Source organism: Mastacembelus armatus, chromosome 16 (assembly GCF_900324485.2).
Source record: "Mastacembelus armatus chromosome 16, fMasArm1.2, whole genome shotgun sequence".
NCBI classification, from domain to species: Eukaryota; Metazoa; Chordata; class Actinopteri; order Synbranchiformes; family Mastacembelidae; genus Mastacembelus; species Mastacembelus armatus.
This window is the reverse complement of record NC_046648.1, coordinates 10015318-10159496: the sequence shown is the minus strand read 5'-3', so window position 1 is coordinate 10159496 and position 144179 is coordinate 10015318. Positions and strand designations below refer to the sequence as shown.

The 144179-nt window shown below is 39.5% G+C and overlaps 6 protein-coding genes across 8 annotated transcripts; 3 read left to right on the top strand and 3 right to left on the bottom strand.

Moving 5' to 3' along the window:
* Positions 1-18654: 18654 nt before the first annotated feature.
* LOC113122427 (tripartite motif-containing protein 16-like) lies at positions 18655-20669 on the top strand. Its single transcript, XM_026293773.1, has one exon. The coding sequence runs from the start codon at positions 18712-18714 to the stop codon at positions 20515-20517; it is 1806 nt and encodes a 601-aa protein (XP_026149558.1). The 5' UTR covers positions 18655-18711; the 3' UTR covers positions 20518-20669.
* A 6044-nt stretch (positions 20670-26713) lies between these two features.
* znrf2b (zinc and ring finger 2b) lies at positions 26714-51956 on the top strand. The gene is made up of 5 exons (XM_026293783.1): positions 26714-27650; positions 42734-42829; positions 47877-47982; positions 48620-48692; positions 48808-51956. Exons 1-4 carry the CDS (start codon positions 27221-27223, stop codon positions 48675-48677), a joined length of 690 nt encoding a protein of 229 aa, XP_026149568.1. The 5' UTR covers positions 26714-27220; the 3' UTR covers positions 48678-48692; positions 48808-51956.
* Positions 51957-55477: 3521 nt separating this feature from the next.
* On the bottom strand, positions 55478-64000 carry nod1 (nucleotide-binding oligomerization domain containing 1). Of its 2 annotated transcripts, XM_026293757.1 has the most exons (12): positions 63838-64000; positions 63370-63543; positions 63096-63270; positions 59614-61426; positions 59426-59509; positions 58672-58755; positions 58494-58577; positions 58196-58279; positions 58040-58123; positions 57866-57949; positions 57680-57763; positions 55478-56932 (listed from the first exon to the last, which is right to left on the bottom strand). In XM_026293757.1, exons 1-12 carry the CDS (start codon positions 63838-63840, stop codon positions 56860-56862), a joined length of 2826 nt encoding a protein of 941 aa, XP_026149542.1. In that variant the 5' UTR covers positions 63841-64000; the 3' UTR covers positions 55478-56859. The 2 variants fall into 2 exon arrangements, 1 of the variants encoding a protein (XP_026149542.1); XR_003294859.1 differs by lacking the exon at positions 55478-56932 and having other exon boundaries at positions 57700-57763; positions 57866-57973.
* Positions 64001-64892: 892 nt separating this feature from the next.
* Positions 64893-90835, bottom strand: enpp2 (ectonucleotide pyrophosphatase/phosphodiesterase 2). Its single transcript, XM_026293763.1, has 25 exons — positions 89976-90835; positions 89242-89347; positions 85319-85474; positions 83309-83434; positions 83077-83137; positions 82820-82917; positions 82546-82625; positions 81955-82074; positions 81263-81318; positions 77018-77083; positions 76141-76213; positions 75685-75793; positions 75383-75508; positions 74185-74216; positions 73910-74037; positions 72237-72312; positions 72017-72104; positions 71665-71834; positions 70379-70424; positions 69819-69958; positions 69087-69222; positions 68611-68688; positions 68271-68403; positions 66383-66536; positions 64893-66145 (listed from the first exon to the last, which is right to left on the bottom strand). Exons 1-25 carry the CDS (start codon positions 89991-89993, stop codon positions 65975-65977), a joined length of 2547 nt encoding a protein of 848 aa, XP_026149548.1. The 5' UTR covers positions 89994-90835; the 3' UTR covers positions 64893-65974.
* Positions 67394-122157, top strand: cndp1 (carnosine dipeptidase 1). 2 transcript variants are annotated; one of them, XM_026293776.2, is made up of 12 exons: positions 67394-67525; positions 115804-115914; positions 116693-116836; positions 117360-117522; positions 118439-118527; positions 119126-119323; positions 119435-119519; positions 119735-119895; positions 119973-120137; positions 120363-120504; positions 121157-121304; positions 121968-122157. In XM_026293776.2, the coding sequence occupies exons 1-12, from the start codon at positions 67517-67519 to the stop codon at positions 122044-122046; spliced, it is 1494 nt and encodes a 497-aa protein (XP_026149561.1). In that variant the 5' UTR covers positions 67394-67516; the 3' UTR covers positions 122047-122157. The 2 variants fall into 2 exon arrangements, with proteins under 2 accessions (XP_026149561.1, XP_026149562.1); XM_026293777.2 differs by lacking the exon at positions 67394-67525 and adding an exon at positions 114871-114925 and having other exon boundaries at positions 121968-122046.
* taf2 (TAF2 RNA polymerase II, TATA box binding protein (TBP)-associated factor) lies at positions 90972-112700 on the bottom strand. Its single transcript, XM_026293756.2, has 27 exons — positions 112137-112700; positions 111842-111896; positions 111373-111533; positions 110970-111088; positions 110546-110687; positions 110045-110276; positions 109149-109333; positions 108810-108923; positions 106372-106471; positions 105918-106003; positions 105665-105800; positions 105400-105554; positions 104949-105063; positions 104595-104704; positions 103579-103644; positions 103225-103351; positions 102441-102566; positions 100336-100476; positions 99580-99690; positions 99157-99350; positions 98645-98784; positions 97529-97598; positions 96356-96465; positions 93246-93475; positions 92477-92641; positions 92106-92208; positions 90972-92022 (listed from the first exon to the last, which is right to left on the bottom strand). Exons 1-27 carry the CDS (start codon positions 112184-112186, stop codon positions 91724-91726), a joined length of 3642 nt encoding a protein of 1213 aa, XP_026149541.1. The 5' UTR covers positions 112187-112700; the 3' UTR covers positions 90972-91723.
* Positions 122158-144179: the final 22022 nt, after the last annotated feature.

The following is a 144179-nucleotide window of genomic DNA, read 5'->3' as shown; positions in this document are numbered from 1 at the left end:
AGTAAGCATACTGCTGGAATGGTCCTGTGGGTTGTATTGTAACCCATAAGAGCTCATAGTAACACAAGTTTCACAAACCTTTTAAACATCCTGGTGCAGTCATGTGAAAATGTGTGAATTTGTGTACTCGTGACAGTTTTAAAAACTGTCGTTTGTGATGCTTGTGTTTGTTCGGGTTCTTGTGGGTTAAGATAGGGATGTATGTTGTTGTTTAGGTTAGAGGACTCTGGGGTGGTCTGTGGCTGTGATGGTGCCTAGTGACAACACAGTAATAGTCGCCAGGGAAAATAAAGAGCACTGCCAAAGAGGATTACCTCAAATGTCGTTTTCTGCTCTCTACGGAAACAATGATTTTGTCAGTATATTCAAAGGTGAGGTAATGGGAGTTGCAGAAGCCAGACTTATTGTTAGGGGCAGTGTACAGTTCTCCGCTTTTTACATGTTTAGTCTCTTATCTAACACACAGTACAGTCAGTGAGTCATCTGATTCTTTCTAAACTCATTCTGCAACATGATGGGCCCAAACGTAGAGTCTGACTCATACAGCCCTATTATGAGAGACTAGAAGAACAAGGAGTCCTGCAACAGACAGTTTGGCCCCCACAGAGCACTGATCCCAACACCATGGAGTCAATCTGAAATTCCATGTAGACAAGACACTGTGACAGTCTAAATCCACAGAACAACTGTTGCATGTTCTCCAACATGCTGGAACATACCTGCCAAGTAAAAACCTCTGTGCAAGTGTGCCAAGAACTGCAGCTGCTTTAAATGCAAAGGATGAGCACAGTATATACTGCCCTTTTAAAGAATTTAACCTATAAATTAAAAGATTTGCATGGCATTGTTTTTGAAAGCATCAATACTGATGTAGTGCAGTAGTTCTTTGCTTTATTTTGTGAATTGTCAACCTTTAACAGTGACTAAATAAATGTTGCGAATCTTGCATAAGAATTCTGATGCAACAAGAGCAACAGCCATACACAAAGTTCATGTGAAAACACCCGCATGTGCAACAGAGCCCTAGGTTGGTCTGCTGACAGGTACAGCAGAGGGCACAAACTGTAGTAATCATGCAGACAAGAGCAGTGGAAAAGCAGCAAATGAGAGGCAACCAAAATAAATCACTAAACAAGAAGACGTGGTTTCCAAACATGAAGCCAAATCTGCCACGGAGTTACATCTCCAGCACAAATTAAGTGGTCTGTGCACTCTAAGCGGAGACACCACTATAGATGGAATAGTAATGTGCAATGATTACCATGCACAGCAGACCAAGCTGCTGCAGGACTTCTCACACTGATCATTGTTTCGCTTCCCACTATGCCTACATGAGGCCTGCACAGGGAGACGGTGTTATGATGGAGGATATGATGTGTGTGAGAGAGAATGAGAGATCATCCAGCGCAGAAAAAGCTGACCTCACACTTCAAAGGTGTGTCGGGACATGCAGCGCTCACTCAGTCCCTGCATAGAGGCCATCTGTGTGCGGTTATGTAAATTTCATATCTGTCTAGCTATCTAATTATCAACCTAGCTTCTTTCACATGCATGTTTTTACACTTGCACACCATCCTCCAAGAGTTTGATCTAATAGATACTCACCCACAAGGAGTCTTTAAAGCGCATTTTACACTCATACATGTGAATTCACACGTCTCTTTCCCCATCTGGCCTTCCCACTGGTGTATTGTGTTTCTCTTCAGCTTGCCAGCTGTCAAATACAAGCCAAAACATCATTCCTCCCCTTTCCTTTACCCCTCCTCTCAAGCTTTTTCACCCTGTTGGCCCTGTGTGTTCCACACCTCAGTAGCATTCGCCTGTCCCGCTCTCTGAACCCAGATCCCCTCCCTAGGGCTGAGCTGTCAAGGTGAACTGAGCCCTGGCTCTGCTTCTTTCTGCCTTAGAAAACTGGAAGTTCACATAACACAGCAAGCATGGCTGGAGAGTCTAAAAACACCATTACTGAAATAGAAATTCTGCTTTACTTATAATTGACTCCAAGTGAAAGTAATGTACCATTTACTACTAACAAAAAATATCGCACGTGTAGGTCAAAGCCATATATTATATATATATATAAACATTACATCTTCAAAATATAATGACTATTCAAAATGTCAGAGAGACTATACCTGTTTCATAGTATTTACAAAACAAAAAAATCATTTAACACTATTTGAAATTATTTGGATTTGGACTATTAGTGCATCTTTCTGGCCATTAGAACTGAGCTGTAACATGAAAAAACATGTTACTATTTTCTTTACCAACGTGTACGTATGTCCATGTCAGGATGAGAAATAAGAAATTACCCAGAGAGAGAAAAAGCTGAGTAAAAGCTCAGTCAGGCTGAGTAGAAAGCAACAAGTGAAGATAGTTACAGTTAATCCCAAGGGGGAAATGTGTCAGTCACCACCAGCACAGCCTAAAGCCAAACTTTGTCATACAGAACTGTGTGCCTTTTAACACTACTTAAGGTAGTAATACTCCCATTTAAAAGTGAGGGAGTCTGGTAGTGTATAAAAAGCAGGGTAGGCTGTATAAGTGAGAGCGTTTGGCAATACTAGACTGAGGAGTGCAAAGTTATGACCAGTACAGACCCAGAACATATTAATCTTGCACATTTGTGCACAGCTCATAATTCAATCTTACCAAAGTTAAACTTGATGCTGAAGACTTACACAGATGCACAGTTTTTTTTTCTTCTTTGAAAGAAATATGTTTCCAGATCTCAATCAATGTTAATTTTCTCCTGATTTGTGGTTTATTTTAGTGTCAAAATGTTTGGATGATATGTTGCTTGTGAAAAATGTCCAATGTCCAGTAGCTATTCTACATTCCTGTAGAACTTTACAAACTGACTTTTTACAGTACTAGACATTTCAGAACAATACTAAAAGCACATAAAGAACTAGAAATAATGTGTCGAATGACAATGTAAAAACATGAACTGTCTTTTTTACGAAATAATCAAAAGACATCTAATGTATGTGACATGCATTCATGAAGTGGACACAAGCAATGCTCCAAATGAATGACTGTGATTGTTCCATATTTGCTGTTCACCATATCAACTTAAAGAGTGATGATGTGTTATAAGTATTATTTTCAAAGCTTCTCTTGCTTCCCCAAGTGCCCCGTACAGTGCAGCTGTGCATGAAAGCTGAAAAGCATTAGTTAATCTTAGGCACAATTGTAATGACAGGCAATGGTGGCATATAAATCTATAGAGAGAAAAAGAGAGGAGATGCCTCCTGAACCCAGGCTGGGAGCTGGTTCCACAGGAGAGGAGCTTGATAGCTAAAGGCTCTGCCTCCCATTCCACTAAGGAAACTCTGGGAACCACAAGTAGACCTGCACTCTTTGAGCAAAGTGCTCTATTGGGATAATATGGTACTATGAGGTCTTTAAGGTGTGAAGGAGCTTGATAATGAAGGAATTTGTATGTGAGAAGAAGGATTTTATATTATATTCTGGATTTTACATGGAGCCAATGAAGAGAAGCTAATATAGGAGAAATATGATCTCTCTTGCTAGTTCCTGTCAGGACTCTGGCTGCAGCTTTCTGAATTAACTGAAGGCTTTTTATGGAGATACTGGGACATCCTCATAATAATGAGTTACAGTAATCTAGCCTTGAAGTAACAATTGCATGGACTAATTTATTTTAATAATTTTTCATTTATTTATGTATTTTTTGCATCGCTTTGCATTAAGATATTCCTAATTGTTGCAAAATTAGGCAAGTGAATGAAAGCAATTCTGATGCTTTTCTTTTTTTTTGCACTGAAGACTCTGTGAGGTTGAAAGTTGTTGGTGTGCTTCATAATGATAAATAATTAAAGGCTCTTTGTTTAATTATTGCTCTATTGAACCATGTTTCCTGTAGCATACTCTGTGCCACTGTGTGATAATTATAAGACTGCACAGCAATGTTTGCAAATTTACACCCATGATACAGAAATTCCTATGAAACCACAGAAATAACTCCTGTCATGATAACACAATAACTACCGTTGCCTGTCTGTACCGTGCAATCTGTTAATTGCGCTGCATGAAGCTTCATATAGGACCTACAAAACACAGCAGGTTTCCAGCTACCTCTATTGCTTTATGCTTCTGATAGGTAGCCGTCAGAGAGGATAGAGTGTATGGCATGTGCGACACTCCATATATTCTATATTAGCACCATATCCCCGTGTCTGCTCATTAGCAGGCTCTGAGAGCATACTTGGTCAGTTCTCATATAAACAAAGTTGTAGAGTTGTCAGGAGCTATGTGATTACATACAGAGCAAAGGGACTAAGATGTTAGATTATGGTTGAGGCAGTGTACTATGAGAATCTGCCTTACCAGTGAAAAAGACTTTGCTTTTTTGTGTAGCTTTTTGTGTTTCTCAAAAGAAATTTCTGTGTTCCTAATAAACAAAGCTGTGACATGCCAAACACTGCTGTGAGTGGTTGTAAATAAATAGCTTCTTTCAGCCGAGTCTTCAGTGTGATACTGTTTTCACATACTGAAGCGCAGCCTTTCCTGACTGAAACCACAGTGTTTCAAAGAGACTGCTGCTGCATGGATACAGAGCAGGTAATTAAGCTGAAACTGTGCAATTCGAAAGGGGGAAACTAAGAAAGTTTGGGAATTAGCTGTAACACAATATCAGCACAGTCTCACAGTTCATAATTCTGCAGGGTACTGTAACCTTCAGTGGCAATAGTCTATGCAGGAAGTAGTGGGACATGGCATTAATAAGGGTGTGAAGATCAGAATGGTGGTTAGCATGTTTATCTTCCATACTGGCCTAGACTGAATTGAATTGAATTGCAGTGTTTCAAAGTAAAGCTCATTACCTGAGAGCATTTATGATTACATCTGAAGGATCGATTCACTTAAATCTCACTTTTCTGGGCTTTTAATTTTCAGCTATCACATCCTCTCTTCACTTACTGAAGTTCTTCTAGTTTCTCAAGTGTCTTCCCTGACATGAAAAGGTTTAAGTCCTTTAAATGCAAAAATGTGCATCTTTAAGTGAAGAAACAACTGAATCTATCTTTTCTCTCATGAAATTTCAGTTTTCTGTCAATGAGCTGAAACAGATACGAGTTAGTAGCCTCAGAACATCCAGTTGACACAGTGCTCTTTCTAAAAGAAAGGAAGTGGCAATATGATATGCTGACTATCCAGCCCAGTAATCCTAGATGACTGCATCCCTCAGGGTGTTACTCTGTCTTCTGAGCATCACTTTCAGCTTTGGCTTTGTGTAACTTTGGACCTTCAGGGTTGCAACACAAACCATTGGATTAAGCTGTGTGAGAAGGAGGTTGTATTTTTTCCATCTCCTTTGACTCAACCATGCTAACCAGCTTGATGTACATACACAGGGTGCATTTCAGTCATCCTCTTTTGCAAGCTGTAGGAAATTTGATATCATATAAAGACATGTTGCATTTGTAAAACAATAAATGCAAGGCAGTTATTCAGTTTCTTCATGCAGTACAATTCACACAAATCCTGACACAGGGAAATCTAATCAGTATCAGGTTCACTGATATACCTGTTATTATTTTGTGTTTCTCTAACATTTGGGTTCTATTTAAGCCCAAATGGGTCATTTCATAGGTTGAAAATTGAAACATTGCCATCACTAACGTGTGTGGGCCTCACACACCCGGGGCAGCTGAGACAGCAGTAAAACGAGCATGATGGCTCTTTGGCTCTGTCTTCACAAAACAAAATTATTTTGTTCATATGATTTTCAATACTGCCTTACAGCCCAGTGGCTGACTTACGAACATACGGTAACAGAAAATCACATTTAAAACTTTTTTGGACACTACAGTGAATCAGTGGTCAGAATTGCCACCTGAACACCACACAACTGTTACTTCCTACTGAGCACCATCAGTTTATTATATTTTTAAATCTTAATTAATATAATATTTGGCCAACTATTGAAATTGTTGTTTATGAGCACCTAACCTCTGTAAGAATGAAATATAGTCTGTTTGCTTGGGTTTTGGTTTCCACCAATAGGTATCAACCTCATTAGTATATGTATCACTATATTCACCAGCTTAGTGAGTAGTATTAGCCCTTTGGTGCCGAATAATGAGCTAAAATAGTTTTGCCAGTGAAAAAATTGCCTAGTGCTGCTGGAAACAAGGTTAATGAGAGTAGTGACACTAAACCAAAACAGTACAGTTGCAGGCAATAAAACTAATACAGTTAGCTGAATGACAATGACCTAACTAGTTCAATAATTCACTGAGGGTTTGTAACTAAGAGTTTAGTTTTATTTGATTTGACGGATTCAGATATTGAAGTACAGTAGCATTAATGTGCATACCAGGCCTTAAAGTACCCCTGAGAAATGACACCTCAAAAATGTGAGCAGTGAATTTGACACAGGTTCGTAAATATTTGCAGTAGTTTCATGGGCACACATGAGCCTCAAGCACAGAGAGGATTTGGATCAGTGTTTAGTGCACATAAATGAGCAGATATTGTGTGTAATTCATAAACTGCGTATTCAGTTTAACTTGTGGACATATTCTCAGTATAGGTCTGTTTCTGTACACACCTATCAATATTAGATAACAATAGAGTGCAAGTAAAGCTGCAGTTGCAACTTACTAGTTGTTAATTACAGGATGCAAGATAGCCTGGAAGGAAACACTGATGTAGAAACAGATGTGATCATCTCTCGCCTTTACACAAACACACACATACACACAAAGTATCCCAAGATGCAGCTGTAATCCCTTAAAGATCATGAACTCATGATTTCCCTTCCCACAGGCCGACCGCAGCCGGACCTTCGTCTCCTGGCTAATTGTGAACATATGTGACACTCAGAGACCGAAACACAGCTTTAGATAAAATATGATCTGTTCCTAATCATACCAGCAATCTCCATGCAGCAGTGGAAGACCAAATATCCCATTGTTTATGTAATTTATATGCTTGCATGTGGGACTGGCCAAAGGGAAGATTTTGTGGAAAATATGTTGAGCTACTTTAAGGGAATGGCCTTTAACAAATGTATTGTTCATATTTGTGTGAAATAAAAAGTGTCAGCATCATATGTCTTTGTCAATTCCTAGACAAAAAATACTACATGGGCTTATATTTTTTCATTTCTGATATCACAGCACTTTCGCAGCATCTTAGTTTAGATTAGCGTAGTAGGTTAGCATCGTAATTAACACTGATGCAAAATACCACTTACACAACTTGATTGTGAATGTCATCGATTTTGCAGATAATTTATCATAAATGAAGTTTTGGCTGCAAAACATTTTGACCCAATGATAACTAAAGATGGAAAGCCAGATATCATATGGGGAAATACTTCGCTCAGATACATAAATGTAACACAAATGATGGCACTAGGAAAATTATGGATTGCCAAACTGAGTGTTTATCACCAAGTGGCTATGAATGTCCGTACCAAATTTCATAGCAACCCATCTGATAGCTGCAGGGGACTTCAGGGAGGACCAAAGTGGTGGGCCGTTAAAAACATAGCAGTGGTGCAATCACAAAAGCCTCTGGCCACAGAACCTCTAAAAAGTAAAAGCTTGCACTTGCTCCCAGTTTCAGTAGCATAGAGCTGTAAGTCTGAATACCACTCACCACTTTTTTTTTTTTTTTTTTTTTCCCCGACTTTTTCTTTCTGGGTCAGTTTGATGTTGCCTAAGGATGATAGTGTGTAAATAGGAGCAGTTGCCTGTTTTGATATTGACCTGTGGTCCTGTAGGAGCTTCTTTCTCTGTTCTTTTTACTGAGGTCCCAGGTGACTCAATCATTTCTCTCCTTGCTGCAGCTGCAGGGCCCTTCCTGTTTTTCAAAGGTCCCAGGTGACTCGATCATTTCTCTCCTTGCTGCAGCTGCAGGGCCCTTCCTGTTTTTCAAATGGAGGAGATGCTGCATGGGACACAGCACAGAAGAATACATTCCGACTTACCCCACAGCATAACTTTTGAGTATGTTGAAAGAGACCACCCTGCTGTGCTGAATTCTTCTCATGTAGCCACACCTTTGTCTCCAACAAGCAGAGAGATGTACCGCCAAGTTACATGGAGCTGGGGGAAGGCTTTTATTGTTTGAATGGAGACTAATTTAGAACCAGTGTGTTGTCTTTGGCTCATATTTATTTAACATGTGTGAGAGCCAATTTGAATGTTATTACCCCATGAAATGGCTGTTATCAGTTTTTGTCATACCCACGGGTATGCAAACTCAAACCTCCCGATAGGCCAGAAGGTGCATATCATTGCTACATGTTACAGCTTCTAGCAGCCGTAGTGAGTATGACAGCTATTAACCCGACTCACTACATTTCCCTAAACATTACTCAGTTGATTTTGTGCCTAAAACTGGCACATATTGTAACTACAATGACGAAGCCCATGATAACAATTCATTTAGTTGGAAGGAGTGACTGCCTGCAAGCAAGTTGCCCAGGTATACGCAACCGGAATATTAACCACTAATATCCAGTGGAGCAAACACTGACACTAGGCAGTTAAAGCTCTCCAAGCTAGTTGGATTCTAGTTTGCACAGTTGTTAACAAGACCAATGTGATCACTAGCTTTACCTATGACAGTTATTTGCAAAGGCTTCCTAGGTAGTCCATAAGCCCTAAAAGTCACACACACATACACAGTTAGTGTGGTGCCACCATTAAATGCTGGGTTTTTTGTGACATGGAATAACGGCTCTAAGTACCGGACAGTGCTCTCACCAGGCCTGGGCCTTTGATGTGTGAATGCCTCTTTAGTATTATTAGTGTTGGAAAAAAAAAAAAAAAGAAACTGACTTTTTAAGTGTTTAGCCCTGCAAGAACCGTCAAAAATTGCAAGGACCTGATTATATGGGTCAAAAAAATTAACTTCAGCCAGAACTGATTATATACCTGGACTAATCCAACTCATCCAGTCAATCGCTCTCTGTTCTGTCATTTGAGGTCCTGCCACACCCACATGCCCTGCAGTTACCCCAGCCCTTCCCAACGTCCCTCACCCTGCTTACCCCTTTCTTTCCTTCACTCCATAGTTTATTCGGAGATCCGTTTCCACCCACCCTATAAACCCAGCTGTAACTTTATTTATTGTATTTTTATCATATACTTTTTTTGTCATTTGTTTGCTTTTGTGTTCTGCCTAACTTGCCTGGTGTTTTGGCCAACTACTGCTGATCTCTTTATTTTGTTTGCTTATATACCATGAAGTGCCTCGACAAGAAACCAAATACATTTAGATACAAATACATCCTGCACATTTTTAAACACAGGTCTTCTTCGTGGTAAACTGAGAATTTGTATCTGACATGTTATCCACGTCTTGTACACTGTTGCTGTGTAGTACTTCATTTTAGTGGTGAGTTAGGCTTGTGAAACAGTACAACCATTCAGTTGTTTAGGTTCCTTGAAATCACGTCTTCATTTTATTCGAGAACACCTTTCAGATCTCCAGCCTGCCCACTTCGTCACAATACGGAAAGCTTATTTACATTCCTCCATTCCTCCTGCGGGAAGAGCTGCAGAGGCGAGAGGCAGTAGAGAGGATTCTAGCTGTCTCTGTCCCTGTCCTCATTAGTGCAGAACTGGTCTGTTTCTTCTCTCTCTCTCTCTCTCTCGCTCTCTCTCTCTGTCACACACTCACACACACACACACACACACACAGCAATCTTCAGCTCTAAACAGGCTGACAGTTTGAAGATAGGCCCACTGCGCCGAGCTGAGCAGAGCAGAGGGCTGTGAGATGAGAAAGCCCCTGAGTAAAGGAGAATGCAGGCGAACGCTTGTAATTGGGCCCTGAGTATCAGCTGCCAAATATCTCCTGTTAGTTCTCTGCGCTTTTTTTTTCTCTTTTGCTATTACTATGCTAATACTATGCCATCTATGCATGTAGATGAGACAGGGCACACTTGGCAGAGTTCCTGCCCTCAGCTAGTCACAGGGAAAGCAATGTTCACTTTTCTCCTACTGATCACTGACAGGGAAACGCACACACACATACATCCATACATTACCTTTAACAAGTGTTTTCACTGCATATACCAAAATACTTTACACAACTGTCAGGTAGTGATGTGGTACAGCCTAAAACTGTAATATTATTACAGTGTTGGCATCCGCACAATGTTAACCCACCCTGTATATATGTGTTGTTCTGTGTTTAGGGACATTACTGCTGAATATGTATTGACATAAAAACATATTGTTGCCTTGTGTGTGTGTGTGTGTGTGTATATATATGTTTGTGTGTTGTAGAAAACTGAGCAGGAGACTGCTTTACATTTTTGATTGGTTAGAGAACATGTATTTATACTCACCATCATTTCATATCCACTCACGCCCTGTGATGTACATAATTACAAAAGATTGTCTGGCAGCCATGGTGACCAGTTTGTGCAGAAATTGCAAAGGATTTCAAACAGGGTTTAATTCCTACTTTAGAAGATCATTATTAAAAAGTGAGTGAAACACAACCACCACAGTAACTCTGGAGTAAATCTCTCCTGCTGTAATTTGACAGGACAGAGGAGGCCTGTTTTCACCTGCCTTAATCTAGTCCTCAGTATTCATGTGACATATGAGATAGTGTCAGTTTCAATTAAGAAATCCTCCCCGGTTCACACAGCCATGTTGTACATGCAGAAATGTGATCAGTTGTTCAGAATCATCACTGACCCTAGAGCTGTGTACTGTGCAGTTTCTGATCTGTTTCTGGTATTATATTCTGTCTGCATACATCCTGAGGATAAACCTGTACTCTTTGTGACACCCTGATGTATACATACGTGTGCATGTGTGTGGTGTGCCAGGTGATAAAGCGGAGCCTCACCTGGGGAACTTCTCTGCAGAGTCTCGGCCGGCTGCTGTCTGCAACACCCTTGTCTTAGGTAAATTATGGCATGATATGTTGACAGACCAAACAAAGGCAAAGAGATATTCCCATGGTATAGGATGGCTGGCCTGCAGGCTGAACACACCACACAATGGATGTTCTCATACAAACCCAACACAGCTAATTGCAAGTTAGCTAAGTTGAGATTAGCTAAATTAAAGTAAAAGCCTGTTTACTTTGGCAATTTGCCCTCATGAACACATGTTGTTTATGTACATTACTGCAGGTCATTCAATTACTAATTGTTATATGCTTCGTTGTTTTCTATGATCAATCGTATTGTACAGACACACATGAAAAAAGTGCTTTGTGATTTGGCACTATACAAATAAAATTAAATTGAACTGAATACATTCAACTGGAAAAGAAAATATTTTATAGTATTTTTTTTTAAATAAATCTTTGAATTAAAATATGTTGCACTCATTTATGACTAAGTAATTTTTTTTTACAATTTTCTTTTTATTTTTTTACTTTTCAAGGTCCAAACTGTGAATATAACAATATTTTTTTTTAAAAAATCACAGTAATTTGTTTTTATACTATTGCTTACTTTTAACAGTCCATTTTGCGGTTTTGATACAGAGACAGTGCAGCTTGGTGACCTTCAGAAAGGTTATGGTGCAACAGTGATGCAAACGAATGAAGACATGCTCTAAAGGTAAAATAAGGTTTTCAGGTGATTCATTCTCTTCTTCTGATGCACCAAGCTTGAAAACACTGATATCCACGTGTGTCCCATCAGTGACTGTCGCCCATCCCAGGTAAAAAATTTAAATAAATAAATAAATAAAAATCACCAGCCACCCTGTGTTGACATATTTTTAAAGAAACACTATGAGTTATTCTTTTGGGGTGGGGTGAATGCAGTTAACATCATTTCGTTCAGTACACTTTTTGGGTATTATTTGGACATTAATATTAATGGGTTACCTTTGGCAACTCCACAGGTAACACCACACCAGGTGTGGCTTTATTCTGCTAAAATCTAGCAGCTAAAGATATCTAGCTTTAGACAATGCACCCTCAGATTTATCTGGGCCTTGGATATTTGATAAACTAGACATGCAATAAGCAGAAAATGACAAAATTAATTATATAACCAGATAAACCCATTGGTTCTTTTACTGTACATGTTTTATAGACATTATTAACTCACTAACTTCCATTGCAAATTTGCAACAGCTGCACGGGCTGTGTGACTATACGCTACAGAGAACGACCAGAAATGGGGGTGAAATGAGGGAAAATCCTTGCCCATGTGTCCATGTTCTACTCCCAGCCAGACAAAGGATGTTTCTACTGCAGAGAATGTTGCGGGTTTGAGGGGAACAGCTCTGATATCTGTTTCATTTGAAGTGTTGATAGGCGAACAGCCACAAAAAGCTGAGTTAATAAGCAATTTAGAGCTTTAAACCCAGTCGATGATGAAAGTTTAATGATATCAACACAAATTTGCTGTCACATAATCTCCCCTTTTAATCATTTTCCACTGTCAGCACAGGGCTAACAGAAAAACAGGCTTAATCCACCTGATTGACACGTCCCACTAAATTGGCTGGGATATGGAGTGGAAAATATGTCAGGCAATTAATTAAGTGCATTTTTCTTCTTTTTAAGTTTTTGTCTGGAATGCAGTGTGGTACTGGGCTGCAGTCACAACACACGGAGGCAGTGCTGCTGTATTACTAGGGTCACTTAGGGGTCACTTAGGTAATAGGATAAAATGTGCGGCTACACAGGATCAGAATTTACACGAATGGCAGTAGAACAGCTCATAACGAGTTGTGCATTATTATCACAAAGGGAGTGGTCCAAAGCAGTAAGGCTGTAAGCTAGAAATCCACAACAATGAGCTGAAAGATGCTAAAATGCTCTGCAGAGCCAGGTGATGACTCTGTGATTTCATTATTTTCAACATAAAAGTATTGTTTTTATTTTCAGCGCATATTTTTCTTTGTTTCATTTCTTACATTTCTTGAATATAAAAATTACTCTAGAGCCCAGCCTAGTGTTTATTTCTGTTGTGTCTGACAAATGCTCATGTTTTTAAAAAATACAATAAAATAACTACACACAGTAAAACTGTACACACCAAAGATCAACACGACACATACCATCTCTGTTGGGTGTATGAAGCAGGACTGATAACAGGTCTGTCTCGTTAGTGTGTTACACCTGATCACGTATTCTGCTCACATGCAGCTGTATGAAGATTTAAACTAAAGCTCACTGCTGAGAAACGCTTATCACCAGTTAGTCTGTTGCAACAATGTGACATGGACACAGCTCTTAACAGCAGGTACTGTTGACAGTCATAGCTTTTTTTCTAAGTTAATTTTAATAAAGCAGCACTGCCATCCAGTGGTGAAAAAGAGCTAAACATGCATAGTTCATACACCTGAGGAAATATCAGAATCAGAATCAGCTTTATTGGCCATGTTTGTGTGCACAAACAAGGAATTTGACTCTGGTTCACTAAGCTCTCTCTATGTACAAAAATTAACATAAAAGTTCAACTTTAAAAAAAGAACATAGGAGTTTAGACTACAAGTCTACATATTAGAAGTGGTACAGCATATACATGATTCTTACATGAATAATTTTATATATACAATATGTACAATCTGTGAACTAGAGAAAATAAGGTTGCAAGCATTCAAGTATAGCTGTAACAGTGGTGTGACATCTTACATGAGGTAGGTACAAATATACATGTAGTGTATACCATGCCTACCAGAGAAGACGAGTCTACACAGTTTGTGTCAAGGGTGTGAGGGATCTGATCTGTGTCAGTACTGAGGGTCCTTCAGGGGAGGTGTTTGATGTGTCAGCCTCAGTGAAAAGATGGATGGAAGAGGGACAGAGGACTAGGAGACCAAATTTCAAATCCTGGCCCCAGGATGCAGCTGGGGCAATGTTTCAAAGTTAGGAGTGAATTTCCAGCCTTGCAGATTTGACGCCAGTCAGATTGGCAGTTACAATATTTTCAATATAGGAAATATGATATATAAATATATATTTGAGTTATTGTGTGTTATTAGATCGGCTCCGATGTTCCCTTTTTGCAGACCGGATTGCCCATTGCGGTCTAGCCCTATCTAGTAACCAATCCAAATCACACAGTGATTGTAGTGCAGAGAATAGACTGTATGATGGCGGTATAGAATATGACCAGCGGCTCCTGTGGCAGGTTAAACTTCCTGAGTACAGTCTGTGCCGGGTCTTCTTCCAGATGTGGTCTATGTGGGAGGTCCATTTCAGGTCCTGGGAAATTGTGAATCCCAGGAACCTGAAGGTTTCCACAGTAGACACTGTGGTGTTGAGGATGGTGAGAGGGGAAGGAGCTGGGGGGCTTCTCCTAAAATCCACTACCTTTTCCACAGTCTTGAATGGATTCAGCTCCAGATGGTTCTGACTGCAACAGTCAACCAGCTGTTCCACTTCCTTCCAGTACGCAGACTCATCACTGTCCTGGATCAGACCAATGACTGTGGTGACATCTGAATACTTTAGGAGCTTCACAGAAGGGTCCCCTGACCTGAGGTGCAGTCGTTAGTGTAGAGGGAGAAGAGCAGCGGGAAGAGAACATATCCCTGTGCCAGTGCTGATGGTCTGGGTCCTGGATGTGATGCTCCCCAGCCTCACCCGCTGTCTTCTGTCAGTCAGGAAGCTGGTGATCAACTGACAGATGGAGATAGGCACTGTGAGCTGGGTGAGCTTCTGGTGCTTCGGGGGTTTGATGGTGTTGAGATGAAGTCCACAAACAGGATCCACGTGTTTGTCCTTGGCAGAGAAGCTGTTTTTTAGCTTGTCACTGTAGCTCAGCTTGTTTCTGGCCTGCTTGAACAGGGCTCAGTCCCCACTTCTGTAGGCCTCCTCCTTGGCCTGGCACAGTTTCCTGAGGTTGGATATGAACCATGGTTTATTGTTATTGTATGCACATAAGGTCTTGGTCTGCACACATCCTCACAAAAATTGATGCAAGATGTCACAGTGGTCTCTGGCTGCAGCTTCAAAAACACTCCAATCAGTGCAGGCTTGTAACTCTGGCTTTGCCTCCGCTGTCTCCTGGTTGTGTTGAGAAGCAGCAGCTTGTCCATCCTATTTGCCAGCCAGCTGTAAGAACACCTAGATGTTCTCCCTCCTTCAGTTCATTGTTCCCCTCTTTATCTTTCAATCCACTGAAACTGCACTCACTTCTCCATGTTCCATTTGCTCAGTCACACCTTTCCCACAGTTCAGACTCCAAATGTCTTCTAATTCATTTCCACTAATATCTGGACTCCTTTTTCTACACTGGACCTAACAATATTTGCATGTAAATGAACAGTTAACTTTCACTGATTATGTTTTTTAAGTTACACTTCAGCTGATTTCAGGGCTTAAAACAGATGAACTAATTTTCATGTTTTGACCACCTTACACATAACCTCATCGCAGTGCTTCTAGTGCCTTTACATTAATATGTTTCTCATATTCTTCAGTTCTTCTTCAGTTCCTACTGCTCCTTCATGTACAGCTTTTTTATTTTCAGAGCGTCTGTACTTAATTAAAGGCAGCAGTGTTATGGCATATCAGCTCCTACCTTACCGTGTGCACAGATGGCAGAAACCCAGCAGTTTCCAGGTAACTCTTCTCTGGTCCATACACAGCATCAGCAGGATGTGCAGGAAGATCAGGTGGTCTCCATGTGGTGTCCTTTCACAGTTCCAGGACCAGTCTCAGGGAGTGATATATATATATATATCGCTCCTGTATATGTACACTTGGCTGGAGTGATACCTAAGACGTGTCGTTTCCTGCTGCTCTGTGTGTTGCTGCTTCATTCTCCAATCGGGGAGCAGTGGCTGGAGTTTTCCTTCCATTTGCTCCTGCAGAGCTTGCTTGGTTCTGGAGAGGAAGTGGAAGAGCAGAATCTAGGTACGGATACACTTTATGTAACTCAAATAAACAATCAGTGTTAGAACAATCTTTTGGTCTAGGCACTATGTGTTCTGTTTCTGTTAGTTTAGGCTTTCTGTCTCCATCCCTATACTGCCTTCTAATCATCATACCTTGTAACACTTAACATCCTTCCACATGCAACTGGACAAAACCTATGTTACTCTCATTTTCCCTCTTTTCAAGTTTATCCTTTAATTTTGCTAATTGTCAGACTATTCTCTATAGGAAATCTGAGTTTCCTCCATTTGGTTAATTTCTATTCACACTTTCTCTTTTACCCAGTACTGACCCATGCTCTGATAGCCATTCTTCTGGTGCTGTCTTTCCTCATGCAAACCAGATTATGTCACTGCACTGTATCCATCAGTAATCAACAACCAAACGATGACTACTATGACGACATCTTGTCGCCTACTCAACCTGTCATGATTCCCATTTGGGACTTCCTGCCGGGGGACCTTTATTTTGTAAGGACTTCCGTTTCCCTCGCACTGGTCCCCGGCAGCTTCATTGGTTATTTGTGTTCATTAGGTTCACCTGTGTTTAATCACCTTTTGTGTTCTCCCTATTTATACCTCTCTCTTTCCTTTGTTCCCCGCCGAAGCATTTGTTGAAATTAGTTGTGGTTAGTTTCTGTGATAGTTAGTTATTGTGGATGTTTGTAGAGAAAGTGAGTTTTTTGACGACCATCCCTCCCGGTCTTTCCTCAGTTTCGACCGTCTCATCCGGTCTTAGTTTAGTTACCGTCTCACCCGGTTCCTTTGTGTTTTGTATTCGTTTGCCCTGGAAGTCCCAGGAAGAATAAAGCCTTGTTTGTCTGCATTTGGGTCCTACCGCCTCTCCTTCTTCCCCGCACCTTTATATCGACATCAACTCGTGACACAACCAAGCAGTGAGTTATATAGAGCTCTTTCTTACCTGCCCTTGATTCTGCCATTTTACCATCAGTCTGTTCTTTTGTTACCTGGTTTGGATCGGTGGCTGGACTTTTCAGGATGAAAACTTCTTAACCTGTGGGGGAGGAATTAACATGCTAGTCTTCATACTTTAGAGTCCAGACCATGCGTCCATCCCACTCCTGACACCAAATCAGTATTTAGCACTGTTGTCTCACAGCAAAACAGTTCCTAGTTCAAAACCCAGCAGGATCCTTTCAGTGTGGAGTTTGCATGTTCTCCCTGTGCTTGCATGGGTTTACTTCGGGTACTCTAGTTTCCTCCCACAGTCCAAAGACATGTATGTCAGGTTGATTGGTGATTCTAAATTGCCCATAGGAGAGTGTGTGTGTGTGTGTGTGTGTGTGCGTGCGTGTGTGTGTGTGTGTGTGCGCGCGTGCGTGCGTAGCTGTGTAGCTGTTTGTGTCTATGTGGCCCTGTGATGGACTGGTGACCTGTCCAGGGTGTACCCCTGCCTTTCACCCAAAGAGAGCTGGGATAGGCTCCAGCAGGTCCCTGTGGCCCTAAACAGCAATAAACAGGTAAAGATTGACAGGTGAAGTTTACACAGGGAGGCTGTCTGTTGTAACAAAAGGTGGTATGTGATATATATATATATGTATATATATACACACTAGTGAGTGTGTGTAGTGTGATATATATATATATATATATATATATATATATATATATGAAAATTTATTTTCCCTCACATGAGTCAATAGATATTTTACAACCTTTAAATGTTCTAATTTCTCAAAAAAATGTTTGATCAGTTTGTAATCTGACTCGCAAGGTACTGTATTTTCTGGACTATAAATCACACTTTTTTTTACTCCTCTGGCTTGTCCTGTAATGTGTATATTTACAGTAATTTTGTCAAGAAGTCATTAGCATTAGATGGCACTCTTGATTCAATTAAAAATAATATTGTATCACTGGAAAAGTAAAAATATTTATGTTCACGCTAAACTCTTAACTCATAGCGTAACACGAGTGAAAATGTCACCCAAAAGAAAGAACTATTACTGCAGACTTCAAACTACAGGTAATAAAGTTTGCATTGAGATCATCTGTGGCCCTCGCGGTCTCATGGGACCAAACCTAGCCTTGGAAGGAACCAGTGAAGCTCTCCTGTTAATCGGTTTGCGTGAGTTCAGATAAGATTTCTGTGGCTTCTTTGTGACGTCATTCAGATAAAACCTGTAGCTCTGGTTTAGCAGCAGAATAAACTGCCGGTTGCCATTGCAGTTTCTGTTACGTTAATGAATTAACTTCGGGAGTGATTTCTGTTATAGAGGCTCTTTTATGTGAAGTCTGCTTTGGATGTTACTGACATAAATGTCTCACCTGGATATTCTTTGTCTGAAATATAAAAAACTGGAGATATTCAAATATGTATTTAGTCATTTTGTTTGACACTGCTACATGTTTATAAATTAATGTTTGGAACATTATAACAACTTAATTTTTTTTTCATTATAGTTTAGATACCTCACTTTGTTGTCCATCTTTTTTGAACCTATACAACCAAACAAAATTAATTTTTTAAAAAAAGTTTAAAAAAGAGAACTATTGTGGAACTATTACAAACACTGAGACCAGAAATATATAAAATAAATAAGTATTTAAATAGTTAAAGGCACTACTACTAATTGAGATTTCATTGAAAATAAAAGAAGGGTTGGAATGAGGCTCAGCCTGATAACGCTCCCTTTGCAATCACATTCAGTAGCTCCACTCTGTCTACATATTTCCTTGTTTAATTTAGATCTACAGTTTAAAAATGGGTGTAACCAACATGTGGGGAGGTGCAGGAGCTGACAGGCACCATTCACTGTTGTTTAGATCACAGCTCAACCTAGCTGCGCTCATCACAAAGTCGCACAGTCAGTACCGCTGAAAGGTGAAATGGCACAGAAAAGAGTTCAGCTGCACGTGGAAACCTTCACTTGTTTGATCTGTCTGGATCTACTGAAGAATCCGGTGACTGTTCCCTGTGGACATAGCTACTGCATGAACTGTATTAAAAGATTCTGGGACAAGAAGAATATCTACAGCTGCCCTCAGTGTAGGACGACCTTCACACCGAGGCCTGTCCTAGGGAAAAACACCATATTGGCAGATTTAGTGAAGGAGCTGAAGAAAAATGGACCTCCCGCTGATCACCTCTACGCTGGACCTGAAGATGTGGCCTGTGATGTCTGCACTGAGGGAAAACTGAAAGCCCTCAAGTCCTGTCTGGTGTGTATGGTGTCTTACTGTGAGAAACACCTCCAGCCTCATTATCATGTAGCTCAGTTAAAGAAACACAAATTGGTGGAGCCCTGCAAGAACCTACAGGACTACATCTGCCCTCATCATGATGAGGTGATGAAGATGTTCTGCCGCACTGATCAGCAATGTATCTGTTATCTCTGCTCTGTGGATGAACATAAAGGCCACGACACAGTCTCAGCTGAAACAGAAAGGACTGAGAGGCAGAGAGAGGTCAAGGGGCATCAACAGAAAATCCAGAGAAGAATCCAAGACACAGAGAAAGATGTGAAGTTGCTTCAACAGGAGCTTAGTGCTATCATTGGCTCTGCTGATAAAGCAATGAAGAACAGTGAGAAGATCTTCACTGAGCTGATCCATCTCCTGGAGAAAAGACTCTCTGATATGAAACAGCTGCTCAGATCCCAACAGGAAACTGAAGTGAATCGAGTCAAAGAGCTTCAGAAGAAGCTGGAGCAGGAGATCACTGAGCTAAAGAGGAAAGATGCTGATCTGAAGCAGCTCTCACATACGCAGAATTACATCCAGTTTCTCCATAACTACCCCTCACTGTCAGCCCTCACTGAACCTCAATTTCCTTTTGTGTCAACCATACTTGGCAATAAAAGTTATTCTGCTTCTGCTTCAGCTTCTGCTTCGGATTCTTCAGATTCTTCGGATTCTTCGGAACCTTCTGATTGTGATTCTGATTGTGATTCTAAACCTACAAAATCATCCAGCATCAATATCCGTTCTCTGAGATACTTCGAGGACGTGACATCAGCTGTGTCAGAGCTCAGAGATACACTACAGGACAATTTGAAGAAGAACTGGACAAACATCTCACTGGCACTGACTGAAGTTGGTGTTTTACTATCACAACCAGAGCCCAAGACCAGAGCTGGATTCTTACGACATTCACAGAAATTCACACTGGATCCAAACACAGCACACACACAGCTGTTATTATCTGAGGAGAACAGAAAAGCAACTGTAAGTAACAGTAGACAAAATAAGTTTTATTTTAGTCATCCAGACAGATTCACTCATTACTGTCAGGTCCTGAGTAGAGAGAGTCTGCCCGAACGTTGTTACTGGGAGGTGGAGTGGAGTGGGACAGGAGTTTACATAGCAGTCGCATACAAGAATATCAGCAGAGCCGGGAGCATGAATGAATGTGTATTTGGACTCAATGACAAATCTTGGGCATTAAATTGTCGACAAAACTGTTACGAATTTTGGCACAACAACATCAGCACTCCAGTGTCAGGTCGTCAGTCCTCCAGAATAGGGGTGTACCTGGATCACAGAGCAGGCATTCTGTCCTTCTACAGTATCTCTAAAACCATGATTCTCCTCCACAGAGTCCAGACCACATTCACTCAAACTCTCTATGCTGGACTTCGACTTGTTGGGTTGCTTGATGGTGGAGGCAGTGCTGAGTTTTCTAAATTCAACTAGATGCTGTAGAATTAAAACAGCTCATAGAGCTGATTGGTTTAGGTTCACTGTTGTGGTGTCACATTAATCAAACAGTGTGGGTGGATCTATGATCTCTGCTTTCTACTTCATCTCTGCTTGTTTTTCAAATAAATTGACAAAAATTTGCTGCATATATGGTTTTATTATTTATGTATTTATTCATTTATGTATCATATTGTGTATATACTGTATTTACAGATAAAGTTATAGTTTTATACAACTATAAAATTGGGCATTGAATTATAGTACTGTGATTTCAATATATGTTTGTGTATCAGAAGTAATTTTGTTTATAATTCCACACCATAGATTCACTTCTCAAAAACATGTCAAAGAGCTACTGTTCACCAGAAATACCACTAAAACCAGATTATACTTAAACTGTTTCAATGAAATGCTGTTTTAATACCTACCTAGAGTGTTTTTAATAGATAACTTTACAGGTTGTGAACTGTAAATGACTTAAATCATTCTTTGTTGGACAGAAGTGATGAGTTAATGGTAATGTTTTTCCAAAGGCTGTATCATCATCATTTTCAGACTGCAGATATGAAGTACAGTAGTATTCCCTTTCTGATGAAGTAATAGACTAATGGTGTCAGTGGTGGAACAGAACAACACACAACAGTACATTTACTCATTTACTACATGCAGATTTACTTCAGTACAATTCTTTTACTTTGGCTCCATCAAGTAAATTTGGATGCTGATACTTTTGTACTTATACTGCAGTAACATTTTGAATGCAGGACCTTTACTTGAAACAGAGGAGTGATACTCTGTGGTACTTCTACTATTATTCCAGTAAAGGATCTGAGTATTTCTGCCACCTCTGCAAATTATCTATTATCTGTCATTTACACTTGACCTGTCCAGGGTGTACCTCTGCATTTCACCCAAAGAGAGTTGGGATAGGCTTCAGCAGATCCTCAATAGGAATAAGTGGGTATAGATAATGAATGGATGGATGGATGTCATTTACACAGAAAATATATTAGAACATATGTAGTCAGGTAAGATTTATACTGCATTATACAATACACAATTGCTAATAGGAAGACTACCTAAGAATGCACCACAGGAACAGCATAATGTGAGAGTGAAGGGAACTAGGACAAAAAAACAGATTTGTATGAATTGAAGATCAAAATCCAACAAAACTGTCTCCTAGAAGTATTTTTACGTAACATTTCCTGGAGTCCAAACTGTCGGGAGATTCAATGAGATTCATTCAGACCCATCCTGCATTGAGAACACCTTGTGAGCGCTTTAGATTTAGGACTTCTGTTCTCTCACTATGTACCTCAGTTTCTACAGTTTACTTGTGTGTTAATTTCAGTGTATAGTTCGTTGTTATAGTGAATTAGTAAGCATTTTGTATGGGTTTGCTCTGTTAATATCACCCTGAAATGAAGCACAGTGAGCTTGGGTGTTGTTTCTCCACATTCGTTACCCGCTCAGCCAGCTGTTGTGTCGCCTTGGTGACACAGGCCTGAGGTGAAACGGTTTGTCAATAGAGCACAGAGAGCTGTCACAGCTTGAGGGATGTTGTGTCAGCTATTTCCTTTATGTTTAATATTTTAACACTTAGGCAGGATCTGCTACAGGACATAGCTGGTGGGTGTTATATTCCAAATGCTTGACGATTTCCAGCTCAAAAGCCACCAGGAATCTTATTATTTTTTATTTTTTTAATAGTATTTTGACCATGATATACTTACACTCTTCTATTATTAAGAAATCTGAAGTTCAGCTGCACTGGGAGCAGGAAGTATAGAATTTTTCTTTTCCATTTTTTGACTGATCTACCCTATGCCCCCCTGTGCAAACATGCCTAACATATTCGGACTGCTCTTAACTTATGTGAAAAGATGTGAGCAATGCACTGTTTGCTGTTGCAGGTTATTTTAAATGGTGGTTTGTGCTGTGAAAAAGGATAGCATATTTTACTAGTGGTCAATGTTTGACACTGTAAACATGGAGATGGATTAACATTGATGGATGGGAAACACCAAAAAATGTGTTGCCCAAGCCTGTGAAGGCCCAGACCTCTGAAGCTAAGTCTTAAAATGTTGAACCATTCCCATCTCAACTTTCTGATACCTATGCATTAAACCTGATTTATCATATGTGTAGATTTTTTTTTGGAAGCTGTAGTCTCTTTGTTGGCCAGCAGGGGTAAGCAATGTTCTTCTCTGATTATGGGATTCTGTCAGACACTTTATACTTCCTCATTAAAATGGAGACTGTCCTGATTACAAGCTGCTATGTTAAACATGAAATGAAACTGTGACTTGAATATCTTGAACTAAACTAAGCAAATAAAGCACAGACCCTGTCATAGGATTTGTGATGCCAGAAGGATGTAATCTTATGCTAAGGCAGGATGGGCCATCTATGATGCAACATGAAGTCCTCCTCATGTTAAAGGTGTGATCTGCAGCTGAGAGGTGATGGATTTGAAAAGGAGTCTCTATATATGGACTTCGCCTTGAAGTATCAGAGATCAGTCTGGTCAAAGAGGGGATGGGATCAGTGTGGATATCAAGTCTCACAAAGACATGATTCCACATCCTTTATCCAAATCCAAATGATGAAATGCTTGGTTGTTAATGTCTCACTGATACTTTTATTCCACTTTCCTACTTTTCCAAATGCTAGTCATCTCCCTCGATGAAGGGGAATTAGAGTAAATGGAGTGTGTATGTATAATATAGCTGTGTATGCTCAGCATTTAATTGTGGTACAATGTGCTGAATGTGATTCCACCTTTCTTAATGATTAAAATGGATTTGAAATACTTATTAACAGTAGAAGAAATCATATAGTGTATTATAGGTTGACACATAATAAAAACAAATCAATTAAAAAAAATCATAAGAAAAACTTTGCTTTTATCGTTTCTTATCATATAATCTGTGATACAAGATCATATAATTATCATATAATCTGTATTACAAGCTGTGGATTTTGTGAAAGCTGTGTATGGTTTTGCACTGAAAATGTGGCAATAAACTATTTCCAGTCAGACTAATATTCTACATGTCTGGTTAATTATATGATGCTTGGTAGTTATTGTTTATTAGCTAGCATTTAATGACATTGTGGCACAGTGTGCTGTCCAGTCCAGTCTTGGCAGACACGCACTGTTATGGAGCATTTAGCAGCTAAAGGTAATTACACATGAATTCCAGATTGCGTTTGCTATAAATACTAAAATTGATTCTTGATTTCAGTGGACAGTTTTAGTGTGTCCCATTGCCTAATGTTTGAATATAGTTGATAGGCAGCACAGGTCAAAGATGGATTCCTGCCATTTAACAGCCACATTTTCTTAATAAATCTGCCACAACGACAGCTCATAAAGACAATAAGCTGTGTGGCCGCTGTCCCCCTGTTTATTATGCCAGTGGCGATGGTTGTTGTGGCCATTGATCGACAGGTAACCCAGGCTATTTGCAGACACAGGAGATTAGCGGGATCGGTGCTGTGAGCTCTGCTGTTGTTGTCAGAAAGCCATTCTGCATTCAAAGGTAGAAACCCTCAGGGAATTATCACTGAAGTTTTCTGCAGACTTAGTACCATATTTCATCTTCACAAATGTAGTGATTCCTGTATGGCAGTAGCAACCACACACCAAATAAAAAGTTAGGTCCTTGACATCAGATTTAATGCCTGTGATGACATCACCTGTGTCCAGGTAGATTTTTTTGAACGCTGAACAGTATGGTCTGGTAGCACTTTGTCTCAGTGGGAGTGAACAGTGCTTTCTAACGGAGGACTTGCTGTGCTGTTGTGACTTTATTAGATTGTGGATGGAGCATCACAGCATGCCACACCTCTTTGCCGATTGCATCTGGCAACTATTTTCATTGTTTGTGTCTGGGTAATAAACCAAAATTTCTCTCCCAGTCAGATTTCCTCTCCCCTTTGTATGCATGTGCAAGAAAAATGTATCTGAACAATATAAAGGTATTTTAATTCTTGCTATACGAGCACTAGAGATAGAAAAGCAATGTAATCTAATCCAAAGTCAAGATAAAATAGAATCTGGTAGGACAGAGGTCTGGTTGATTTCAGTCAGTCTCAACTGCTTATGGTTGGCAGCTCGACCATGGAGTTTTGAATTTCTCATCTTGAATTTTGGAATTTCACCCTTAGTCAGTTATGGGAGCTTATGAGAACAACATGAAACGCTATTTTTCTGCCTACAACTGCACAAGTTGCAAAAGGAATGAGTGACATATGTTTGGTATCTCAGGAACTCACAAACTGCCCTCTGCATCTGACTGCCCTGGCTAAAACTTGTTTTCAGCAATAAGCTTTGTTTCTTAACAATGAAAATGTCCATAGAAAAGCTCTATGACACGTTTTCAAGCTCAAAGTTGCGCACGCATCCTGCATAGTTAGTAAACAAGAAACCGTGTATGCTGACGTTCCCGCCGTGCATGACTGCGCTGCTTAGACATTTATGGACATATATACAAGTAAGTGTGCTTGATTATTACGGTGATGCGTCAACGAGGTCGCCATATTGATACGGTATTGCCCCGCCTCCTGCGCACGTACGCGTCTGAAAGCAGCAGGTAGCCTATATCCACAGTTAAAATCAGCATAACCGACTGACTTTACACATATTTATGTTACAGGGTAGTTGATTAGTTGAAATTATCTATATAACTTCGTAATTATTAAGTAAGTAGGCTATAAATAATTAGTTTTTACAGAACTGTTAATTGGCTGCAATAACATTTTGTAGATATTTTCATATGCATATTCTCAACAAAACAAAAACTTGAAAGATGAAATACATTTAAACAGGTATGACAATATTCTTTGTTTAAATTTACATTTCTCTGTGTTTTCTACTTGAACTGACCACAAACACACTCACCGTTCCAATATGGAGGCTCCCACTCCTTGACACACATACATGTTTGTATCCATGGCTGCGCTGCTGGTGACGTCAGCTGACACGGCGGTCCAAGACGTGTCAAGTTTCCGTGTAAACACACCATCAGCCCCACCCCCAACTAAGGGTGGATCTCAAAATAAGAGCATGAAAATGTAGCTCAAAGCTTGGAACATACTGAGCAAATAAGTCTTATTCAGCACTTATCCAGCCGTAACCAACAGTAATGTGTACACTGAAAACAAAAACAAAAAAAAAAAAACTTGATCTGGTGCTGGCAACTTAGATCATATACGTCTGAGGTTGTTTACTTACAGAAACCTTTACAATAAACTACAGTACCGTGGTTAAAAGAAAGATAATAGTAGGCTACCATGCTACCAAACTAAACTTAAACATGCTTAACGCTGATATGTTGACTTTTCTCTGTGACGAAGCATATAGTTAGGGCTGGCTTCAGGTAACCCTGAACCATCCCTTAGTTATGCTGCTATAGGCCCAGACTGCCCGAGGACCATAGGTGCACTGAGCTCCCCTACCCTAACCCTAACACTCCCTTCTTTTCCCCTCTCCTCCTCTCCTCCCACCTCATATGTATATTCCGCCATTGAATGTCACTAACCTTGTGCTCTCTCTCTCCCCTAGTTTGTGCTCTCTCCTTCTCTCTCTCTCTGTACCTTCTGCAGGTGTTCCTGGTCCTGGAGCTGTATATCGCTGATGTGCAGTTACTGGCCCTATCAACCTGCAGTGTCTATTTGTTGTTTATTGTTGCTGTTCTTTTCTCTCTCCTCTATCCACTCAGGTTTTTTCTTCCGTTAAAGGAAGTTTTTCCTCTCCACTGTCGCCAAGTGCTTGCTCATAAGGGATTTGTTGGGTTTTTAGTTTTTTTTTAAAGTGCCTTGAGATGATTTATATTGTGATTTGGTGCTATACAAATAAATTGAATTGAATTTAATTGAGTTGAATTGAATGGAATGGAATTGAATTTGTCATTGTTAGCCGGTAGCCTGTAGCTTAAACTAGATGCTCTGCTGTTTACTGATGACATTGTGCCTCTCAGTATTAATACCATATATCACAAACTCACTGTCCATAAAACGGAACAGCCTCAACCTAATAAGCACACTAGGCCAGTTTGAAGTGTACCTAACATGTAGGCCAGTTTGGTGTACCTAACATTTGAAACCGCAGCCTTTAAAACTCCGCAATGCCTTTATTTTGAAACTTCTCCGCGGAAACACTTGTGAGGTCGGCTAGCTTAAATGCTAGCCCGCACATCTAGTCTCCTTTCTGCCGCTGATAAGACCTGGATAAGAGTCTGTGCAGGACTTTCCCCTCAGTCGCTTCCTTCTTTTGAAAAATGTGTTGTCAGACGGGGAGCCGTGCGGAGCCCAGCTCTTCATTCCCGCACGCCGCTCAGGAGCCGCTCAGGCGGAGAGGACAGTGAGGAGGAACCGGCGGGTCCACAGAGGAAAGACCCACGTTACCTGGGGCACGACCACAACTACTGACGGAATACAATGGTGGCGGCGTGTAAAGTTTTGCACACATCTTTAGGTCGTGTCACAGATGGCCGGTTCAACTTTTCTCTAACTAGCGTTTGGCTAATCTCGATGGTATCATAGCGACGCAGTTTGTTCTGCCTGTGTTTTCTTCCAGGACGCCTGTCCTGTAAAGCCCTCTGCCTCAGGCGGAGATCTGGTGCACTGTCCCGCAGCGGCTCCCAGGGCGCCTCGTGAATATTTCAAAACCCAATCAGCCGAGGTTAACATGGGGGCAAAGCAGAGCAGCCCGACTGCTAACCCCGCTGCCAACGGACGGACCAGAGCCTACTCCGGCTCCGATCTGCCTTCTAACACGTCCAGCAGTAACGGCAGTAACGCTAGCAGGACTACCGCAAGGGGTACGAGGTACCATGAGTACAGCGCGACCGGAGCCCCCGGAGCTTCCGGAGCCACGTCCAGCACCAGCCAGCACCTCGGAGCCAGGGCCAGGTCTGTGGTGGGCTCTGGAAGCTCTGGGACCAGACCCCAGTCCGGTATCAACATTCCGAACAGCAGCGGAGCTTACAGCTCCCCGGAGTCCGGCGGCAGCAGCCCAGAGGAGGCGGCGGACAGGGAGCGCTCAGGCAGAGGGCAAGAAGCTCCCCGGCTGCTGATAGGATCGTTACCAGCACACCTCTCGCCTCATCTGTTCGGAGGTAAGAGGGCAGAGCCGCTGTGCAGTGTTGACACAGCTCAGGGATTCACTGAACTGTTGATATACAGCAGATCTTGGCAGGTGGTTCAGGATGAGGGGTCACTGTCACCACAATCTAAATGTGCGGAGTGACAACGCTTTTAGCTCTGAACAGTTCCTGCAATCATTTCTTCTAATTTAGATGATATACCGTTAATTTCAAATGCGTAGAATGATGTTAGACCAAACCCAAGTGTTTCCCACTACTGCATAAAGTGTTACTCAAGAGCAAGTACAGGCTGCATCTCATGAAATGAGCAGAAATCAGGTCATTTTACTGCAGAAACATGCCTGGAAACATATCTGCTCATGACAGGTGCAATGCAAACCTGAGGTCATGACCCCCAAAAACTGCAATGTGCATGTGTAAGAACTTTAGATTTGTCACATCTATTCATTTAGTTAACCACATAATCATATTATCTGTTAACTTTATCTGTTAGTTTCACCCTGTAACAGTTTTCTGTTTCAACACAATGTACTGAATAACTGGAGGTTTTGGTCCATTGGTTGAAGAAAACATACAACCTGAAGGCATCACCCCCGAGAACTTATATAAGGGATTTTCAACTGACAGTTCATCCCAAGGATTTATCATTTAATATGAAAAAATGAACAAATACACCACTAATGAAAATCATCATTAGGTGCAGGGTAGGGCTGGGTATTGGGGTTGAAAATGTTATTTTTTTTATACAAAATGGTGACAATAGGAACTCTTGAGTTTCAGTATTAACACCACAACATTTTTTTTAGAGCTTGAATGAGGAAGGAATTCTAACACTGGTACTGATGTGAGTGTTTAAAAATCTAATGAAATAAAATATCACCTGATAAAAGTAATTGTTTTTAACATAAACAATTGTAATGCGGGCCCCTTACTTGTGTGATATAAGGGCTATGACAAACACACCGAGTACTGTCTGCACGCTCTGGTGCACATACTGTAAAACAGTGTTCCTGAATGTTTTTAGTACTAGTTTGGTATCTCTGTATAGTTTGTTGTTACTTATCAGGTCACGTACGCACAGATACTGAAACGGCGTATGTATCTGAAATAAGCTACCATTGGCTGATTTATCAGCCTACCCCTGCTTTCATTTGGTACTTGAGTTTGGGGATATAATCATGTTTTGACCCTTTTTTTTAACAAAATATTCCGAAGTCCTCCATGTATTTAAGTCAGCAATTTTTTAAATAAAAGTCAAAAAGTTAAGATTTTACTGATTTAAAACTGGGAATATCTGATCAATAAGCGGACCTCCTGGGAAGCAATTGTGTTGATGTGACTGTGTGTGTCCAGTGAGTGAGTAGCACCTCCTGGTTTTAATGGGATTCATGTGCAAGGATGATGCCTTGATGTGTGAGCTAATCCCCACACTGTTAAATAAACAGTGTGATCCTCTAGTTGAATGTGTTCCTCTTCATTTCATTGATGCACTGTGGTAAACTGCACTGACCAGTTGTACTCATCAACAGATATATAAATGGCAGGTTAGCCAGACAGGAATGTCCAATCAGCTCAGATCAGCTAATGTAATGTGAGCTGTGTAGGGAAGTGATAGTTTTGGTTCAAGCAGAGCAACATATTAGTTTTTAAATGCACAGATATGGTGCGGCTGATTGGTTGTTTTCTCCCCCATAGTTCCTTGTGAAACCAACTGAAATTGTCAGAAATGTTTGCTCACAGATGAAAGATAAAAACAGGAAAAAAAGACAATAGGCTCATTTCAGATGATTTTTATCTTTCTAGGAAAGTGTTTGAGAGCAGGTTGTTGCAGCCAAGAGAAGTGTTAAAAAAAAACTGCAGTCAAGCTGGACAGTTTCCAGCGGAATAATAGACTTACCAGTAAAGACATCAGATCCACAGCGAATCTCTCCAGCTATTCAGTCAACTGATTCACCAGTAACTGTTGATTAAATGTATTCTTTGTGGTACGGCTTCACAACTGAGATCATTCTGACAGCATTTATTTTGTAGTCTGTCACTATAGAGACTGCAGATGGTGTTAAAACATATTTTGTTTGTACATAGTGCATTCAGAAAGTATTCAAACCCCCTTCATTTTTTTCAGTTTTCTACAATTGTTTAAATTATTATTTTTTTCTCAATCTGCATTCAGTGCTACATAATGACACAGTGAAAACAGAAATTTGGTAAATTTATTAAAAAGGAAAAATTGAAATATCACATGGTTGGCCAACTCCATAATACTCAAATGGAAGATGTTTGGCACTAACAGGACTCTTCCAACAGCTTGTTTTCCACCCAAACTGAGCAATTGTGGGAGAAGGACCTTAGTAAGAGAGGTGACCAAGAACCTGATGGTCACTCTGACTGAGCTCCAGAGATCCTGTGTGGAGATGGGACAAAGTTCAAGAAGGACAACCATCACTGCAGCCGTCCACCAATCTGGGCTGTATGGCAGAGTGGTTAGACAGAAGCCTCTCCTCGGGTGCAAAATACATGAAAGCCTGCTTGAAGTTTGCAAAAAACACCTGAAGAACTCTCAGACTGTAAGGAACAACATTTTCTGGTCTGATGAAACCAAAACTGAACACACTGACCTCAATTCTAAATGTTATGTCTGAAGGAAAACAGGCACCTCTTATCAGCTGCCCAATACAATCTCAATAGTGAAGCATAGTGGTGTCAGTATCATGCTATGGGGGTGTATTTTAGCAGCAGGGACTGAGAGACTGGTCAGGGTTGAGGGAAAACTGAATAGAGTAAAGCACAGAGATATCCTCAATGAAAACCTGTTTTGCAGCACTCAGGACCTCAGACTGGGCTGAATGTTTAATTCCAACAGGACAACAACCCTAAGCACACAGCCAAGACAACGCAGGAGTGGCTTAGGGACCACTTTGTAAATGTCCTAGAGTGGCCCAGCCAGAGCCCTGACTTGAACCCTGTGGAACATCTCTGGAGAGACCTGAAAATGGCTCTCTACCAACAGTCCCCATCCAACCTGACCGAACTTGAGAGGGATTGCAAAGAAGTGGCTATTTTATGAACTGTGAAAACATTTGTTAGGCTCCACAATCAGTGGAGTGCATCAGCTGGGTTTCAGTGTAGGATTTGGTGAGATTGCTCCTCACACATCCAGGATTTTTAGTAAATGAGAAACCATTAGTGATAATTTTGCACGAGATGTTTATTATCCTGCAGTCCCTTTAGTCTTGCTGTATTTGATCTTACTGTATTAAGCACTTAAACAGCGACGGTTTAATGTCAGTGCATTGCATGTCAGTGAGCGTGCAGACATTGTATTTTCTAGAATAAAACCCTTGCATGCACAGCACACATTGTGTACACAGGTTGCTATTGTGAGTGTGAGTCAGCACACAGTTGCCTAATAATTAACTCATCTCATTAACTTTCCTTACTCTATAATGGGTGCATGGATGAATCAGTTGTACACATGCACAGACACCATTATCTTTTCAGAGGACATTAAACTGACTTATACACATTTCTTAGACTTATCCTTACCATAATCACTACTTACCTAACCCTAACCCAAGCCCTTATCCTAAACCTAACATCACCTCACCTTAACATGACTGTGTAAGCAGATTTATTATCCTACTACAGGAATAATACAAGTACACACACGCTGTGTGTCTGCAAGCTGTGCTAGCAGGTGGGTTGCTGTTTTCTATTTTAATGGTGTTAATTTAAAGATTTAACACTCTGATATACATAGAGCAGAGGAGCTTCATCACATTTAACCAAACGGCTACCTGAAAGCTGGTGCTTGAAACCATATGTGAAATACAGCTGTGTTACCTGCACAAAATTAATTCTACATCTGATCCTGCAAACTCATGACTGGTATAGCAAGGCCTGCATTTTAGCCTCTGAGCGTGTGTGGGTTTGAGACAGATGAGTTAATTTAATGATTCCAACAAGCTCTTTAACGTTATACATTTACCTGAAGCTACAGTAAAATGTGCGAAGGTAATTTGTTTAAGTGTTTGTTCAGCCTCATTACTCAGCCGATTTTCTTACGTGTTTCTTGTAGTATCTAGCCATGATGATGGTTTGTTTTATCTGCCCCAATACTAAGATATCTGTCTCAGAGTTTGAGCTGCACGTCAAGTGAAAGTACCTCTCAAGTGGCAACTACCTGAGCTGAATGTTGAAGTCAGACTAGAACAGGGCTGTTTTTAGCAACTGAAATAATCAAGGACCAAGTCTTGATTGCTTATATTTTCTTTGGTGAGAGCTAGGCAGCAGTTGGCTGGGGAGGTTTCACCTGTTTTTATTACATTATTTATTATATAAACTGTTATCACACAGACACACACACACACACACACACACACACTCAAAGGTTAAATTGCAATCTAAAACAGGTTTGTTTACCTTCTCTTTTGTAAATTTCTTTCAGTTCACCTTAGGCACTGTCCATTCAGTCTCTGTACAGTTGTTAATGTGAATATCAAGATAACATACTGTACTTTGCGATTAGCTTTTCAAGGAGTTTTAACTTTTTCTATGAGAAATGATTGTCTGTCCATCCATCCGTGGCCACACAATAATTTAAACTTAAATAATTTAAACTTAGAGCAGTGTGTGTAACTTAGGGGACAATTTGCAGGAGTCAGAAAATTTGCCCATTGGTATGCGTTGCAACCAGAAGTTATGTCTGTAATACATTCATCTTTTGGCCATCAGCTTCGTTTCCTATACAGTTTAATGTGCTAGTTTTCTTATTTACTTCATTTTTTTTTTTAATTATTATTTTTGATTGAATGATTATGCCTAATAACAGCACTGGTCCAGATGTATTTCAAAGTGGAATGCATCATGGCCCCAGTTGGACTCCATTTAGAAAGGGTCTGCTTCTTTCTAAAAATATTAAGTCAATTATTTTTCTTCCTCAGCTATTAAGGCTGCAAAATGCTTAATTTGGGCCCTTTAATAACTACTGGGCATAATTTTAGATGTTAAAGATCTGTTAGCTAATTAGATTCTAAGTGTTATTGAAGGACTGTCATGTGGAGTCTGAATGACAGTTTGACTTTTGCAGTCTTTGTTTATATAGTAAACAGTATTTTTTTTCCAGACTGGCCTGCTGTGGCTGTGGTTAAGTAGTTACACTAAAAACAGCTTCAAAGAATCTTGTCACACATTGTTTCATGAAGTTTCACTTTACTTGATCATGATATACCTGGCCTGTTAGTATAGTTTAGGTACATTTTGCAGTAAGTGGGAATGCACTAGTTAAACTGCCCATTGTATAAATCGGCACTTGACCATTAGCTAGTGGGTTGCTAGAAAAACAATCTAGGTAGGAGGTGTGTGTATGAATTTTAAAGACTTGGTTGACATTTACAAAACAAAATGTTGAGCTCTACTATATTGATTTAACTGTTATCCTCCTCCTCATGATCTAACAAGCCTGGTGTTTGGCCAACAGTTACAAAAAGTCAAAAGTGACAAACGTGAATGTCTGGCCATTGTATCACTCCAGAGATTATTTTAAGAAGGTGCAATTGTCAGTGAAGTGATGTGCCTTCTAAAGTGGCATATGCCATTGGAAAAGGAGCAACACAGTATCACTGATCTCAGCACTGTTATGTCCCTTTAGTTAATGTTCATCTGAAGGGAACTGGAATGGCTTAAAGTCATGTTGTAGATCACGTTCTCGTGAGATGGAAATCAAAAGCTTCTAAACCCAAACCTGCACATATTACTTTGAGAACAAATTATTTTGCTGCCATTTTGCGAAGAGGATGCTGAGAAATAAATCTTACAAGGCTCTTAAAGGAGTGCTAGAATATTGTTCTATGACTGCCTCCCCAGAGCTACAAAACAGAAGTCAGTAGATCAATACACAGACACCAGACTGCAAACAGCGCATGCAGCATTTGACCCTGTTTGAGCTGAGGTTAAACAGTACCAGCTGTCTGCTCTTGTGGAGTACTGTAACTGACCTTAGACAAGGTCTGATGTTACACACTAGACACAAACTGTGAATATTAAAGTTAAACAATAGAGTAATCATTTTTAAAATGAGCTATAAAATGTTATTTTTGATCTGGGAATTAAGAGGTTCATTATGTAAATTCTGTTTAATGATTCCTAATCAAATGATGTATACAGTTGATCAGTTGTTAAAGATAAGTATCAGAAATAGCAATGCAATTTTGTTGTCATAAAGATTTTCTGGCTAATGTAGATTATTGTCCCTATGACTTCAAATGCTATTGATCTTTCTCACAATGGACCACCCTTTAAAAGGAAATAAGCAGTCACAGTATCCCCTGTGTTTATGGGAAGCTGGGATCAATCAATACAGATTTCACATACAACATGACACCTCTGTGATATTACACAACTCAGGAGCTCCTCCACACACAGTGATAAGTGAGTATTGTAGTGAAATATTCTACTTATAGCATGGTCTTATCATTGGCACATGTTTTCAAATGTGGCATTGATTGTTGTGGCAGTTAACCTTTTTTCTACATATGCTACAAACAAATTTGTGACGGTTCTGCTTTTCATTAAAATAATGTGTCCAAAATGGAGGAAGCCATCAACGCTTATTAGCTGAGCGGCACCTGTCATAGTTATACAATCCACCATGAAGGGTTAACTTTTTTAAATCAAACTGGAAGGAGATGTTTGGGCTGTATAATTAATTAAACCTGACCTGGTGGGAGTTAAACATATTTTCAAACACACACTTGTGAAAACATTTTATAGAAATAAAGTTTCAATTTCCCATGAGATTACACATGATCATTATGTGCCTTATAAAATGTATGGTGTGGTGTGTGGTTTGGTGTTTGTTTCTTTGTGTTTTTTTTTTTTCCTCACCAACAGCCCCTAATTATCCTGCTATTTTTTTTTTTTTTTTTTTTTTGATGAAAATCAGCAGGAGGCTGCTTCTATGCCACAACACTGTTCAAAGAAGCCAGCTGATGTCCATTTGCAAAGTGAGGATGGATTAGTTGCTTGTCTAGTTTCTGTAAAGAGCATACATGCCATCATACATCATACATCATACATGCAATCATACATGCCAGCTTTCCACACTCGTGCTGGCAAAGAACCACAAAGCACTGAGGACACAGAGCACTGTGTGACAGTTGATTACTGTTTCTGTCATTATTCACGTACAAGTGGTCTCAATCTCACTGTCTTAGTAACAACTATAGTACAGTGTCTTATTGGAGGTTTGAGGAGATCATGCATCACAGAATGGAACCGTGATGGTTTTAGAGGCTGAGTCAGTCCATGTTAGCTGAAATCTACCTTGATGAGATAAGCCAGTGGCTACTTAACCTGCTCCTCTAATCTCTGCCGCTGAAGTCCTTCATTTTAATAGTGCAGGAGATGTATCTAAAACCTTACTGCACTGTGTTGTCAGCAAACGTGCTGGCCTAGTGTATGTCTCACATGTTGGCCTTCATATTTTGAAGCTTAGAGTTGGTGCTTTAATGTGTAGAACAATGTGTAGTTGTCGTCACAAGGATCATCGCAAGGACATACTTTTGTTGTAAAATCCTGTCTTTGAGCCTTACAAGACACTGTACTGCTTTAAGGGGCTTTTTTAGTGTGAATGCAGCCTAAGGCTTGGCAGCTGCAGCTTCCCTCTATCTTCTATTTAGTGAGTAATTATTCTCCAGTCCTTGTGAGATACGTATTGCTGGAAGCTTCATGGCATAGTGTCTAATTTAGGGTCAAATGACACAGCTAAGATGATAGTTTTCTCCATTTAGGATCCTGAGGACGGATTAGTTGGTCCACAGATCAGCAAGGTTTTTTTGGATGATTTAAGTTTGGTGAAAGCTTACCCTAATCTTGGTGATCGCAATGAAGTTCAGGTATTTTGGTCCCATCTGTGAAGTCATGGCAACTGGATTCCTAGTTTTTTGGTCGAAACATTTCACTGTTCATCCAAGTGGGTTCATCAGTCTAAGAGAAAGCTGGTATGGAAACTCCAATTTATCTTACAATTTATCTTGGTTTCACTCCACCCCTAGTCCCATAGACTCATTAGGTGAGCTATGTAAATCAGGTGAGAGTCATTAGACCTACATTCCTGAGTTGGTTTCACTTCACTTCCACTACCTGGCGCCAGGTGTGCAGATCATTTATACAGGGCCTTTCTGCTGACTCCATCCTGCTCTCACCCCTTCTCGCCCTCTTTGTGCTGTCAACCAAATAGCTAACATCCAGTTACAGAATCTATAATCGAATAAAAGGTGCAAATTGATGCATAGTGATTTATAACATTATTCTCATTGAATATTGGGTTACTATGGGCAGTGGAGTCAGCTAATTGTCTTTTTGACCTTACGTTCTGCACTGAACCTGGTTGTTATTTTAAAAAAAAAATCACATATCCATAAAAATAGATTAATTCATTCATTCATTATCTATTCCCAGCTTATTCCTATTTAGGGTCACAGGGATCTGCTGGAGTCTATCCCAGCTCTCTTTGGGTGAAAGGCAGGGGTACATCCTGGACAGGTCACCAGTCCATCACAGGGCCGGAAGAATAGATTAATGAGGGATTTCCAGTCCATCAGTTCAGTGTCCACTGTGTCGGCCATGTGGTCGTGTTGACGTATGCAAATTAGCCATGTGGAGCGAAGTTAATATTTAATGTAAAGGTGACACTGAATTTTCTTTCATTTGTTAATGATGAAGCATAATTGCAAGGCCTTATAAAACTACATATTATTACTATTTTATCTCCACAAAAATGATAACGTGCCTCAGCTAGCTCATCAACTGAGGTGCAACTAAGTCAGCCAATATTAATAATAACGGTCAGTGTTTAGAACAAGTTGAACATAGTCATCCAACTGTTTGACACAGCTCCGGAAATTCCACTGAGACATAAGTGGATTTCTTTTTGCTAAACAATTATTTGAAACTATGACACACCACCTACACAACCTACACAATGCTTTATCATGAAGAAAGGCTACATCTAAATGCTTCACCAAGGAGCTTGTTACCTCTCTAGAGGAATAAAAATACCTTAGTACTTATTATGTATAGGTTTCTAACAATACTGTACTACAACATCAGAACACAATCCCTGAGGCGTTGTAGTTTGGATGGAGCATCATGATGTGTGTCTGCTGTGGTTTATCTGGGCCTGTGTAGGCCCAGATAAAGCACAATCTCAATTCATCATGAATTCCCAGGCTTATCGAAATTCTTACAGAATAATCTCAGGGTGGCTCTTTCTGGCTGGAGCTCAGAAGAAGCTGGGTGATGCAGCAGGACTGTAAACAGAACTAAAGGTATTACAGAGTCAATCAGTGAATCAGTCACCTTTATTTTTATAGCACGGCATAAATCAAATTGCCCTAAGTGCTTCACAAGGTCCATATAAAACATCAGTCTCAAAACTATTGATCAAAACATTAAACAAAATTAAAATGTCATAGGATAACACCACCTACTGACCAAAAGCCAAGATAAAAAGAAGACTCTTCAACTTAGACTTGAAGACAAATGTGTCATGGGCTAAACCAACTTGGTGAGACCATTTGAAAAGTTCACTGCAGCCACAGGAAAGGCACAATCTCCCCAGAATATAGAACATGTGACAATGGAACTACCAGAAGTACATGTGTGGAAGACCTAAGACATCTATTACACATTCTTATGGATAGTGGCTTGGATAAGTAGGCACATATAAGACTTTGAAAATGAACAACATTAACATATAAAAAAAACAGCCAATGTAGTGGAAGTGTAAAATTTGAGTCACATGTTCAAATTTTAAAAAGCCAGTTAACAAAAGTACTGCAGCGTTCTGAATGAGTTGGAGAAAGGCTAATGGAGACCGATTTACTCCAACATAGACTTACAGTAGTCAAGCTTTTTAATGATAGCAGCATGAAAAAGGTAAATGGTCTTATACTTGCATAATGGTCAAGTGCACTCAAAGTGCTTTTACACTATGAGCCTATTCAATTACTCATACACTCATAAACCAATGGAACAGCCACCGGGGGCAACTTGAGGTTCAGTGTCTTGCCCAAGGACACTTCTACACGTGAACTTAGAGAAGCCAGGGATTGACCCACAGACCCACAGCTTATATCACATTTTTGATACCAGTATATGATAAAAATTATTTTATTTTAGTGATTAATTTCAGTTGGATTAAAATTTTCATGATCAAATTGATCGATTTATTGGGTTGATTTCAAACCATAAATCCACCTGCTGTTGTGGTCCAGTCAGAGTCCAGACCTGAACCTGACAGAGATGCTGTGGAATGGGCTCAGAGTTTACAGAGCTTCAGTTGCTTTCTCCACCAGCACTGTGAATGTCTACAGGGTGTGTTCAGTAAAGACATGAGAGATTATTCACATCATTTTGTTTTATTAACTTAACCACAATGTGTTTGTCTATCCTCAGGCTTGGATGAAGACCAGATCACATTTTATGACCAATTAACCCTGAAAAACTGGTTATTAAAGGGATCTTTTTTTCCCGCTGTTTAAAAATTTCTTTGAAAATAAAATCTCAGAAATGAGTTCCACTTCCTACACACATTCTGTACTTTCCTTGCTATCTTACTCCAAAAAAAAAACAAAAAAAAAACAGAAGATAGCTGATCAAATGCTGGGCCCACACTGTGCCAACCAGTCAAATACTAAGAGACTAAAATATCCAAATTTGTCACAAATGCACTTTTTTAATGAATTAAATTACATTTATGTATAACAGTCTATTGACTGAAAGAGATCATACGGAAACAAACCTGAAACAGGAAAACGTGACAGGCAGGTGTATTTGGTAATTACATAATATAATTCAATGCCATATTCACTTATTATGTGGAGCAGTACACAGTGAAGTCTTTGACAACCAGATTAATTTGTTTTGTGGTTTAATAAATTAAGCCAACAATGAGCACATAATGGTAATGAGCCCATTATCATAATATAACATCTTATAATCATTATCCCTTCATTAAGTTGATAGGGCTAACAGTTGTGTGTTTACACATCCAGCAGACACAGAACACCATTCATTGTGTTTTTTACAGCTGCCTGCTTAAAAAAAAAAGTTTATATTCTGTGTGACAGATGTATCAGCCACACAGTTGTTTCTATAATGATATGAACTCACTCAAGTTAAAGCTGAGATCTTTTTATATTTTTTTTTTATCCATTGTTTGATTTCAGTAGAAGTGTTGAGTGTTGCCTGAAGAGCAAAAATTAAGGAACTGTTCAAATGCAGTAGTTTGTGTCTTCACAGGGAATAGCTTCCTGAACCTTGGCAACATGGTTACTATTTGTTCTGTTTGTCTCTGCTGTGATTTGTGGACGCAGCTATAGAGTGTAATTGGGGGGGTGGGGGTCAGAATATAATGTTGTGTATGAGTGAGACCACAGTAAAGTGGTGTGAAGCTCTTATGACTTTTTATTGTTTCTGATTATCATATAATCACCTGCTTTTAACTGTTTCACTGTGTTTCAAGTACTCAAATTGTCAATACAGCCACAAATAGGACCAGGCCTAATTCTCACACACACACACACACACACACACACACACACACTACACTACACTACGCTGCACTGTACTGCACTGCACTGCACTGCAGGTAGTGTGTACTTTCCAGTTTAACTAGACAAGGTTTCCTGTGTTTGAGTGTATTCAGTGCCTGTTGTGACAACAATCATAGAGCCCTGCCAAGTCCACATGTACAGGATAAAGAGCCAGTTAGCAGGCACTTAAAGCCTTTGGTCTGTTTGCCAATTTTTTGAACCTCCCCTCTCTTTCTGTTTTTCTGAAGTGCTATCCATCTGCTCAGTCTCAGATGGCAAATAATTAACAGCACACACCACCTGGTGGAACCTTTTCTGTCAGTTACTGACCACAATGTTGGAAATAGAAACAGTGGAAATCCCCCCTAGAGCACACATAATTTTTATATACATTATTATAGCAGAAATGGTTATAACTCATCAAAAGGGGGTTTTGAAATAATCAAGATGCAGTTTTCTCCATTGTAGTCTGTTTCAGAGGAGTAATTTAGCACTTTGTGTGTTAAGGCAGCAACACATCCTGGAGAGGCTCTTTAATTTTTATTGTCTTAGGGGGTTTTGATCATTTCTGAGGTGACAATGTTGGACTGCAATGGAAGGTATTATTTTCTAGCTTACCTGGGGGGGATATTTTGGTCTTTCCACTGCTGCCTCCTGGTGCTTTGCATTTGTGTGTGATGCTAATATTTACTGAGAGAGAGAAGTAGACACAACGATGTAGTCATTGTGTCGAAGGCAGTGTTATATTAGCTTGACAGTATGAAGGCCTCCTGTCATTTACCCTGCTGAAACCCATTTTCCCAGCAGCTGAAAGCAGGTTTATTTATACCCTTCTTGTTGCTGGCCTATCCGGCCCCCCACCTCCTATTTCTTTTTCACTCTATTCTTTTCTAATCCTCTCCAAGTCTGTTGGAGTGCATGACTTATACATGCATCAACAGGCCGACTGTTTTCACAGCTCATCGTACCTCACTTGTCTCCAGCACTAAACCTCGCTTTTCTGCTTCCCAGCTTTTTGTCTAGTTGTTTGACACATAGCCAGGGATGGTGTGCCATAGCATTTTATCAAATCTAGTATGGAATCCATGTCACAAATCTATTAGATAGATAGATAGATAGATGGATAGATAGATGGATAGATGGATACTTTGTTCTATTTATTTACTAACTGGATTAAGATGATTTATTTAAAATATTTAACTGCACAAACAAAATCTGAGTGATGCTGCAAAATGAAACTTCTTTTTATCTCAGGAAGAGCCTTTGACTAACTACTGACACTCAGAGGTCACATTACTTGCAGAAGTTACATTAATATTACCTGATCTAACCTGCCACTGGTGAGGCCAAGGAATGTAACAGCCAGCAAATGAAAGTCCTGTGGCCTGAAGGTTATGCTCATTGCTCTTCACTGCTAATTAAAAAAGCAAGTCAAAGAAATTAAAGGTTTCATGTGAGGATTTCTATCCCCTGTTCTGTGCTGCATATGATCTGCAGGTGCATGGAAGAGTCATGATGAGTTAATTACAGTTATAAATGTAAATAGCGTTTTATGTTCTTTTTGTGCCTTGTCTTGTGACTACATTCTTCCTGTACAAGAAATACAGCTTCTGCTTTTGAAAAACAATACTGCTGTCAACTCTGCTGTCACATGGCAGAGAGGAGCACCTCAGGTAGAGAAAGAGAGCAGGTGATGATTGATGTCTGCCCTCTGAAAGACCTGCAGGTAAATTCTCCAAACCCCAGCTAGTTTTCTGTCTACCTGAAAATCTGCCTGCTTTTGTAAAAAGTCAAGTGAAGATTAAGGTGAGTCTGCATGGCTGTGCTTGTGTGTATGTTTGTAATTAGTGTGCGATGCAGTGAGTGAGGGAGGGTGACGTGCACCCATGCCGATCAATGATCAGTGAACTGATCAATAAAGTGATGATTCATAAATACCGTTTAATAGCATAGAGTCCAGGATTTGCTGATTCAGGGGCTGGGAGAGCTGAGTTAAGGATAGTGGATAATGAACATGGTTTCTGGGATGCTCTCCAAACAATAGATTAAATGGAGAGCAGTGATAAGCTGCATATACAGTAAAACCTGTAAAGACTTCTGGTTAACAGTTTGTAAAGTTTTCAAGCTTTGGCCAAGTAGCTATTGGCTAGCATTGGCATTACAAATGAGGACTCACATGAGTTGTGTGTTTGTCTGCAGCAGGGTTTAAAAGATATACATACTCAATTTATACATTATCAGGAGCCAACACTTTTCATATAGCTGCTCTTGGTCTTGAAGCCCCAGTTCAAGTCTTGTGTTTTCTGGAAACAAAAGGAAATTAACCTTTCTTTTTTTTTTTTTTTTTTGATAGCCAAACAGAAGAGTATGTGTAAATTGTGAAATAATTTCTTAAGATGAAGTGGTCAGACAATTTCCTCAAATAGAAGAGGCAGAAGAATGGTCCAAACTGACATGAGGTTTACTTTTGACAGTGTCATATCGTGGCTCTTCCTCTGTTTTTTCTTCCTTTTCTTACTGAAGTCAAAAACATCACAAAGGATGCTTTCTTCTCTCCATGCAAGAAAAAGTGGGTCTCAAAGCAGTAGATGTTTCAGATCACACTACTTTTTTTTTTTAATGCACATTAGTTAACATCAGTTCTGTGGATATGAATCTCTCCAAAGCAGTTGGACAATAGATGGTAAGTAAAAGATATACATTGCTCAAGGGTCCAAAATTACGTTTGTCATTTGTATTTTACGTATTCCATCCTGTGTGAATGATTCCAGGTGAAATATATGTCTTTAGGGGTCTCTAGTGTTTATGCTAGAGCAGGTATGACTTCAGACAACTGTGTTCAAGGACACACACACAGGAATTTAATGTCCTGGAGAGCACATCCCTTACAGTTTATTGGATGAGTCATCACAGTCAGAATGACTTGTTAAGTTGTGCAGGCCTGTAATTCATCCCTGTGTCTTTCTTTCAAACAAATACACCTAGACTAGACTAATTGTCAGCAGATGGCCAGAAGATCTTGAGCGACAGCATCCTGCATGTGCACATGAGTAGTGTGATTTCCTTAAATAGGTCATCCAAGCAGAGGGGAGTCTGCTTCTGGCTGCACTGATCTATTTGTCCCATCAGTATCACAGCACATGGACATATTTGACCATTGCAGGGAGCTCCACACACACTCCTCTGTCTGATGTCACCTGTCAGTGATGTGTGACTTTATGCTCCCTGCTACAGAAGTGTTATGCGAGCAGATGATGGATGAGGATTGCAATGAAGGTCATTTGTGACAAAGGGCTCAGTGCAAACGGCAGCATTTGGTCTCGTGTATGAGATTATAACAAAAGAATTGTTATGAAAACTGAATTTCAACCTGAGCTATAACTGCACACCTATAATTGTCTGTGATGTTTCATATCTCAACCCACTGTACAGTGCCACTCCGGTCTGCAGGTGATCTTATTCTCTTGTTCATTATAATGCATGTCTGCTTTCTTCCAGGCTTCAAGTGCCCTGTGTGCTCCAAGTTTGTGTCCTCAGACGAGATGGATCTTCACCTGGTCCTGTGTTTAACCAAACCAAGAGTGACATACAATGGTAGGACTCACTATTCTGTTTTAACTCACATTGCGAGCATATTATCAACAAAGCAAGCACATGCAAACCTGAGCAAATAAATCCATTATATACTATGCTGTATGTCGAAAACCATAATTATAAACAGCACATCACTGTGTTATGGAGGCGTGCATAACAAAAATGGTGCTCTCATCCTGAAACACATAAAAGCCTATGGAAATATATGAACATCTCAAATAATATACACTGTCACCTTCCTTCTACTGTCTAATAGTTATCCTAAATGTGATCATCACATTCAAAAAATGACCTTCTCATGAAACTAGACAATCGGTTCTGGTTATGTAACTTAGATCCTCTGCAGTCTGCTTCCCTGTGAAATCTTGTGTAATCATCCTGTAATATTTCCAACACTGGAGACTAACACTGCAGTTGCCTGTGGGGAGCTTCTTCTTTTATTTAGCAATGATCTGGTTTACTTTTATATATTTAATGAGTTAACATGACTTTTGACTTTTTTGTTTGGTTGTTTTTCCCCCCCCCTACTATGGTCTTCTGCCAAAGGTCATGGTTGAAGTTACAGGTGACACCATACCATCAGGTTTTATTGCACATTTACGAACTGCTGAATCAGATCTTCCTGCAACTACAGATTGATTTCTCCAGTCACACATTGAAAATAATAAAATATATGGTCCCTTGGTTTGCCTCTGCCTTTTCCTTTTATTGTACTTTGGTGGCAAGCTGTCCCTGCAGCCTGAAAACATTTAGCAATAATGCTTCAGCTTATTTTATCTTTAACCTAAACAAACACACCGTTTTTCTAATAAAAATCCTTATTGAAGAAATGTGATTCTGTTTTGAGTGGGACTTTTTCAGTTGAAATTTGTCACTGCTCTCTGGTGGACAAAATATGTGACAGCATCACCAGCTTTAATTACCAATATCAGTGTTAATAACACTTAAATGTGTAATAAGCTAAAACATGGCGATTATATTGGTAAGGTAGATGTATTGGCAGAGCTCTGTATGTCACAGACATACTGAGAAAAAGGTATTTTGGAATAAGAATGTCTAAAATTAAAAGATGTAGCCAGTTTTAATGATTTCTTCAATTAAGTCAAATTATATTATTTATGTAATATAATTATTTCATAATTTATTGAATGTTGAACACCTTGGGCTTCCATAGATTGGCAGGCATTTGGTTTTGTAATAACTGTGATTTGGGAACTGTGTATGTAAGCTGCTAAGCATCACATGACCAGCTCTTTCCAATAGGAGGAAATTACCTGAACAACAACAATAGTAACAGCAGTGAGAAGAAGGAAGTCAAAGAGCTGATTTAACTATAGCAACCTGCACAAGCATCGCAGCAGTTCTATTTACGGTGGACGTTTTGAAGTAGACACTCATGGCAGACCTGCTTTTTCTCCATGTCTATATAGAGACAGGACTGCAGTGAAACTGCACAGCATTGTTCTTCAGTGATTTCATCTAAGTAGATGAATATACAATTCAACAGACAGTTATTTTGTTATTCTGGCTCTCTGTAGTAAGACTCAAGACATTTCAGCTTGCAAATTCACACTTTGCTCCATGTTTCCTTTTCATCTGAACATTTCAGAGTCAGGTCCAGTTCCTCTTTGGCTTAGCTTACAGGAAGTCAGCTGGGGCAGATTCTTCTGTCTTCCTGTCCATCCGTCACATGATATACCTGTTGTGTATACCCTTGCCAGTACAGATATTTATGGAGCTCAGAGGATTGTCTCTGGTCATGATATCATGCTAAACTGGGATGCATTTAGCTAAATACACAATTTCTACACCCTTACACAGCTGCTTGTATGGGTATAGACTGTACTGTATCTACCAAACATGCCTTTTGCCATGGCTGCATATTCCCCTGTGAGACTGTCTTTCAAACTGCCTTTAGCCTTTAGTTAGGAGCAGGTGGTGTAAAGACAAGGGCTGAAAGGCAACATAGTTCGTGCCAGCTTGTGGATGGGTGTGTGTGCGTGTGTGTGTGTTTGTTTGTTGAATACATAGGCAGAAGGCCTGAGTGACTGATTATCTAATTGAAATGACCACAAATGCCACAAAACAGCTGTGATTTCTGGGCTCAGTGACCATGATGTGGAGTCTCTCTCTCTTTCTCACACGCACGCACGCACGTGCGCGCACGCACACACACACACGCACACACACGCACACGTAAAAGTGTATTACCTGATCTGTAATCAGCATACCTATGTTGCTCTTATTTGTTTGTTTTAGCCATTCAAGGGCCACTCCACATTCACACACGCACACCAACACACACACATTGGTCTTTTTATAGTTGCAAGGACATTCATTGATGCAACACACAAAGCCCTAACCAACCTTTATCCTAACTCTAACCTGAGTCCTAAAACCAAGACTCAAACAGCTCTCACATAAAGAAACTTAAACAGCCCTCAAACAGATCTTTGAAGGACTGACCAAAAAGATGACATTAAAAATTTGTACACACAGTTACATAATCAGACACCAGCCTTTATTACCAGCAATATTTCAATAGTTAAATCATTTGGAAACAAAATATTGAACAATGTTTAATCTTGATTGACGTAAAATTATGCTAGTCTAGTATTAGCTGTGTCATTGTAATGTCGGGAGAGATACAGCATAAAAACAAGTATCTTTGTCACTTCATAAAAAAGGCCATCTGTCACTGGCATACTCTGACTGTAACTGACACAGTTATTCAGATCACACTGCTGGAACCCATCACAGCTGAAAGAGGAAATGATACGAGATGAAAAATTCCCCAGACCACATGTCAGTGTGACCTGTTGAAATACTGTTTATTTTCTCACTCACTCACACACACACACACAGACACCTCTGGTCCCCTAAGATACCCACCACTGTTTCCTGATAGACACTCACGAAGAGCAGCTGTAGGCGGCAGCATTATAGAGCCTGAGGTTTTTCAAGACCACATTTCTGATTTTTATCCTGCTGCAAAACAAACTGCTGACACTGTCAGAGCCAAGTTGTTCCTGCTAATAAACACCTTAGACAGAGAAAGTACAGCTCAGAGGTCAACCTGCTGCAGTAGAAGCAAAACTTTGAAGCACCACTTCCCCACTGATCACAGTTCTCCCTTCTCAAGTAGTGAAAAGTGCTAAAGAATCAAATGTCAAAATAAAATATACTTTAAAAAAAAATTAATGTCAGTGGAACTGTGACCCATGGATTGTGGCCCTTTACTGATTAGTATATAGCTGAAAAATTAATCAGCAGCTGTTATGATAATCTTTTAAGGCTCAAGTCAGTTTTGCTTGTTACTGCTGCTCTAGTGTAGGGATTTTCTCTTTTGCTGTGTTTTGATGTCATTGCAGACTGAATATTTTTTTAGTTTTGGACTGTTCTCAACCTGACACTTCATGACCAAACAACACATTTATTATTGGCATTATTATTATTATTATTATTATTATTGATTAGAATAATTGAGCTTTGTTTCTTTGCTTGTTCACTCTGTTGTGCACTGGGAGGATTATCACGACTAAACACATCTAACATGATTTGTGAACATGCAAGTGAGCTCACAAGCAGAATGATGGGCCCATCTGTCCTACTGTATCTTCCAGTGTGCATAATGATGGAGAACAGAATCTGTGGCAACTTAAACAAACATTTAGTAACATTTCCAAAAAGGCTCATATCTGCACCATGTATCAGTTTTCTTCTGCTCTGTGTGTGGCTGTGTGAGTGAATGGCTGACTGACACTCTAAATGCGTTAAAGACGCGTCCCCACGGCTGAGCTGGATGCCATGTGATGCAGCCCATAATAACTAGCTTTTCTAGGCCTATGTGGGTTAATCTACTGTTATATAAGGCCAGTCCTAATGTGTTTTGCTGCAGGTGATGGGTTTAATGGTGCACACAATTCCTTTCACTTCCTAGTCCAATGCTACTCATAGCAGGGCATCATGAATGCTGTGTGTAACAACACACACAGACTGTACACAAGGGTGGCATGGCCATTTAATTCATAGAACAATAACATAGTGAACAATACTGACTGTGGTATCGTTTATTTTAAAGAGAGACAACAAATCAATGCTGCCTTCTGGGATATTTCAGAAATGTGAGAATTCATATTAAAAAAAAAAAATGCTTTAAACACATAAACATTATAAATAGGAAGGCCACAGCACAGACAGAGGATTTTCTAGTCTTCCATTATAAGCATATACCTGCCATTTTGCCATTACCATGTAAGTAGTATTGTAAAAACATCCATAGTACCTTATGATACAGTATAATACTCATTACCGTAAAATGTGTGTATAGTACATATAGTGCACAAATAAGAAATATACTCATGAAATTATATATGTACATTACAATTAGTCAGCCTGCCTCCGTACTGCTCAACCAAGTGAATTTCCTAGAGAATAATGAAATCTTATCTTGCTTTACCAAGACATGTATCATATCATGCGCAGGTATTATTAAAAATTAGATTTTCATTTCAGTTATTCAACACAAATAACTAACTAAATAAATAAATAGTGAGCATATGCAGTAATTGACAAATGGAGCTTTTGTTTTCTATGTATGTTAATACTGTTATGTGGTGATGGTTCAGCAGTGTGTGACATGGATATGTGGGTATGCCACAGGTAGTTATAGTTACCAGAAGAAAATGCTCCTTTTATTTTTGAAAATCTGTTGAGCTTTCCTCTAGCACCACCCTCAGGACAAAATGTGAATTTTGCACAAAAGACATAATGGAACGAGATTGCATTGAACTTATGCAGAAAATTGAAATAGAAGCTACCTGTCTGTCTGTCTAGATTGATATGAATTGAATTAAGACAACTGACAGTTAAAAGGAATACAGTAAGAATATAATCTGTATATGTATTTTTTCTGTGGTGCTTAAAAGTGACAGATTAAATATTTTAATTTCCTTTCTAAGTGTTTTGTTACAGTGGCATTATGTTATGAGGATACTATAATTCTTACTTATGCCTTTCATGTGGTGTGGTGTGTGTTGTTTTCTAGAGGATGTCCTCACCAAGGACACAGGAGAATGTGCTATCTGTCTGGAAGAGCTGGTGCAGGGTGACACAATCGCTCGCCTGCCCTGCCTCTGCATCTACCATAAAGGGTAGGGAGCTCTGCTTAGGAACTGCTGCAGCACTTTATTTCTTTCATTCAATGTTAACAAACAGGTACTAATAATTATACTGTTTGACTATCTGCAAGACAAAGGATAACTTTTTTTTTTTTTTTGCAGTGAGAACTTTCCTGAATGGGATAATTCTTAAAAACCATTGTGCAGCATTTTGTCTTAAAAGCCTCGAAATTCATGGGTCTGTTACTCAAACTGGATTTTATGGATTGTACAGATGCATCAGTGCCTGAAGCAACAATTTTTGTTTTTATGTTTAAATCTGTTCTGTTTTACTGCGAACACTGACCAGGCACAACATAGAATACCTTGCCAGCCAACAATATGTAACGGCTTTAATGAGATATTGCATTATTATACACGAATGCATTGATGCATCTTGTACATATAGTCCATCCATAAACAGATTCTCTATTTCTGGAACTGGATGATGCCAAAATGACATCTTCTGTAATTTTCCATCCATGACTCATTCCTACACCCTGTACAGTTAATAGTTTGACTAGTAATTAGAATTAAAAATGAAAAAATCACCAGCATCACAAACAAACATCCTTACCAAGCTAAGTTAAATCAGTAAATACTCTATCACTTCCTTATTGCTTTTTCTTAGATGTATCGACGAGTGGTTTGAAGTGAATAGATCATGTCCGGAGCATCCATCAGATTAAAGCTTCTTTGCACAGGTAAATTGTGTCCAAACCATCAAGGTGATGGATAGTCATTGTAGCTTTTGCAGACATTTCAAAAAACAGTTTATAATTTTTTGCAAATGAATATCTGTTGGTTGTGTGATGGCAGGAACCCCATAATGAGCGGGCTATACTATACAAGGTGTGGATCTGCAATGAGACTGCTGGACACTGTGACCACTGTGATCAGTCAACGCCCTCCTCCCCACTAATGTAGTACCACATTGTGCCAAATCTCATTTAAGCAATCTTCAGGGATACTGACTTTCAGTTTTGTGTTGCACATCCACGTTCAGTATCAGGCTGGATGGACCCATCTCCACCTCACATCTTATAGCCCTGATACTCACAGCCACACACACAGGGCATTATGACAGGCAGGGCTCTTCTTCCTGACTGGCCATTGGACAGCAGATATCAGCTGATTGTACACCAGGACACTGGAGGAGGTGGACATGGTCCCGGAGGCGCCAACTCTATCCCTCCCCTCCTCCACATCAGTGTCTACCAGTGCCTTGTTGTAATGATGCCCAGCCACAGCAGGGTGGCACAGTGGACTGCAGACTGTCTGCAGAGCCAGCTGGATGTGCACAACTGCCACTCTTCATGAGAAACAAGCCAGAGACAAGGCAGCAGCGGAAATATCTGTCTGCATTAGCGGCTTGGACTTTTACAGAACTGAAGCTGCTGCAGAAATGGTGCCAATTAACTGTGAATATTGTCAAACAACACAATCAGCAGTGCTTTTAAATCTTAAACCATAAAGTGGAGGTCTTCAGGTGCAAAAACCTATCCTCAGTCTCATTCACACACAGAATAATGTTTTGTAATGCAGAAGAGTAATAACCACAATTTCAGATGATACTTTTCTCAAGCTGAGTCAGTGATTATTGCTGTCTGTGTAAACAGATATTCAGTGCCGGGCTCAAAGAATAACATCATATCAAACGTCATTGAAATGGAGCATAGAGAGCAACCGTGCAGCTTTAATATTAATATTAATATTAAAGAAGCATTGGAGCAATCCTTTAAAACCTGAACTCTTTTTTTGTTTGTTTGAAATCTGCCCTACATGCACCGTTTCTATGGTTGATTTGTTGGAACTTGTTGCACCTGATGGCAGGTGTACACTGCTCACTATACCTGTTTTAAACAGGTCGGCCTGTGAGACTCACCTAGTCTGCACTTTTGTGCTCATTACTCTTATGCAAAATAATAAACACACTGGAAACCTTAAGTTCAAGACATCATTATGTGTGAGGGGTGCCTTTATCTATAGGGAGAAATAAAACAATGCAACAATAACCAGTGAGGGAACCAGCTCACGTTCAGCCAGAACTGCTGATTCAGCAGATCCTGTTGATCTTTCACTGTAACATTAGCAGGAAAAAAATCATCATTTGGTCTGTTGATTTAAAACTGCTGAATAGTGGGCACACATTGTGGGAGAAATAGGTATGGCTGTGGTCATGGCTCAAGTCACTTGCTTGGTTGTTGATTGTGTTGACTGAACTAGAGCAGACTGTTGTTGGCTCCTGGCAGCTTCAATCCAAACTCTAGTTCAAATTTATTCAGACCCCAAGACACATTGGCTAAGGTAATGGACTGAGTAACATCGGAAAAACTGACCCTGAAACACTGATCCAGTCTCTTTCTGGGGTTCGGTTTGCCCAAAGACCTCCACCACTGAATAACAATAGTGTACAGACTCTTAATGCTATGTTAAACAATCACAGTTGATTTCAGTGGTAAGCTCATCATCAGCCTGTGACGATGAACTTATCAGAGATCACTGAGTGTGGATCCCAAAGCTCCGAAGTTCTTTTTGAATTTAATATCTTCTTCCTCCACAACCTTCCTTTTTCCATGACTTACACCACCCTGGAGATCGCTTTAATAATGGAAAAACAAATATGCTGCTTATTTATTTGCTTTTAGCAACTGTAAAAGTAATCTTACATAACTATAGTTTCATTTGGTGGTTTTAAATGATGATAGGATGATGTATTCATTCAAAATTGTTGGTTAACAAGAGATGAAGTGTCCCATCTGGCCCTCGGTTTCTGTAGTTAGGGTTACATCCAGCTAGGAGAAGCATGGTAGTCGAAGACAGAATCTATCCTGTTTCAGCTGTGAAAATTTCTGATCCATCAACTCTTGAATGTACTGGTTGTTTCCAACCTCCAAATGTGTGTGTTTGTGTATATGTGTGTGTGTGTGTGTGTGTGTGTTTAAGTTTTTCTTCCAAGTGACAGAGCAGCTGATCTTCCAGGTCAATTCCCTTTGAACCCCCCCCACCACATCTATCTATCAGTGGCAGTGTACAGTGGACACAGTCTGTCATATCATATGAATGAATTCATTTACATGCTCTGCGAAATATAATCATTATAGGTCATCACCATATGTGAGTGTATCAACCAGTTGTCCTGACCTCTAGCTTTGCGGAATCTTAACGAAGAGCCTCCACTGTTCAGCATTTTTGTAAGGCCATGTATACACTGCAGTCATTCCTCCAGCTTATGATAGATTCCTTCCTAAAGCCATTTTGGTGTAAGTGGCAGGGAAAGCTAGGCCTCATTTTGTGCAAAAATATTTTTCAAAGGTTATTTGAAGTTAAAATGTCTATCTCAAACTGCTGAAGCCTCTAACTGAAGATTTGTCAACCTTCACATTAGATTCACCATAATTACGCTGTTCTGACTTATACATACCATTCATGTCAGAATGCAAGTTTTAAGTAGCATTCAGATCCCATTTAGAAATCACTGTAAATCAAATGAGAGATGCTATTAAGTTGTATTATGGGAAGTGCAATACTAAAACCTGAGATTTCCCTTTAAAGCACTTCTAGCATGTATGTGACAATATCATACTCTTTTTTTTTTGTTTGTTTGTTTGTTTGTTTTCTTTTGGGGGAGTTATGCCATGCTGTGGTTGCGATAACAGAAAGGATCCATAACAGGGTCCCTGCAGAAAACAAAGTTTATAAACTTTGGAGTTTTGGGATGTACTCTGGCACACTCATGACCACTGCTTCATCATACTGTATATGTAAATCTGACAGCCACACAGAAATTAGCTGGGCCCTGTGATTCCATGTCCCTTCACACAGCGGTGCTGAGTCCTGTAGTTCCTCCGTGCAGAGTCTGGAAGTGGGAGCAGCAGTGTGGACTCTACTCATGTTGTTCTCTGCAGCAATAGTCTGAACTTTTGGCTGAGCCATGAACATTAAACAGGGCTCTTACTGTACCTTCATCTCAGACTTTAATCTTACTGAAGTGACAACTAATCATTATTGTCGTCCTCATTTCATAACTGATTATACAACTGATTTCTGTGAGCAGGTTCAACACTGACTAGTGATGTCCTTTATTTTGGCTGTGAATTTTAGAAGAATAGTACAACATATCTGGCCTTAATAGATATGATGATAACATTCATTTGTCTGTCTTCCTGTTTTTATTGTTTCTCCAATAGCACAATGACTGACCCACCCTTCCAAAGAGAATGACTAAATATGAAATATGCCCTTCAGTTAGGAGGTGAAATTTGAAACAATGAGGCAGACAAACTTAAAACTTAGTCTATTATACATTAAACGGGAGCACTAGCAGTTTGTGTAAAGGCTATCGTGGCTCTGAATATCTTAACTAATTTTACCTCTCAGCTCTACTCTTGAACGTACTTGTCTGCCTAAGCTGGATGAGCCAATTCTATGTCGTAATTCAAATTCACTGTCAGGAATCTCCCTATTTAAATATGCAGAAATGTCCCATATACTGTGCTGCTAGTGTTAGTCACAGCACGGTGTATTGGCTCAAGTTTATTCATAACAGGAATATTGTATGTCCAGTCTGATGGGCAGAATGTATACACATAAATGCGGCCTAAGATAAGCCTTATATTATATTACAAAACCATTCAAGAGCTTTTTAGTGTTTTTATAGTTTTTGCCAGTTTTGAGCAGTACTTAGGAAAGAGAATGTGTGCTGTTCAATATGTATTTAACAAAAAGTGATAATCATAACATACATAAAATGTGTTCAGATATTTCCTTTTTGCAAAACAATGTACAAAAAGCAACTAAGAGCCAGTTATTTGGACACCAATCATTCTTTTACTTTTTGAATTTTAATGCCATAAGCTTACCTGATTTTTTTTTTTTTTTTGTAAAAATACAGCTGTTTAATCAGCCTGAAGAGTGTCATATTCTATTCTATTTCATTTTTCCAAATATGAAACACTCAAACATGGAGCTCAAATCACCACTTTAAAAAGTACAATGGCTTTGTGATTTAGTGGATGGTTTTTTTCACTTGGTAAAAACAATGCACCCTGGCACTGGACATGGTGGTGTGAAAAAGTGTTGGCCCCCTTCCTGATTTCTTATTTTTTTGCATGTTTGTCACAGTTTGTTTCAGATCATCAAACAAATTTAAATATTAGTCAAAGATAACACATCATGCAGTTTTTAAATGAAGGTTTTTATTATTAAGGGAAAACAAAATCCAAAACTACATGGCCCTGTGTGAAAAAGTGTTTGCCCCCGTAACCTAATAACTGCAATCAAGCGTTTGCGATAACTTGCACATTTTATTTTGGCATAGTAAAAACAAATGTTTATATGTTGTAGTTCATCTGCTTGTTTTTCATAGTCTGTATTTTTTGTGCAAATTCTTTTAATGCAATTGAATTGACTAATGCGAAGAGTTCATTTCAACTGAAAAGCAGTTGGGACCAACTATCATGTTTATTTTTCTCTGAAGTTTTTTTAAGTTTTGAACTTCACACAGTGTTTGACTGACGTACTTGTTGGCAAGTCTGCTGTTTTATGCTGCAGTCTGCTAGGGAAGCAGGATAAAGCAGAAAGATGCAAGGCAGCTGGACAAACTGGTGGAAAAAACTGGTTCAGTGACTGGTATGAAGCTGGACTCACTGGAAGCTGTGGTGGAGAGATGCACACAGAAAAAGGTAGATGCTGTACTGAAATTTTTTAATAACACAGACTTCTTAACAGGGGCAGCAAGGAGGCTGAGTGGTTAGCACTGTTGCCACACAGCAAGAAGGTCCTGGATTTGCAACCCGGCCTATCTGTGTGTTTGCATGTTCTCCCCGTGCTTGTGTGGGTTTACTCCCGGTACTCCGGTTTCCTCCCACTCTCCACAGGAGAGGAGCTTGATAGCTAAAGGCTCTGCCTCCCATTCTGCTTTTGAGAACTCTGGGAACCACAAGTAGGCCTGCACTCTGAGAGCGAAGTGGTTTATTGGGATAATATGGTACTATGAGGTCTTTAAGGTATGAAGGAGCTTGATTATGAAGGGATTTGTATGTGAGAAGAAGGATTTTAAATTCTATTCTATATTTTACAGGGAGCCAATGAAGAGAAGCCAATATAGGAGAAATATGATCTCTCTTGCTAGTTCCTGTCAGGACTCTGGCTGCGGCATTCTGGATTAATTGGAGGCTTTTTATTAAGGTATTAGGACATCCAGATAGTAATGAGTTACAGTAATCTAGCCTTGAGGAAACAAATGCATGGACTAGTTTTTCTGCATCATTTTGAGACAGGATGTTCCTAATTTTGGAAATGTTGCGCAGGTGAAAGAATGCAGTTCTAGAGATTTGTTTTATGTGTGAGTTAAAGGACATGTCCTGGTCAAAAATAACTCCAAGGTTTTTTACAGTAGTGCTGGAGGCCAGGGCTATGCCATCTAGAGTAGCTATAATTTTAGAAAAGTTATTTCTGAGATTTTTAGGCCCAAATATAATGACTTCTGTTTTCTCCGAGTTTAAAAGTAAAAAGTTACTGGTCATCCAGGCCTTTATGTCAGTTAGACAGGCTTGAAGTCTGGTTAACTGGTTTGTGTTAACAGGTTTAATAGATAGATATAACTGAGTGTCATCCGCATAGCAGTGGTAATTAATAGAGTGCTTCCTAATGATATATCCTAAAGGAAGCATGTACAGGGTGAACAGAATCGGTCCTAGCACAGAACCTTGTGGAACTCCATAACTAACTTTTGTTCGTGTGGAAGGTTCATCATGGACATGAACAAACTGGAATCTGTCCGATAAATAGGATTGGAACCACTTTAACGCTGTTCCTCTGATACCAATCACATGCTCCAGTCTCTGTAATAAGATGTTGTGGTCAATGGTGTCGAATGCTGCACTAAGGTCTAGGAGGACAAGTATCGAAACAAGTCCATTATCTGAGGCTAAGAGAAGATCGTTGGTAACTTTCAACAGTGCTGTTTCTGTACTATGATGTGCTCTAAATCCTGATTGGAAATCTTCAAATAGTTCATTCCTGTGTAAGTGGTCTGATAGTTGCTTAGCAACAGCTTTTTCTAGGATTTTAGAAATAAATGGCAGGTTGGATATTGGTCTATAATTAGCCAAGACTCCTGGATCAAGACTAGGCTTTTTGAGTAAAGGTTTGATTACTGCAGTCTTAAAGGCCTGTGGTACGTAGCCTGATACTAGAGATAAATTTACCAAGTCCAATAAAGATGAGTTCATTAATGGCAGGGTGCCTTTAAGCAGTCTAGTCGGGATGGGGTCCAAGAGACACGTTGATGATTTCGATGAAGCAACTACTGATGTAAATTCAGAGAGATCTATAGGAGAGAAGCAGTCTAAACATAACTGAGGTCCTACAGATGATTCAAGAGCTACTGTAGTAAAAGATTCATTTATTGCAGGTATAGGAAGCATCTGCTGAATTTTATCTCTAATAGTTGTGATTTTATTTGTAAAGAAACTCATAAATTCATCACTGCTGAGAGCTAAGGGAACACTGGGCTCAACGGAGCTGTGACTTTTTGTCAGCCTGGCTACAGTGCTGAAAAGAAACCTGGGATAACACTACCCATTGTAAAAAATACTCTATTGCGAGTAAAGATCCTGCATTGAAAATCCTACTCAAGTAGAAGGGATTATATATCAGATGCACTTACATTTTAAAATGTACATTATCATATATAAAACTAACACAGTGTTATTAATGCACTACAAGACTACAGTTAGCTAATTTATTCTAGCATCTGAGGGGTTGTTACACGAGTCTGTTAAATCTGTTTAAACTTAAATACTGTTATCTCTAATAGTACATTTAACAGGCACTTCAAACTAACAGCTATTTAAGACAAGACGAGATAAACTTTAGTAAGTCAGTAGTGACAGTAGTCAATTATCATCTGCCACTGGCTAAGGTGTTGTGGATCCTGAGGGCAGTGGGGATGAAGGATTGCAGGGAGCAATGATTTTATTAGTTTTACTCTACCCTCTACCCTTTTTTGAGTGAAAGTGAAAGTGAAATTCCCATGAGCATGCTGGCTTTCAGATTCATTTCTGTGTTAGTAATAGCATTTTTTAAGAAAGCTGTGCACATTGAACTTAAACTGCATCCATAATTACATTACCAGCCATATTGTGATGTACAATAACCTTGAAGCTTTACTTTGACTTTTCCAAAGGAAAGATAGTGCAGCTGGACAGACAAAGGACATCATAGGAAATGTGGATAAGGATTGTGTTTTTCCAACAAATGTCTGTTAATCAAGAACACTTTTTCTTTATTACTTTTACTCACTACTTTGGTTCACTTTAGCCAAATACAAAATACTGAAGACAATTTCATGCAGGAAATGTCATATCTAACCACCAGTTGGCACATTTCTCTTACAAAAAGTATGCTGTCATCTTTCATTTGTGCTCGCCAGACTGAAATATACCTATACATTTCTCCCGTCGATAAATAAATAAAATAATTGTTCTCAGCAAATATTCATACAAAACAAAATGTGCCTGAAATCAACAGTTCATGAAAAAGGAAGTCATTTTCTTTTTGTTTTCTTCACTGCTTCCACTTCCTTTTTACTTATATGTTTTTGTGTATGGAAAACTGTCAAACATTTTGACAAAAGTCTAGGTAAACATCCTCTTTTTCAGATCATAACGTCATTAACAAAAGATGATATACGATATTTCAAAGACAGCAGACTTTGTGGCCACAGCAGGTGCAGGTGAGAGCATACAGTGTAACACTATACAGTACAGTTTGTTATTACTAACGCTGTGCATTCCTACAGTGGAATGCTACAGCTTTACTCCCATGCAGACATTACTCAACACGTTTGTCCAGCGAAGGGTCCAGTCAGTGGAACTGCAGCCTTTTCTCTGCCTCAAACTGTTTCTCTTCCTCTGCAGAGAGCTGGTTGCCCTTCACACTGTAGGAACATGACCAGACACCATCAGACTCTCAGTCAAATTCACATTCACTCCCCTTCAGAGGCAGAACACAAAGGTATCAAGAGGGAAGGGTGATCATGCTGTCAGCTGCATGTCAACTACTACAATGAGTTAGGAGTGTTCAATAAATGGAGTTCACTAAACATGAGGCACTTAACCACCCCTGTGCCATAATAACCATTTTACAAAAAGTCTATTTTTTGTTATTTACTTCTAACTCAAATTGCCTTTCAGGATGAAGGACTAAAAGCATACATTATATGGTACTGTGTTCTAGAAAACCACTGATAAAAGAAGAATGCTTTTGATATATATACAATATATAAACAAATTCTTTGGGCAGTTGGGGGTCACCTTATGAACATACCATTGTCTATGGTGAACAGTATCTTATTTAAACATCCAGCAGTCTGCTTGTTTATGCTTTTTTTAGGCTCTTTGTATGTGCCGTCCTCACTATAACATCAACGCGTAATGTAAGTTTTGAAAGAAGAAACGACGCAGTCTTGCTCTACACATGAAATGTTGAGAATAAAAGCTAGAAAACCACTGTTCTTCTTAACTTACTCTGGTTCCATTATAGTTCCATTATAATGAAGCTGAGAGTTTATTAACATTTTGACAGATGGATAAAAATTCAGTGTTAGAACTGATGGAAGGCTACACACCAGTGACTCTTTGTGGATATTAGGATAAAAGAAAATACACTGAGAACTGTTCCTCACCAGATCTCTTTGAGTAATGTGTTGTGAGCAAGGGCCTCAGCGAGCTGTCGGATCCCACAGGCAGTGAACTGATTGTTGATTAACCTATGGACAAATAGGCAAAGCAGGTACGTTTTAAGCAATTACATGTCTGTGGTGACGTCACATGAATAAATACAGCGTGTTGCGTGTGTTTTTTTTTCTTACCATAGGTGACTCAAGCCTGTGTTGGCCTTAACCAGCTCAGCCAGGGGTGGAGCTGCATCATCAGCCAGCTCATTCTGCACCAACCTACAACAGCATAGATGTCTTCTTCTACACAGAGTCCTTGTGTTAGAAATGTAATAATCACTAAGCTAAAAAGAAAAGTGACTTGCCCACCAGAATATCTTGAGGACGCTGTTCTCTTTCAGTGCTTCTGCCAGGAGCTTCCCACCTTTTGATGTGATACCATTGGCTGATAGACTAGAAAACAGAAATGATTCAATTTAAACAGTGGCTTTTACACAACTTTTCTGCAGTCACCCGTCTTCTCACCTGAGGTTGGTAAGGCTTGGGTGGTGCCTCAAAGCTTCTCCGAACGCTTCTGCTCCTTCATCGCCAATGCTGTTCCCCCACATTCTGAAAGCCAAAGCATCAAAACCTCTATGTGCTGCAGCCCAAAGCACAGAAACACCAACAGACCTGTCTCACTGAAGCCACTGCTCTGTTATCACCAGCTTTTTCAATCTAACCTCAGCACTTTCACGCGAACAGCTGGATACAAACAAGCTGCGTGTACTGATCTTTCATCAGCTGATTATGAAAAACGTATAAACCAGCGAAGAAGTCTCACCCCACGTCGAATATAGAAGTGCTCTTCTGGATTGCACTGGCCAGATACCTCCCACCAACACTAGTGAGCTTGTTTTTACCAATCCTAAGGACAAGATAGTGAGAGTATCAGTTTAACGCACAAAGATGTTCATTTTAGAATTATGATTCATTCTTCTTAGTACAAGTTAGAAACATACTTGACAACTCGCAGCCTTGGACATTCCTCAATGATCTGAGCAACTAGCTTGGCTCCAACATCTGTGATGTGATTGCTGTAAAGCCTGAAGACAAAGAAAAAAAAAAAACTGTAACAAATGAACAGCAGCTCTGAAGAAAACATGTCACATCAGATATATAATAACTTCTTACATACTGGTCCTTTTTAATTCCTCTCAGTTGGACTTTTCCTGCCTTACCCAAAAAAACTAACAGGAATAAAACTTGACATGTCATGTCAACCATTCTACTTCTGATGTCAAAAATGAACCTTCCATCCAACAACATAAGCCAACAAGATGCACTTACAATATAGTGTTCAGAAAAATGAAACTCTCAACAGTTACAATTACTAGACAACCGGGATTTTGTGTAATGTCATCAAAAGCTCCAGAAAAGCTGATGAGAGGACCTTTTACTACACATTTGTGTTACTTGTACTTTACTTGAATATGATCATTTAATACTACTTTATGCTTCTACTCCACTTCGCCCTAGTTCAAACTGCACTTTTTACTTCACTGTTTTCAAAGTTGCTGCCTTTTCAGATTCAATTAATAAGTACAAGGCATTAAATGAATGGTTCCCAACCTGTGACTTCTTACTAAAAACTTCTATCAAGCGGGTGTCAGTGGTACTCTTTCAGATGAATTACTTTTAAAGAAAAAAATATTGCAATAGAATAATTTTTTTTTTTTCTTTTTGTATGCTGGAAGAACTGATTGGTGTACTCACCCCAAAACCTCCACAACTTTGTGCTTGCACAGCTCCTCTGCAAGAATCTCAATGCTGCTGTCTGACAGGTGATTGACACAAAGCCTGAAGACAAGCAATTCCTTTAGTGCACAGCGTTCCATGTATTATATATAGTCAGTCAGCGGAGATCAGAAGGTACTGTAGTTATATTAGTTTGTACTGCTTACCTGACTACTGTCATCTTACAGAATGAAGGCTTCAGCTGCTTCACCCCATAGTCGCTGATGTTGTTGTTATCCATGTCGAGCCCCAGGAGTTTCTGACGGTGCTGCAGCACAAAGTTCAGGGCAGTGCAGTCACCTGAGTAGACATTACAGTAACCCAGCTTGATGAAGCTGGCTGTGATGCCTTTCGCTGTCATCTGAGCAATGTCTTTGCTCCCTGTCTCAAAGATACACCTCAGCATCCACAGGAAGTTGGGCAAAACATGGACTTTTTTGCCTTCGTTACCACTGTAGTGCGGTAAGCCATGGAGGTGGGACTTTACACTAGTCGACAGGTAGGATTTTAGCAACTTACGTTTTTTCTTGAGTAAAACTGGAGACACCAGATACTGCATCAGACCAGCATGAGCCTTGGACAGCAGCCCACACAGGAACAGATTAATGAACTGGAGGTGTTCATTAGTTGCAAATAGCTTGTTTTCACTGGGCTTTGAAGAGCTACTGATACAGAAGTCAAAAGAATGACAGGATGGGTCTCTTTGCCTGCTGCACTCTGTGAAAAACTTAAGAATGGAGTTTGCAGCAGCCTGCTCATCTACTACTAGAGCAAATGCCGCCAAGAAAGACTGGAGGGTCATGTGGAGGAATTCAAAGTTAGCAGAGCTTCCTCTGGCATCATACTCATTGACAGGTCTAAGAAATCCCAAGGGCAGGTCCTCCTCTGTCAGACCACATGCAGTGATCTCCTCTTGGCTGCAGATGAAGCTACCTCGCTCCATTCCCTGAAGTGCCAGCTTGGCAAAAGCAGCAAGAGGCCCAAGTCCTGCTTTGAATGTATCTGAGGCACATCGAGTGGTTTTCTTCAACAGAGATGGAGCGGGTGAAGCCGAGCGGCTAAGGAACACCTCAGAGAGCAGGAGAAAGATGTCAGTGAGCGTGATGCAGGTGTCAGGCAAATGAAAACTATCGTGCATGGTGTGCAAGTGCCTAAAGCTCTTGAATACAATCCAGCAAAACAGTGGGGTGGAGCACAAGCCGCACAGGTGGGGGCTAGCATCTAGCTGAACTGACACCAGCTCTCGGTGCTCCTGCTCCTTAAAGTGCAGGTCGATGTAAGTCTTCAGGTGAGTTGGGGAGAACCCCCGCAGAACCACCTTCTTTCTGATTACCCTACTCTGGATCTCGATCCCTGTTCGGGCTGTCAGCACCTTCTGGGAGCCTTTGAGTAGTTTGCCACAGAGCAAGCTAATGAGCAGCTGGAGGGGGTGTCCACTATCTTCTGGTGACACCACTTCAGGGACATTCAGCTGGTCTAGATCCTCCTGAATCTCATCGTAGCCATCAAATGTAAAAATAACCTTCTCTGGGAAACGCAAGATGTAATCAAACACTTCATTATCTGGATCATGATCTGGGTAACAGTTGTACTTGAACAAAAGGTCTCTGAGGGAGATCTTTTCTGTGTCCTTAAAGATACTGAACATCCTACAACGGAACTTAAAAAAGAAGATGGCATCCGTTTGCAGCTCCTTTTTAGACCAAAGGTTCTGCAGCTTCTGCAAGAGGATAGATTTCCCTACACCAGCATCCCCCATTACATAGATGACTTCACCTTCGGGATTGAATGTTGCATGGTCACCTAGGAACTGGTCCAGATTCTCCACAAAGCCCAGACTTTCATTGGAGTCACTCAACAGTTCCATCAGAGTGTCAGTGTAGAGGTCCTCCAGACGGGTCTCCTCTTGCTGGCCATACGACATGATGAAAGACGTGTCCCGGCTCATTTCATGCCTCAACCTCTTACAATACCTGCTGACTTAAAGGGAATAAACATGAATTAGTGCAACACAGAAGCTATGACTGATAACCAAAGTTACATTTCAGACATAACGCATTTGAACAATTAGACATTTTTTGTTCTTCTTTTGACTCAAACCACTGGTACATTGGCATTTGCTGACAATTTCACTGCTGAAAGATGGATGAATGCAGTTATTGTTTCTTTTGTTTGTTATTTTTTCCTATAAACAAATATTGATTATAACCTCAGACTGGAAAGGGGATGGTGAGCAAATATTTGTCTTGGAATCTTCACATTCCAAGACTTTTACCCTCTGGGAATTGATGGCGCTAAAACTCTTAGTGACCTACTAAGGTAAACAACAGGCTCACCAACAAGTACTGCACTGTCAAAACTCCATTTGATAAGGAGCAGATCACTGGCTCTTAACAAAGAACCCCCCCCCCCCTTTTGCTTTACATCCTGCTGTAAATACTTTGAAACTACTCCCTTTTCAGACAAGACCTGAAACATATACAATGACTTATGAATTGGTCTTGTTATTGTTATTTCTGCTTTGCTAAATATGTGACATGTGTGACCACACTTACACAGAGAATCACTGACAGACTACGGTGTGATGGAGAAGCTGTGCTATTGTTTATCTGTTATTCATGCTTGTAGCTAATTCATATAACTATGGGAAGTTTGGATTTTCATTTATGATGTAGCTGTAACAATTGACTCTGGTTAGTTACTAAGTCGATCATGTGTTGGAAAAAGATATTATTGTTCCCATCTTAGAAAAATGTTCTTAAAACTTTTAAAAAATAGGTTAATCTCTTAATTAACAGAGAAAAACACCTCAGAAAGACAGCACCTATGAAGATGAAGTAGAGACTGCTTTTACTGCCCACGCAGAGTAGGGCAAGCAAGCAGCAACCTGCAGCAAGCAAACATCTCCAGCTGACCCTCTCACATCAACCAACTTCATGAGACAACCCTGCAGCGGCCAGAAGGAGAGTGAGAAAAGGCGACGAATGGACTCCAGGCCTGCAGTCCAGGATTCCGGAGAACACCTACGTATTTCCTAGAAACCCCGCCGGCAGACTGCAGTCGGACCAGCCCACAGCAGAACGGACCGAGCCTCAGTAAACCCGAGGACAGGCAAGTAACCTGTGGCTTTGCTGGTTGTCTCAAACTAATCAGTTGGTCTCCATAGTTACTAGAGCTTCCTCCTAAACTGTGTTTAGACATCAGACTCAAACACAGAACATAAATCTCATTGATACCCATATGAAAAAAAAAAAAACTGTAGCTGCCATGCCAGGATTCCACTGAATCAGCAAAAACATGACAGGTTTGGTGTTTAGTTTAGAAGGAACAGGACAGTTGCACAAAACATACCAGACTGCATGACTATCAAACATATCACTTTCACAAATAAAGGAGCACCATTGATTTGTGGAAACAATACAAAGGTCTGGAGCAAGAAGAATGTGTGGGAGTTAAAGGAAAAAGGAGTGAACAACATGTTGCTCACGTACACCATGATCCCACGTAAGTGCAAACCACCAAAGTAAAACAGTTCTCATTAAAAAAAAATCAAAAAAAAAATCAGATAAAGTAAAAAGCAACCAAGACTACAAGATCTGGCCAGTTTTAGAGACTGTGCAACAGTTACACACTTCATTGTAACACGTACTTGGATCTGTGTTAACCACTTTCATCCCTGACATGTCATTGCTTGGGCTGTAGTTGATCTCTTTCAGCCATGGTTGGAGGTCTATGTAGGCATCACATACTGTATATAAGATGAAAAGGAAGTATTCACAGGCCTCCTCCCCTTTGCATTGGACCAGCTCCAAGATTTTGCGCACCTATAAAAATAATAACAAATCTATCTTATTTGGGATTGAAATTCAAAATCACATATTAGAAAATAAAACTGTTGTTTTTTTGGGTTTTTTTTTTCCTACCTGATCTGTCTTGGTGACAGTTCGCTGTACAATCTCCACATCTTCTTCACAGAGGAAGCCACACACCAACAGGTTGTCCAGGACGCACTGAACGCTCCTCAGCCTGGACACCAGCAGCTCCCGGTGATAGGTGAGGATGTTAACGTACATCTGATGCATGTTTATCTCTGTGGGCTGACACATTTAGCTGCCGATCAGTGAACTACATTAAAGATCAGACCACTGACAGCGATGTGGTACAAGTTCCTAAACTCTTCACATTTAATCGACACGCCTTACTGAGGACTCCTTTTGACATTCGAAGCTAAAATTAAAAAAAATATAAATAAATCCTTTCTCTCTACATCTACACGTGCAGCTGAAATAACAACCTGATGCGTCATCGCCATCAGATACAGCAGTTGTGTTTGTTCGGGACGTTACTAATCCCTGAGAAAGGTTTGCAGTAGAAACAAAATGTAATCCTACCATTGTTGTTGCGCCGACACCAAAGCGCTGCAAACACTACACTTTCAAATTCAAAACAAACACACACACAAAAAAAAATCCCCCGTTCAAAGGAATTAGATCAGTGGGTTGCTTTCTGTAAACTACATGGACTGTTCTCTTCATAGCGAACAATCCCCTGAGGTTTTTCGGAAGTGAAAGTATTTTAAACGTTTCTCCACCACGGTTTCACAACTCCGTGCTGCATTCAAGCGCTCACGGAAATGTGCACATCAAAAATAAAAACTGCTATATTCCTTTTATTGGGCGTTAATAATATACAATATAAATAACTGGAGATGTGTGGATGTGCGGGTGGGGACCTGATAGCGGAATTGTGCAAGTGCGTGACACGTAGGCTGCGTGCGTGTCATGACATAATGATTCACCGCACAGCGGTCAGATGGGCACCGTTTTAGCGTTCTAAAATAGAGACGAAGTAGAGATAACCAGCAACAGCACAGAAGAATTACCAAAACTATTAGAGGAAGTGTTTTTTGGAGGAAAAAAAACACCACTGAATATATGAACTGCAGCAATAAAGATCACTACAAGATGCATATTGTTGCAGGACCAGCCCTGAATCACCACTTTACTATGTATTGTAAGTGGGAATAAGTATTTACATAGTTGGTGATCCCTGGGGTGTATTGGGTCATTGTCAAATTTAGTGAAGTATACCTAAGTTTTCAACAAGATATAGGACAGCTGCTCCAGATGTGTTGCAGCAAACAGCTGACAAGATCATACAAAGGTGGTGAAGTTGCCATGCATGGTATAGTAGCAGCTGCATTTAATGCTAGACTTACATTCATCATCCAAACATACAGATGGGAATGATTTTGTTCAATTTGCTCTGTCGCATGCAGCTGTGAGTTGCTGTAACTAAATACGCATCATAGCTGATTTAGTAAAACACCGGTTTATTGTGATGACATTCACATAAAGCATAAATAGGTCAGTCACACAGGAGATTAATGTTTTAGGGAAAATCATTGTCATTGACATTATTGTTATTGTGCACAGAACAAAAAAAAAAAATTCACATCTAAATGCGTACACACACACACACGCTTAGAAAATACCTCCAGTTCAACATACACTCTGCACACACACAAACACATTGTACTAAAATTCCATGTCAAAAAAATAAAGGCAACTTCTTTGTAATCACTGTTCGATGCAGACATAGTATATTAGGTAAACAATTTCAGAGTGGATCTATATCATATGGAAATCTATGTGCTCATGGCACTAGTTTAACAATCCTGCTTTAATATTGAAGTGATTATTGTAGTGCAAATTATATTATCTTTAACACATGTAATAATTTTTCACATGTATGAAGTACTGTTTTTTTAGAGAATATTTTGATAATTCTTTGAAGAAGGTATTATCAAAGGTCCATCTACAGAATGTGTAAACATCTGTGTAGGAGTTGTGTAGTACTGATGACAGATGTAAAATGAACTAATGAAAAATAAGAAACGTGTCTACACATAGTATGTGCAGACAGGGCAATTGATCTGCAATTGAGCCTCAGGGACCCAAAAGCCAAAGGTTCAATGTGTAATTTTTGGTCACTAATTGCAAATTTCTCTGGTAATGGGCACCACTAAAAGGTATTATTTGGTTATGTACCCTTTTTTAGCTTATATTGCATTAATATGATGTATTTTTATAGATAAAGCTGTGTAATCCAACTGCTTTAAACATAAACTGGTGTAAGATAATATTCCAGTATACAGTCGACTTACAGGATGTGTTTCTGCTGTCTGTGCTGTAGGGCTAAACAAAGGACACCAAGGTTAATAAAAAAAAAAATTAAAAAAAAAGAAGGTGATTGTTCAGTAGGGTCCAGTGGACAGTACCACAGCTAACAGCTCAGTGGTGTTGAAGTTGTATCTTAAGAGATGGATGAGACTAAACCAAATGCTCAGTGAAAGGGCTACAACATGGATGTTGCAGAAAAGCTGCAAATGACAGCCACGGCATCCCGATGAGAGCTACAGCTGGCGTAGGCCAGTGTAGCAGAGATGATCACATCCCCTCTTTGTACCACATACATCCACCACGGTTCAAAAAGATCAGCAAGATTAATGTTAGTAGAGCACAGAGATCAGATCTCGCTCTCATAGGTGTGCATGTAGGTTTTGAGAGAGAGGATTTCAGAATAGCTTCGGGTGGTTTTGCGGTACAGGTCCAGGCCTGTTAGGAGCTCCACATCTCTGACCCGAGCTGTGTGCATCTTCATTAGGTCCTCCACCCAGCGAGACTCCTCCTCTGAGCTCTGCAGGGAACCAGTGAGGAGGAAACATTAGTATTAACATGGCCTTTCCCTACCTCTCCTCTGTGGATGTTACTTCACTTTAATAGCTACATGACAAAAATAAGAAGGGGGAAAAAAAGACAAAATTCTGATTCAAATCTAACACCTTGTGCTCTTTTATTTTAAATGTGTGTAAATGTTCCATCATCATTCACAATTCACTGACAAACACAGCATTTAAACAAGTGTCTGACTTACATTGCAGGTCTCATCGTTGGTGGGTCTGTGTGGCAGAATGAATGCAGCACTGCTGAGCGGACCACTACACGAGTCTGCAGCCTGTGTGAAGTCTAAACAGCTGGTCAGGACCACAAAGTAGTGTGTGGGAATGGGTACTGTCCCAGTGGTATACCTGTAATACACATCAGAAAGAAGACGTTGGTTACATTTCGTAACCCGAGATTCTGTGAATTGGGCGTGGCCCTATTGACTATCACTATGACTATCACTATGGGTCATGTCCACAGAAGAGAAATTAGTTTATGGGTGTGGCCCTGGACCACCCCAGGGCCCAGTCGGGACAGCTGTGAGGGGGTTGCACTGTGAGGTGAATGTATGTGAATCAGCCACGGCTGCTTTATGATTGGCAGTGGTCGTGTGAGCTACGGAGAAAATACCTGCTCTTCAGGTAATTCAGCATTTCATACATAATTCAGCATTTCAATCAGGCTACACTGCTGACGGGCTCGTGAATAAAAACAGATGCCTAAGACTCCATCTGACTATCTCTTGAATTCGGGGTATCTGCTTACTTCTGTGAGCTAAAGAGCCACACAGTTCCAGATAAGACATTCTCTCTCCTTGTGGTTCACATACAATGCGACAGGAATACAAGGACTTGCATTTAACTATAGATGACACAAACCACCAGGACCACAGACCACACAGACCTCAAATCCTTGAGAGAGACCAGACACCTGGCAGGCACGGACCAGACAGGCCACACTGCTGCCACTCAGACCACAGAACAGCGCCCCTAGAGCTGGTCTCTGTCATGGTCCGTGCCACCGACAGGCCACACAGGCCAATGGTGCGGGCCACAGAACAGCGCCCCTAGAGTCGGCTCCTGTAATGGTTCGTGCCACCGACAGGACAGACCACACTTTTGGCTACAGCCCCTGCTGGGGAGCGGAGGGCAGAGTAGAGGAAGGAGCAGTGTCCTCAGTCTGCTAGCAATCTTCCAGGGCAAGAATAAAGAATTCCGCCCTCTGGCGGAGAGCCTCGAGGGGCAGCTACTTGTAGAGTGCGCAGCTTACTCTTGGGGAAAGGGCCCTGTCGGCGTGTTCCGCTCCCATACAGCCCACGCAGCGATTGTACAGGTTGTCCCCAAAGATGAAGCCGGTACGACACTCACCACATATTCTAGAGACACCACAGTCTGGCGAAGTCAATTTTGAAGAACCTTATCTTGTTCTTATTACTTACGCTGGATAAAAGAAAATGAAGAACTCGCTCGAAGCGCCGCTTTATATCTGGGGGCTGCGGACGTGATTGAGACACTTGGTTCGGGTGATGGGGCGCGCTCCAGGTAGGCGTAAATTAATTTCTCTTAAGTGCGCAGGCACGAAGAATGGAGCTGACCCAAAGCGATAGCGCACCCTTGAGGAATATATAACAAATCAACAAACCTTTAGTGCGGGCCTCTTTAGTATCAGGTGGAAATTATGTTTTTAGACTTTGTTTTGCTTTCGCTCGCAATACTTTTGCGTTATCTTGCAAAAAAGATTTGTATTGTGTGCATTACATTAGCTTACCTAACACCTACACTTAGCCACTTGCTAGATGCGTCCCATTACAACCCCTTGCCTGTTGACACATTTAGTCCGGGTAGGCTATTTTTGCTAGCTCCTTCATTTTAACAAGATAAAAATGTAATTTAACACGGAGGTCGCAAATTGACTTTAAACTTGCTTTGTCTTTCTTTAATCACATATTCGTTTTCATAACAGCCGACTTAGCTGGAAGTGGCCCTCAATAGCTACCATTCAAAAGGTGACGGAAGTGTCCTGCGTGCTGCGTTCAAGGGCTCAGTATAGCTAATGTAATGCACGTTGAACTAAAAGTGAAGCACAACGAATGTTCTTACTCTTTTATCTTCTCAAACGAGTCCCTGACGCCATTATAGTCGTAGTCAAATATAGGTCCAGTAAGTACATTCACTCCATTTCTCTCAGTGGCATATTTCTTCACCAGTGCTCTTTGGAAGTATCCCCATACTCCTGAGAGGGAAAGGTGGGAAAGAGCAGGAGTAGAGACACAAACAAGGGAGGGATGTGGGAAACAACAGGGAGGATGGGTGGAGAGGTGAGGAAAAGATAGAAAAGCAGTGAATATATCACTGAATCTATCAACGACAACACAGTCAAAATGATAAGACAGAAGGTTTGAGCTGGATACTGCTCCTAGATACTAGTTGATTGACTTACTCTTGAATGCAGGATACATGGGAACACTGTTGGTGATGAGGACAGCCTCGTATTTTTTGTCTATCGTAGATGATAATTCTGTCAGTAAAGAAAAAAGAAGCATAATTTAGAAATGATTTCATGTATAGTAATGCAATGAATTTGGTGAGTTAAATGTTATAACTGAATATGGCGATATGTACGAGGCTGACTTATTTTAAACTAATATATAGCAAACAAATCATTATTTTAATAATTCTTTTTTAATTGGTATTTTTTTTACCAATGCATTAAGCATTTAATCGGTAAATGAAAACAGATTACTGAGGTACTAATTACTGAGGTCAGTCAAAATTATCAGAACTGAATGTGAAAATTGTGAATTTGTTCGTCTGAGATCCCAAATGTTCAACGTAAAAGGAAAATGAATAAGCTCTGACATATTTTTTTCAGCACACACTTGGACTTTAGTATTTAAGCTGTGATTGGAAACGTACGTGGTGGGTACAGGAAGGCGTACGTGATCTGTTTGTCTGCTCTGTAGTTGGTACAGGACTGGCTGTAGGCTGGAGGGACTCTGGTGTCAGGTCTTACACAGTTAGACAGAGCTTCAGGCATAACAGATACTTCTACCTGGAGGACCACACGCACACACACACACACACACACACACACACACACACACACACACACACACACACACACACACAGAGGAGATAGATCTGCTGACATCTAATCATAACTATTGGTGGGTTTCAGTAGTTCAGCAGTTGTACTGTGGCTCTTATGAGTCTGCTAAATGAGACAGACTCTACAAATAAGTGGTCCAACTCTAGATTTGCCAGCAGATGGTGCTCAGCAGATGATGCACAGCGTCAATCTGTGCTAATGTCATTACTGAGAGAAGTGTATTATACATGAAGAGCAGAAAACAAATGCAAAATTAACCTCAGTGACCTTTCCATGTTTTACAGCTTCACTGATATTGCTTTCATTTTCCAATGTAGTATTTTAGCTGTTGCTGGCTCATCTATTATTAACATAATATAGTACAATATGAATCTTTTTCTCATTGGTGTAAAGACTGAAACTTTACAATACATTATCATACTGTCCTCTGACCGAGGTACTTCAGTTGATCGTTCACCTGACAATTTAAAGTGCACAGTGCTGTAAATATTCCTAATAGCCTCCAGCCAGGGGGAAAAAAAGTATGTGGTGTACAGCACCTGTCTGCTGACGGTGTATGCCGTCCAGAGTGGCATAGAGAGAGCCTCGCTGTAGCCACTGATGTAGTCACTGTGGTGCAGGATGGAGTACTTGGTACGGAAAAGCACAGCAGGTCGACCGTACAGCAGGTTCCTGCTGTCTGAAAGGAGCAAAGATGGACACAGCAGAGGAGAGGAATGCAACAAGATATGCATACAAGTCATAATACTTGACACTGAATGAACAGGAATAATAAGAAAAATTAATACATGATTTATCTCTTCAAGTACAGGATACTGATACAGTTTTGTTTAGAAATAGCTGATGGTTGTCATTGAAGATTTTGGTACTTAATATCACCATATGTAATTATAAATCCTACCAACTGACCATTAATACCAGTACAGGCTGGTTATATATAGGCTGCATGGCTCTAAACATTGCTTCTGTTTGTGTATAAAGCGATGGTCACTGAGTCAGTCATTTCATTTTCATCAGCCTCCAGTTATGACATACACTACTGCAAAAAAGGACAGGGCATTTATCTGACACGTTTTCAGTAACATGATGAAAGACTGACCATCAATAGCTTGCCTCAGTCGCTGGTTTAGCTCCTCCACTTTGTTCTGTAAGAGACAGAGCCACAGTGACTCCAGGTTATAGCCTCGTACAAGGGTCACTTTCAAACCTCTCTGGCCCCTACTTTTTACACGCAACTGCAAAAAGATCGGAGATTGAAACAATCTCTTGCCAGAGATCTACATGGGAAAAACACAGCATAGACAAAGTGAACAGCACAGCAGGGCTGGGATCAATTCACTTCAATTAAAGCAATTCATATCTCACAAATAGGCTGACAATGTTCTACGCTGAAAATGGTAAATGGTATGGATCAATAAGAAGAGAGATTACCTTTTTGCTAGCAATTGCAGGTTTTGTTTAAAATGAATTACTTAAGCTAGATTTGAATTGACTCCAGCTCTGCAGCACAAAGCAAAGCTGCAACAAGCTTATTTCAGCTTTTAAGAAAATTAAACAGAAGGCACAACAAAGCATGCAGGCACATTTTTACAATCATCTGTATAGGGTTGGGTCATAGATGGCAGGCCCATATACACATGATTCTTTCTGCAAGTATGCTGTGTAAAAACACATTTAGAAACAAAACATAAAAGTTACAGACATTTTCAAAAAGACAGCTGGATTTGAAGCCCCTACAGTTAAGTAACCTCACAGATTGCTGTGAATCAGTTCTTGTTATAAAAACTGTGATCGTATGCTTTTAAAGCTGCATTACAAATCTAGTCAAGACAACCTTTTTGTCAGATATACAGTATTTGCTACCCATGGAGCATTTCAATTACTTTCCTTTCTCATTTAAAATTAAGATTGTCAGTTTTAGCTCACACTGGAGTTCAGCATCAGCTCCAGCATTAACTCCCGGGTCAACCATAAACTTGTGGAACACCAGACCTGTACACAATTCTGAAATATATGTCTTTTGTATTGTCCATGATGAAAAATAATGAAATAAAATATACAGAAAAATAAAAATGTTACTGATACTGCACAGGAACAGAACTCTTACAGACTATTTAGACACGAGGGAGCTGGAACATAAGATACAAAGCCAGAGGTCAGGATCCAATTACAATTCCCATTATATTATGTCTAGGGACATTTATCACATTGTTTTTACTGACAGAACAGTAAATTTATGCTGAAATATTCTTCATTCAGGTGTGCTGTTCTTATAACTAATATGAGTGAGCTGACTGACAAGCCAATCTCCTAAAAACTGGTACACTTCTCAGACGTCTACAGGAATCTGGGCCCAGGTTTTGCCACAAAGTCATCATGGCTGACCTTGTCATCACAGCTGCAGCCCAGGTCTTCTGTTCCTGCAGGAACATGGCCAGAGGCTGTTGGTCTGGAAACCTCCTCTGGCATGGTGGGTCTGTAGGAGGGACTTCTCAGGAGGTGGTTCAGACTTCCATGGGTTCCATTATTGGGGGCTGGTTTCAGACCCAGAAGATCTGAGAGTGAGAGCAGTCAGTTTCACATCAGCTAAGTGAGTAACTGAAGTCGCACATAAAACATCACCCACCTTAAAAACATATTTCGGCTCACAAGATTTGATAATTATCAAGTTGATGTGAATCAAACCACATGTGCACACACTACCAGATACACAAGAGAACACAAAAACATGCCTTACCACACATGACATTATAAAGCTCGATGTTTTCAAAGGCTGGAACTTTTGTCTTGAATTTAAACGTAGGTCCATACCCTAGGAAAATAGTCTGAAAATAAAAGTTGATGACACAGGTCAGATAAATGACTACAGTATGTAAGAAAAGGTGTAGAAAATCAACAAGCTCTGGATATTAAAAGTCAAATGACCTCTCCACACCACTGTAGATTATCAGGAGTACCTGCATGCTGTTGATCTTGTTGTCATATCCATGGTCACCATAGAAGCCACAGTACCTCCTCCCTTCAGGAACCTTCCTGTAATCAATAGCATTTTCTAAAAACCTGGTGTCAAGTAGAGTTTCCTTCCTTCCTTGCAAAAAATAATCACCATGTCTAGTGATGGAACAGAACCAGAAGCTGGAGGGTTTTTGTACAGCAGACCAGGATTATTGTATACTATGTGGAATTATTTATGAAATTTAAAAGGAAAATGGGGTTGTTATTCTGACATATCTCGTTGTGTCCAGAGTGCTTAGAGAGTATCAAAAACTTTTGAGACTGGTAGAAATCTGAGTGTACAGTGTAAAAAAGGAAAAAGAAGATCAAACAGTACTAGAGGACTGACGTACTGACTTCCTAGTGACCTCAAGGTGTCAAACATGAGATGGTGAAGAAAGACCAGGTTAAACAGTGGTAGAGAATAGAGTTGAAGTGCAGGACCACTCCTTCACTAAACTCAAACCACAGTCCTGTAATTGAAAAACAGCCACTTTTTAATAAGTTTCAATTAAACACTACTTCCAGTTGTACACTGTAATGTGAGTGTATGTGTACATATGGGTGTGTGTGTTTAGGGGGTGAAGCCACAAGCATGTTGAAAATGTAAATGACTAGCTGAGTCAAACTTGGTCTTACATTTGATGTGAACAGTTAGTTGGTTTGGGATTTACGCAGACATTACTAGTGTGTATGTGTGTATGTGCTAATGTGTGTGTGTGTGTGTGTGTGTATAAATGTTCCAGCACTCTGCTCACAAGTCCAGTGCCAACAATTTAACCCAGTTATCTGTGATGCACTGAAACCTCAAAGGTCTCTTTCTTTAGCAGTCCTGCATGTGTATGTGTGTGTGTGTGTGTGTGTGTCAGACAGAACGTAGGTTTGTCACAGTCCACCAACCCAAACAGCAAGACAGCTCCATGCAAGACACGTACAGTCACACTCACACACACACACACACACACACACACACACACACACATAGACAGTACCATTAGCTGTGGCTATTAGCTGTGTTTGTTTACTTTGTCACTGAATCAATGGAATAAAATCAAACAGCTGTCAGAGTTCATTTCAGAAAATCATTGTTTTAGCAGCTGTAAATTTCAGATTTGATGCATTAATAGCAGCCTTTGTTGACATAAAATGTGTTTTTAAGTAATGCAAGATGTGCAGTAATGAAGGTTGGGCAGACAATGCCACATCAACACTGAGTGTGCACAAAGTTAGGGCACTTTCCTAATAGTCAGTGCAGTCACAGATTCTAGTTCTAGACTGCTTAGAACCTCCCCTTAACCCGGATGACTGCTTTAGAGTTAAATGATTGAACTACTGGTGGTTTTTGCTTGTTCTCACACATTATTAACAAGTTCATGAGTCAGTACATGTCTTAACTAGGCTTGTCATATCTAGGATAAATTAGGCTACTTGGAAATGTTATTAATTAGAGTGATGTTAAAATGCTTTTTAAAAGGTTTAAATAATTTGAATACACTTTGAAACATCTAAAATTTACTGTCACCATGATAAATGTTCAGTCATTTTTCCATTTTATCCTCCTAACTATCAGTGTTTAGGAGGACTTGTATATCAGTCATATACAATTGCATTTCCTGTGGTAGTGATGGTAGTGTACCTGGCAACATGCCACTTCCTCTCCACCAGTAGATGAATTCCTTCAATGCGTCGATTGTTAGCATAGTGCAGTCTCTTAGGCAGGTGCTGCTTCAAGTATGGCTTAAAGTGCTGGTCTGTTTTCCTACACTGAAAAAAAAAAAAACATTGGGAATTATTATTGCATGTTTAATATTATTATTGCTACTATAGTATGATTCTCTTGTGATAAAAATCTTCATCAATTCTGTTGAAATTCAGACAAATTCTCGTATATTTCATCCATGCCTCACTTACTGTTAAATTTGCAACAACAGCCTTGGGGTCATCTGAAAAAAGAACAATGGTGAGAAATCAACAACAAAAATCAGTTGTATGTTTTAACATATAAAGCCATAAATGTAATGAACTTCAACTGTCATAGTACTGACCAGTGGCTATTTTGGAGTCTATGGTTAGTACTGCTGTTAAAATGCGGTGCATTATACAGAGAGCACCACCAGACAAAAGTTTGGGCACACCTACAAAGAACACCTATGGAATTATGTAGTAAAAATAAAAAAACATACCAAAAAAACCCCAAAAAACAAAATATGTTTAATAGTTTAAAATTTCCAAAATAGCTTGTATCATTCGGCACACTCGTGATTAGTATGTGTCATTTCTTGCCTACTCAATGAGCTTTAACCCATCGGTTGTCTCGTGCAGAGGATGGGTGGGTCAGAGTCAATAGCCCTGTTAGTGCTACTACAGCTACTGTCCAAATCCATATCATGGCAAGAAACACTCAGTTATGTAAAGAGAAAAGACAGTCCATCATTACTTTAAGAAATGCTTTCAATCTGAAAAATCTCAAAAATTTTGAATGTATCTCCAAGTGCAGTTGCCAAAACCAATAAACACTATGAAGAAACTGGCTCCCATGAGGGCCATCCCAGGAAAGGAAGACCTCTGCTGCAGAGGATACATTCATTATAATTAACAGCCTCAGAAACCACAGATTTACAGCAGCTCAACATTTCAACATCCTCTGTTCAGAGCAGACTGTGTGAGTCAGGTCTTCATGGTCGAATGGCGGCAAAGAAACCTTTACTTAGGAGGATGAACAAGCAGAAAAGACTTGGGCCAAAAAACAAAGTGAACTGACATTAGATTAGTGGAAAAAGACTTTTGGTCTGATAAATCCAAATTTGAGGTTTTTTGCCAGTTCTAAACGCCATGTCTTTGTTAGACATGTCTTTGTATTATGACTTACTCAAAATTAAAGGCAGACTTAACCAGCATAGCTACCACAGCATTCTGCAACAACATGCCATCCAATCTGGTTTACACTTATCATATGTTTTCCAGCAAGGCAATGACCCCAAACACACTTCTAGTTCATTTAAGAGCTGTTCCGAGAAGGAGTAATGGAGTGCTGCATTGGGGGGGATGGAATTCATGAAAAAACTAAAATAACTACACTTTCTGCTTGATCCCTCACTCTCTCGCTTACATTTTGGGTTGTTGGGGTATCTGGAGCGTATTCTGCCGAGGGACCCAGGTATGAGAATGATGTCATCAACGTTGGTCATGTAGTTACTGAGGAACTCAGTGCGATCACAGTGGGCCTCCTCCATACCTGAAAACACACAACAAGATTACGCGACTGTTTTTGAGCAGGGGCCTACCTGTCTGAGCTGAGTGTGGTACTGAGCATGCACGATACGTTCCATATGAGGTTTCAAATAAATACAGTATTTTAGCCTGATCATTTGATACCACAGCGTGTGTTTGTGCTGGTGTGCATGTCGGTACCATGATCTCCCACCAGGATGATGTTGACACAGCGGTGCAGTTTCATCTGTTTGAGTCCGTCCATCAGTTGGCCAACGATTCTGTCAATCACCCTCAGGGGGTTGTTTAACTGGAACGCACAAAGTGATCCAGTCACAGTGTTTTGATAGAACATTAAACACAAATTAAGATAAGCCATGTGTGTCGTCGTGTTGAATTTGCGTGCTTCATAGTGTGCTTTTCAACACGCATCCCGCATACAGTTCTGTGCAAATATTCTGGGCACATTAAACGATAAACTGCGCACAGTTGATGGATGTTTTAAAGGAAAATGGAGATTTAGGTATCGTCCATTTACTGCGCACTATATGAAGTTAGAAAAATCTATTCATGGTATTTCTGAAAGCATCCCAACTTTACTTTTAGCGCTGAAAACATTTCCACAGTAATGTACAAACACAGATACACAACACTCACTTCTGCGTTCATCGGCCCCATTTTGTGTCCGTACGTGTCAGGCTGTTCAGAGTGCATAGCGTAAACATAGGGCCTGAAACACAACACAGCCATCAGAAGTATTAGAAGTGTGAGTAATACTTTTGACAATTATACCAAACAATTTTTAAAATACCATATTTTGCTGAATAGAAACGTGATTTATCAAACATTAAATATCATCTAAAATCAAGCAGATGTAGAGTACAAACACAACAATAAAAATGCTACTAGAATTCCCTTATAAATTGGATATCATTGCCAATTTTCATTAGTAGAAAATGTTTCCCCCTCTGTTTGATATCAAACTGAGCAAATATCTAAAGTATGAGAAAACAGAAAGATTAAGCATATGGACTCTTTATTTAACCTGCAAGTCATTTAACAACTGGGAATTCGATGTGCAATTTTAACATGCAATTTGAAAATGCATTTTGCCCTTATTGGTCAAGCTTATGGTCTGAGTGGGCCAATCAGAGGCAGTGTAAGGGCAGGTTATAGCAGATGCAGGTATAGATCGCCTTAAAGAATGAGTGACAGTTTCAATTTTGGATTGAGTTTTAACAAGGAAAGAGCATGCTGACAATAAAATGAGAATGCAATCCACTGGGGGCGCTGTTTCACTGCCACATTTGAATAAACAGTCCAAAAACCCATGGCAATATTACATGTAATTGATTCTGTTTCCATTTAAATTTTACCCAAAATAATTCAAGGTGAATTGTGGATTGAACTGCCACTTTGCACATTGAAATGCCAACTGCAAAATGCATTTTCAAATTGCATGTTGAAATTCCAATTGTAATTGGAATTGCAAATTGAATAAAGAGGTCAGAAAACCAAAATGTAGTGAACATACCTCTCTCCTTCAGGGAGGTGGAGCCACTGCAGCATTGTCAGTATCCTCCTCTCTAATGGGATGGTACTGAAAAACACACAATGTAGAAAGGGTGGCACTGATTAACATTTGAAGAAAACCAAGCCAAAGCTATAAACAATAGAGTAATTCACCATTCTCTGCTGGCCTACTGAACCATTAAACACCAAACTGTTCTTTTAACTCTCAAAGAGCCTCATAGCAGTGAGCAGAACACATTTAAAGCCCACTCACTTTTTAATGGGGCTCATATTCAAATGCTGCCTGTATGCTGGCTGTGTAGAGATGAGGCCACCAACCAAGCTGCTGGCTGTCATACAGTCTACAGCTGTCAACCATCAAGCCCAGGACTGAGGCCCTGAGCAGGGCTTGACGTATGAGGCAGTGGGGGGCATGGAGCAAGGAGGTGTGGTTTCACTGCATTAACATTTGACAGCAGCCTTTTCTCTCCATGTCTGCACTCTTTCTGCACTTTTTGCCTATGATTTGTCTATGATTACATTTTCAACTCCATTATCCTTCTTGCCAATATATATATATATATATACAGTGGGTACGGAAAGTATTCAGACCCCTTTAAATTTTTCACTCTTTGTGTCATTGCAGCCATTTGCCAAAATCAAAAAAGTTCATTTTATTTCTCATTAATGTTCACTCAGCACCCCATCTTGACAGAAAAAAACAGAAATGTAGAAATTTTTGCAAATTTATTAAAAAAGAAAAACTGAAATATCACATGGTCATAAGTATTCAGACCCTTTACAGTGACGCTCATATTTAACTCACATGCTGTCCATTTCTTCTGATCCTCCTTGAGATGGTTCTGCTCCTTCATTGGAGTCCAGCTGTGTTTAATTAAACTGATTGGACTTGATTAGGAAAGGCACACACCTGTCTATATAAGACCTTACAGCTCACAGTGCATGTCAGAGCAATTGAGAATCATGAGGTCGAAGGAACTGCCCAAGGAGCTCAGAGACAGAATTGTGGCAAGGCACAGATCTGGCCAAGGTTACAAAAGAATTTCTGCAGCACTCAAGGTTCCTAAGAGCACAGTGGCCTCCATAATCCTCAAATGGAAAAAGTTTGGGACAACCAGAACTCTTCCTAGACCTGGCCGTCCAGCCAAACTGAGCAATCGTGGGAGAAGAGCCTTGGTGAGAGAGGTAAAGAAGAACCCAAAGACCACTGTGGCTGAGCTCCAGAGATGCAGTAGGGAGATGGGAGAAAGTTCCACAAAGTCAACTATCACTGCAGCCCTCCACCAGTTGGGGCTTTATGGCAGAGGGGCCTGACGGAAGCCTCTCCTCAGTGCAAGACACATGAAAGCCCGCATAGAGTTTGCCAAAAGACACATGAAGGACTCCCAGACTATGAGAAATAAGATTCTCTGGTCTGATGAGACCAAGATTGAACTTTTTGGCGTTAATTCTAAGCGGTATGTGTGGAGAAAACCAGGCACTGCTCATCACCTGCCCAATACAATCCCTACAGTGAAACATGGTGGTGGGAGCATCATGTTGTGGGGGTGTTTTTCAGCTGCAGGGACAGGACGACTGGTTGCAATTGAAGGAAAGATGAATGTGGCCAAGTACAGAGATATGCTGGAAGAAAACCTCTTCCTGAGTGCTCAGGACCTCAGACTGGGCCGAAGGTTCACCTTTCAGCAGGACAATGACCCTAAGCACACAGCTAAAATAACAAAGGAGTGGCTTCGGAACAACTCTGTGACCGTTCTTGACTGGCCCAGCCAGAGCCCTGACCTAAACCCAATTGAGCATCTCTGGAGAGACCTGAAAATGGCTGTCCACCAACGTTCACCATCCAACCTGACAGAACTGGAAAGGATCTGCAAGGAAGAATGGCAGAGGATCCCCAAATCCAGGTGTGAAAAACTTGTTGCATCATTCCCAAGAAGACTCATGGCTGTACTAGCTCAAAAGGGTGCTTCTACTCAATACTGAGCACAGGGTCTGAATACTTATGACCATGTGATATTTCAGTTTTTCTTTTTTAATAAATTTGCAAAAATTTCTACATTTCTGTTTTTTTCTGTCAAGATGGGGTGCTGAGTGTACATTAATGAGAAATAAAATGAACTTTTTTGATTTTGGCAAATGGCTGCAATGACACAAAGAGTGAAAAATTTAAAGGGGTCTGAATACTTTCCGTACCCACTGTATATATATATATATTTTTTTTTTTTCCCCTCCTTCTTATTATCCTCCTGTGCTTGTGGTTGGGGAGGACCTCCCAGGAAGCTGAGCCCAGCAACCTTTAATCACAGGCAACAATGCCTGGTCCCCATTACCATGCTAATCCCCACAGTGGTGCTATAAGATTAAACTATTTTATGTGTTGTACATGAAGTGTTGTACAAGAAGGCTTTCAGCCACACAGAAATATCAGCACGCACTTGCACTCTCTCTTCCCCAATGTAATATGCTTATGCGTGTCTCTTTGTCCTTTTCTTCCTTCTTTCTCATACACCTCTGTCAGTGCCCACTGTTAGTAAGGCACTGTGAACTACACGATGGCCCCCCATGGTCATATGGAATGGCACGTCTGCGACCCTGCTTCACAGAGAAATCCTGCATAGTGTAAACAAGCCCATTTGCACAAATTGCTGTAAAAACAGCCCAACACCATCCTGCTGCTGAGATCTGCCTCCTGCTTCATCAAAGCCTTCCCTGTACTGATAAATGTGGGCTGCTTTATGTTTTGCAGACTATAGATTTAGTCTCAGGAACATTAAGTTGCATATCCTGATGAGCTTCAGCTCCATATCATTGACAGTACTGTCTCTGTATTAATTTCCAGTCTCTGAATGTTTACTGAATTCATCTGCAGTTGTTCTTAAAGCACATTAACACAAAAAATGTTTATTTAAGCTCTGGAGTTCACACTCCAGGCGAGAACAATGCTAAATGAGCTCAGGTGCTCCTACAGTACATGAGAACTCAGTTCTCTTTCAAGGAACAGGCAGCTCAGTTATGTTACTACTTTGACAACTATGTGACACAACAAGCTGAAATAATTCATATGAGAACTGACCATTTGATGGGCAGCAATTACTTATAATAAGTCACAAATCTCATATATTGAGTAGGTAAATTATGGCGAAGAGCATATACACAAATTGGTTCTGGATGGGTCACCTTGCTGTCAAAGTCTTGACAGAATTACCAAAATTCACTGCAATAAACAAACTGCTTCTAATTGTGATTGTGAGATCATTTCCAAATTCTGCTTTACTTCTTACTCAGACTGCTTCACAGTTTCAGGAGGTTGATATTGTGCAAACTCACTGTCACATGGTCATGACTTACTAAGACATGTGTTTCTGCTACTGATCCAAGTCCAAATGTCTGTTGTGACAAAGCTTTAGTGACCCAAAGCTGACCTTCCAAAAGGCAACAGGCACAGAAACTATTTTGTCATAACACAAGTTTAGTTTTTGTAAAGTGCCTTGAGATGATTTGTATTGTGATTTGGCGCTATACAAATAAAATTGAATTGAATTGAATTGAACACAACAATAAGATACTGATTTTTTTTTAAATTCTGCTCAGTTGAGGATGTATTGTATTTATACATATATTTTGGTGTGTAAAGAACAAGGATTTTCTGGATTTCTCACTCAAATGCTGAACTTCAGAAGCAGAATTGAAAGATTTGTGATTCATCGTTGGAAAAATATACATCAACCAAAGACCCAGAATTAATAATTTGTTGCAAAATGACTGCACTGATTAGCAAAGGAAGGAAAAGAATTTGCTAAAAAGTTGCCTTTTGAACATCTAATTCTATGGAAGTGGTGATTCATAGGGTTATTTGTCCTGAGACGCTATTTTTCTTAAAGCAGAAATTTGAGTTTTGTGCATGTGTGTGTGTGTGTGTGCACCTGGTATTGCTCATATTGTGGGACCCAAAACCTGCTTACACACTCACATTGTGTGGACTTGGCCTTCCTCAGGGGAACCAGATGCTGGGACTCAACATGTAAATCACTGAATATTATGGTGATGACTTGGTGTGAGGTTAGTGAAAGTTTGGGGTTAGGTTAAAGTTAGGGTGAGGGTTAAGATTAGACAGGTTGTGTTTGTGTTGTTTGGTTATGGTTCGAGCAAGTCTCAAAGAAATGAATATAAATCTATGGAAAGTCCCTAGAGTAATGAAAACACACTGTGTGTGTGTGTGTGTGTGTGTGTGTGTGTGCAGTCTTACACAGGCCAGAAGAAGGTGGCAGCCTTCAATCCCTGTTTGAGTGCTGTGATCCAGATCTAGGAGTCCAATAATAGTCTAATTACCAGTCATTCTTCTATAAAATATAGTCATGACCAATTATAAGAAAAAGTACAGATTTATTGTTTATGCAGTTCCACAAATCAGAATGAGGATGTTTAATGTGATTGTACCCAAGCTGTCATTAATCAATAGATAAAGATTATCAGATTTGGTTGCTTAGATCCGAGTCCTGATATTCCTACAATAGTTTGCTTCAAAGATGGCATTTGATCTGTGATCTGATGGAAGGAGAGGAGAGAGAGGAGAAGAGAGGAGCAGTGAGGAGTGGAGAGGAGAGGAGAAGAGAGCAGAAGAGAGGAGAGAGGAGGAGTGGAGAGGAGAGGAGAGGAGAGCAGAAGAGAGGTGAGAGGAGGAGGGGAGAGGAGAGGAGAGGAGAGGAGGAGAGGAGTGGAGGAGAGGAGTGGAGAGGAGAGCAGAAGAGAGGAGAGAGGAGGAGTGGAGAGGAGAGGAGAGGAGAGCAGAAGAGAGGTGAGAGGAGGAGGGGAGAGGAGAGGAGGAGAGGAGTGGAGAGGAGAGCAGAAGAGAGGAGAGAGGAGGAGTGGAGAGGAGAGGAGAGAGGAGGAGGGGAGAGGAGAGAAGAGCAGAAAAGAGGAGAGGAAGAGGAAACTTACCGGCTGTCCTCCCCACCAGCGATGATTGAGTTTCTCACGGCTTCTCAGGGTGAAGGTGGCATCAAACACAGGGTCATACATGGAGTTGCCAACGATACCATGAGACTCTGGATAGAGACCCTGAGAACAACAGAAAAATAATATTCACGCTTTGGCCAAAAATATTAATAATTCATTAATAATTTTACTCAGTTGCTCCTCTTTTCGCTGCATTTCCAACAAAACATTTAAAGATCATAGTAGCTTATACTTGGAATATACCTTGAATCCATACCATTATTCCCCAGTTTCAGTGCTAATGGTAGCCATTTAAAACATTTCCAGTGATGAAATGTCAATTCTCATTTACTCAAATATTATTCTTAAATCCAATTTTCAGCCAAATATGTTTCCAGGTTAAGATTTTATATACAAAACAAGTTATGTGATCTTCTGCTCCTTTGTTACCACAATATTTCAGCCCACTGAAATCATAATGGTTCCAGTCTAATTACACCTCAGTTACTCTGAGCAATGTACCATGCCATGCTGCAGCAGTGCAACTGAGGTAAAACCTGTTAGCATGACAACATCAATGTCCCTGTGCCATACCGTAGCCAGGGAGTAGAGGTTAGGAAAGGTTTTGGTGGGATAAACAGGTCTCATGTATGGAGCATGGGTTCCACATGTTCCTGAAAAGTAGAACAGCATTGAAAAAAGAAATAAGGAAAAGCACATATTAATGACATACTCATTAGTGCATATAATAATAATCTCACTCCTCCCCCAGTTTTGCTGTTGAAAAAAAATGAAATGAAAAAAAATCATGTCTACATCTCAGCGATCTTTGAGATAAAACAAATCTTTCTCCCCATCAATGCCTTACTGAGTTTCTCGATGTTGGGTATAACGGTATTTCCTCTCTTCATGTAAGATGCTCTAAATCCATCCACTGACAGCACGATGAGGGGTGAACGTGCAAACCTGCATGCACACAAAATTCAGTGGAGGAAAAAAATGATTTTAAAGCGGGTCAGCCTCGTTCGATCCTTAGCACTTCAGACTTCAGACATTTGGCATATAAAAACGTCTGGTTGTGCCATTATGACTTTATTCTGCTTTGTTGCTCAGATGTAAACATACCCAGCTGGACAATCAGGGGTCTTGATCTCCTCACACTCATCCTGCAGCCATGAACTGTCTCCTACAAGAATGCAACACAGGATTTTAATATTTTAGCTGTGTTAACAGCACCTGGCTCTAGAGATGTTGGTCTGTCAGTGGGTTGATCCTCCACTACTGACTGGATTGTCAATTAGATTGTGTGTGTCCCTTTAAACCTCTGATCCAGATTATATGTAGTCAAATGGCAAACCTTTACACAGTGTCTTGTAGTTGGTACAACAGTCTCCCCTGGCCAGACAGTCATCAGAGCAGTGGCAGGCATGCTGTTCATTTCGAGTCTCCCCACAGCGATCCTTCCTGCACTCATAGCCTCCCTCTGTGTGCGCGAACAAAAAAGAAAGTTAAGTTCAAAGAACAGATGATCATTAGAGAAGATCCAGTTAGGGGACAACAAGTGTAGACTGGTGGAGTAGTAGTGAAAACACCAGCGCTGAAAAATGAACGCTCATATATAATGTAGGCTGAAATCTCAGGGTTGTGTACTGTGGGAGCGAATTGCAGCATAGGACCAGCAATGCACTGTGTGTTTTGAAAATTTGGCAACATTTTCAAGATGACAACATAGAACACCAGATGTGAGCTGTAGTTCAAAGTAGCATTTGAGCCTGTCAGGGTAAAGCCCTAAAGACAACCATAAAAACAAGTATATCATCACTTTTTGGCACGGGGATGATTACAGTGGCAAGGCCAGTGGTAAGCTAGAGACCACCAGGCTGAAGGAGAGAACATAAAAAATCAGACCACCTACTCTGGTAGTAGCAGGGAGGGGAAGTTGATAAACCAACAGAGTTATGGCAATACATTACAGGCAGAATTAGCAGCAGATACATGTAGCTATAGCCTGCAACAAGTAAGAAACTTCTATGGGTCCACATCAATCGCATGCACATAATGGCAAAGCCTCACTGAGCTGGAGCTCAGACGACTACTGTACAGCTGGACAATCAGACCTGAAAGGTATGTGGAGATATTTGTAAGGCTTGATTAAAAGGCTTTGCAAACAAAAACAATAATTTGTCTCACCAGGAAATGACTTTGGATTTCAACAGAACAGAACGAACATTCTTTCACTGAAAAATGTCCAATGAATTAAGTGAGTTTAACAACAGAACAGAACAGAAATACAAATGGATAACTGGCTGTCCAGCATGGCAATATACTGATGGTAAGACACTGATTCAAGTTTATTATCAATGTAGACCGTGATTAAGGAGAGTATATACATTCTGTAAGGAAGTAAAGAAGCAATACCTTATATAAATACGTACTCAAACTGTTACATAAGTAGACCTACCTAAACAACTGTCCTAAATGTACCTAAAGCAGTAAAAGTACTTAATGAAAATTGACTCTCTTTTTCTGTTTTCTTATTATATCACTGGATTATTGTATAAACTATTGGTATTGTAACCTGTAGCACTGCAACATATTCTATAACCTTATATTTTTCATGTTAATCTTAAAATTGTAAAGTCACTATTGACTATAGTCAAATAAATGGAATAGAGCAGAAAGGACAATATTTCTCTTTGAAATGTAGCAGGACAGAAGTAGTAGTATATAACATAAATACTAAAGCTAAGCTCAGTACCTCAAAACTGTAAAAAAAATACAGATCTCTCTCTCATGCACACAAATAAAAAACATCAGTATCACAGAAACACATGAAAATTGCATTAGACAGCTGATTTTTCATTTTGTTGGATCAAAAGTCTTGGCCACCTGATGGATATCAAACACCGGATGTCCAAGTATTTCCTCCAGCTTAATGGCATAAAAATCTGCGACTGTTTTATTTGGCTTCTCTGACCTAAGCTGCAGCATCAGCACCAGCTTTGAGTCCCTTTCATCTGATGTGACAATAAAACACACTGCCAATAATCTTGGGAGTCAAATTTTGTTTTTCAAATGATGGGAAAATATCCATTGCTGCTTTTCTCTACGCATGGAATATCTCTGAAATGAAACTGAAACTGTGCAATTGAGTTTAAATTATGCTACTCTAATTTTGTTCACTGGTGTGACTACTGCTCAAATAAATACCTATTAAGCAAAGGACAAGGAGTGGTGTGTGTAAAGTCTAGTTTCATCAGCTAAATTTTGCTCTTAAAGATTAAAGTGTGAAGACAGAGCAGGCAAAGCAGCTTAGAAACAAAAGGCAATCTGGAGGACAGTAGGGAGGAAGAGAGAGTAGGCCTACCTGTCCTGAGGCAGAGCTGATCAAAGTCAGAGCAGCAGCTGTTGTAGGTCTTACACAGGTTGTCACAACGACAATGTGGTGCTTCCTGCTCAACCAGCTCAAAACACCTGCTCCTGCAGGAGCCCGATGTTGGTACGTACTGAGGCACAGAGCGAGCTGAGGACGACAGAAGAACAGATTCAGAGTTTGTTTTTTTTTAATCTGCACTGAAAAAGTTTGCACATTAAATCTCCAGTGTGGAAAAAAAACATCTGAAACTGCTTACAATAACAACAGCTTACAATAACTATTCATATATGTATACAAAATAAACTAGGACTCAATAATTCTAAATCAATTTGACATATAATAGTTATGTTTTCTCTAAAAATGATAATGGATGGAATTAATTTCCCAGCACTCAACTGGTCTTGTATCAAGCTAAGTGAATTTGGTATGATTATTCTCACATTTTCTTTGGTTTATGGCACAAATCAATGTTAAACTTGTAACTTGTTTCTTTACGTGCCATATAGTGTGTCCTCATGTTGTGAACTGTGGCTTTGGGAACAGATTCATACGCAGAATTAAGCTAATTCCGTTCTGGTTCACTGAGTCTGGACTTAAAGGTGTGTAAAATGAGAAAGATTTAGTGCTATCTAGTGGTAAGATTGCAGAATGCAACCTTCTGACCACCCCTCATACCCCCCTCCCAGTTTCCAGGTGTGACAGAGGATACGGTGGCTGTCGCCTTTAAAAACAAAACATGATTCCCTGAATAAGAACCGTGTTTAGTTTGTCCATTCGAGGCTACTGTAGAAACATAGTGGCACAGTATGTCTGCCTCCGTGAAAGGTGGCCCACTCCCTATTTAGATTTAAAGACTCATTCTAAGATTAAGATTGGTATTTTCAGGAGATTACAGACTAGTGACAACATATTTATAATGCTATATTTCAAAAACCTTGCCTCAGTATTATGTAGTGTATATTTTTGTACGCTCACATTGTTATACTCTTTTTTAAATATATCATATTACAGAACCTGAAACTTTGCCATTTACAGTCCACTATTTAAAAATACAGTCTTTCTTATATAGAGCCCAGAGGCACCCATAAATGCCACTGCTGATGAATTTAACATCTTCCACAGATTCAACAGCGGAAAAAGTAGAGTGCAGAGTGGAAATAAAGTCCACTATACAATAAAAACTAAATCAGAGAGGGATCTTTAAAGCTGCTGCATATAGCCACAAAGCTTAATAAAAGGCTGTACTGTTTACATGTTTTTAGAGGAAATTAAACGCATCAACCTATACTGAACTCATAAATACAGTGCGATGGTAACATACACGGTCAAAAACAAAACAATGTAGTTGGCAAACAAAATATGGTAGCAATTTCATTTATGACTTTACAAGGCTATCTGATAATAACTCAAGAGTTACTGGACTTTAAATCTTCTCCTGGGACTAAAACCTGTGGTTATACTGGACTTTAAATCTTCTCCTGGGACTAAAACCTGTGGTTATACTATGTCACTGTGGGGATACACAGGGTCATTAAAACACAATACTACACTTGTCCATTTAGGGCCCAACATACAGTGGTTCATTTTGGGTCTTGACCCCAGTGTGAGAGCCCCTTGGCCTAACTAAAGACATCCTGGAGACCTGAGGGTTAGACAGACTGAACTTGTATTCTCCGTGGACCTACAGTATAAACATTTATTGCAAGTACAGTATGTACATTATATGAAAGAAACGAGATGTTATGTTTTATTTATGCTGCCTAGCGAGCAAAGCAGTTTAGACTGTGTCAAAGCATGGTCTGAATGGTGGCCAACACTGTACTTGACCTTTATGATGGAAAAAACAAGTGAAAAGTAAAAAAAAAAAAAAAAAAAAACATGAGTTAAAGATATGGTTAAAGGTTTGGAAAAAAAAAAAAAAAACATAAGTAGAGTTTTTTGTTTTGGTCTGTTTAGATGAAACGTCTTTTTCCAAAGTAAAAAAATGAACCAGTGTGTTAAACAGGCATTTTCTATCTACTTAAGGTTTTTTCCTCAATAGGTTCAGCTCATCATTATCCACTTATTAGTTTCTACAAACAACACAACACTATAGTTTGTCAGCAAAGGGATATACCTCGCCCTTATTCTATAACTCATATTTCAAAAATAAATCCTAATTTCAATGAATATTGAAATAAGCTTTGAATTTAAGGAAGTATATAGTCACTTCCTACCCTAAGTGTTTGTACATTTTACTGTGTTGTAAATATATTTGGAAATTGAAAGCACTGCAGTTTTTAGTATATTTGTATTTTTAATATCTTTCAGTGAAAAGCCCAGGGCTGCCCATAAGTGTTAAGAGATGTAGATTTGAGAATGTGAGGTGAGCAATGTAGTGGAAGACACATTTTAGTTCAACTTGTTTAACCACTGACGATTTCACACACCATCTTATAAACCAAGCGAAAAGGAGACAGTATGTGATGTCTCGAAGCTCTGTAAAAACAAGCAAAATACACTGCACGCTGCTACGAAAGTCTACAGCAAAAAAAAAAAAAAAAAAAAAATCCACCTTCTTGTGTTGACAGGGTTTGAGAACCTGGGGCAGAAAATGAGCTCTTAATATTTACTCAAGGTAGAGCAACACAAGCACACCCTCTCTCCTCAAAAACACACAGGTTGCCCAATCACAACCTCACAGGGTCACAGTGATCCGTTGTGCCCCCATCCAATCACCTTCACTCTGCTCACTCATTTCATATATCCACTGGCAGACATCTTATATAGAAAATAATCCAGCAAATAAACCGAGCCAGAGAAAGTCCTCCAGGACTGCAGCTGCTGGTGGTGAAGCTTGCTTCTCTTCTTGTACATTGTTCATGTTTAGAATCTTGGACTGATTGCTGATTTAAAGCTCACATAGGCTTCAACATTTACTTTGCTCTAATAAAAAAAACCTCAGAAGTTGTTTTTTGCGTGTGTCTTGGCACGTAGTTTTAGGCATGTCCTACCAACACTTGGCCAAGATATATTAATGTGTGTCCAAAATACACTTCGCATTGCCTGTGCTGAGCTGCTCTGGCAACCAAATTAAAGTGTGTGTGTGAGATTTTTTTTTTTTTTCTCTGCTTGAATTTACTGAACATGTGTGTTGTTACTGTGTGTCAAACACAGTTGTGAAACACTTTAACGTAAGTTTTTGTCATTTTTCTTTGATAAACAACCCAAAGGACTGGATATCAAAATGACTTCTGATTACTAGTGTGGTCTTTGACTTACTGACACCTATTATATGGGAATTGTGATACAATTGTAGTACTGAGCGCCATGAGGAGACTGTGTATTTTCTCTGCAACAAAGCATGAAACGATTATATTTCATAATGTTAAGTGTTCCTCAAAGTACAGCAGGGATCAGAAGACTGCAAAGTTATCAATTTGTCAATTATCAAAAAATGATCTGCCAGAACTGAAAAGATTAATCATCCCTATTGTTGTTTGGTTGAATCCCTCAAAGCTCATAGACGCATGAAAACTGTGCCAAGGAGTCGCACATACATTTATTTGTATTAAAATGGCAGTAACCACATACTGTATTCAAATAGAAAGAAGGAAATGCTCTTTTTATGAAATCCAAACCAACCCCACTAAAGCAAAACAACTGTCCCAAGTGTACTTGTACCATGTGACTCTGATTTTAAGGGCCACACATATTTATTTTTGATTTATAACTTTACTGATTCTTACTGATCCTTGCTCTTGTCTATACTTCCTACAAAGAGGTCAGAGGTTAATGTCAGTTACAGAGTACACCGCCTGAAGCTGGGAGGGTTTTGGTGTCATTTTCAAGGCCAACTCTGTCCGTGAAATCTGCCAGCTCAGGGTCAAGCACTTCAGAGATGAATCCCAGTTAACAAGGAACAGTGTACTCACATTCTGTCTTGGCTGAAGTCCCGTCCTCTCCTCCTCGTTTGGGCCTACCATAGACGAATCCCTTACACACATCAGTGCCACACAGGACTGACAGGACCCAAACAAACTGGAACAACAAAACAATCTGACATTAGAAATGCCGTTACTCCCATGCAGAGCCTGTTCAGGTCGGCTTTTTCTTTATAATTAATGATACGAATCTCTTCTACTTTGATAGGATGAAAAAAATGGTGTGATATTTGCAAAATCTCTTATTTTATAGAAAGGTTAGTTTAAAATGTCAGCTTATACTAACTGTTTCAAAACTTATCAAATGGATCTTTGTGAAGCAGTGGAACCACATATCTGGACACCTGAGCAACGCACAGATTCGTAGAATTGTTCCCCGCACAGGTCACTCTGAGTGCATTTTCACGATGACCTGCCAAGTCTAGTGCAGTGCTCAGTTGAAAGAGAATAGGGACCACCCGCATCCGCTTAACAATCGCCTTTGATAGCTCCACGAATCGTTCGTCACTTGGAAATAACAAACGAATCTACAATTGTTCTGCAAATGCTTAGCAGCAGGAAGAGAGAATGAGGTGGGACTGGGAGAAGATTTAAAAGCTAAGAACAACAGACCAATATCCTTTGACCACTAGGTAAAACGCAAACTGCAAAAAATCGGGGTTAAATGCGTAATTACGCACAGCGATGTCTACATTTCAGAAGTGGAGACGTTCTTAATACCGTACCAGCGTCTGCAGCAACATGTTCCTCTGTCAGGCTCAGTGTAGTCCTGTGCTGTAGGTCGGACAAGAAGTGATGCTGACTCCGAAAATGAAGGACCACCGAAGAAGAGGACCGTTGAGGCACGCAGGAGAGACAAGGCAGAGGGAGGGGACAGCAAGGCGCGGACCGGAATCCTATTGGTGTTGCGACGGAGGACGGCAATTATATTCCCAAGGATTTGGACGATGCAAGGAGATCAAACAAAGAAAAAAAATCAATGTTACCATACTCTTCTCCATGTTTTAATATGTAAAACACCCGGGCAGTAATTTTCACAGCAGCGTATTTCAGTAGGCTTGCCTAACAAGGTAACTACGATTCAAAATGGTAGGATCCCAAAACTCAGGAGGAGGTTAGGGTAGGGTAAAGTTAGGGTGTATGCAACAACACCCCCTGCTTAGGGTGAAGGGTGAGTTCACCTTAAGTTATGTTTGTGCTGCAACAGTTTCCACAAAAGAATAAACATAAGAAACATTTCAACTTCTGCACAACCCCAAGATTATTTTCTTTCATGTGTGTTAAAAACAAACCTGCATCCTTAACATCCCACAAGTCTTCTGGCTTCATCTTGAATCTGCTCTCTCCTTCCTCAACATTTTCATCTACTGTAAGCAACATTGTCTCATAGCTTTCACAGATTATTGTGCTTAAGAAGAGCCTTTATATTTTACACCTCTTTCACAAGTACTAAACAGGAAATTCACAAATAAAAAATGGGAATACGAATTAAGACTCTTTACATGAATAACAGTGGCACTGTTACGCTGATTACAGAAGAAAAATGTATTATTTTTTTCAATCACAAAGTTTGATGCCTTTATGGTTGCCAAAAGGGGGCTGTTGAATTCTCATGTTCTTTTCATTATTTAAAATCATCGAATCAACCAAAAAACCCACAGTGCCAGAGTAAACCTAGCCATAAATTACTTTGTGGAGCTGGATTCAAGTCAAAACATCAATGAATACAAAAGCATCTTTAATCACCAGTGACCACTGAGAAACAAAAGTACTTTAAAAAAACACACCAGTGTTCCTTGAGTTTCAACTTCACAGTACAGTAGAAATTCTTGTTTAATTTCCATCTGTGAGCAAACAGGGAAAAGTCATTTGCAGGACATTAAGACACCGGAGGCCCATTCCAGACAGAATGGTTAAATCCACACCAAGATCAATCATGCTTCCCCACAGAAGCCACTCTCTGAATGCTGGGATTGAGCTGTGGGGATGAGGCACACCAGCCTGGTGTCTATGCAGGGAAAAGTATATGAGGTTGGCAAACACTGTATTTGACTGTTTGTGGAGAGAGGTGTATGTGGTTGCATGCCCCAGAAGGCCTGGAAGCTGTGTTCAAAGTCCACAAACTCCTGAGGCCATGGGTCTGTGTGTGCGCGTGTGGTGCATGGACACAGGGAATCCTCAGAAGGGTTTATCTTAAATGACACTGCAGCCTCACTACGTTTCCTTTGTAAGTCAACAGAGACTGCTGTTTTTGCTGTTACCATTTATCTGAGGACTACAACACTTCTCAACAACAATTGGCCCAAATGAGTCTTGCTGTGTAACATTAGTAATCAATATTTAGTTAAATGTGACCTGTTTTAGCTTCCATTTTGCATCTCCATAAACACACGCCTGCTGCTGAAAAATGGATGCATCCAATTAGCCCTGACTGAGTCAACAGTGGCTGGAAACTGAACATCTCTGGAGATATTTAATCAGACAGAGACGGCGAACGGAGGGATCTGCCGCTGGCCGGGCTGTTGCTGTAGGCGTGCAGGGCATCCCTCTCTCTGTCCTTCTCCTTGTCCTTGCTTTCATGCTTGTGCTTGTGTTTGTGCTTGTGTTTGTGCTTTTTCTTCTTCTTCTTGTGCTCGTGGTGATGGTGGTGATGGTGGTGGCCGTGCTCGCCACCATGTTTGGAGGATGAAGAGGTTGTCTCTTTAGAGAAGGTTGGCAGCGGCGTCGCAGGCATGGACAACATGGGCTGTTCCACTGATGGTGGCTCTTTACCTAAAAACAGAAAGAGCGTGACGATGTCCCATCAGTGATTTTCTTTAAATATGATACATGAAGTATTGTGTGTATATTCGTACCTGGTGTAGAGGGTCTCTCTAACAGGTTAAGGTGATGGTGAATGAATGCCTGACTATCATGAACAGTCTCCATATCAATATCTTCATCTTCCATCGTGTTAAACTACAACAAGACAGAACTACATATTAATATCGTATGAAAATCAGCTGACATGCATTTAATTATTCCTGAACAAGAGTGAATGGTGACAAACTATTATTTATCTGAGCGTTTGTGGATAATAGAGATGCAAGTAGTAACAAAAAATTGTAGATGATGGTAGAACCAAAGTCCATAAATAACAAACCTAAACACAGTATTTAAGACAGAAGGGCAGAGGAAAGTGAGGAAGGACAGATGTAGAAACAAAACGAAGCCAAAAGTCCTTTACCCTGATCTTGTAGCGCCCTCCTCTCCCATCATCATCCTGTTGCTGCAGTACCTGTCCTGGTTCTGGAGGGGAGCCCAATGGGGTCTCAGCTTTCCGCTTCAGGCCCTGAGGGGGCTGGCCCACCCCACACACCCCTAATGAAATAGGATCTGGCTCTTCATCAACCTGCCCGACACAAGCAAAGAACCCTGAATATCTTTTTACTGTAGCTTACCAATTTTCATTTAGAATTATCCAACATGAATAATTGTATTTGCAGCACATTGAAAATGATTCAGTCTAAGAATTTCACTCTCAGAATCTCTGAGAAGTTTGCAGAAGCTTCATGGGATTTGATAATATCAGTCTGCACTGTAGTAAACCTGGGTCCATGGTGGTCTAATACTTGTTTGATCAGATGTCACAGAGATATAAACATAGCCACAGTAGCCAAAATGATGAATCACTACAGTGATTCTGGGTAGTGATGCAATGAGAATTAGGTACAGCCAAATAATGTTGGCTACACTGCACTGCAGTACCCATAATTACACAGGTCTAACCCAAGACAACATAGTTTTAATGACGTAGTTGCTATCTGTGTGCCATTTGAAAATCATAATGTAGCATTACTAAATCACACACAGTCAAGCAGAAAGAAATAAAGACCACCGAGCAGCTAGCACATGACATCACCACTGGCAGAGATGTCTTTCACGTGCTGCTTTGCTGAAATTACAGAATTCAGGACCAAAATACATCCGGGAGCTGAGAACTTCACATCACTTACAGTTGTGTAGCTCATGCCGACACCATGGATGCCTATACTAGCAGGCGTGTCCATAACAGTACTAATCCCTATTTCAGGCTTGATGGTTGGGTTGAGCACAGCTTTCTTCTCCTTCAAGTTGAGCACGAGGCCCAGTTCTGGCAGTGGAAGGCAGGAAGGCCGAGTCAGACCAAACAATGCGTGGTAGAGATTCACAGCATTGCACCGAAGTCGCCAGTCATGAGAGGTACCTGTGAAAAGCATTACAGTCAGACATCCAGGGGGGTAGTGGGGTGTCCTGATGATATAGTAAACTAAGACACTGTCCATGTCAACATCCCTGAGGATTATTGTGGAATACCATCCCTCCTTTGTTGCCCTTCATTTCCTCTCACCTTGCTGCTGTCTGCTATCAAAACTAGGCCAAACATGTCCCGGGAAATACTTACAAAACACAGATATTCAATTGCATTGTCAAAATTGTATGCATTACAAAATTGCAACCCTCACTGAAGGCACTAAAACAAATGCAAGCATACAAACAGAGAAAGGGGACAGAGTCGAAGTCAAAGGGCAAGAAAGAGACAAGGAGTAACGGGGAGGAAAAGTGAAAAGTGGGAAAATAGATATTAGAGATATTAAGCCACCATAGGCCTGGAGGGCATAGATTTCCAGAAGCAACATCAACCCTGAACACTGCAAGTTCTCTAACCGCACATTCTAGATGACATCCCCACAAACAATATGAGCACAACTAGACACAAAAAAATCATGTCTTAGTGGCACGAGTGGCATCATAATATGATCCATCTGAATAGCAGCGTGTTAAGTTGAAATGAATTAAACACCGAATATTGCTGAAGCTGACAATCCATAAGCCAGGCGCCTAACGCTGGGGGGTGGACTGTGGCTTTGGGAGAAGGTCGAGTAAAAAGTCCAACAGCAGCAGAAAGTACTCTGAGTTTGTGTTCTTACAGCACTGACCTTCAGCCACTGAAACATCATCCTGTGAGTGCAGTGTTTAACACATGAGGGGCTGCGGGTTTTGAGTGGAGAAGAAGAAAACAACCAACATAACATAGTATGTTAAATCACCACATTCTGGCCACTGGGTATTGAAACTGGCAGCAGTCATGCTACCTAACAGCAACCCACATGGACTGACCGAGAAACAAAGGTTCATTCACTAGAAATAATAATCATCAATACCTTGGTGTTCAACTTTAGTGCTTCTTGGTCAACCAATTAAATAACATGTTGCAGTAAATGTAAAATGCAAACCAGAAATATGGAATTGTGAAAATCACAAAAGTTGTATTTGGGATATAAGGGGGTATATATTTAGGTTGGCAGACTGAACTGCCATGGCCTGGCTAGCTAACTGAAAGACATAAAAATGCCTGGAAGAGAAAGAAATAATGAAACCCGAGGACACAATAGAAGGCAGTGCTATGTGTGCGTATTGCCGAGACACTGCACCAAAAAGTAGACCATAATCTTTCCTCAGTACATAACTGAAAGCAAAAGATATCATCAAATTGCTGCAGCTATAATATGGCATCTCACTAGAGCTCTAATTTGGAAAAACACAAGAGTTGCAAAAAATCATTACAGGGAACTGCCAGGGGAAATGTTTCTAATGCAGCTAACTGATCCCAACGAGGACAATGTGCAAAGATCCTGACAGGGTTTCTCTCCTGGCCACATGTCTGAGTGAACTGCTGTTTTATAGGGATGGTTGCAGATAGATATCTGAAAAAAAAAATCTGTTAATCAGTTTGCTTGTGCAAAATCCTCAGGTCAAAGCAGCATTATTCCTGTGAAAAGCAAAATAATGAAGTCAAAATGGGCAAAATTAGCAGTTGATTGTTTCATTCCTCCTTTGGAATTATTAAAGGCAGAACCATTTTTTTTTTTTTTGCCTGCTTTAAAAAACTGGGATCACGATAAAGGGCTAAATAGCGCTCAGACAGGGTCAGGGAGTTGAGCAACAGCAGACTGCTTCAGTAATGTGACAGAAATCTGTCCAGTCAAACACATGTGGTAGGGGAAAGTCATTTATTCAAGTCTTATTTCTGAAAGAAAATGATCCGTTTCCCCTCGTTTTATGTATGAGAAGATTAGAGACAACAATATTAATGACTGAAAGAAAAATGTCAACAGACCATGTATTTATTTTAAGACATTCAAGAACTTTGATTATTTCCTTATTTGGCTTTATTTGGAGAGGATATTGTTGCAATTTTTGTGCTTCTCTCTGTCTAACTGGAGAATAGAAATCACATGAACTGAATAATGGAAAAAAAGAGGTCCCTCAACTCAGATAACAGTACGTCTAGTAAACCAGAGTACTGGTGGTAAGTCAGCTTTTCTTTCATCTCTGTCACTGGAAAACCCTAATGGGTTCTCGGTCACTAAAGCCCTTCGTGCCAGGATACTGAATGTGGTAGCTCACAGAGAAGCCCTAGTGTTTCCAAAGTTCCACATCACAGGGGTGGAGCCAACAGTGCTGCTGGGAAGTGTCAATACTTTAGACACTGTTCAAAAGATGCACTTTAAATCAAGTTCATAGCACTAAAATAACTGGATGGGCTCCTAGCACTTTCTGAAGTCACTGTTTTGAAAACTTTCAGACAGCACCAGTGAAACGTCACCACAGAAGTCTGGAGCCCCAGAGCCATTAGAAAAGAATGAGTAAAGTAAAACAGGCCCCTGTTGTGAAAAATATTCTGCGTTAGTATTTTCGAGTATAGTAGTGAACTGGCACTTCTGGCTTTGCTCGACAGAAAGTAGCCTAATAATGTGAGTGATACTTTTCTTCAGTGGCATAAAGTAGCACACAAACAGCTTCATTATCGCTTTTCTTTTTATAGATCACATTAATTTACTGATGAATCCAAAGAAAGAGTTGTTAAATGCAAGCTTTCTTGTTTTTGTTGCATATACTGTGCAGGCTGTAGAATAGAGAGCACAACTGTACAAGCATTAACTAAACCCTTTTTTGCTTGAGTTGGCATTTATTAGCTTTTATCAAGACTGAGGATTGCTAACTGCCTCAGCAACAAGATGTCATCAAGATCTTAACAGCTTGCCTTTTATAAAGAGCACAGGTGTGTGTGAGTGTGTGTCACCTGAGTTCATGAGCTTCCACAGCTGGTCGACCAAGGCTTCGTTGCACAGAGCAGAGTCTGTTGTCCTGGTGAAAGGTGGATTCTTACACAGCATAACCAGGATCTTATGTCTGATCGACCAACAAACAAGCAAGCACAGTCAAAATTACATTACATTGTATTGAAGAACAGGTGAAGTTGGTCATTTAAATGTACATCACTTATTCAGGTGGTAAAATATACTACAGGAAGATTATAGAAATCCAAAGATTTAATAGGGTTCCCACTTTTTGATTTCTCAGGACACTTTCAGTGACATAAGGCCGGTATGTCACATAAAGAAGAAAGTGTCTTTTAAAGCAGACCAGATTCTTATGCATTACACACTGCCACCCATGTTCATTCTGCTTCCTGACAGCAGGTCAAATATATAGTATTCATAAAGAACTACTGCAATAGAGGGTGTATCTGTGGTTCATTTAATAGCCCACATCTCTGTGGGAGTGTTTCAGCCCAATATTCTCACCCTGCCATTCTAACCTCATCTGGTCCCTGAATATACAGTCATCTTAATTTCTGGTGGCAGCTGTGGAGAGCTGACATTTCACTCTCAGAAAAAGGAAAACAATGTCAAATTTATTTTTCAGGATGGCAACATTTGTTGAGACATTTTGCTATTTTTGTGATTTTCCATGACTATTCCAGACTGGAAAATCACTCTCAAAATGTTCATGGTTTCCATGACACATGGAAAGAACAGGACTGTAGCTACTTTTACCTTTTACTTACAGTGAATCACTTTAGGAAGGGATGTGATGCAGTGTGTGGATAGGAGTCGTATTTTCAACAACTACAATAACTTTCAATGTACAAAGGATGTGTAATTACTGTATTATGTTTCACTTGGAAAAGTGTTTTATGCCAGGGCGCTAATTCAAATAGACACATTTGATTTGCAGGTGTTCTTATTTATTAAGAACTTACAACAGGGTTTTGTACCAGAACAAATGAAGAAAGGCAGCATTGCTATAAGCTGCAGGTTTGCGCTTATGCATGATGTATTTTAAGGTACTCCTATTACATTAATGCTAACTATGGGAAAAGAGCACCATATCAAGTAAACAGCAGCTAATATTTAGCATCAGGAGAAAGCAGGTTTAAAATTTGACTGCTAGGTACAATGTGGTAGCTGACCTGACATAATGGGCTGGGTCATTCTGGACCATGTTGAGCAACCACTGCAGCTCTGCTGCACTTCTTTCAACTGGAAGACAACAAAGAGAGAAAATACACACAACAGACTTTGAAAAACATCCTAGGGGAAACTGAAGAAATAGCCAAATTAAACAGTGCCAGAAAAGATACCTGGCTTCTGATTTAAGGCTCTTTTAACACCATAGCAACTAAAAAAATCTGGATTCTGGCTGGTGTGGGTTATGTTTTAGTAACCAGACACCTATTGTGTGCCTGTACCTCTTTGTTGCTCTAAATGCATGCACCAGCAACAGCTGAGCCTCAGTTAAAGAGCTTGGAGTTATTTTGGTAACAACTTAAAAGAAATGAAAAAACACATAAAGAGCTTCTCAAAGACAATCGTGCCAGGAGAGGAGTTAAACAGAGAACCGGAGTAACAAAACTGCACAGGTGGAGAAGTCATAATATGAGTAGTGTAGGAGAGATACAGAGGGAGAGAGAGACAGGCAGCTTGTGTAAGTGAGAGAGTGCACTATGATGACAGTTTTGAAAATAAAATGTATCAGAACTCAAACTTTATCCACGCTTATAAAACTTGAAAACTTGAAAATTTGAAAGTCCTCGATGTGTCTTGGGAATCTATAAACTAGATGTAGCCTAACAACACAAATGACAGACATTTCACAATAGGAAAAGAATATCAAAAGTAACTAAGTTTGCATACTTATGACTAATTTTTTAAATTTGATTTTATATGGCATTTTCCATGTGGTCTAGTGCATTGTGTTCAAATCTGGGCAGACTGGGGCCTTTCTGAGTTTGTATGTTCCCCCCATGCCCCTGTGGGTTCTCTCCAGGTACTCTAGCTTCTTCCCACAGTCCAAACACATGCAGGTTAGGCTACCTGGTGACTGAATTGTCTATAGGTGTGAATGTGAGTGTTTGTCTGTCTCTATGGATCAGCCCTGTGACAGACTGGTGACCTCTCCACTCACCGGATGTCAGCTGGGATTGGTTTCAGCCCCCTTGTGACCCTCTATAGGCTGGTATAAATAATGGCTGACTGGAAGACTTAAAACATTTAGTAAAGCTAGCCCCTTATGCTAAATATTATACCTCTTGTAAAGTCCACCAGAGCCTCCAATGCAGCGATGCGAACGTCTACGAAGTGTCCATACTCGGCGTAGGACTTGAAGAGTGATGGGTCACTGGGAATATGACCATTCTTCTGGAGCTGACGAATTGCTCTCAGACAACTGGGGAGAAGGGGATGATAGTAAAAATTAAGCATATTAGGGCTGAATAATAATCTTAGTAAATATTCCAGTTTTTTTTAGACTATTATTCTAATTGCAAGTCCCTGTTCTTCTGTTATTCATTGCAAACAAGATAAGATGAAAGTTACACTGGCTGCCATTATCGATGTATAACTTTATATGAATTTCCTTATAGAAGTGGCTCCTGTGGTTGGAGTGAGTGAGGATCACTAAGTGAACGTCATCTGATCAGATGGAAACTAGCTAGAGCTTTACTCTGTTTTAGAGCAATAGTCATGTAATTGTTTTTTGTGGTACCAGAAGTAAAGCATTTTAGGAGAAAGTCCTCAAGCATCGCACAGTTCACTCCACCTGACAGTGATGGTGTTTCTGAAGCTAGGCAACAGTTTCTCCATGTTGAGGAATCGGGTGATCTCCTCCAAGATCAGACGCACATCCGCATTTAAGTTGTCCACTGTTCTCACTTCATTGTTGATGCTGATTGCTGGAGTCAGAGAGTTGGTCAGTGCTTCAATCAGATCTGCACGGTAGTAGTTATCTGAAAACTGAAGACAGGTAAGAGGAGCAGGACAAGAAATTAAAATACCTTCTGATGGATGCTGATCATTGGAACAAAAAAATTTACTACTGGCAACTTTCAAACAAAAAGTTTTAAACAAACAGTTTTTTAGGTTTTTAATATGCCAAAAGAAGTATTTTAACCATTCAAGGTCCTGATGCAGATGAATAATAGATTATGTTTGTTACTAGCTTAGAGTGAATATGTGTCTTTACCTTGTTTTTTCTGTTGTCATTGTACTTGATGAGGTCAAGTATAAAATTGAGCACATCTTTGGGACACAGGTTCTGGACATCTCTGAGTAACGCCATGGCAACAGGCATTGTCTGATAAAGACAAAACAGCAATTAGATGATATGATAAGGCTGTAAAAAAATGTAAAAGACATCATTTGAGCCCAATAATAGAATTTTGAGGGTAATATCAAATATTTGAGAGTTTTAAAGATGCAGTGACTTATTACTTGATATTTACCTTTTAACGTAAACATTTTAGACAAAGATGTTCTGAACAGGACATTTATTGCTGAAAAACAAACTCAGGGCTCCTTGTATAGTTAGAGTTCTGTGTTTACAGTCATTTACAGAATGTCTTGCTGTATCACCCAGCTTCTTCACCCAGCCATGCTAGCTGGACGGCCACTTCTAAGGAGAGCATGCACAGAACTACATCATTGACATTTACATTTACAGTCTTACTGTGGACTGATGAATATCTAAAGTCTCTAAGACTACTTTGTAACCCTTTCCAACCTGTTGGCATGACAGCTCTAACTCACACCTCCAATTTGGAACAACTGACTTTGCTATCTCCTGACTTCATCTCGTTGATACCATTAACTTAGGAGTATACACACTTTCAATGAGACTTTGAGTTTTCAGACTTTTGACAATGGCTTGGTGGTGATAAATGCTATTGAAGCTATTAGTGAGAAACAACATGTGTCTGCCACTGCATTTTCTTTGATGTACCTTTTGCAGGAAGTAGCTCTGGAAGTTGATAAAGTTGTTGGTCTTGACGATGTTGGGGCAGCTCTTACAGCAGAACATTCTGGTAAACAGGGACTTCATAGCTGGCGGGCCCTGCCACGTGCTGACCATGGCATTGGCTATCTGCAAGTTTTATATAAAGACACAAAAACAGATGAACACAACTTTGCTACAGCTGCTTTTGTTCAGCTCTGTTCAAGTTGCCACATGTAGATGACAGAAACCATCAGCTGTCCTCCATCTGCTGCTGTTACAGTCAAATAGAGACAGGAAGCAATTAAATATTCTACTGCAAAAGATGAAAAGTAAAAACAGAGACGTATACAGTAGTCACTTGAAAAATGCTGTGCAGCAGACAAATGATAAGTTACGAATGTTATAACTCCCATAACATTTATTGTCATTCCAACATGTCACACAAGCTTATAATTTTTGTGGTGAGAAATTAACGAAAGTAAAAGGCAAATGCTCACAAAAGTAGCATGTGAGATTTCCACACGTATGAAGACAAGTGGTTCCAGTGGTCTTTGAGTTCTAACAGGATATTGGGGGATTTATGTTAATGTATATAGGGCAAAAGGTCACTGACACAGGATGTTGTCATTTGGTTGGATAAATAAAGAAGGGGGATATACACTGGAATGTTTCTGTATGCGTATGCACATATTCATGAACACATCCGTATTTTTGTGTCAGTGTTTTTAACATGAGTGCTTTTGTCAGTTTTTATGTGCACTCACCCCCAACCAATTTTCAAACCCAGGCTGTTCCTTCTTCCTTCCCACATTTTCTACCAATAACATATAGGCAAATGCCAACCCAGCCAAGTCCATCCAGAGGGGTTAAAGTCAGTTATATATTTTACTTTGTGGTCAATGTGGGTATGCAAGTCTTTAAGTGCTTATGTTTATGTGCATGTCAGAATATGTGTATGTTTCTGTGTATGAGCTTGTATGTCAATCTGTGTGTGTATGTGTGTGTGTGTGTGTGTGTGTGTGTGTGTGTGTGTAATACTCATGGCAGTAGTATATACCAAAGGCCATTAAGATGGAACCTAATGAAAGAAGTGAAGTGCAGCCATTTCAACCTCAACTTCGTTTATCATGTTGTAAAAATATTGGTTCAGGTGGAACTTGAGTGGCTAAAATCCAGGGGGGTAGAGTTTGAACAGACCAAATCCAGAGCGTAGAGAATTTCCTGTAGTGACAGAACAGGACTATTTAGTCAACTGAGCTGTAAGTGCAGCAAGGGTTAAACTGCTGGGTGGCCTCTCTGGATGTAAAATTATATGTTGTTCTTATACTGTAGCCCCTTCACAATATTGTTTTCACTAAAGCTTTTGTAAAAATGTTGATTTTATTTACCAAAATACTACTGGAATAGAGGAACACAACCTTTGCACTGGACACTGTCACCTACCATTAAAAGTGAAAGTAACTGAAATTTCTGACACAATTTCAAAACAGAGCTGAGTTATGCTAGTTTCAGTGATTCAGCAGAAAAGCAACTTTACCTTTCTTCTTTTTGTTCTACTCACTGTGCCTCCATCATCTTGACCTCCCAAACTGTCATTCTTTTCTCATCAAATGAGAAAAGTAGCTTGTTATAATATCTTGTTATAACAAGAAAATTGGTAAAAGTTTAGGCTTTTCCATTGTTGCCTAAACAGTTATTAAAGGGCCAGACACTAACTTACATCATTGTGAGAGATGTGCCATACATGTTATGGAAAAAGCAAGTGTGTGACAATGACACTAATTGTGTCAGGCTGAAGTCAAAACTATCTTTGCATCAAGTGGAAATTAATTGTTTGCAAGTATAAAATAAAGCTTTAGTGACACCCATGGTAGCTGTAACTATTAAATGTGTGTGTAAGTGACAGATTCCAGAATCATTCTCAGATGGTGTGTGGTGAATTGACTCTGGGTCATAGGAGGGCACTTTCTAGTGTCGCATGTTAATTGAAAAATTCTTCTACCTTAACTATGACAAACTCTTGCCCTTTATTTTGTAAAAATCACTGTACAAACTTGATATACTCCAATGTTGTGGAAGTAACAAAAACACACATGCACACCAACACTTACCCTGGCCAAACAGAAGCAGGCCTGCATGCGGACTTTGTAGAAACACTGTTCTTGCTCAAGGATATCTGTTAGAGCCAGTCTGGAGGCAGGAGTTGGGAACTTTTCCAGTGCTGAGATGGCTTCCTCCTAGAAAAGAAAACCTATCTGATGAACATCAAACCAGAAGCTAAAAAAGGGGTTCAACAGCACTTCAGATCTAGTGCAGAATCTGCTTACTAAATCCAAATCCATTCAAGTGCCTCATCAAATGTTATTACACTTACCTTGGAACATTTGCAAGAAGCTAGAGTCTAAAAGAACTCCAACTCAAAGGTGTCTAGTCAGATTTTACTTGCTGATAAGGCAGAAGCACTACACAGCCTAATTAATACTCATGACCTGTACCCACGACCTGAAAATGAAAATGGTGGCAGTACACAGGGTATGAAATGTAAATTAAATGCATCTGATTTTAACCAGCTGAAAACGTGGCTCTGTAACAAACGCCTTCGATTGCTCTGGGCTAAAAAACAGTGAAGACAGATGAAAGTTTCTTTTGCACTGGAACTAACAAGTCTAATTATTTTAACAACTGAGGACTGGAATCTAAAATGGAATCACCTATCGGAAACTGTCCCTACTGGAATTACACATTAAAAATGTAGTGATCCGTTGTAGCTGCAGATAAACAAACAACAAAATGCAGGTCTGTGTGGTTGTAAAAGAAAGTAGGTGAGTTTAAGGATTTACAAATGTTGAAAGGCGAAAGCCATCATAAAAACCTGCACTTGTGTCAATAGCCTACCTGTGCAACCACATCCCGCTCATAGCGCAGCTGATATTGCCACATAAAGTCAGCCTGTTCAAACTCCACCTTCCTCAGAATGGACATGTCTGGGTCAATGCGGATCCAGAGGAGAGGGGAGTCAGCACTGCAGAGGACATAGAATAGGAAAGAAATGTGAACTACCTCACCTCTCCCATGGAAGCTATGTCAAACCTCTAGTGCTTTCACACATCTAATCTTAACAAGGTATTAATGATATGAATCGTGGATTTGACAACCAAGCATCTTGAGGCACTATTTGTTGCAGCTACAATGGTCAAGTACGTTTTAAAAACTGACAGACAGCAAACAGTGACAGCAGTAATGTCTTACTCCATTGCTGATAAGTCCATGTCAACCTCCTCTCCATTCATCAGAGGAATCTTCTTTTTCTTGTTTCTGTGAAAAGAAATCAAAAGAAAAATCTGTTAACGACCAAAACCTAAAGCTGAACATGAAGGAATTTTCTCTTTGAAAATCTGTGACTCACATTTCAGTTATAATGAAATATAGACAATGAAACATAGGAGGGAAACCCTGAAGCTACAATAGAGTCACCTAGAAAACATCATGTCAGCTTCTCTGACACAAGTTCACTCATTGCTTTGGGGAATGTAATGGTTCCAAGAAAACTCCACAGGGTCTCTTTTAATTTGAATTTCAAGATGAAATACTTATTTTAGGAATGAATCCTTTCAAACCTCACTGAGCAGACAGCAGACAGCTTTATCTGATGTCAGTCCAAACTCACTCTAAGACACGGGCATGAGACCTGTATCACCCTTAACCCCCCCATTTAGGCTTCATGTCCAGATTTCCAGTGGTGTATTTAGTGAATTTCTAAAGACAGCTAAAGTCTATACAGGACAGACTGTTTTTTTTAGCTGCTGTGTCTTTCAACCTGAAAATTCGCCCCATATGCATGTACGCATGCACCCACACACCCACACACATTGAAAACAGACTTTTCTTCTGTAAAATTCTGATTAATCAAATTGATTACTTATACTCTTTTGTTGCAGCCCTAGTAAAAGCAATTCACAATGCAATGTTTTAGATTTTGTGACTTTCAGGCAAATAAACTCAGGACTCTTCACTCTTTTTCCAGTTATATTTTTCATCATTGAAAAGTTCTTAAAAATAGTATTCAAATATCATCCTTGTGTTGTTCTCATGAGGCCAATATCGTGTATAGTCACACTCCTGGTATATAACAACATATTTCAACTATATATTACACCATAGTGTAGTATAATGAAAGATAAAGTTACATTTAGTGTAATATAATAAATAAATGTATACAAACTAAAATACAGAGTAATCATGAGAAAATGAAACTGTGTATTTACCGTCTGCTCTTGGAGTGGCAGGGGATATCATGTTTGAGGCTGTTCTCCTCTATCTGCAGCGTGTGGTTGAAGGACCCATCCAGCTCTTGCACTGTCACCTTGATGGGGCCCTGCAGGGAAGTATGCATAGGATTAGTTTAACAGAAAGGATTATGATTATCTAATAGAAAGCTCAGATCCAGGTGCAGTGAGGCAATGAATTGAATCTGTTTTTTGATAATAATAGTTCTTTTAGCCTTTTTTGGCATGTAATCTTTTCCATTGCCATCTTCATCTATCTGCTAAAGTCATGGCTTTTCTTCTAAACACAGACAGACAACAGACTCATTCCACATGCAGCATATTAATGCTCACCACATATTTCTGAGTTCCAGATGATGTGTAGTCCTGACGGATCTCCAGCTCCAGCACATTCCTCTTCCTGTTGAAGGCAAAACTGCCAAAGAATTTCACCACACCACTTTGATCACTGGATAACAAGGGTTAAGACTGAAAACATATGGAAATAACAAAGAACAGTTGCAGAAACCACAGACTGTTTAGAATCACAATTAAAGGTAGTGATGTCTAGCAAGTTACAGCTTACAATATTTATATTGTAGTACATTCTTTAGTAAGTGAATTTTCAATTGGTGTGGGCATAATGTTTTTAACTAATAAACCTAATATTAGTTTCATTTCATACAAGTGCATAAATTGAAGTGGATGCATGACAGCAGAGGACAATGAAACCATGGATAAGTCATATGAACCAAATCGCAAGTTTAAAATAAAGTCAAACTGAGCTCCATTAGATAGAGGATACACCCATTGTTTGATGAGTGGGCCTATGTCTTTGCCAGAGACATTGGAGATGGACTTGAGGAAAGCATGTGTAGACAGAAGCATCTGGCTCCACATGTGACTCTGATACTTTTGGGATGAGGCTGTACTGGCCAGGCTTAGAAGCTTGTTGAAAACCTAAAGGAGACCAGCATAGCGGTCAACAGCAAAAAGAAAGAATTGAAAGTCTAAAGCACTTTTTAGTTTGACGTTACACAGAAAAGACAAGAAAATTCTGGTTTTCTCACCTGCAACATGAACTCCATGCTGATCCTGTTTTCTATGAGCCTCATCACCAGGTGGGCTTTACACTGGAACATCTTGTAGTACTCCCAGGACAATGTGTGGGGGTGCTTAATGGAGAAATGAAGGTGGGGTGTCGGACTGGAGAGAAACAGGTAGTGCAATCATTGATCCAGAGAATTACTTATTTCACACTTCACACACCCCCACTAGATTACTGCAAGTCAAAAGGGTCCAAGTAGAAAATGTATATATTACTTGTCTTTCTCTTTGCCTCCACTAAAGGTTGGGTGCAAGAGCACTCCTCCCATCTTCAATTCATATTCCACAATCTTGTCCAGCTCCTGTTAATAAACAAAATTTATTAACAATTACAAAAGCTCAGTAAAAATGAAATTATTAAATTTCTGTTTTGCATAAAGCTATTCTGTTTTTATCATGCAGGCAATTTGTGGGGCTGCAATTAATAATTACTGCCATTACTGATTAGCCTTCCAATTATTTTGCCAGGTAATCATTTATTTTAAAAATGCCAGAAAATAGTAGAAGGTGGTTGCCTTAACTTCCCAGTGTCCATGTACTGTATTCGTTGCAGCACCTAGGCAGTTATTACTTGCTCTGCCCTTTCAGTGTTACAAAAGGATCAGCCTTTAAAATATAACAACATGGTCTGACTCCAAAACTGGCAACAGGTATGTAATTCAAATTTTACCTCTTTGATCCAATGTCGATACTCATTGACTCCAAAGGTTTTCTTCAGGTAGAGGCCATAGATGTAACCTGAGATTCCCTTCAATACCCACTCATCAGCCCTACAGAAGTAACATGTCATATGTGAAAAATGTGAAAAATGTCCAAAAACACAGCATGAGAGAAAATAAAACCTTCAGACGCTATCATGACCAAATCTGTCTACATCTCAGTTGACATTTATTCAGAATAAACCCTGTTTATTTTTCCATTAAACATAAACATAAAATAGCAAAGTCTTGTTTTTCAAAGCTTACAAGCAAATTTTAATATTTATCAATATAGTTTCACAAATTTAGAAAAGAGTAGCTTTTCTTTTTCTTGCACCTTCTCTTGACTACTGAGCACAGGCTGTTTTCAATTACAGGGACCAGTTAACCCCCACTCTCATTAACTGTGAGCATTCAGTACCCAGTTTTGGTAAAATCAAAGAGATCTGACAGACTTTGCTGAGGTCTTTTCTTACACAACAGCCAGCTCAACAACTTAAGCAAAAGCCCAACATCTGATGTGTGTTTTAGAGGATGGACATAAGAAAAGAGCAAAGGAGAGGAGGAGAGTGGGGGATAACGAGGTAAAGGAGGGACATCCAAAAATTCTTCATGCACAGTAATAGGAGCTGTTCTGTTTTTGTTAACTGCAGTCCCTCTACTGAATAAGGTCTAGATGAAGTTCAGCCATCAGCCCTGAGCGCATGCCCACAAATGCTAATTCCAGAAAACAGTCAAACATAGCTGTAACAACAGGCAAACCAAAGTAATTACCGTAAATTAATCTAGTTTTGCCAAACCTTCTCAAGTTTCTCAATCTGTGACCTTGATATAGTCTTTCCATGATAAAATGTCATAAAGAACAGCTATCACTGGCAGGGGTTATGACTTCAGCCATTTCTTAGTAATTGTTATTTAACCAGCAACACTAAGAATCCTGAATAAACATTTGGAATTTGAGCTTGTGTTTTTAGAAGACATAGTTCCCATATAAAGTATTCCCCACTTGTATGGAATTTCCTGTCCAAATACCTTTTGAATATCTCTGTGAACTTTTTGTCAATGCCACTTGGCTGCTATGTTTTCTCCAGAAATCTGAAGTTTTAGTAAGGTGACTTTTCTAGACAGGAGTGATTGAAAAAATCTAAAGCTTATTCCAACAAAACACCCTCAATAAAGCTGCGCATGTTGATTTTTAATTGTAATTCACAAAGTATTTACGAGCTCGTCTGTTATGCTGAAATTCTTGTTACCATTTTTGTTTGATATACCCTGTGTTGTTTTTTTAACCTGTTGAAAGGCAGGAGCACTAGAGTGTTATAAAGGTGCTGCAGGAGTGTTAAGGTCCTTTTGTTGGCCCCCTCGAACTATTTTCTCAGTCTCTCACACGCAACAACCACACTGGCTAAGTTGCCAAGCATTAACACTAGGATCCAAAATACTGGTGAATAGAGTCAGTCAGGCTACTGCTGGCCTGACTCCTAATACTGACAAAAAAGTTTCTGGAGCAAATCATTCATCATCAGCCTTGTATGCAAAGTTCCGAGGGCTAAATGTTAACGTACTTCTCAAAAAGACCTGAATAAAACAATGAAACTGCATGAGCCTGAGCTCCATTAAAAGTGATTCGTACATTGTGCGAGTCTGCTTCATACAATAATGACAGCCTTTTTGTATGAGCATTTAAGGGTGTATGTAACATATCTTCACATGATACCTGAAGTCACAAAGATGCCTAGTTCATACAACACACTGTCAAATGACATGTAAAGGCAAAGTCTTTTAGAACTGCTCCACACTTGAAGGTGACATGCTGTCATTGAGACAGTAGAGAATAGTACTAATGGAGATAAGACCACACGCTTTTGGACAGTCTGTTCTTAAAGACATTTATGGTGTTGTACTCAGTCCCAATAAAACTGACAATAGCAACTGTGCAGAGAATCAGAAAAGGAGATAATGTCGCTGGTTTAATGCTCCAGCAATGGATTCAGAGATGCATGACCAAGAAAGACAAATCTGCCTCAAGACATATAGGATTATAGAGATAGATGTGTATGTGTCCAGAAAAAAAAAAATTGCTTGTTCGAAGTATATTAGCTCTTCACTTCATATGAATACCTTTAGTAAAGCACCTTTCAGCTGTAGGATGTTGCAAATTTCACAATCAGCCACAACGACTATGTTTTGTTCCACTAACAAGCTTTATATTTTGGTTGTTGCTTTGATTTTATTTTAATTTGCACCATATTCTGTGATTCACAAACATTCTTCTGAGTGAGTCTCTGCACAGCCAATGACAGTCTTCAATAGCTGGAGGCTCTAAATGGTAAATCTGACTAGTGGGTTAGATGTTATGTCTCAGGTTGTATGTTTTAGCTTTGCTACATTACCAAAACTGAAGTCTCACCATGACATCCTGGAAATGAAACAGCCAAAGAACTGCTGGGCCAAGGCCTGGGCCAGACAACGGCGAGTCTGTGGGGTCTGATCTATGATCATAGCACTGTGTAGCAGGTTGGTACTGAAAGACAGAAGCAATAACTAAAATTAAAAGTGTGAATATAGTAGGACTATAGCCTGCATCCATGACAGTTTACTGTAAATTATCCTAAGTATCATAGTCCACATTTCTATGTGCACAGACATGTACATAAGTACAGAAATCAACCAATCAGGTCCTGACTTGAAACAACAGGGGACTGGAGAAACAATATACTACTAATACATACTATCTCATCTATCTTACCTGAAGATGCTCATGGAAGCATAGGAAGACACTTGTACATAGGCCTCGTCCACAAACACAGTCTTAAAGCAGGAATAAGGGTAGCGGCATGTCAGGATCTCTTCATAAAACTCAAAAATCTCATGCAGGTAAGACATGGAGTGTTTGAGCAGTGGCAGCAGCTGTGGCAGGCAGAAATGGGTCACCTGAGAGGGGCAAAACCAAATGCAAGATTATGATTAAAAATTAGGACCTATTATTGTTCAAGTAGCTTGAAGTAGCTAACTCTCTAGTAAGAGAACAACAACAGCAATCTGTCTTCTCTGGCGCTGACAATGGTGTTCCATTGTTACTTCATTTACCTGGCTGTACATACATCCCCTGGTAATTAAACCTATTTAACTACACTGTGCCATAGAAGGTCATTTTGAAATGAAGAAAACCTGAAGCTCAATACTGCTACCTTGTGTTGTACAGTATGTGTGCTTGTATGGACATCTAGTGATCATTAACAGAAAATACTAACTGTATTCTTAAATTACAATAAAATAATTATTACAATAGCTGACGCTTTTACGTACATGGCTACAACAAACTGTGTGGCATTTTATGCTCGACAAATTACATAAACATTTAACAGATTTCTTTTTAATGTTTGTCTTTTTTAATTTTATGTCAAATAATAACTCAGTGCATTCAAAATGAATGGAAATGTAATAACTAATTATTTCAAAGAGTTATTGAGTTATTGGTTTCTTTAAATTATTCGTTTTGATACTGAAAACACTGGCCAGAAATTTTAGGTAATATTGCCCTTACTATTTGATTTCCTAAAAGTAAACGCAAAAAAGCAATATAGTGTTCTTTTTCCAATATCCCAAACTACCTAAGCAATACCATCCTTTAAACTCACCCACCTCATGCATGTAGGGGTCTACAAGGATTTCAAAAGGCCCCACAGCCAGGGAGATGTTAGGGGCAGCTGTGGGGATGGGGAGGACATAGTGAAAGGTCTTCTTTCTCATGTCATGTGTATAGATGGTCTCCACCAGATCACCGCAAGACACTGCCACCATGGAAGCATCCACAGTGAACTCCAGCTTCCATGTACATAGTTCTGAGTAAGAGTCCACGCAAGGAAACCAGAATCTGGGGGAGAAAACAAACTCATGAGCACGGGCAAAAAAAGACTACAATGACTAATGCTGATAGCCACAAGAAATTTCAAAAACAACAGTTCACACAATATGTACATAGATGAATTTATTTATTTATTTTATGGAATTTAGGGGGGGGGGGGTATAGTTATATAGTTATAAAATAACTGCAATTTTCCACAATAGGCCAGCTACTAAAAACAAGGTATTTTATTTGAATTAACTTTTGTAAAAACAGGATTTGTAAGCTCATTTTGATACCTGGTGGAGTTCTGGTACCCAAAGGAAAACACATGAGCTCCTCTCTCTGCCATGCTGCCCTCCACATCAGGTACAACAAAGTGGAGACCCCCTTTTGGCTGGTCCAAGGAAAATTCAATGTAAACCTTAAAAACTTTCAGATCTGGAGACACAAAATATGTGGACATTAGGTATCATATATGTTGATACATTGCAGATTAGATTCCTTTAGACAGTCATAGTTTAAATGTCATCGCAGTTATCCTTATGTGACCACATCAACCCATGTCAAAAGGAAAAACTATAATTTCGGAATTTTACACCAATCTTGTGATAATTTGGAATTTTCATTAACAAAATTATTACTTTCTAATAGTGTAAATGCTTAATTTTACATTACCAACATGGCAAAAAAAATTTTACTTCTCCATGCTTTGCCTCCTACCATCTCCTTGTTTCCAGAGTTCAGACGGAACTTTGATGACCAGCTCCCCATGTCCTGCATCAGGGTCCACAGCACTCACTGCTGCTGTATAGGCACTTGAGAAATAGTTGAGGTTCCTCCTATGCAGTCACACACAAGACATTTAGAAAATAGGATAATTATTGCCCCAATTATTCTTCTATTTAAAGCTGACACACAATGATATTCATAAAAAATGCCCATGTCATATACAAGACAACTAAAAAACATTTACTCTCTAATGCTTTCTTTACTTGCTAAATAACACCTATAAATTTCTTACCCCACAACTCAGTATCACAAAAAAACGTATTTTCCAGTTTTCTCAACACTAATCTGGTATGCACAGTTCAAGAGGAACATGGTGGTATCCTGATATACTCACTGCTTGGACTCATGATGGCACACTTCTAGTGTGGGGTCATTATAAATGAATGGGGCTTCAAGTTCGTTGACCCGAACCCTATAAATGCGGCATTGTTTACTGTTTAGCTTGATCCTGTTCAAGTTGACCACTGTGGGGAAAATGGTCAGCTCAACATAGCCCTAAAGGACATAACAGAGAAGAAGAAGGTGGTGGTAAAGGATTGCAATAGTCAATGGTAGCTCAATTGATTTTTATTTTCTGAAAATCTGTTCCAAATACAATTGCAGCAAACTCTTATCACATCCTTGTGACTTAAGTTTAACATTACTTTGTAGGGCTCTAACACAATAACGGGCCTAAATCTGATACATTGTTTATGCCTAGTATCTAGCAAATACAACTTCTGAATTATAGGATTTCACCTGAGTCAACATATACTGCAGTGTGGTGTTTCTGGTACAGCTTAGCTAACATTACTGTTACTCACAATGACAGACTTCCTCTGGAAGTTGATGTTGTTGATGCACACCACCTGGTGGGTCGTGAAAGCAATGACAGAAAAACCACGTCAATATGTGATGTTAATCTGTACGTTGTATCATATACTCCCTCTAATTCAATAAGCACAAATATTTTCACATCGCTTTGTAACGTTACGGTACGCGTGCTAACGTTAATCAATAGCTAAAGTTACTGTTTTTAAGCTAACGTTAGCCAACTGGTATTGACTTCACACCGTGTCATTCATTTCACCCTAAGAGAATTAGTCAAAAAGTACTTATAATTTAAATGGTCGTGGGCTCTCAAATCCTTTATCCTTCTTCCTGTTCATCTTCGTTAATTAGTTGTGGTGGGTTGGCTGGAGGTCGAGCATCCCAGGATCCCGGGTCCGTCAAGTTTCTGTCTTACCAGCCGTGTTGGGCTACTTCGCTAGCGTCACATTCAACAAACTCGTACATTAGCCAGACTGCAAAAGGTACACTCGGATGTACAGTGACACTGGCAAAAACTGAAAACCAGAACAACGAGGCCGGGACTCAAACGCAGCAATGAGCACTAAGATAAGCTAACGTTACTAGCCTCTGTATAACGACCGCTGTATCTTCCATTGGTAACTTCTCCCGAAGCTTACAGTTGGGTGTTACGTTACAATGTTGTTATTACAATTACAGTGACCGTATCCATATATTTGACCCGAGCATAATTAACACTTCGTACTATACAGAAGACTCATATCCACATCCATATGGTGCCCGCAACAGTCTCCGTGCGCCAAAACAACCTAATACATCCCATCTAAAGCTCCGGTGATATCACTGTGGATGAACTGCAGGGTATTCAGCCATTTTGTTTGTAACCTTTGACCTCCCGCGTAAAAACGGTTACAAAAAGAATTGTTTCTATATTATGAGGACAAACACCAAAATAATCACACGGCTATTATATATTATCTATAACTCTATGTAACTCTTTATAAGGTAAATGCAACAAAATTAGATTTATCTTTATTTGAAAAGTACACGACGCGTTACGCGTCAGAGTGGGGCGGAGACTTCCCCTTCTACGGAGAAGTGCATGAGCTCCGCGGGAGCGCGCAACAACCAGGTCAAGCAGAGACTATGAATGAAGTACTTTTACCTGCACTCACTTTGTTTGAATGGACTTTGACTTTAGACTGTCAACAGGATTGGAAATGTGTGCCTTTTGAGTTGAATGGCAGGAGGAGTTCCTCCTTTTTAATCAAGTTGGATGGGAAACCTGATGGGAAATCAATGATAGCTTGACAAGTTAATACATGAAAAACATAAGCACAAAAAATAAATAAATGAAAGAAGGAATCAAGGAAAACAAAAAAAATATACAAAATTGTACAAATATTTATCCTATACAGTTTTTTTATGTAGGAACATTAGCTCTAACTTACAGCTATAGTTCTCCAGTTTAGGAAACTGGCAGAAATACCATTTTCTGGTAAAATTATCATTTTGACCATTTGATCATTTTCACAAAATGCACATACAGACTGGGTCAGGTGTGTGAGCTGTTAGATAAAAATACCTTATTGGTCTGATTTTAGTTTTTTTTTTCCGTAGTTTATGTTTTAAAAAGAGGGAACTGTCTTATGTTCAAGGATTAGACCATTATGCATTCACCACATCAGATACATTTTTGATGAAGATAGTATAAGCCATAGCACGATGGATTGTAACAGGTTTTGCTCTGACTGGTTTTACAATGAACACTAAAAATAATTCAATTAAATTCAATTCAATTCAATTTATTTGTATAGTGCCAAATCACAATACAAATCACCTCAAGGCGCTTTACAAAAACAAAAAACCCAACAAATCCCTTATGAGCAGCACTTGGCAACAGTGGAGAAGAAAAACTCCCTTTAACAGAAGAAAAAACCTCCAGCAGAACTGGGCTCAGTTTGGGTGGCTATCTGCCTTGACCTGTTGGGGTGAGTTGGTAGAGAGAAAAAAAAACTACAACAATAAACAACTCATAAAAAATTTGTGTTTTGTCTTTTGATTACATAATTTGTTGATTTTTAACTAAAAAGAAGTAAATACAATCCCCTTTGCAGAGACAATAAAAGTAATTTTTCTTCAAATGTTCATCTGCCGTTCATTTTGTTTGCTGAACTTAAAAAGAAGACAGAAAAAAAAAGAAACGGCTACTGGAAACAAAGTTGATGAAAAGTTGATGAGACACCTAACAGTAAAGTTTATCTAAAGTTAAAACTGAGCTTAAAAACTGTAAAATGGTTAAGTGGTAATTTTCTGGCATATTCCATTTGATCCATTGTTAAAATAAACATATAGATATGATATATACTTATTAGTGCAACATTAAAAGTGTAACATGTAAAATGGGAAAGATGCAGTAGCAACTGGTGGTGAGATTGCAGAATGCAACCTTCTGAGCACCCACCTTCAGTTGTGTGGTGGGGGCGCAGGGGTACAGAAACAAACATAACATGATTCTCTGTGTAGAGCTTGTTCTGTCTCACACTGGGACACATAGAAAGAGACTGAAAACATTTCCTGGACATATTTTATCTAAGACAATTTATCTAATGAATACAAAGAGGTGATTGGATTAAATATTTTCAGACAAACATTGTTAGGCTAATTATGTAATAAGGCGGCATGTCAGCTTGGAATGCTTACATGTTGCTCACTCTTACATTCATCACAATGGGACATCTGCCTAATATGGATCAAGAAAAGCTGCTCTACTGTATTTTACTTGTGTACCTGGGGATTTGCTTGGAGATTCCAAAACACAAACAACAGGAACTTGATCATTTCACCATACTGTTTTTGTTCCTGCTGGACCCTGCTGTGCTTTCTTGGACTAGGATCAATTGATTAAGTATAATTCTTGTGCCTGTCAGCAAAAAAAAAAATCATTTGTCAGCATCTTGGCACAGTTTCAGGAAATGTGTGACCCCGGCCCGGTTGGAGTCTGATATGAGGGCAGGGTATATAAATGTTCAGGCAACAACGCATTATCATAGTCCGCCTGTTTGAGGAGACTGTCAGGCACACCAGCTGCAGTTAAGGTAAGACAAAAGGTTATCCACTGAGTGTGTTTTACTTTAAAAAGTTAATGAGGCATATTTGATTTTACCTGGCATTCACTGAAGGTCCTTATCACTATTATGACCTAAAATGCTGTGTGTCTTCATTGCTGGTTATGACCTGGTAGGAATTGTCAACATGTACCAAAAGCAAACCGGCAGTGTGCAAATATATGGAGCCAGAATCATGACTGTAAACTTTTGCACTAAAAAATAACACTTGGCACACTAGAACTGAAAACTCTGGCATTAAAGCATTTGTACTAAAAAAAAAAAAACATTGGCAATAAAAAAAAAGTATGAAAAATGTGTTTTTTAATGTTTTGTGTTTATTTTTTATTTATTTATTTAGTTTTAGATTCCTTTCACTGTTTTGGCGTGGAGAGTAGGGCTCTGAGGGCCAGGACTAAGAGATGTAGTGACTGTATGTTAAACTGATAAATTCCACATAATGAATTAAAGCTTGCTAAATAATAAAACTATAATAATCTCTTTAAAATGTTCAAACTGCAATTTGAATAGCTCAGCAATTTAAAACAAAACCATGGTTTCCTCTTGTTAGATGGTGCCATGCTTGAGTTTGTGTTAATAGCAGCTAAAATGATATTAGTTTTAATGATACTGATTAGTGACACATCATGCATTGCACCAGCGTGCAGACAAGAGACAAATACAGTGACATTTCAGTTCGGTTTTGCCAAACCTGGTGCGGATAACATATTTTTAGTGACCTGAAGGGCTAAGCTTTTTTTTTTTAACATTGCCTTTACTGTGTACTGTCCGACATACTCATCTAAAGTAAAACACTTTTATAAAACCATCAGTAATATCAGTAACTCAGTTTCTGACTCCTGCAACAGATGAAACTTCCAGTTCTGCCATCCATCCTGCTGGTCATTTCTACTGCACATGCGTTCCAGTATTCAGAGCTGGTGCAGTATGTTGACAGCCATCAGGAAGAATATGTGGAGGTACAATATATATTTTAGCGGCAAAGGTCAAGTTCTGAACTCTGTTACTGTGTTGCAACACAAGTGTTGCAAAAGAAAATGATCCAGAAAAGGTCTCTGCACGTGATTATGTAACACTTTTTATGGTTAATGCACTTCCATATAACTCCAGGCTGCTCCAGGCTCTGAATATTCTCCTTATTCAGCACCAGCAGTTAGACTAATTACAGCCACATTCACACATCTGGCACAGACAAGTAATTTATCAAGTAATCAATAATTTTTTAGTAATTATTAGTCTTGTACATTATAAGGAGACATAATAATGTGTCTTTTGTTATGTGGTGCTTTCTATATATAAGCCTTATTTTTTTCATTTGTAGCATGAAAACCTATTTCTCCCTAGAAAGTGAATAAAAATTAAAGATACAAATATGAAGAAAGCAAAGAATAGAAATGTAGCTGAAACCTTCAACTTGCATGTACATAGTGAAATGTTAAGTAATTCAGACCTGAATTTGATCACAATGATGTGCCAACAGGGAGTAACAAAATTCCTAAATTCTTGCTGCAAGAATATTTGAATATTGCTGTGACACAATGCCATCTTAGCCAGAAGGTGGCAGTATGGCAGTATGACAAGCAGCCTTATATGAAGAGCATAAATAGCTGTTGTTCTTCTTTTGTCCCACAAATTTCTTAACATAAAGTCAATCAAGAGCACCTTTCATGACACATACTTGAGGTGGGCAGAAGGACTAGATCAAGATGATGATTTGTGTATGTGTGTGTTGTTCAGGCTCTGCGGGAATGGGTTGCGATCGAGAGCGACTCCAGCAATGTCTTGAAAAGACCAGACCTACACCGCATGATGGAGACCACTGCTCAGAAGCTGAGGCAGATGGGAGGGACTGTAGAGCTGGTGGACATTGGAGAACAAGAAGTCAGTAACTGAGCTGTCTTTGCAAATGGGCCCCACTACACTTTTCATAAATGCTGTCTAATATATTAGAGTGTTGTATATATCCACCACTCTTATTGGTTGGAAAATATTTTAAGTGTTTCAAACACAGAGGTTTGCCCTTAACTGAGGGTGACAGTGGCAATCAAGCTGCTAACTTCAAAAAAGCAGAGAAGCAGTCTGAGCTCAAGCTACGTCCTCATTAGCGAATGAAACACATCAAAGCTGCTTCCCAAACTCATTAAATTTATGGACCGTTTTAGGTCAGACCAGTGGCCAACATCCTCACCTTCTCCACAGTAATTAGGAGGACTAACATGCAATGTTATATTGTTGTAGTGAATGCAACCAATAGCTGATGACCTTTGAACACAAGATGCGTTGGGATGTGTTCATTTCAGAACACTTTTCTGTTCTTCTACCTTCCTGTAAGATTATCCATCTTATACAGTTACACACTGTTAAGCATTGATATTCCTGTTACCTTCACTTTTAATACCAACAGCTTCCTGGCGGGATCATGTTAACTTTGCCTAAAGTGGTGACAGCTCGGTTTGGCAATGACCCCAGCAAACACACAGTGTGTGTCTATGGCCATGTGGACATTCAGCCGGCAAAACTTGAGGACGGCTGGGCAACGGATCCTTATAACCTGACTGACATTAATGGTACCAGCTTTTGAACTCTCCAGTCATTGTTACCACTCGATGCAGTGCAGCCTAACATTGTTCAAACCCACAGAGCTTATCATAAAACTCTACTAGTTTTGAGATACCAAAAATTACGAATGCATTATGGGAAATATTATATACAGCTGTGCATAAGATATCTGCATTATTTCTGATGTAGTGGTGCAGATCTTAGAACCATGCAAGCATCATTTTTAATAGACATTTTATACTTTTATTTATATCAGTTTAATCAAAATGTTTTTTATTGAGCAAAATATATGTCACATAAAATCCTCAGAAGTCAGTAGTGCTCATTTCAGTACACAAAAATAAGGTGCCAATACAAATAAATGTAGAACTTTGAATATGTAAACAGAACAGTGGAGAGGTAGTGCACATGCTATGTTATGCACAGTGGTATTTGGAAGCTGTAACCCTGATTTATTGACAGATTTATTCTTGTAGAAAAGAGATATGAGGTTACCAGATTTTCTAAAAATGTGACAGCTTATCCTCAAATATGTACCTTTTTTTCTAAATGTATAGCTTTAGAGTTAGATACTCCAGGTCCTTTCCATGTCTATAGAAGTTTTTTTTGCAGCAATAATAGCAATAAGAAAGAAACTGTTGCTAAACTGATGTGAACATCTTAGATGATTGAGATCTACCAAGGATAATCAATAATAAAATGAATAATAGATTAATCAACAAAGATAATTTGCAAATGGGCCCCACTACACTATATATATATATATATATATATATTAGTATATATATCCAATGCATGCATCAACGTTTAACTGAAAATGTATAAATACAATTGAAGAACTGAAAATTAAAACAAAAATGTAGAAGCTATGCAATAATCATTAACTGGATAAATCTAATTATGTTTGTGTGATGGGACCTTTAGGTAACCTGTATGGAAGAGGAGCATCAGATAACAAGGCTCCTGTTTTAGCCTGGATCCATGCTGTGGAGGCTTACCAGGCCCTCAATATGGTGAGAGAAATTTCCTAATACCACTGTTATTCTGAACCATATCACAGATTAGTAAACTTAAATGTTTCAGGGATTGGGAGCCACTAAGACACTGTGACCTCAAAGGGACAGATTAAAGCATTTATTTGCAAATCAGCTGTCTTGAAAACAATATAATATAAAAACGGGGAAACACACAAAGATGCCTCAGGCAAGACAGTCACAAAAGAAAATGAGTAAAATACTCTGCACTTATAGCGAAAATATCTGTGTACCCTCAGGTGAGTGAGAGAGGAGAACTCAACTTCAGCCAAAATTGCAAAGTCACTACTTTTTCTGCAAAGTTACTGCTGCAGTCTGTCTTGTAAGAAAATATACAGCTGAGTATCTACATTAGCCAGGTACTGGTGATATTAGTGAAAGAGAAATTGTTCAGGTGTTGATAAAGCTATTAGCCCATGACTCTGGAGGTGACAAAGCCTGAAACATCATCACAACTGCAAAAATGTGTGATTGCACTGAGCTGTTTTCAGATAAGATGCTTCTCCAATACCTCGTCCTCCACTGGAGTTACTTGCTGTCAATGTTAAGGAATAGCACTGCTTTTTTTGTCCACCAGGAGCTGCCAGTGAACGTAAAGTTTGTTATCGAAGGCATGGAGGAGACGGGCTCTAATGGCCTGGACACCATGATTATGACCCAGAAAGACACTTTCTTCTCTGATGTGGATTACATAATCATCTCAGACTGCGGCTGGCTCAGCAGACAACCTGCCCTCACCTACGGCACCAGAGGCAACTGCTACTTCCTTGCTGAGGTCCTGCATTATAAACACAACAGTTCTTACCTCATACAAAAATTCTTGACAGGTTTGCCTCTGTTACTTCATGTTGTTTTCTGGTAAATGTTTCCTCTGGTGTGTTTGCAGGTTGAAGGCCCTAAACAGGACTTACATTCTGGAGCGTATGGTGGCACTGTGATTGAACCGATGACTGACCTCATTGGCATTCTTGGTGGGTGTATTAAAGTGTGTAACTGAATTATTAATTCATCTGAATTAATATGTGCCCACAAAGAAAACATCTTATTCTACTTTAGATAGGCTCCTTTAATTGTTCTTTTAACCATGTTTGGTGAACTACACAAGACCCTTTTTTAGGGGGAAGTAGGTTGTGTTCACCATCTTATTTTATCTTATTGCCTATTTTGTTGCTGCTCTACTCTTCAGATACATTGATCAGCCCCAATGGTAAGATCTTGATTCCTGGGATTCGGGAGGCTGTGGCCCCCCTCTCTGATGAAGAATGGAAGATGTACCAGGACATCCAGTTTGACATCGACAACTACAAGAAAAAGATTGGTGTCAGCCAGCTGATGTACAGCAACAAGGTGATAGGGTTTTCTAGAAAAAGACCTTATCATAAGACCAGATGAATGCAATAAGTCAGCTCATGTGTTTCCTATAGGTAGACCTGTTGGCCCACATGTGGCGCTACCCAACTGTCTCCATCCATGGCATTGAGGGCGCCTTTTCTGACCCTGGCACAAAGACTGTCATCCCATCTAAGGTTACTGCTAAGTTCTCCATTAGACAAGTTCCCAACATGGACCCTGCTATGGTCAAAAGACAGGTAAAACAAAATGTGAATGCTCTGCATTGAAATATAACCATGTCATGTCCTAAAATAATAACAATAACTTACTATTGCAGCAACACATCATCAGTAGGGTAAAACTAACCTGTCTCACGACGGTCTAAACCCAGCTCATGTTCCCTATTAGTGGGTGAACAATCCAACGCTATCATCAACGCTAAACTATCATTACTCTTTATCTTTGTGGCTTTGATGCTTTAGGTATCAGACTACCTTCACTCTGTGTTTGCCAAGAGGAAGAGTCCCAACAAGCTGAAAGTCACTATGGTGATCGGGGCAAAGCCTTGGCTAGCTGACCCTCAGCACCCTCTTTATGAGGCTGGGAAGACTGCTGTCAAGAGAGGTGCACACCACACCCATCACCCACATAAAACAGCGATCACTACAATCATTTGTACAGAGACTGAGCAAACAAAGTCAAAAAATATGGAAGCTGTATGTCATATCATGTCTCCTCTCATGGGCCAGTCTCAAAGTTCTTATTTTCAGGTATATTCATGCTTTTCACATCAATCCAGTGCATCTCTGCAGGTTTAACTTCTTCTTCTAGCTTCTTACATTTCCACCGAATCTTAGTCTTTTTCAGCCATCCATCATTATATTCTGGATCTCTGACTGCCAATGTAGAACTGAGCTCATGCTTTTATCTTTTTTCACAAAGACATTTTTGCCATGTCCCTGTAAAGACATACACTTATAAGCGTTTGTTGAGAAGCACTATAGCCTAAGATTACTGGCCAGTTTCCTGCTGTTTGATTATGTCTGTGCCACTGCGACTCAGAGGTCATGAAAAAAACTGCAAAGATTAGCTGGCTTTACAGCAAATTGTTATGGAGGTGATTTCATGGTATTACCTTTTATTATTGTCTCATTTTAATTCTTACATTGTTTTTATTTTATTGAGGATTTTGTTTTTTAATTTTTAAGTGCTTTGCAGTTGTTTGAAAAGTTCTCAATCGCCCTGACACTCAAATCTGAATTATCCTCTCATTTAGTGTTTGGCATGGACCCCGACCTGATCCGTGAGGGCGCAACCATCCCCATAGCCAGAATGTTCCAGGATGTGACAGGAAAAGGCATCATCATGTTGCCGATCGGAGCCTTTGATGATGGGCCGCACTCCCAAAATGAGAAAATGAGCCAGTTTGTATCCACAAGTTCTTTCTTCCTATTTGGTTTTACTAGAGATTTTAAATGAACCCTTCAGTTAGTCATCTTAGCATCCATAGCTAATCTTCTACTTCCACAATATTGCTCTGAAATGACCATATAACTTAACATTCATCATATGTAAACTAAGTATAAGCTAAGGATGACAGGATAAAATGAATCAAATTGAATGCAGATATGTGAGAATATAAATCGTATAAAAACAACTCAGGAACTTAATCATAAATTCAGCAGAAATGGCTCTAAATATTGAAACAAAAAGCAACAAGTGCACCTATTTAAGAGACACATTTGATTTTACACCAGGTGATAACAAGTAACACCTCTAGCACAGATGGACAGCATCTGGAGAAAGAACAGAATAGCTGTCCAAAAAGCTGTGCAAGGTCATATTCGACTTGTCTAATGTGAAAGCATTACAAACATGAATGATGTGAGAACTTACAGCATAAATAAAGACATTTTAGCCTGGTTCCAGGCTTTGTTTGCTGGTGGCAACAGAGTGCAACAGGGATGAGGTTTGTTATGCATGATGAGGTGGACAATAGTGCTAATAGGGTAGTGGCAAAAAAAATTAATACAGATGATTAAACCAACAACTGAAGTTTTCATAACCATCTTTTCTTCCTTTTCCAGGTACAACTACATAGAGGGAACCAAATTATTCATCACTTTCCTGCATGAAGTAGCCCAAATTAACAAGACTACTGTGTGATGCTCTGCAGTGTGATTAAGTAACCTCCATAACAATGCTTTTGTTTATCTGCATCCCAAGCACATCTTTCCCTTTTTCATAAGGATTTTCAAATAAAGCCTTACAAACTCATGAATGTACCTATCTATTAATAATTTCTATCTATCTATCTATCTATCTATCTATCTATCTATCTATCTATCTATCTATCTATCTATCTATCTATCTATCTATCTATCTATCTATCTAACTATCAGAATTTTTTGACTGTGAGTGAATGCAGTGGTACAGTACAGTACATTTGGCTCATGTTTCTTCATTTATTGTGCATACAGTATGTCAAACAGTACTGTAAGTGTGAGCGTCTCATAGTAAAAGCTGTACAATGCAACACCATGTATTTGTTTTCATGTAAGAAGATATATTAAGAGTATTAATGTGGAAGACATACACATATATTGTTCCTTTAGTCATTAGACATTTGTTTACCAAACACATCACCATGACTGAAGATCTAGATGATACAGACAGTAAGCACATTGTCTCATGGTTTCAATGTGGGCAAATGCATATGCTTTAGTATTCTTCAAGCTCTTCCTCAGTCAACATTGTTCAATAAGAATGCTGTGAAAGAAGTAATTCAGTCTCACATTTGCCACTTAGGATGTGTTTCACATGCTATGATGAAGAAAAAAAAATCTACGTGTTAATGTAAATCATTTTACAGGCTCAAACAAGCACAGATATTTATACATAATTACAGTGCATCTAAAGTCTGTATTTAAACTGTTGTGGAAAGACTAGGACTGACATAAATATACAGTATTCATTTGGGTGAAGTGTCAGGTGTCATTCCAGCCTCTGTTTCCAGCATTTATTGAAACATATTGGATATACAGTCTAGAGTTTCTGAGGAGAAACATTTACAGTAATCGGCGGTTTCATATATCCCAGCAGGAAGCAGTGGGGAGGAACCCTGGTGTTGTGAAGAAGCCGTGCCTGACATTTCAGCGGCCTGATTCACAACACCAGCTGACCCTTCCCACCTACACACACGTAGTGATGTGGTACACTGTGAAGGCTGCAGTCATGAGTTCATCTTGACTGACTCAGTGACAAAACACCAGCCAGCTTCAGTTACTTCTTTGTTCTTGGGAGGCTAATGGTGGAACCACAGAAATTAAAGGAGTCTAGCCACCTTGAACCATTGAGATAAATACTGAGCAAACACTCATCTTTTGTCTGTAGAGCACTTATGTCCTCAGCTAATGCAACTGACTGCCGTGGTAGTGGTTAAGAAGAAGACATTATGCCTGGAGGAGGAAGAGACTAAATCAGGACAGAGAACAGCAGGAGTGCAGTACATGCTGTTTCCACAAGAGGGCAGTTTGCATACAGCAGCTTTCTTATCTCCCCACTCACTGTGTCTGTCTGATGATCTGACACCAAGCTGGTCCTAACCTGCAGCAAAAGAGACAGAAGCAGCCAAAATCATTTAGAGCTGGAAAATGAGCATGTTTTAAAAAACATGTTTAAAACCCCAAGAATGACCTATGGAAATCCTGAAAAATCACAATGATTTCAGTAACATAGGTGTAAAGCATTTGTATTATCCCACACACAGGCTTTCAACACAGTGAGTGATTATCTTTAGCAAACCTTTCAGTGTAAATGCACAGTGGAACACAAAGCAGCCCTCAGATGTTAGAGTGCTCTATTTGGTTGCCTATTTATAAAGTACCTTGGTATTGAGGACAGGGCCGTGATGGAGCTGAGAATAACTTTGGTTTCACAGCGGCAAGCCTTAATCCACTTTGGGCAGCCCTCCGTGCATGTATGCTGGGTTACAGTGATCATGTCATGGTGAAGTGGGTTTACAGTAAAATGATCTTCAGCTGGTGTTTTAGCATAACATGAAGTTTTAGTGAATAAGTTTCCCAGTAGGTCTGTTCTATTGTGTTAGATCTGAACCTACTAAGACTCTTAAGTACTAATACCAAAACGTTCTCATTACACAAAATGCAATTTGTTTATGTTGTACCTTTTTTGTATTTGCTTATTAAACTATTACATCTGGTGTCTGCCAAATAGCTTCATGTACAAGTGGAGCACTAGAATCTATATACAAAGCCTGCGCACATTTTAATTTTTGATAACGTTATGATTTATTACTTGCTGCATAAATGTTGATTCAGTAGTGCTTATTGTAAGTTTTATTAGTAGGTTTAAAAAAGTATTTAATTTAAATTGAGCCTATATTTATCGACGGCTATTTAAAGTTGGATTAACTGATATTATCACCTTTTAAAGACGCTACGGAAAAATAATTGCACATTCAGTAGCTACAGAGAAATATCATTGCATTGAGGTGGTGTATCTGAGGACCTCATGAAGGTAAGCCTCCTTTTAAATATCAGCAGTTAGTCATTAACTGTGTCTGTGGTGGGCAAGTTGGTTCATCAGAGGGTTTTACTGATTTAATCGAAGTAATGAGATACCTTAAACCAAACTAAAATGTCCGGCAGAGCTGAGTGGAACTGCAGAATTGTCACTGTGTGACACCTTCTCTATTACATGAATTCAGTTAATCTATTGTTAAATAAAATGTTCCTTACAAAAGTTTAAATACATCATTTGAATATCTAGACAAAGTTACATTCCTCTTGTTTAAATTCATTAAGGTAATAGAGATTCATTGCATCTTGACTTAACCAAGTGCAATAAAATCAGTTTAACTCATCCCTTATCATTCTAACGATGACATTAATCATGCTATTGTGCTGTTAGGAGTTATTTGTCTGGCTCTAAGGAGGCAGTCATGCAGCGCTGAAGCAAACCAGCAGCTTCGGTTAAAGATCAATGAGGAAACTACAAGAGCTGGACATATAGAACATTTCAAATAATTATTTTTTTGTCTGGAGAAAAGCACAACTGAGGAAGATTACTGGAGCCCTCGCACTGCCAGTTCACAACAGTGTTCACGATGTTACACAGCTCTTGTTGTGAAATTGGGTTTTTAAGCATAGGCTTTGACAACTGCATTAATCATTGGCTTGTCCTTCTGCTTGACCAATTCAGGACAGGTTAGGTCTTTACTAAATCCTCCACAAGCTGCTGTGTCACAGTCAAGATAATATCCCAGCAATACATTTCTCCTAATCCCTTTTTATCAGGTTCGTTGGCCTTTCTAGTCAATCTAATTGCGACAAAGCCCACATAAGGGCTTTTGTGCCAAAAGAAAGTTCTTTTATGGTTTCAATTAAACGGCTGGGCCGGCCCAGCGGAAGCTCTTGGCTGAATGCCAGTGTCCTTCAGACAAAGAATGTCATTGTGCATAATGGATAGAAACACTTCAGTGAGAAAGCAGGAAAAGAGGGCCAGAATGTAGGGGGAAAGAAAACCCACCCAGACGCTCGCCTTCAAAGAGCAAACGAAGTTGGAGAAGCACAAACATTTAAGTAACAATCTAAACTAACCTGGGGGATTATGAGCTGGAGCAGACAAGTAGTGGTTATGATAAAGGTTAGGATGAGGCTCAGCAAATTAATGTAAGTCAGTGTGTAGTCCCCATGAGGAATGAAAACAAAAGCGTGTGTGTTAGGAGAACAAAAACAAAGCTTGGTTAAAGTGACTTGACGATGACATGGATCAGAGTTTCGGAAAATCTGAAAGCAGTAAGGGATTAAAGTTTTTAGGCAATGGCTTATTTAGAGGCTATCATTGATTTTCATTGTTTTTAATTGAAAAAAATTATCTGACCAAAATCTCTTTTCTTTCTTTTTTTTCTTTGGTCTAATGTCCTTGTCTTTAGTTACTCACTGGCTCCTTAGATCGGGCTTTGGGTATATTTACAGCAAACCGTTCACATTATAATAACATATATACATATAACATCATTTCTGGTTTCATCCCTGGCAGGAAGAACTCTGATAAAGCCCTTCCTCCCCCTGGCCCTCCTCAACGTTTATACATCCTCAAATACCCAACCATATTATTCCAGAGCTCCAGTGTTACGCGTAGCTTCCCCTAAATGTCAGAATTGATCTTGAGATTTTCTTCCAGGTCTACAAATCTCACAGTAGCCTAGACATGCTGAAGCTGGATCTTATCACTTATCTCAGTATAGTCTTTGGCACTTGAAACACAAAGTTTTTATGCAGCTTAACACCTGCTATGCAGAGTTGGAAATAATAGCTCAATTAGAAAAAAATATTTTGCTTTGATTTCTTTTTTGTCCACTAAAAGCCAAAAGGTGATTCATACACACACACACACACACACACACAGACACACCTGTGTGTATATGTATATATATATAGCTACCAGTAGGTGGGAGGCATAACTACAATTGAGTCTCCTAGAAATTACAGTTTATGTTATTAGATTGTTTTTCCAATAACTGGATGACTGGCATAATTACTGTCTGGGTTATGTTCATGTGTATGAACTGCACCTGAGTTGCCAGAAGATGGTTGGGTCCTAGTGTCTAAAGATAAACAGAATAAAGTGAAAGAATCATCTGGTGATATTGGACTGCAATAATGAAATTAGATGAAAAACAATGTCAACAAACACATTACTGGTAAATTCGGTATCAACATTTTCGCTTTCAGCTTGTCAAATGTGCAAATTAGCAACATTTACTCATTTGTAAAAGATAATACAGCCAGATTTCAGATTTTCCAAAACTCTGATCCACTTTGACAAGTCACTTTAACAGAGCTTTGTTTTCATTATGTTTTCTACAAAGCATATTTAGTGCTGCAAATTAGTTGTTTAAAAATGTCATTTCTAGGAGACAGGAATGGACGGAGGAGGTTTCCGATGCTGTTACCATCAGATATCATCATCAAGGACTTCAGCTGAAAGACAGTGATATCTTAAAGCCAACCTCTAAATATTGTTGATTTTTTTAAAATCTTAACTCCAAAAAGTTTCAATTGAACATGGTCAGTGGCATGTCACAATATTGCAGTGTAAATGTTTTTGAACTCTCAGATCAGTTTAGCTGAGAGGTTGCACATTTCACTTATCTAAATGAATTTGCGTAGAACAGCACTCATGATAGCATGTATCAAATAGGGAGTGTATTCAGGAAATGCTGCATTTTAGAAACACAGTAACCACAGAAGCTAATTCAAGCCCCAGAGATATTTCTTCCAATCCCACAACATCCAAGCAAAGAGCAAAGAAGATTTCATCCATGTGTCTGTCTGGCTGTCTGTCTCTCTGTGACGCCCCCGATTGAATCACACTTTGGTGGAAAATCAGCTTCTGCCAGCACTGGCGTCTCTCTCTGACAGGCCCGACAGCTCTCCTGCTGGTTTCATCTACATCCCATTCATCACAATATTTGTGCTTAGCAGACACCTCTGGAATGATGACTCTGCCCGGTACAAGAAAATATAGGTACATGCACTGGGTGAATTCATTTAACACAAGAGCGTAAGCAGAATGTATTCTCAAGGTGAGAATAATACTTATCATATATATTCTTTGCTAAAGGATGACATACAGAATCAATAAATCCTGCATGTTATTTGCAGTTAAAAGTATGCAATGGTTCTGCTGTGTGTAATGGTTCGATCTCATTATGTAATTGGCTGTCTTTGTACAGTGTGTGGTTTTATTCTGACAATATTTATTTAAATATTTATTTTGTTCAAATATCTTTCACTATCCTCTGACAGAATCTAATCTGACAGGACAGAGGTCTGATTAAATTTAACCCGGCTCTTTTTGTTGAAATAAAATTTTTCATCTTTAATTTAATTCAAGTTTAAGCAACCTGAATATTGTTTTTATAAACATGTATAAAATTTAATTGTCTTGTCTTTAGGAAAACACATGATTTTTGAAAGTCAAATATTTAACTGCTAAAAATAGTATTTTATTTAAATTTGAAACTTTTATTATAAATTTTTAGCCACTAGTACTTACTTGAGTATTTTCATTTTTTTGCTATTTGAAACTTATATTTTGCTTGATTTCACTGATCTTTTTATTCTACTACATTTATCTGACAACTGTAGTTACTGGTTAGTTTGAAGATTAAGGTTTTTATATATGAAATATATTCTCAGTTTCTAAAAATATAAATCTTAGTCAGAAATGTAACTGCCCATCAGCATAAAAAGTAGTTACGGTTACCTCTAACTGAGCGTGTATACACACTAATATATTTAAAATAATAATCCATTGACATAATTACAGTGTGACAGGGACCATGCTACTTCTCCTTTTCATACTTTACATTTTGCTGTATCATTCTGTCCTTAACTTAAAAATGATTTTGAATGCAAGCTTTTTACCTCTAGTAAAGTAGTTGTACCTTGAGATTTTTCTATAAAATATCTTAATATTTCTCCGACCATTGTGAAATACTCATTAACTAGATTTATCCTTTACCTGGTGAGACTTTAAGCATCAAAACTGCAGAATGTGTTCTGTAGAAGGGCTCATGTTTCGTCAGCTTTCCTTGAATAACTAAAGGCAAAAGGAGGAAAAATCAGTGTAGCTGGCTTAGTTGCTTTTGGGAGGGTTTTGACTTCATGGCCTTTAGCCAGCTGCTAAGTGGCAGCGCTGCAGCTTGGCCGCAGCTTCTTTCTGTGAAACAGCAATGCCACACCCAGTTAACACTGCTCTCCCCTGTCCGTATGTCCATCCTTCAGACAACTGTGCTTACTCTGCTCTGCTGAGAGAGGGTGGGAAAGAACAAGACAGGGAGCGAAACAGAGTCTGCCTGCTGCTCGATAAAAGCAAGCTTTTTGTTTTCTAATGGAGCCTTGCCCATTTTACTTAGATCAGTCATTCAGATGGGGCCTGACATTGGCATTATTGATTTAACATCATTCATTTTGTAAGCAGTTGGAAGAAAATGAGGAGATGAAGGTGGCTGACACTGAGTAATGAGGAGAGTGACAGAGATGCTTCATTCAGCCATCCATTCATTAAGTCACATTCTTTTTCATAATCTAAATACAGGATATATATATATAATGATAGTTATTGCATGTAAGTTTACCACCATTTTGAAGTTCTTTTCATGCCTTCAGCAGGTGTTTTACTGGTTTAAGGCTTTTTGGTGAATGATTTCCATCATGCACAGAAATGATTCTATGACTGCTGTTGAACTCAAATTAAAGTTATTTAGCAGCACTGAGATAATTAAAACCAAAAAGGAAAAAAAAGAGATTTACAAACAAGCTTTGGTCCTGACCAACTGACTGACAAGCAAGGAATACGGGCTGTGGTTTGTGAGGCAACAGACAGGCTGAGTGATCGGCGGATGGCCAGATTGAGTCCAGTATTTCAGCCCCAGAATAAACTGTAGCTTATCACAGGAGGAGCAGCTGGCTGCCGAGCAGGACAGGTGACAGATATGATGCAGACAACGGCCCTGCCTGCCAATCCTGCATCTCTCTGGATTCCCAGAACGAGGGCGGAAAAAGAGCTCCACTGATGGACAATTGAACAGAGCACAGCATTTAAAATAGTTCAGCTGATTTAGAGATTTGGTGATTTGTATTTGCAAATATTATGCAGGTTGTGCAACCAGTTAAAGGCAAAACAAGCTTGTTGATAGGCATAATTAATTTACGTTTTGCAGCACCAACACCCATTTCAAGAACCATTCAGAACCTGATCTCACATGATATTGCTTCTTATTATCAGAGTGATGGAACTAAGTATATTTACTCATGTGCTATACCCAAGTACAGTTTCAAGGTAGTTGTAATTTACTTGATTGCTTTTTATCTTGTTTTGTAATTTTATACTTCTATACTTCTATCCATACTAAAGGTAAAATGTGTTTTACTTCATTTACTGGAACTGAACCCAGCCGACAGATACACTATTGGTTAATCTAAATGGATTTTTTCTGTTCACACTTTGGAAGTCTAAGCGAACAGCTGGTGTCACTATGTGTGTCTAGACTGCATATGTGTAAGTATTGGAACAATCCACATCTACCTTCCAAACTGAAAATGACAGTATCTTCAGGTCCATCAGCGCAGCAGCAATGCAGCATGAAGAATAATTAATGCCTAGAAGTAGGAGTGTTTTTTTGGGCTTGTTGACAGTTCAAACTTTGACCACTCTGAGCCTTTAACTCTGAATGCAAATACATGCAAAAGACTGTAATGAAAAGTTTCATACTACTTTTAACCTCTCTCAGTAGTTTTCTTTGAGCTCCATATAAATTTTTACTTTCTTGTCTAAGAATGCGACTTTCAGTTCTTAATTAGTTCATAAAATCATGTAGGGTGTGCCAGCCCTGAAGCAGGGTCCCCACGGCAGACCAACAACAGTCTGCTCATTAGAAGAAGCCACTGGTCTGTGTCTGTCGCTCTGCATGGGCTGCTATCAAAGTCTCTGCGGCTTAGAAGAAGCTACAGATGCACTGAGGAACGCACATACAATGAAAATAGGTACATGTACTCTAACACACATACACACACACACACACACACACACACACACACACATGCATCAACAAATCCCATGAAAGACCAATTCCAAAAGCGAATGTGCAGTACTAACAAGAACTGTGTATCTGAACCTGATCTACATCTGTGTCGTGCCAGCTACTAAAAACACATTACATGTTCCTTTATTATCATCAAATTATGTAGATTGTTTTGAGTAGTTCCATCATACACAATCCTGTTCTTAGATATACTATTCAGAGCATCCAGTCTGGTCAATAATCAATAATCTCATCAATAATCTAGTTCAATAATCAATCATTATTTTGTCTTATTTCAGGAATACTTGCTAAAAGCTTCAATGGCAGCTCTTCTTTGCTGTGGATATGAAACACAGACTGTGAAATATGGAGCAATATGGGACATGCAGAGCAAAACAATACAATTGAAAAGGATAAAAGCATAGGGTTTAAATTAGAGTAACTAGAATTAGCAACAATTTATTTACTTCAAACTGGAGTTTGCATGTATTCTCATGTCTAGAACTAGCTTAGCCTTATCCTTAAACTTAAGCTTCTTTTTCTTTGCAAGCAATTAATTATAAAGCCTCATGCCATTTATATTGTCATTCATATGTCTACTGTTTTTTTTTTTTGTTCATCTTTTTATCAGTAGCTCAGTGCTTGAAGCCCTGTGAGAGCACAGCAACATTCCTGCCACCTGTGTCTGCAAGTCAAAGGCACATTATGACAAAGTGGAGTGTCACTTAATGGTGAGCGAGGCCATGGAGCTGCTGATAATTTCATGATGGGGGAGCTATTGTATTGCAGCTGCAGAGAGGAGAAAAAAAGAGAAAGTGAATGACTCTAGACTGGTTCGCCTTTTTGACGGGATGTTTGGCAGGCGTGGCACACTGCAGCAGTACTGAACCAGCTGGCATCCATGGATAGACAGACAGGAAGAGAGACAGAAAAGGGATGGAAGACAGGAGGATGCAAGCAGAAAGACAGCTACGTGACAGATGAAGAGGTGGAGAAAAAAATGAGGCATGTTTAAGACAGATATAAAAGAAAGAAAGGAAGACGAGACATACTGAGACGAGCCCTCTCTGTGCACACACACATATAGCAGGCTTGAGGAATGTGATATCTTGCTCTGACTGACACCAAATTGAGTTGTCATCTGCAGGCCCAGTGGTGCCAAATTACCAGCACCCACATTGTTGCTTTTTCTAATTAGCTTCCACGTGAACTCAGAGGCTCAGCGTCCCAAATTGTGTGTCACTTTCTATAATCCTTCTTGCAGAATAATTTAAATCTGTGGTAACTACCTTTGGGCTACGCTGTGGCTGGAGTCATTTCCAGGCCACATTAAATGATAGGATCTGTAATAAGAGTGAAATATAGCTTAGCTGATGGAGCCAGGTGAAGGAGAGATCTCTTGTTATATTAATCTTAATGTGAAAATGATGGAAGAAAAATGAAGTCAGATAGTGATTAAATGATTACTCCCACAAGGAGCTGGATGTGTGAGTTGCATAACTAAAATTATCTTGATGCATTTATGCAATTATGCAATTTGTGAACTACTCCAGAAGGTACAAATGCACACTGAATACAGTGACTCATGACCACTAAGCAGATAGAGACAGGATTATCAGACTGTATCAAACCCACCACTCAAAATTAATTGAAACATTTTAAGAAAAGAGCTTTGTCTTCTAGTCTACAAAAACGTTGTTGTTGATTTTGAGGAGATTTGACAATAAGATGAAAACTTTTAGAGATAAGAGTGAAAGCTCAGAATGTTTTGTGTGTGTGTGTGTGTGTGGGGGGGGGGGGGGGGATTGCTGTTGAGTTCCTTGAGAGCAGTGCTATGTGGCCGACAGTTTATTTTATCCCTCTAGTTAACACAGCAGGATGTGTGCCACGCTCCCAAGGGACTGTGTGTGTGATAGAAAAAAAAAGAGAGAGAGAGAGAGAGAGAGAGGAAGGTAGGAAAGTGGTTCCAATGGGGCAGGATTTGCTGAATGGACAGACAGAGCATTTCTCCGAGCAGTCTGTCTTAGCCTGAAGGCCCTGTACCTCAGCTGGCTGTCAATTTCAATTTTAATACTAATATATAAGATCTTGTCATTGACTGCATGTATCACTTTAGTCAAACTGTTGTCTTATTTAAATAATACTTACAGAGTGAAGAGAGCGAGGAAAAAATATAAAGATTAGATGACATTCTGTTCTTTATGGAAATTTGATAACAGTGACAATGTGCAAACTGATCAGTTCCCAGGGGACATGAAGCAATTTTGTTTAAAGGGGCCGCCAGCCAAAAGGTTTGGGAGCCAGGGCTTAACTGACAGATTCACTTGAAAACCAACTCTGTATTCATCTGTATTTAAAGCTCCTTCCCTTCAATTGCTGAAATGTAGCCTATCCATCTGTTCATCTATTAGCTGCTTATGCTAACAAAACTGAAATCTATTCAGTTCTGTAAATTCAGCCACATATTAGTGTATTCACTTAAATACCCTAGAATGAGTTATTACTGTTGTTTTAAACCTAAAATTTAAAATCCTTTATGGGAAGATCAGTGAATTTAATTACCCTTGCCATTTTAATGTTTTTTTTTCTCTATTGTTTCTTAATTTTTAATCAGTTGCGACAGGTCTATCTTATTGCTCCTGTGGGGGTTAGAATAGTTACTTATTGACAATAAATGGACAATTCTAAATGTCACAGTAACCCTTAAATATGGTCCACACTTGGTTTCAGCTGAATCAAGAGTGTCCAGAATGAGAAGTTTCCCCTCTGCTGCTTCATGCCCTCAGCCACAGTGCCTCCGCTGTGAGAAACCAGCCCTGACTGCACAAACAGGCAGCGGCATACTGAAGTGTAGAGAGTGGCCTTTTACCTGACCACAAACAAGTTCAGTAAGAGTTTATTGGAGACAACAATTAATCTGTAATCATGATTAAGCCTCAGTCAGTAGTGTATCATCCAGATTGTACAGTAGTGTTGTTTTAGCATAAAAGCTGACATTGCTGTCTTGTCTGCCTTTGTAAGAGGTCACTTTAAATGTGTGAAATGAATAACGTTATGTAATCTAAGAGTGCTATGTCATAACCATGTCTTTTACTAAAATATGCTGTGTTTCCTGTGAAAATATCTGAATGAAATCTGAAAAAAAGAACAACCAAATTTCAAGCTGTTCAAATCAACATAATCAAAGCCAAATGAATCTGACCTTTAGCTGCACACTGTTGGAGTAAACAGGCAGTAGAAGAGCAGTAAACAGTTTAATTTGCAGTAATTTCCTACCGCTCAGCTGATTCCAGGGCTGAAGGTAGAAAACCTCATGCACTCCAAACAAAAGGCTGACAGCCAGTCTGCTGGAAGAAAGCAAATATTAAAAGTATATAAATATTAATAGTAATTTATTTTTCTTTAACAATAGAATGTAATTGGTGCGAGTGTTTCACAGGCTTGACTATGACTTCATACACGCACACATGTAGCTTTTTTTAAAATTCAGTGTAATAAATCACTTAAGAGTGATCAGTGAATACATACAGGCTTTGGATACATGTGTTTGAGACAAATTTGTGTGTGTGTGTGTTTGTGTGTGTGCGTGTGTGTGTGTGTGTGTATGTGCACATGTATATGCATGCGTGTGCGTGTGTGTGTCCCTATATCTTATCTATGTGTGCTAGCTCCCTATTGACTGTGTCTCTCCCAGGCAGTGTGGCTGTGATGAGGTCCACTCTGTGTTGATAATAAGCTCATTAGTCATACAGCCTATAGCCCACAGCTCCCTGTCTATGTCCCAACTATGATTATCAGCATTGATTGGTTCGGGAGAAAGCAACTGCTTTCTCTAGACCAATAGAGGCGGAGGTTGTTGGGATGTAATAGCTGAGCAGATTCCTATTGATTTAAGCATGAACAAAGACTAAATGGAATCTGAATAGTTTGCCTTTGAGATGAGACAGTTATCCATGGTAGTGGAGGAGTCTGGTGGACATAGATCCTCACAGGACGGTGCAGGTCTTGGTCATTATTCAGTATATTATAGCATAGCCAATCCATGTTCATTTAAAGTTCTTTTAAAAAATAATCACAAAATTTCATGCTATTTTGAACGACCACGCACACATGCACATCTCCTGGTAAACAATTTGAATATTAAAGACATTCATATTAAAAATATGAATATTATATTTAAAACATCTTCATTTACAAAAATAATCTTTCAATGACTTTCAGTGACTTTAAAAGGGGTCTTACACATAGATGTCTGACCAAAAAGCTTAATGATCAAAATCATTTAATCAGAAAATACTACTTTGCCGAAAATATGCCAAACCACAAAAAGTTGTTTTTTTAAGGATTTGCTCATAGAAAATAAAATAAATAAGTGGTCTGGTTAAAGCTACAAACTCCACAAACAAAAGAAAGAAAGGATTGAAGAATTTATAGGGCATGGAGAAGAGTACAACAGAACAGAAACACTGATGAAAGGCTTGAAAAGGCTATGCTACAACTATGCATCTTTAGTTTTTTATTTACCAATTTTTATTTTGTATTTTTTACTTACTTTTGCTCTTTGTAAAACTGTTTTATATGAAAAGTAAGTACACATGAGGATGGTGTTTGTGTTATATATGCCACTGAAATAAAAAAAAAAGAAGTCTGTGGGTTATTGAGCTATAAAAACAAATTTAAAAAAGACTTACCTCTTATCTATCTCTCATTATTTTGAGCACATTATAAAATGACAGATTATAATTATTCTGTTGTAGAATAAAATACTCAGTATGTTTGTAAATAGGCTGCAATAACTGGTACAGTCAAAACAGAATTACATCATTTGAATTACATCTTTTTCCCTTTTAACAGACTAATAATAGTCAAATAAGCCAAATGGAAAGAAATTGCTATTTTAAATTCATAGGTTCTGGATGTAATCACACACTAATTGTTGTATGTTTATGAAGGGGGAAGACACATATAGAGAATCAAGAGTTAAAATGGAAGTTACACATTACTGACAACCTATAAAGAATTTATATCATTTTATGCCAGAAACCACTTTTATAATGTGCAGCAATTCAAATGATTATTTCATGGAAACTGCAAAAGATTTATTTAATTGTTTTGGTTTTATTTCTGAAAGTTTGACAGTCTACTGCTCACAATAAGGGAGTGTTCCACGTTTCTCACTTTCAAATATCAACTCAAACAGTGGCTGAAAGCGAACCAGTCTTTTTGTTTTTTGTTGTTTGTTTGTTTGTTTGTATGTCCTGTATATGTATGCATGTCTTGTATGTCTTAATTGTCATATGTATTTATTAGCTGCCTACGGACTACGGATGCAAATTAGCATTTTGGCTATAATCCGGCATGTTTACATCTGCTGTTGTCTCAATACAGATATTCATGAATGTGCATTGTCCCAATTAAATAAATAAATAATAAAAAGAACATATACCACAGGTCTATACAGTATGTGTCTGCCTCCACTACAACATAAATGAATGAGGTGGTTTTAAAAACAATTGAAAAATTTAACACAATATTCCCATGAACATCGATAACCCATAGTTTTCACTAGAACCAGTTTCTACTGAAAAGTTTTGATATATTGAAACTGAAACCTTTAAACCTGGTAAATGCCACTAAGGTACATTCAGTCAGCGAAACATAATGAGGCCTAATATATTTTATGGTGCACTCCATTCAGAAATATCTGCTGAAGTCATTTTGAATGTAGTACTTTGTGCTGCAACAATCCCTCACCTCCGCCATGAGAAATGAGGATATGGAATTAGGGCAGCCTAAAAAAGAGACTGGAAGAGAAAGATGAGTGCTGAGGCTCCAGGGTCTGGTCAAAATTACCTTAGTCTGCTCCTCAAAAAACAGTAAATGTGTCCTCACAGCTTTGCTAAAAGCACCAGACAGGGGTTGTTTGCTGAAGCACACACAAACACACACACACACACGCACGCACGCACACACGCACACACACACACACACACACACAGCATTGGCCTTTGACCGCATCACTTAAAAGTGACCAGAGCATCTGGGTATTGGTTAACAGATTAGTTACTATTGCACACATTTTTCAATGAAGAATAGATGAAAACACAAATTTCCGTCCAGGTTTTTGAATGGTGTTAGAATTTCAGGATATTCACAGACAGTTCAAGTGACAAACAAGAACATTGACATGGTGTAAAGGTCCACAGCGACTTTTCAGAGCCCTTCAAGTTTTCTGTTGGGATCGAGAGACTTTTTATGCTATGTCATCATGGACCTGGTTCACCTTTCCTCACCCTGCTACGTCCAGCTTCCCGGTGGGATGCACAGCTCGACCAAACAAGGCCAAAACCAACAGGGAAAAGCACAATTTAACAGGCAGACTAAGTCCACATGCATAAATCCTCTTGGTTTCTCACAAGTCTGCACACATGCACACGCTGATAAAACTCACTGGCAAACTCTGTCACTCAATTAGCATCTGGTTTTATCTGGTTTTGACATACCTGCCATCCTCAGCTGGAATTAAAGCCTCACCTCTTCCTCTCTCACCTGCTCACTCTTTCTCCCCTCTCTCTAAGCAGCTAAGCTCGGTGTGTGGTATTAGGTAGTGGGGTAATGACTTTCATAGTTAAAAAACGCAAGATTTAGAATTATTATATTCCAAAGACTTTTATAAATAGAATTGCTTTGTACTAACCATGTCTGTTTTATCATATTAAAATACCAGCATAGTGTTTTCCTAATTCCTAATTTCTTGGCTGCAGAGTTTTCTGGATGATACCAAGCAGGGCTAATGCCATGAACTGCCATGTACCACTTTTTCCACAGTGTTTTACAGTTCAAATGTTGGATTGGAAACTGCTGACATTCTGGTGGTGGATATAACTCTCTTACCCGCAAGCGCCCTAAATCCCCTGTTGCGAGGAGTGTGGTGTGAAATCCATTTACCACAGAAAGCTTGTCATCTCATTGAAAGGATCCCCCTGAAATATGGTAGAAGCCTTTGCTGCCAATGTAACAAAAGTATAGGCTTCCTCTCTTGCCATATTTCTCCTCCTATCAGTTTGTTTCTTTGTCTCTTGTTTAATTTCCTGTGAGAACAAAGTGACTCCTAGCAGTAAACAAAGATGGCTGCTCTGCCATGGTAGGGTTAATCTTTCATAATAGGTGCCAGTCCAGGCATGAGACCACTAAAAGGCATAAGTGAGGGTTTATCATTTCTTCCATTTCAGTGCGAGTAGTTGCTGGTGCACTCCTGCCCTGGCAATACACCCAGCATTTAACCTATGACTGATTTGATCACAAACACACACTGGTGCATCAATCATATTAGTCCGAGCTTATTACTATGATCAGAGTGTGACTGGATTCTGCACAAAATGTAACTCTTTCGTTCCTGCATTGTTCAGCATCCCAAAATGCTGCGTTTAATCTAAAACTACGCATATCAAAGCTTTTTTTCCTCACACAGCAGGTGCAACTGGCATTGGCTTTTGAATGCAAAGCTGGAAACAAAAAAATGAATCGCCACATCCAGCCTAACGACTCATGTCATGTCTCTACGAGAATCTCCGTGATAGTCGAGTCACATCGCCTAAGGAGGAGCGACCTCAAAGCGAGCTGATGTGCTCTCCAGAGTCAATTCCATCTCTTTTGTCTCAGAAACAAAGGTCTCATGCAGCTGCTCTTGAAAGGAGCATTATAGTAAATAGTAGTAGTCAGTGGAATCTAGAAATTCTCCTTCTAATCACAAACGTTTGCAGTTTAACCAAAGGTATTGTTTGATCTTGTGGTATTCTCCAGCATCAGTGTGAAGTCTAGTTTAAGCCAATCAGAAGTGGTCCTGATGAGAGTGTGTGTGTGTATGTGTTATGCCTCCACTGTCCATCGCTATTTCAGGTCTGGATACCTTCGTGTGCAGCTATATGTCAAACAAAGGGCCGCTACGGCTGCCTGTCTGCCTGCCTGCCGTCCATGCGCTTAGGCTGGGGGGAGGGAGGACATGGATGTAGTCTGTATGTGTGCGTGTGTGAGTGTATTTTGGTTTGGACTTGGGGGGTGTGCTGTCTGCAGGGAGCAGCCAGGCATGTGAAAATACTCCACATTGACTCTCTCCTCCTCCTTTCTCCTTCCCTCTGACTCCTTTGTGCTCCACTTCATTCATTCAGCAGTCCTTTTCCTTCATTTTCATATGTGTTCACCTCACTTCCACGACCCTTTACCTTTCACCCTCATCTCATTCCAGTTTCTCTGTCCCTCCTGCCCCCTCCCATTTCCTGCTCTTCCTCTCTGTCCCTCAGATGTCATCCAACACCCAGCCAGGAGCTAATATAGCCTGAAACAAATTATAATGGAAAGTTTACCGCCCATTAAGGCTCCTTCAGTGGGAGACAATCTTTGATATGGAAATGCTGCAGCTGCTGTGTAGGATGCATGCATATGTGCTACACTTGATTCTGCATGTGTAGACATCTCTACCTCTGCTTTTGTGTATGTGTGTGAACAGAGCGTGGGAAGACAATAAAAAATGGAGGATGTATCCTCAGGAAACACCGTTGTAAACCGTTTTGACAAATTGGGACTGAGGGTACGTTATCTCTGGGGTTTTTCTGAAGGTTCGTTGCAGCCTAAAACCAATACACAAACACGTCAAACTGGCACATGACAAATTGTAGGTGTGGATGATGGAGTTACTATGAGCCTATAAGCTCTTTAATGTATTAAAAGTCACTCTAAGCATCTAAGTGCAAAAAACTAGTGAAAGGCGAGCAGGGACAACCGTTAAGTCCGGTAATGGGAACAAAGAAATATGAGCATAGATTAATCATCCCACGCTTTAATAGTAAGCGTGAAACTATTTGTAGTCATGAAGAGAAAGTAGAAGAAGAAATTGAATTTAAAAACTCATAAAAATATACGTTCTGGTAATGAAATGCAGTGAGTGAGTAAAGGAATCTAGCAACACAAAGACAAAGAAAAAAAAAGGGGGCTTACCTTTCAGTTCCAGAGCCACATGTGAGAGTCCTTCGCTCTTCACACACAAACACAGTCATCACACAGGAGGGAGAGCCGAGAACCCATCATTGTTCTCATAACCCCTCCCACACTGAGTCGTAGCTCTGTCTGGATGGGAACATGTAGGAGTAGCACTCTCTCTCTCACACACACACACACACTCAGACACACACTCAGACACACACTCTGTCTCACTGTGTCTGGCTAAAAAACATGCAGCATCAACAGTCTACCTTGTTGCAGCCTCCCTCTACTCCAGGAATTCCAACACACACACACACACACACACACACACGCACGCACGCACACACACACACACACACACACACACTCATCCTCCACTGCTATATGCTTACAGCACACAAAGCCTCCTACTCACAGACCATGTGATCATGTGATGTGTGTGATGCATGCATGTGAGAGCATGTGGTTTCTTTCCACTGCCTGTTCCTTATCAGCTATTCTGTGTACAGTGCGCTCATTTGTGCACCACACTGCAACAATGTCTGATGTGTGTTATTCCATCTCTGCATGTGTATATCTCTGCTCGCTATACTAATGCAGCCACTGTGTGCCCGTGTGTGTGTATTCACACATCTGTAGTTTTTTTTTTTTTTTTTCCACCAAGTGGGTTAGGTGTTAGGATAAACAAACAAGCACCTTTACAACCCCTCATTCTGCACAACCATTGGGGAGTGAACAGCTCTCACGTCCATTTTATTAGTCCCGAGGGGCAGTAGGGCTACATGTATTTACCCTCTCTGCATTATTGATGGATAGTAATGGTGCCATTACAACAGGATAGGAGGCTGGTGGATGTTTTAACACAGGGCCGATGAGGACACAAGAGAAATCGAAGTCCACTGGACAGGACTAGGATGATTTCTGCTCTTCAGTAAAAGATGGAGAAGAGGGAGATGGAGGTGTTTAATTGTGGAGTGAAAGATATTATCAACAATGACGTGTCACACCATGACTATGCTGACCAGGCTGCTTTACACTTTGACTTTTACTTTCAGAAAACAGAAACAGAATGCTTTAGTGTGTGGCAGTTTGGAGGAACAGAGGAATATGCTGTAGGATAAGCTGTGCTGGTCTGAGCCATGCTGGTCTGAGCCAGGCCAGTCCGGGTTATTTTCTGCTGACTGCAGAACTCCAAGTTGCCAACTTAGCTGTCTGCATTTTCTGACTGAGCTGACTTGATGTAAATCTTACAGTAGCATAGATCTAAATCTTAAAATAAAAAACCTGGTAAGAGTGTGTGATTGTGTGTGAGACAAAAAGTCTAGCTGGCTTCTTTTTCATTCCCGCATACTCACTGCGCTTGTACAGGGAAACAGGAGCAGAGCTGCTGTAAAACAGAAAAGCTTGTGAGGTCAGGATTCTATCAGAGCAACATTTGCAATCTATCTAACTAATTAAAACTAAAAGAACACATACACTTACACACACACACGCACTCGCGCGCGCACACACACACACACACACACACACACATCTATCTAGTGTTTATCCATCGAAAACTGCCTATAGAACTACTGTATCTGTAAATTGCATATTTGTTTCATATGTGTTACATTTTTAATGAAAGCGCCTCCAACATCACTGATTTTGCAAATCCTATTTTTTAAAGTTGCACTGTTTTAATTCTATTTTGTAATTAAAAGACTAAATTAATAGATATGCTTTTCAAAGCTTTCATTATTTCATTTTGTTAAACACATCTTCAAATATGTCATTCAATAAAATTAAAGGGTTCAAAAGCAGTCATTAGCAATCAAACTGAAATTTAAACATTTTTATGACACTTTTGTTGTCTAAAACAAAATGCTCCACATGCGTCAGAGTATGAGAATATAATTGTATTTGTTGTTTAGTGTCTTTGTTGTCGACTGTGATGGAGAACAAAGAAACACATACAGATGCCCAAATGAGTATAGTGTGATGTGTGAATCAGATTTCTGGTGAAAGGTAATTAATTGCCATTTAATGTTATTCTCTTGCACTTCTATTGTAATTCCCCCTCTAGGTGTTTGATGCAGCAGGGTGGTAAAATAATATTAAAAGCTGCATTAGCCATTACACTGTCATTACTGTGCCACCCTCAGGTAGGGTTATTCATATGTATAGAAAACATATTAAAAAATTAATAAAATAAATTCCTATTTTTTGTCAGGCTAAATCTATTACAACTAACAGCATATTTTTGTCACTTTAGACATTTAATATAAAGAGGTTTTTTGCCATCTGGCATTCTTAAGAATGTAATGTTGATATTCTAAAACCTCAAATAGAAATGAGAAATACATGAATTGTGCAATTTGTTTTGCATTTTTTAATAAAGTTCCTTTTTTGTTTAGCTGATAGATGTTTGTCAGCATACTAACATATCACGGTAAACAGACATATAATAAATGAAATGACAGTTCCTGTCTAACCTATTTGGCTTTCCTGGTCCCCTAATAATCAAGAAGCTTATTTATTACTCTTACATAAATAATTTTGTATTCAAAAGTAAAAGTGTGCACAAAACAAAGTAATTCCTTGGCTGTTGATATGTTCTATCAGGTCAATAGCTACATTTCAATCACATTTCACTCATGTCATGTCCTAAGAACATGTACCACATTTAGTTTGTGATTTAATTGTTTATGTTTTATGTATTTAATTTGAAAAATTATACTCTGACATTTACAAAATACCTTGAAACACGTAATTTCTGAGGTGATAGAAATAATGATTTGCGCTGTATGTGTTAAAATATAACTAAAAAACATATGTTATGAAAAGCTTGACTTTCTAAATAGTTTTTATCTGAAAAGAAACTTTGGCATGAATCTTAAATGTATATTTCACCAGATGTATGGCTGTTCACTATTTACACAAGATATGAAATTCAATAAAAACTAATTGTTAAATCAGACTATTAGAGAATGTAATAACTGATCTATTATCTGTCGCCATCTTTATCATGACACACCTATCCATACAAGAAATATAACAACAGTCTGTAAAAAAGTCAATGGCAAGAAGAAAATGCTGTAAAAGCTTTCAAAATTCCCTGTCTAGGTTTAGATTTTTGGGTATTTCACTGCATTGACACAAAGATGTCTTCTAAGGTTTTCTCAGTGAATGCCACACCCAAGGAGCCCTATTCTGGATGCTACAGTCCTCTCCTTCAGTGGCCCGTTCACACAACCACAGGGTCAGTGCTCAGTGCTGCCATATGAAACACAAGAAGCAGCTTCGTGCACGATGATACTGCTGTATCCTGGCATCATATTCAGCAGGGAGAAAGAGCAGCCCAGCTCACACGGCTGGCGCCTCACAGCCTCTTTGGAGACAAGGCAGGATGACCAAGCAATTAGCAAAAAATAAATAAATAAACAGGCTGAATTACTGTTGGTCAAATTAAACAATATAAATTGGATCGGGGGCATCTAGTTTTTTGTGAAACACCTGATTCGAAATTGGCCTTTTTTTTGTAAACTACCACCTTTTGGAGGGCATTCTTTAACCAACCATGCAGCTTTTCAACCCACTCAGAGCCCAGGTTTGCTTCCAAGCAGTTCTCAGTTCTCCGAGCAGCAGGATGAGATGATCTAATGGGGGGGGAATATTATCATGTTTTACAATGTGAGTTTGTATATGTTAATAATGATTCACAGCTCGGGGGTTGTTGCGTTACATGGTTGCATGGAGTAACGGCTTTGTGCATTTAAATATTCAAATCATCTCTTGCTTGCTGGCATGTGAGGCAGAAATGGCTTCAGGGCAGAAAAACTGGCCAAATACATAAACTCCTATGCTATCAGTGTCACCGCTTTGGGCAATTATTAGCACATGAAAGAAGCTGTTAGATGAAGGGGTGGGGTGAATATACTGATCTCCTCTTAGATAAGGGCTGAAAATAAAACAAGAGAAGAGAAAAAATATGTCAGAGTGCATGAGTCTAGAAATATCAGCCCAGATATGCAGGGACCTCGCAGGGTTGGGGGGGGGTTGAGGCACATGTACCATACCTGCTCTGTCCTGGCCTACTAATGCGCTATCTAACTCCTTAATGGCAGTCCATACACACACTTAATCCTGCCTGTGTCATTTATAACGCAAAAAAAACCATTCAGTGACTTAGCAAAGAGACACTATTACTACACTACATTATAGATGCTTAACCAGAGGTGTGTTTTATGTAAAAGGGTTAAATTCAGCTTTGTGTTTCGGTCTTAATGCAGCCGAATTAATGAGACAAAAGCAGTGCACCCTTGATCGCAGATACAATTTAGTTTGGATTGAATTAATTAATGAGAAACACAAAGCAGAGCTCTGGCAATTGTCAACAACAATTTTGGACACCATGTTAGCACAAAAGCTAGGACAAAATGAGGAAAAAAAATGGCAATGACCCCACCTTTTCTGGCATCTCCCCATGCATTTCAAGCTGTATGGTTTTGCCTTATAATGTTTTATGTGGAGCAGCTGCGTGATTGAAAACATGCGCAACAAATAGAAATCAGAATATAATTCCACAGGGGAAGAAAAAAAAAATCTGGTGCAGGTAGAGAGTGGCCATAGTGGTCTCTTCAAACCAGGTGAGCAACAGGAAGTGTCAGCTCCATCACTGGCACATCCACAATCTCCATGACAACCACTTACTATGATGACCTCT

Bases quoted from the DNA above. Each gene is read 5' to 3' on its own strand.
- LOC113122427 (XM_026293773.1), top strand. From the start codon at position 18,712: ATGGCACAGAAAAGAGTTCAGCTGCACGTGGAAACCTTCACTTGTTTG.
- znrf2b (XM_026293783.1), top strand. From the start codon at position 27,221: ATGGGGGCAAAGCAGAGCAGCCCGACTGCTAACCCCGCTGCCAACGGA. The intron at 27,651-42,733 runs GTAAGAGGGCAG...GCTTTCTTCCAG, and splicing joins CTCGCCTCATCTGTTCGGAG to GCTTCAAGTGCCCTGTGTGC. The intron at 47,983-48,619 runs GTAGGGAGCTCT...GCTTTTTCTTAG, and splicing joins CTCTGCATCTACCATAAAGG to ATGTATCGACGAGTGGTTTG.
- nod1 (XM_026293757.1), bottom strand. The intron at 61,427-63,095 runs GTACGTGTTACA...ATTCCCTTTAAG, and splicing joins AGTGGTTAACACAGATCCAA to TCAGCAGGTATTGTAAGAGG. The intron at 57,950-58,039 runs GTGGGCAAGTCA...ATGCTGTTGTAG, and splicing joins AGCGTCCTCAAGATATTCTG to GTTGGTGCAGAATGAGCTGG.
- cndp1 (XM_026293776.2), top strand. The intron at 116,837-117,359 runs GTCAGTAACTGA...TAATACCAACAG, and splicing joins TGGACATTGGAGAACAAGAA to CTTCCTGGCGGGATCATGTT. The intron at 119,324-119,434 runs GTCCTGCATTAT...GTGTGTTTGCAG, and splicing joins ACTGCTACTTCCTTGCTGAG to GTTGAAGGCCCTAAACAGGA.
- enpp2 (XM_026293763.1), bottom strand. The intron at 83,138-83,308 runs GTTTGCCATTTG...GCATTCTTGTAG, and splicing joins CTACAAGACACTGTGTAAAG to GAGACAGTTCATGGCTGCAG. The intron at 69,959-70,378 runs GTCAGTCTTTCA...TGCTCCTTTCAG, and splicing joins ACTGAGGCAAGCTATTGATG to ACAGCAGGAACCTGCTGTAC.
- taf2 (XM_026293756.2), bottom strand. From the start codon at position 112,186: ATGAACAGGAAGAAGGATAAAGGATTTGAGAGCCCACGACCATTTAAA. The intron at 102,567-103,224 runs GTAGGCTATTGA...TTTCTTTTCTAG, and splicing joins AGCGGGATGTGGTTGCACAG to GAGGAAGCCATCTCAGCACT. The intron at 97,599-98,644 runs GTATAATATTTA...GTTGTCTTCCAG, and splicing joins TCTGGTGGACTTTACAAGAG to TTGAAAGAAGTGCAGCAGAG.